We start from the raw sequence: 115,524 nt of genomic DNA on the forward strand, positions 1-115,524 counted from the left end.
CCGGCGGAGCTGCGGCCGCCGTACCTCCTCCCGCCTCCCCCCACATCTCCCCCCGCGGCTGCTTCCCAGCGCCCGGAGGGGCGCGCAGCCCCGCTTACCCACAGCGCGGGGAGAAGCAGCGTCCGCGAAGAGGGAGCTTCCCGCGCCGCTCCTGCTGCTCCCGCCGCCACTGCTGCTGCTGCCTCCGCGGCTGCAACAAAGGACTTCCGCCCCGCCGCGCCTGCTGCTGCCGCAGCGCCGGCTCCGCCGCGACCGCACGGAGCCGGACCCCTCCCCTCGGCGGCCGGCGGCTCCCGGCCCCGCCGCTGCCAGCGCTGCTGCGCCACCGCCAATGCTTGGGCCCAGCGGGCGGCTCCCTGCCGCGCTCCCATCTCCTCCCATGCCGCCGGGGAGGCGGCAGCGGCTCGACCCGGCTGGCGCTGGCGGCGCCCCCCCCGCCTCGTGTGCCGCAAGCCCGGCCCCGCCGCTGCCCCAGCTAAGCTCCCCGAAGTACAGAGGGGACCCTGAGTTCGGCACCATCCGCCGGTGTGTGCCCTCCCGGGACCCTCGCCGCAGGGCTGACCCGGCCCGCTCACTCCCGGCCCTCAGAGGCGCGTGGAAACCCACCGCACCGAGTCTCACCCCACCGAACTGGGTGTCCTCTCCCTCTCAAACCAGCCGTGACTGGTGGTAACGGGCAAGGTTGGTTTGCCATGTGGATATCTAGCGTTTGAGTTTTTTACCCGCAGCCTTACGGCCTCCTGTCTGTGACGGTTTCATTGCAAGCTGCAAGAAAAATAACTGCAAGTTGGGTGAAAAAATATTTCCTTTTCACAGCTATCTCACATGTTAGTATCACCATCTTCCCTCTTGCAGTTTTAGGGTGATGCAGGATGCTGGGAACAGAGGCTGGCAACCATGGGCTCAGATTCTGCGTTCATTTTTTTTTTTCCTCACCTTTCTAGGCCCTTTCCCAGGCTCTCTTCCCATCAGGCTCTGGACCTCTCCTGTCTAACAGCACCCAGCTCCTCTGCAGCAGGCCCATGGGATTTCCTGAAGCTGCGGGCAACTCCTTTGTTACCTGCCACAGGGGTTTTGTGAAAACGTGTCAGGTCACTTTATTCCTGATCTTGCCACTTGACTTTTCCACCCTGAAAGTCATATTTGTCATTCAGTGCAAGCATCAGAAGCGTTTCATCTGCATAGCTCCTCACTGGGACAGTTTCTGGAGAAGCCATTGTTTGTCACAACCATGCAAGAATCCCTCTTCACTCCAGACAAGCCAAAGAGAACAATTTAATTGTAGCAAAGCTAAAAGATTTTATTACAGCTTTGAAAATTACCCCAAAAAAGGCAATGAAAGAAAATGCAGTGATGTAAAATGTATCAACATCAATCCCTGCATCACCCCCAAGATTTTTCTGGAGCATCCCTCCACTGTAAAAGCAAACAGGACAAATCCAATTAACAGTCATAGTTTCCAGATGAGATATCACCCCTTCCCCCTGGATCTGTCTGGGGATTTTCTAACCTCTCTGAAATAAAAGGGGAGCTTTTAAAGTGTCTCCAAAAGGCCCCCTTGTTTCCCCCACACACTATGCTGCAGTCTTGACTATGGAGTTTGATGCCAAGGGAAGAAAGCCACTGTGGCTGTAAGGCAGGAGCCTCTATGAAAGGTGGAGGGACCCTCACAGCACAACTTCTTCATAGGTTTTCCTGTTTTATAGGAAGTTGAATAAACAGCCTTCACAAGCTGACACTGTTGTGGTTTTCAAACCACACCGAAAAATTGTTTATCAAATGGTTCAAGAGTCTTTAACTCTCTGGCTCTTTACACCTCCCAGGGCATCTTAAGCAAAGATCACCCATGTAAGACTTGTGCAGCCTCCCACATGTCATACCTAGAGCTTATGCCACCTCCAGAGAGGCACAAGGCAATCTTCCTTTTTCACAGTCCCCATTCTCATGGTGCCCTCCCACCACACTTGCCTTCCTAATTTATTTTTTATTATAGTTTTCTGGTCATGGAGGAGAAACAAGCAGAAGCACTCATGAAGGTAGCTGTGATTCTGTCCTGCTCTCTTTTCTGACCCATCAGCGTAGGCCATATCACTTTACATCTGCTGAGGCATATGATATCATTGCCTGTGTTTTATAGCAGAACACCACATTTCATTTCTGATCACTGCTTCCATAATTTTGTCACTTCTTTTGATGAAGCTCTTCAAAGTCCTCTTTGGACTGGAGTCAACCTAAATAGCATGTAAATAATTAATCATTTAAATAAATAACATGCCCCCTGCAAATAGCAACACACTCCGTACACGGGTTGATAAAAATGTTAAATAACTCAATGGAATACAAAACCTTAAGCCACCTACTGCCAGCCTTTTGGGAGAAGAAAAGTAATTACCCGTATTTGCAGGAGCAGCAGGATTATAGCTCCATTAACTCTCAGTCCTTTTGCTGCACAAACACAGGAGGGGAAAAATGGTCCCTGAGTCCTGTCAGCTTTTTACTTAAAACAGAAGAAATAAAACATAAAGCAATAAAAAAGGTCAGTGGAATAAGCATCAAGCACCGCATGGAGCAAAACATTTGTTTGTGCACAAAACGTGTTTGTGCATACTCTGGAGGAGTATGGAGAACTGCTGGAAACAGCCCCATAAACTGCTGGATTCTGGGAGGCCAGGGGCATCATTTACCTTAAAATTTTGGTATGAGCACAATAAGATCACAACTATGGGATGCAACAGGGAAATTAACTGTGAAGTACCAAATGCTGAAAGAAAACTAAGAGGGATGATCCAAGTCACTACATGTCTTCTGCCAATAGGAGAGATGCCACCAAGGTGGGTGTGACAGATCTCTAAAACTGCACTAAAACCATGGTGAAAACACAAAGAACAGCAATTTCCACTGCCTTTTTTCAGTAAACAAACAAAATGCCAAAACCTACCACACAACCTGTGGGCATCAATTAACCTCATGGCAGCAGGAGGCTGCAGGGACTGGAAGTTTAAAGAGGTTCACTCAAAGATTGTTCTGAACATCAAAGCACAGGCCATGGCACAGGAGGACCCCGGGAAGCTGGGAGCTCAGGGTTAGAGTGGTACTGTTCACCTGTGCTGCTTCCTTTGCCAGGTCCTGTTGCACTCAGCAGCAGCCTGACCCAGCACAGCTGCTCTCACCCTAAATAACCCCAGGCTTAAAAATTAATAGGAGAGCCGAGGACGCCTGAAAAACAGTGTGTCCACAGGATCCACCGGTGGTTACAGAAAGCATTCAGGCCACGTCCATGATCATGAGCAGGCAGAGTGAAGAGGTGCCTGTTAGACGTTTGGGGTTTTCTGTTAAAAAACGCCAAAACAACAACCAAACCCCACTTGTACCAAATTTGAGGAGCTGAGCAAATGACACGCTGCCACAGGGTGGTTTAAGAAGCAAAGTCCCCCAGCCCTGGATGAGGCTGTCCAGCAGCCCAGAGAAAAAAAACACCTCTCCGCAAAAAAAAATCCCGGGAGGGGGTGAACTCGGTCTCCTCCCTGGGGGCTGCGGGCACAGGGAGCACTGAGCCTCACTGCAGCCGCGAAGGAACCTCGCAAGCCTCCACGCTCATTTTTTTTCCAGGAGCGGCGGGGCCAGGCCCGCCCCGGCGGCGGCAGGAAGCACGGGGGGCGGGGGAGCGCCCACCCCATCCGCCGGGCTGGCAGCGGGGGCGGGCGGTGCCGAGCTGGGCTCATCGCTACGCTTCCGCACGGGTAATCGGCTGCGCGGCCGCGGGGGAACCAAGGGGGGCCGGCCTGGAAAGGGGAGGGCAGGGCGCTGGGTGCGCTCCCGGCGAGGCTGCGCTCACCGCCTCCCCCTTCTGCTTCCCCCAGCGCCGCGCAATAATTTTCAGTGGAAACAATAGCAAATATCAGCATTTATTTGCGAAGGGGCCGCTGGCGAAGCGGGGTAAGGGCGGCTGAGCCCGGCACAATGGGGGCTTTGTTGGGTGGTACAGGGCTGGCTCTGTGCGCAGCAGCTGCCCAGCTCCGTGCTGCCTCCAGCTTCGCTTCTGCCCGCGCCCCCGCCGCGGCGGATCCGGGGGCGGGAAGCGCACAGAGCGATGGCAAGCGCGCGTTGTGATGCGATGGGAAGCGCGATCCGGGGGTAGAGAGATAACGCCGGGCAGGTTTAAAGTTGTTGCCCGTACATCACGGAGCACAGATCGTTCGTAGGAGGAACAGCTCTGTTCGTAGCGGCCACGTGGAGAAGTCTCGGGGACATTTGGGCTCATTGGGCATGTTTTTGGGCACCGGTGGTGGTGTCGGTAGGAGGAATTACTAAATCGGGGTGCAGGGACCGGCAGGAGAAAGCTCTGCGAAGTCCCTTTCCCTGTGCCCCCATTTGAGCCTTCGGGAGTTCTATGGTTTGTTTTCGAGATGACCATCTTGTTCTTTTGCTCTCAGGCACGCCATGGACAGTACCGGCCACAGCGTCCTCCTCCTCCAGCAGCTGAACATGCAGCGGGAATTTGGGTTTCTGTGTGACTGCACGGTTGCCATAGGAGATGTTTACTTCAAAGCCCACAGAGCGGTGCTCGCTGCTTTCTCAAACTATTTTAAGATGATATTTATTCATCAGACGAGGTAAGGACACACAGATCTCCTCCTATCTTTTAAGCACTCTGATAACTTCCTGCTTTTTACTGTCTGAAAGTATTGAAGTCTTGAAGAGCATAAATGGGGTGTTAGATGGCCCGAGATTATTTTCCTAACACAGAACACGTCTTGACTAAACATTCCCAGTGAGGAATAAGCTGTCCTTGAAAACCACCCTCTTAGTTAGAATACATCAACATCAGGGCTCACATTTTGGTGATGAGACATTTATGTGACCAGAGGAAATAAACATGTAAGTACCACAAGCCTCTTGCAGTGAAGCTCAGAAGATTTGCAATTTAAGGATAACCAGGTACCTCCTGCACATATGCAGTACATCCATTAATTTGCATTAACTCATAGACAAGTTTGCTGGGTGGGACTGTGCCTTCTGGCAGGATCTCCTGGCTTGAAGCAATCAAGAAGCCTTATCGCAATTATGTGCTTCAGACTCTTGCAGATAAGGGACAAGGCTGAGATCATCAATTTATTTCAAGCTGCTTCACCTGGTTGGGTTCAGAGTGGTTCTGCAGGTGTAACAATGGTGGTGCTGAGGTCTAATCTCATCTCTGACCTGGAGCATGCTGCTTGTAATCAATTAAACTCTTCTCCATTCCCCTCCCTTTTTGATGGTCATAGCCCCCAGCACCTTTTCAATATCATCGTTAGCCATTGGCCATGTAGCCCTTCGGCTGGAAGTGAGAAGATGAGTTAACTTCCTTTCTGAAAGATGTTATTTACTGGCAATTAAGTGCAAATCTCATAAAGATTACACAGTAGAAGCAGCTGAATTTATTTTCTAAACACAAATATTACTTGCCTTGTGTTATTAGCCACCATAATGGCACACACCAGTGATGTGCAGCTTGCATGGCATTGCTGTGGTGCCATGTGACAGCAACTGTCTGTGTGTGCAAGTGGTGGGGTGACCAAGGCCTAGCCACTCTCACTGTCCCTGGCTGCAGTTGTGCACATGGTCTGTATAATCGGAGGAATAAGTACAGGCTCAAGCACTTTGCTGTGCAAACAGGGCATGTGCACTTCTGCACAGCGTGGCAGGAAGTGCTGCTGGTAAATTAGGAGGCAGGCAGCAATGCACAGGCTCTAGCAGCAATGGCAGTGTAAATGGATAGGCAGGTTATAGATCATGACTGTAGTTTGGAGCCATGTATGTACTTAATCATCTGTCTTGTTTCAGTGATTGCATAAAGATTCAGCCTACAGACATCCAGCCTGACATATTTAGTTATTTGCTGCATGTCATGTACACTGGAAAGGGGCCAAAGCAGACTGTCAGCCAGAGCCGACTGGAGGAGGGCATCCGCTTTCTGCATGCAGACCACCTCTCCCATATCGCAGTCGAGATGAACCAAATGTTCTCCCCAGAGCCAGTCCAGTCTTCAAACTTGTATGGCATCCAGATCTCAACTGCACACAAACCAGCAAAGGAACGCCTGGGAGTGAAGGAGAGTCTGCCCAAGGTGGGCAGCAGGTCCACTGCCCAGGGTGATCATCCACAGCTGCAGCTCTCTCTTGCCATTGGCCTGGATGACAGTTCCCTGGACCAGCAGGTTGCTTGCCCCTCCACTCATCCTGCTGCTCTCACCAAGCCAGCAGAAGAGCATCCAAAGCTATCTGTCTCCATAAAGCAGGAGAGGTGTGATTCAGAGCCTGTAGTGTCCCAGAGCTGCACTCCTCTTTCTCCAGAGGTAACAAGCCCCATCTTTGCCAAGGCTGGCCTCAAAGTGCACTTGTGTCACTACTGCGGGGAGCGATTCAACTCCTGGGGTGGGCTGCGGCAGCACTTGCACACCCATGTTTCTGGCTCACTGCCATTTGGTGTGCCAGCCTCCATCCTGGAGAGCAGTGACCTGGGGGAGGTGCAGCCTCTGGGGGATGTGCAGCCTCTGGCTGAGGACAGAGAGGCAGGGGATGGCCACCGGATTGGGGCCTTCCTCCTCAAGGACGATGAGCATCAGCTGGAGCATCTGAGCTGCAGTGACCTGGAGCCTCTGCAGATTGGCCAGCTCTCTCTCATCTCCAAGGAACATGAACCGATGGAGTTGAACTGTAACTTTTCTTTCTCAAGAAAGAGAAAAATCAGTTGCACTGTCTGTGGCCGCACATTTTTCCGTAAGAGCCAGCTGCTGGAACACATGTACACACACAGAGGGAAACAGCACAGATACAGCCGCTGCCAGCGGCTGGAGAGCCCTGCAACCCCCAGGTTTCATCCTTACTGTGACAGTGAGAGCATGGGGAAGAGCTCCAGTTTACCCCAAGACCACTTAGATGAATGTATACTGGAGTCAGATCTCATCCAAGAAAGTGTTGATACAATCCTGGTAGAGTAGTGCTCCCCCTGTGTAGCCTTCAGATGCTGAAACTGGATGTTTTGGCATTTTACACCTAGTGACCTCTGCAGCTGACTTTTTTTTTTTTTTCATCCATCATTCCCATTACTTCTGAGATAACTGTGAAGAACTGTGTACTTCAATTTGTATACTTGCTTTTTTCACTTCTCTAACTTATAAACTCAGGCTAATGTCCACCTAAGTCCTTCTTGGAAGCCTCCATGTAACTCAGTGACATTTTTTGGTAAATGTGAACCTGTTCCTGCTCTGTTTTACTAGGTTCAGACTGCATTGCTGGGTGTGAAGTTTAAACATTGTCTAATACACTGTGTGGTGCCTAGAACTTTGTATCCCTTAGAATTGCTCTTCTGAAACTAGATGGAGGGAGATGTAGAGGGAAATATGTATTGTTTCCCAAACAGTTTTTGGGTTTAATTAAAATAAATATCTCAAGGAGATTGATCCTGAAGTTTGTGTTGTGTAAGTGCAGTTTCTAAATCTCCATATAAATAGATGCAGGAGCTCTAAGGCTGATCTCAAGGGAATTGGCAGCGTTGATGTAGGGGTGGCAGCCTTCACTTTGACAAGCCCTGGAGTCCTTGTCAGTACAATCTTTTAAATTTACTTCTGGACTCAAGTGGTTTTTACACATTTTTCCTTATTCCTACTCCCTCTTTGTCAACTGCTGCTGCATGAGCAGAGATAAGTTTTTATGCCACTCTAAGACCATATCACATTATTGGACTGTCTTCTCTGCAAGGAGGAATGAAAGCTGCAACAAAGTGTCCTCTTCTCCTAGAGAAGAGGCACATCCTAACCTAAGTCTTTACAGGATTAAATACCGCATGTGCCTTTCCTCAGTGAAAATTATTTCTGAGTTTAAAAACAGCTTGGAGCAAACACACTATTAAATATTACAGTGTATATTTGCTGAGAGCAAATATGTGTTATTTCTTCTCTGCTAGTGGAGCCACCATAAAATGGTAAACCAAAGGTTTTTGCTTTTCATGTATCATTACTTGGTATCTGAGGAGTAACAACTTATCCAGGAAGGGTTTGAAATTGTATGAGCTCCTCTTTGATTCATAGTTTGTCCCTCTGTAGTTTTCTGAGATAGACAAGCTTTCTACCAGATGGGTTTCAACCCACCCTTTGAGCTGCTGTTGATTAGAAGGCCCCAGAGGCATGCAGTTCTTGCAGCACAGAAGTTTCTTTTGCAGCGAAGAGCAAAAACCTTATGAGCTACTCCTGTAATCTCATTACCCAGTTTTTAGAGAAGCTGGAGCTTCCCTGCCAGTCCTGGTAGAGTTGAGTCACTGCAGCAGGGAGCCTGAACAATGGTGAGAACAATTCATTGTCAAAATGCCCACTCCAAAGTTCTTTGTAGTCGGGACCCTTGAGCTGTCCTCTTTGAAACTGTCCTGTAGCAAGAGCTGCAATTAAATCGCCGCTGAATTAAAAGACCATCTGAGGTTTTTGTAAGGATGGCTGCTGCTTCTTCTGGGCAGGGAGCTACACACTCCAGGGGATGCATTGGCCACTGAGGGCTGCCAAATTGTGTTTTAAGACAAAGGGGAAAAAACAAACAGCCTCTGAGCCTGCCCAGATGATGTTACAAAATGCACATTGCGGTTTGGTGTGTACTTGCCTGCTAGACTGAGAGCTCCTCTTGCTGTGTGTGCCCATTAAAGCTGCTCTCCTGTGAATGCATCTTAACTTGGCTTGAAAAGCCTTTCTGTAAAACAAGCAAACAAACAAAGCCGTGCCGACATCCGGGCCTGCAAATGCTGCATCTAAACACTGAGCGATTCGTATGGAGCATTTCCTAGAAGAGAGCTTTGTGAGTGTCTCCCAGGCTAATAGCATGAGCTAAATCACATCCAGTAGACTGCTTAGAACTGGGCCAAGGATCCCCAGGCTTCCACTGACCTCTATTTCTATATGATGGTTAAAATAAATAAATAAATGGCATTTTATAGTCATTCCCTGTTTGTGTGCAATACTTTACTGACTGGGCTGGCTTCTCTTGGGTTCCTGCATTTAATTTAAGATGAGAGAGGAGTGTCTGCTGCATTGTGTATGGCTGTGAAGAAGGGCTAACCGTGAGCTTTCAGACAGTTCAGTCAGTAGATGAGCACCTTGGAGCTTCAACTAGGTGCCCAACTTGCCTGAACTAACTGATACTGAAAGTCAAATGGCCTTTGAAGTCTGCAAAGTTAATGACAGGGCTCAGTACTGGGGACAACAGGGGGTACAGCAAGTATCAGTGCCCAAAGGCTTCTCTGGGACATGCTGCTCATCTTCAAGCTTGTAAGCAGGATTGTTTTGTTCACTTCTTGACCATTGAAAGGGAGCCTTAATAAAAACTCTGAACTCTGGAAGAAGATCCAAACATCTATGAGCTATATGTACATATCTGTTGTAGGAGTGACTGTTACACATCAGCAAAGCTGAAATCACACTGGAATCAGCACTGCGTGTTCATGAATGTGTTTGGTGTGTCTTCAAAAACTTAACAGCTGTAAGTGATTTTTTTTTTTTATTGTCATGCCCTTATAGGTGTGTCCTTTGGTTAAGCGTTGTGGTACTGAAATCTGTGACATCAAACATCTGTGAAGGGCAGTTTTTGCATCATATGCAATACCAGAAATGCATGTTCAGCAGTTTTCTACTGCAAGCATTGAGCACTGTTATAATTAAAACAGTAAAAAAAGCCTGCGAGACAGAAGTAGTCAGCTCCAAGTTACATTAACTTGAAAACATCATTCTCTTTAAGTCTTATGAATAGAAAACCATTTTAGAAAACAGTTACATGTGCTGAGCAAGAAGCAGCTGCTCCTGGATACATCATAAGAATTTTTATTGCTGTATGTAGACGACACTTGAATTACTGAATGCTTAACCTTTATGCATGCTTGAAAATCTGCCTGACTTGTGCAGCTGGGCTTGGCAAATACTCATTTCTTGTGGTGGGTTTTTTTCATGAAATCATAAAAGAATTTGTCACAGTGTGCAGAATAATGATGCTGGTGATTCCTTTCAGATATCTGCAACTGGTTGATAGATGCACATGGGCATAAACAAGGAAAGACCTGGGATGGTGACAGCTGAAGGCTGGAAGTCTAAAAGCTCCAACGGATCCCCTGAGTTATGTCCTGTGCTGTGAGGGATACCAGCATCAAAGGTGGAGAGCGGGTGAACCACAAGCATTGAAGTGCCTTGTCTGTGGGCTCTGCAGCTCATGTTTTATGAAAACATGGGAAGATTTGGGCTCAGATCCCTGCCAAAGCCCCATAGTATGAGCAGACTCCTCAGCCAGATCAAGTTAACCTCTGAAATGCCAGTAGGAGCTGCCTCAGCTGGCATTGTTTTCACATGTATCTGGATGTCGGCCTGAATATTCCGCATGCAGGTTAGCTGGCTCAACAACCATAGCATGCTCAACAATTTTGAGACAGGTATTTTGAAATATTTTTAGTGCTCTGATGCTGAACAGGCCAGGTCCAGTATGAGCCATGCTTTTTGGGCTGCATAGGGTTCCATCAAAGGTGTGGAATACGGGGTATTTCTCCCCACTTGCAACATCAGGTCCAGTTATTTTACTGAGAGCCTTGTTTTTCACCTCCTGCAGGGCTGCCTGGGGGGTACTGTTTGGCAGCACTTGTGCAATGAAAGCATTGGGTTGAACTTCTGCATTATTAGTGCCAGAGAAGCAAGACTTTGATGCCTGTTCCTTGCACAAGTTGTCCTTAAAAGGTAATGTATCCCCTCTCAATTTTCACCTGAAAATGTTTGAATTTTACCTCTTCCACCTTGAACTTTTGGGTGGCCGAGGGAGACCGATGCCAGGAGGCCATGCTGATGGCTGGGCTGTGCTTGCCCCATCTGCACTCAGAATAAAAAGCCCTTGAGCTCATTTTATCCTCTGGACAGACTGGTTATAACATGTGCTTTCAGCCATCTGGCTACACCAGCATTTGGACAGGCTCTTCCCTTGCGTGTTGTCTGTCAAATCACTGCAAAAATGGATGGCAGTGGAATGCAGGGGGTATGGAAGGGCTGACAACCTATTTGTGGGTGCAGTGTCCCCTCCACCAGACAGGCTTGGGGCATTTGTTCATACTAAGACAGTTAAAAAGGAAAAAAAAAAAAGCTATCAGTATGTAAACCTGAAGCAGTGAGCATTGCAGTTAAAAATAAAACCATGAAATACCACTGTCATGAGCTTTCTAGAATATGTGCAATGCTGATACTGAATAGTTTTATACTGTTTTGGAGGCAGAAGTTTAGTGAAAAGTGATCTCAGCAGATGCAATTCAGCATCGTTGAATGGGACCGTGAGCTCTCAGTGGGCAAAGCAGGAGTTTTCTTCTTGGTCATCAAAGCTTTATTGTTTAATAAATCCCAGCCTTTTCTTACCCTCTCTTGCCAATGGTATGCCAAAAAGGACTGCAACTGAATGGGCTTCCCTGCAGTCCTGCAGTAGGAAAACATATTTTGAGGAATAAAAAAATCAAAAGGAAGAAGTTGATGAGGATGCATCTGCCCAAAATCACACACCAGTTGCATATGTAAAACTGGAGCTGTGTCAGGATTGAATTCTCCAAGATACAATCACAGCATTTATAAGATTTGCATGTTTCATTAAGGAAAAAGAATGGCACAACTTCAAAAACAGCCTAAGAGAGGAAATGTTTCCACTAACTGTTCTAAATCAGGTGCTGCACCCTCAGAACAAAGGCACAGCGCAGCTCAAAACCCTGTCTGCTGAATTAGACTGGTTTTGACCTGAGCTGAGATGCCCCTGGGCAGCTGTGCAGGACTCTGGGCACCACAGCAGCCACACTTGGCTTTACCCTCCTGAGATGCACAGAGCAATATTGCTAAAGGTTTCCAGCAGCACATGGGCCAATTTTAGTCCATGTTAACTCTCCTGTTACTGGGAGAAATGGTGCAAGAAAATACCACTGTGTGAAGCCCCCTGTCCCTCCTGATCCTGGATTTGTGACCCACTGGTTGCAGGATGTAAAGCCAGCTATAGGAAACCAGGTCTTGGAGCCATCAAAGCTGATGCAGGAGAAAAATCTTCATGGTAGGTAGAAGTATGGTGTCAACCATCAAGCCAGGCCTCCATGGGGCCTCTACCAGTCCTGGGCATGCATGCCCACCAAATACCAGCCAAAAGCATTGCCATGCCGGGGGTGGAGGCTGATGCTGATTGTCACCCCCTTTTCCCCACAGCCATCCTGGGAGGGACCCGCGCTGGCAGTGGTTACCTCTGCCACCCCACAGCAATGCCAGACCCAGCAGAGCAGGCGCCAAACCCTGTCATTAGGGCCCAAGCATCCCCTTCTAACCTCTGTTTATCCTGGCGGTGCGGTCGCGAGCCTCTTACTCATCCCTTTAATGAGCAGGGTGCAGGTGTGCATTCCTGTTGTGCCTGTTGCCTGCCGGCCCCACGCTGGCGAGCCAGCCAGCCCCCCAGCCCGCTGCGTCGTGCCCGCAGGCTCGCAGCTGCTCTACAAACTTCAGGGAGATCTGGGACAAGAAGCTTCCAGCACTTTGCCCTTCCCTGCCTTACTGGGGCTGGCAAACTAAATGCAAATCCAGTAGCAGGCTGTCTGGGCTGCAACAAAGCGCTGTGCACCGTCCACCCGCGCTGCAACGCTGCCGCCCAACGCCTTCACGCAGCGGCAGTCTGGGGGAGCTTTTGGCAGGCAGAAAGCAAGCAGCTGAGACTGCTGGCAGGAGCAAGGGCATGCATCGCTCCTCCTCCCCAGTGGGGATGCTCAGAAGCACTGTAGGAGTCAGGAGTACTTGCACTTCCCACCCAGCTGCCATCTCACCAGTCTCACATCACAGGGAGCTGTCACGGCACTGAGCCTTGATGCATGAGCACCCTTCAGCCTCGCGTCTTCATTAAAATGGCAAACTGAAAGCAAACGTGACACAAATGACTATCGTTAGATTGCAGAGATGACATCCCTCTCAAGATTAAAATTTACTATCTGGGACAACAACATAGTGATGCTCAGTGTATCTGTGGAAAGGACATGGTGCTGGAGAGGCACCACCTGAAAGGCCACCAGAATCTGCAGAAGGGACCCTGCTGAGGCACCCACCTGAGGGTGACAGGGGTGGGATATCTCCCCTTCCAGATGAGAGAGATTTTAAAGGATGATCTCTGCTAGGTCTAATTTAAGGACTAATGGGGTGACTGCCAGTCAGCTCTAGCTGCAGATGATACTTTCATCTTAGTGATCTGAATTGCAAAATGTGTTTTCCTAATGTTTCTCTCCCTTTGTGTGCAGCATGCTTCTCAGTTTTTATGTAACAAAATCTATTTTCAAATGTTGCATTTGGGTGTTTTAGCTGAAATCCCCCTTCCAGTTAAATGGACTTCCACTCCACTGCAGAAAAATCCCATTATTTAGCACAGAAGAACTGTGCTCTTCACAACTCTCTGCAAAAAAGAAAGATATGTGAAAGTTGTACTTTCTAAAAATGTTAACCTATATTTTTTCTTAATAATGGTATTAAAAAAATAACATCCTCTGATTGTTTAAAAAAGCACAACACAATGTGTAAAGATTTTATCTGGTTGCAAATGAGGCTATTTCATTGTTTTAATACCACCCAACAAGAGCTAACAAGAATCATTTCACTGGGAAATAAAACTGCAAATTGATCTCCTCTCTTGGACCATTACTCACTTTGAAACACTGTATCTGTAAGACAGGCAATAATAGGGCACTACTACACCTAATGCATGGGTCCATCAGCAGTCTGCCTTCCATGTCTCCCTCCCTCCTTCTCTCCCTCCTTTGCACAGAACAGGATTCCCATGTATTTCATGAGTTTACTTCATTTCTCATACACATTTGTGGAAAAAACTCTTGGTGTTTTAATGTTTATACATGAGCATACCTGTGAAAATGTCCATCATTTATGCAGGGACAGCATCTTCAATCCCAGTGATAGATTCCTGGCTGCTGTAGATTTGGTCTTTTGAAGCATATGAAGCTGCAGTGACCTTTAACAGCTGGAGAGCTGACTCTAAGCAGCTTGTACATTTATGATGCACTTCTTGTGTCCTAGGGTGGAAAGAAAAGGCAAATTTTTATTTTTTTTTGGTGCCATCATTGCTTACCAGCAATTTCTGCAAAGAACTTGTCAGTGGATACACTTGTTTTCTGCTGGGCTCAATGTTGACACAACGGAAAAGCTTTTCATCTGCCTGGAAGCCTTCCTTGGCATCAGTTATGGTATTTAAAGTTTTTTTTCTTGCCTGCTAATATAAAAAAGCTGCGGGAAATGAAAATATTCAAAATGACATGGCAAAGCAAGGATAGGGGGCTTGATTCTATGAATCTATGAATATAAAGCTGATTTGTCCCTGCTGAGAGGAGCACTGGAAACATCCAGGAGAAAAGCAACAGTACAAGCCATGAGGTGAGCAGAAGAACCAAATAATTAGTTAAGATGCTGCTGCAAAGCAACCACTTCCATAATTCAGGAGGCGGCAAGCAATGAACTCCTGGATGAGAAGTCAGGTGGCCTAAAAGCAAACTGCACGGGGCTGTAAGAAACCCAGTTTATGTATTATTCCAGTTTATTTCAGCTGTTGGTGAAGAACATGGTCCTGAAGCCAAGCCACCCCTTGGTGCTCTGGCACAATCAAGCAGTCACATCCTCACAGGTTTCATGCCCCACGTTCCTTTGCAATAGTAAATTTATCATTTCTTCTCTGAAAGAAAAAATGTTTTACTAATGTTCAACTCTCTACTCGCAATGAAGGAGTAAAGAGTCTTAACTGAGTCATTAGCAGCTCTTATGAGTCTATATTTTGTTCTGTAAACCTGAAAGAATAAATAACATTAATACCATTAAAAAATTATAACTTTTTTCCTCAATATTTTCTGTATGTAATTACAAAGTGCCTCAAGAAGTTACATGAAAGGTATTAGGCAGAAAAAAAAAAAAAGGGTATAGAGCCCATTTGAGCCATAACAGATAAAGTACTGAAACAACAAATTTGCTCCTCCCCTTCCTGAGGTGCTGACCCCACCATGGACCCTGTCAGCACCAAACTGTGTGCTTGGACACAGCAACCTCGAGCTCTAGGAGCAGAAAGCATGACCCAAACATGTGGGATTGGTTAGACCCGTGCCACTCCAGGCACAGTAGGGTTTGATCCTTGTATGTCTGCAAAGCCTCAAACATTTTCTTCTGGTGGTATGGGGCATCTGATAGAGAACTGAACTATTGGGCAGCAGAATGGCTTTTCCTAACCACTGGAGATTTGTGACGTATCAAAAATACCTTGTAGCAGTCCCTGGGCAGACAGCTCTGTGAAGGAAATGACTGGCCAGCCATTGAAAAGAAACCTTATAAAAGGAGCACAGGCGGAACAAGGCTGCAGAGAATTCAGGTCTGTTACCAAATTAAAGATTTCACTCTGCTCACTGTATGCCTGCCTGGAAAAGCTGGATATAATAGACCACCACTGTGAGTTTATCCTTTCATGTATAGAATCTCTCCATAGCTGCCCACTCAAACACAAGACAAGAAAACAACAGGTACAATTCAACTTTAATGAAGTAATCACCAGGTATCTGTACAGCTATAACAGAGGGAAAAACCAGCTACAGAAAAGGTGCAAACACAACCCTAGATGCAGAGCAACAGTCGCAGGGGCTGGGCTGGACCAAAGCACTTCTGCCATTCTCCTCCGCTTTTGAAGATGTGTTTTGCCGAAAAGGCAATACTGAAATACAGGAAACCCTCCCAAAACTGCTTTGCAGACTGACAGAAAATGACAGCCTGGCCCCACGGGGTCATTTGGTATTTCTTCACTAGAGCCTGGACATCCTTCTCTGAAGCCAACATGACACAGAGATGCTGCAGCCCTTTGCTCAGCACCAACCTGCCGCAGTGCCCAGTGTAATCCTATAAGCAACCTCCAGCATCAGTGCTGCAGCAGCTCCAGAAGCACACACAAAAGTCCCTACAAAGTCCCTTTCAGCAAAATACCTGAAAGGACCAGCATGAAGTGCAAAGCCATTACAGCTGTACACATTGAATGATTAATATCTGATAGCTTATTAAATAAATCCACAGAGAAAAAAGAAGACACTTTGAACATCCTCTGATTTCCCTTAAGTTTTACTTGCAGAGAAGCAAGTTGTGGCACTCACTGCTCACAGTCCTCTCATAACAACAGAGATGCTTTATCAAAGTTTAAAAATGTGGTAGCACATCAGGAAATTTTGCAGCCCTTGCATTGTCACAGGAATCCAAACCCAAGGCTGGGAACTCTGCACACTGCCCATGGTCAGCGAGCAACTGCCAAGCGTGGCTGCTATTTCTGTAGCGGCTGAGAAACACACAGGGGAATTTTCTCAGCACAGGCTGGCTTGCCTGCAGCTGTACACAAATCCCAGCCATGCAGATGCAATCCCAAACTATTAAAAGCCCCCTTTCTCGTGGAGAGCCAGCAGTTAGAGGCAGTGATCACACACACATGCCATGCTGGCGCAAACTCCCTTGGAGCAGGGCATCTTGTAGGCTTTGATGGCTATTGGCCTGTGCCCAGGCCCTCATATCCAGATTGTTTTTCCCTGAGGACTTTGGTTAAGATCACTCCAGCATTTCCCTGCATGTTTCAGAGTGAGCTACGTGGCATGCTGGAGCCAGCAGGGCCTGGCAGCAGAGAGATGGGCGTAATGCACATTTCCTAAGGGATGCTCAGGCTTGCTGAAGCCAGGCTGGTGTTGCAGCGAGTGGGGAGCTGTGTGGGACAGGCTGCCCCTAGCACCCAGGGACACCAGCAGTGCTCAGACCAAATCAAAGCAATTCCAGTGCCAGCACCCCATTGCAGCTGCCCAGGCTATGTCATCACTGAGGCAAGAGTTGACTGCTAACACACATGCAGCTCACTGATATTTATATCACATGCCATATATCAAAAATATGCTACATCTGAGAACAGCTTCACCACAACATCATGACTGGGATGAAAGAAGGTGAAGGAAGGAGAGGGCACCCCACAGCAGGCATGCTCCTGCCCAGCCTGCGCTGCCGATGCCACTGAGAATTTTGCTCGTGGAGCTTAATGATGCAAGAATGTCCTCCCCCCCCCCGGCAAACAAAGCACTGTCGTTTTCTTGGCATTGGTGCAGCCCGGGGTCAGTGAGGCAAACAGCTAATGCTGTGCTTTGACGTGTCTGGGAATGCACAGGCTGCTTGTGACAGGGGAAGAGGCTGAACAAAAACCACCTCTCACTGCAACCATCCATCTTCATGTGATGCACCAACAGGAATGACCACAGTTTCTGGTGTCTGTAAGCAGCAAGCACCTGCTTCCAAACCTAAACACCAGCATAAGCCTGTTCAACATTGACGTCTTCATGTTAACATTGCAGTCACTTTGCTTTCCCTTGACACTGCTGAACCCCAGAGCAAACCTCCATCTGTGTCCAAAGTGCCCTCAATCCAGCCCAGCAGCAGATTGGGCACTCATTGCCTCTCAGGACCTTTCGCTAAACACAGGGTACAGAGATCTACAGCATGAACAGTGAAGAAACCTGGCATGGATGATGGCAGAATTGTAGCCTTGACATAAAGATCCCAATAAATGAAAATACAGTTGATGCAGCACCTTCCTTTTTCCACAGCTGTGGTTGATGGTGCTGTCTGAAGCCCCAGCCACAGGAGACAAGCTGTATGTAGCATGGTCTGCCCCCCATCCTAGGATCCATTTCACATAGACACACAACTGAACAGGCATGCAAAATTCACTACACCACAGCCCTGGGAGCCCTTCGAGCTCTCCACACCAGTCCCAGGCCAAATGGAATTTTAAATTGCTCCCTGTACTCTTTATTTTGGGGGCATTGCTGATATCACAGAAAACTGTTGTGTTTATTCTGTTCCAGGGCCATTTCATTGACCAGCTGCTCTATAGATGACTGAATGGCTGCTTTCACGAGGGAAGCAGCAGTCTCTATGAGGAGCAGCTCATACTGCTCCCCAGTTTTGTGCCCCTGGTCACCTGCACCTTTCTCCTGTGCCTGGGGACCGCCACCAGCCTCGGGGCCCTCTTTATTACCAAAATCAAAGCTCCCACTTGACGTTTTATTCCCTTTTTGCTTATTTCGGTGCAAAACTGGGGATGGCTCATAGCCCTGGTCAGAGTCGGTGTTGTCAGAGTCCTCAGCTTCAGTGACAGTGATGATGATGCCGACGCCAGCACTCACGTTTGCCTCTAACATCACCTGATGGCTGGAGCAGCCCTGCACGCTTGCTGCATCATCTTTAAACACTGACTGATTGAAATCCATTACAGTCTCTTCGGCTTTGCACTCCTCTGGAAGATTTATGCTCTTTTCTGATTCATCCCCTTCAGGCAGCTTTTTACAGATGTCAGGGATTTCCTGCAGCTCAGTAGATCCAGGGATGCTGTTGGGTTGATCCTTGGAAATGGGCACTTCAGGAGCAACTTCCCCACCTTCTGCAGGCTGATCCTTGGAAATGGGTGCTTCAGGAGCAACTTCTCTACCTTCTGCAGGCTGATCCTTGGAAATGGGTGCTTCAGGAGCAACTTCTCTACCTTCTGCAGGCTGATCCTTGGAAATGGGTGCTTCAGGAGCAACTTCTCTACCTTCTGCAGGCTGATCCTTGGAAATGGGCACTTGAGGAGCAACTTCTCCACCTTCTGCAGGCTGATCCTTGAAAATAGGCACTTTGGGAGCAACTTCCTCACCTTCTGCAGGTTGATCCTTGGAAATGGGTGCTTCACGAGCAACTTCCCTCCCTTCCACACATTGATCCTTGGAAACGTGCACTTTGGGAGCAACTTCCCCACCTTCTGCAGATTGATCCTTGGAAACAGCTGTTTCAGGAGCAACTTCCCCACCTTCCACAGGTTGATCCTTGGAAATGGACACTTTGGGAACAACTTTCCCACCTTCCATAGGTAGATCCTTGGAAATGAGTGCTTTGGGAGCAACTTCTCCACCTTCCACAAAGACTGTGGTTTTGGGTGGGCTCCCCTCCTGCAGTTTTTCCTGGGCTTTTTCATTAATTGTTTCTGAACTGGTTATCTCTGCCTCAGCAGTGCACTCCGGTGTGGGCTCTGTCAAGGGTTCAATCTTCTGAACAGAGCTGACACTTTCCTTCACTATATCCTGGTCCTCCTCTGCAGGGACTGGGCTGAAGGCTTCAGACTTGTCTGCTGGGGCCAAATCCTCTGGCTCTTCACTGGCTTTATTCACAATGCCCACCACTTCATTTGCTTGACCACTGCCCTCTGACTCTTCCACTGCTTCAGAGGGGTTGGGTTTTTTCTTTCCTCTGGAGAAACGTACACAGGGCATCTTCAACCCAGAGCTTGCTCGTTTCTTCAGGAAGCCTTGTGCACAGGTCTCCTCAGTATCTACCTCCAGCTGTACCTGGGAATCGGAGGGCACCTTCTTCCGTGAGGATGATTTCTGCTTTCTCTGAGGTCTTGCAAGGTTTTTGATGGCTGCCCAGGCTCCTTTGGATGATTGTGACTGATTAGAAGCCTTTGTCTCTCCTTGGTCAGCACTGATGCACTGGCTCTTCTCCTCTGAAGCTCCTTTGCATGCATCCTTCACAGTTAAGTCTTTTTTACAGGACTTCTTCCGCTTCTTAAAACAGAGCATGGAGGGTTTTTCTGCCTGTTCCTCTGACGGGGAGCATGTTGCCCCTGTGCTGTGTGTCTCTGCCTCTCTTGGGTTCTCCATTTGAATTTCCTTAGTTGCCTTCACCATATAGCTCCTCTCCTTTGTGTTGTTACTGATTCTCGTGATTAACACATCAGACACAAGAACTGCTGATATGCTCAAAGTGCATTTTTTTTCCTCAAATTGTTTTCAGAATTGTTAGTTGTTTTCTAACGAGTGAATGTAGCAGTGAAGTTCTGCTGAAGCTATCGCATCTGCTTTATAACTCCCACTTTGTCTTATTACTCACTTTATCGCCTCTCCAAGGAATCCTGGGTAGATGTGAAGAGGAACAGGCTTTTCCTTGGCTTTGCTGGTCGGAGTCTCTGTCAGCTCTGGGACAACCCTATTCAGGTTGCATTCAGTCTAACAGCATAACTATTTAGTCGCCACTCTGACATGACTTTTTGTTTTTCCCCCAAAGGATCATGAATCAAGCCAAGAGTTAACCATTTTTATTCACCCCACGGACTTGGAAAGAAATTGCACTTTCTGAGCTATCTGAAATTCCACATTGCACAGGGAGCTTGACTGAAGCACCAGTACAACCAGTTGCAGCCAGTGGCTGTTTCCTGCCTGCCCCCCAGTGATAAGGTCAGACGCTGCTTTGTCTTGGCTTTGCTTTCTGCTTCAGTTCCCCTCACAGGTTATATGAGGTTTGCTGCGAAGCATGGCTGATGCTTCCATCTTTTATCTGGAATGCAACAAACAAATGGTAAGACATGGAAGTGGAGCAATTACTTTTTATAAAATAAAAGAGTTTTTTTGAATAAAAGTGTTTGTTGTTTTGTTGGGATTTTTTTTTCTGGTTGGTTTGTTTGTTTGTTTGTAGTTTTTTAATAATTTATTTTGGGAGACAGACCAGGGCTGGAAAATCAGTTCTACTTCTGGATGTATCACAGCAGTTTTTCCCCCCACTAATTAGCATCAATATCCAAAGGCAAAATAAGGCCACCAAGTTGTCAGTCCAGTGATATTCCACTAAAGGGTGCTTTTTTTTTTCAGCTGCTCATATTCTGGGAGGTCTACGTTATGCATGCACATAGATTTCCTGCTCCTACAGTTAGCTACATATTTTTCCCACTGCTCCATATGCACTCATAGTTCCAGCTAGGGAAATTACACCCTGAGACAGCAGATATTTTTATCTTTAGTGCACCATATGACAATATGCAAAAACAGAGAATACAAAAAGGAGGCTTATGGAATACAAAAGCAGAATCACATGGCAAGAAGGGATCTTATTTATACTACGTGTGTGCCTTCCATGGCAACCTCAATTAATGCCACACGGGTTCATCAGATAGATGATGGCATAAGAGACATGAAACCTTTTAAAATTAAAAAAAAAAAAAAAAAAGGAAAGGAAAGGAAAAAAAGGGCTGCCTCAAAACATTTGGGTGCATAAAGATGCAAAAACGTGTTATCGCAGGCAGACCAACTTCTCTGGGACGAGCTCAGTGGTGACTCCGGGCAGCTTTTCACGCGGGATTTTGTACTCTACTGTTAAGCAGCACGGTGATGGACCCCGGGGCTCTGGCAGGCGCGCTCCCCCGCGGCGCGCATTTGCTTGGGGTTTTTTAATTATTACTTTTTTAATTTAATTTTTTTAAGGGGAAAATGAGCTCAGCTGACAGAAGCATGTGCGAGAGCACAGCCCGCATCCGCCGATGCCCCGAGCGCAGCCCGCAGCCCGGCTCCGCCGCCGCCTCCGCAGCCCGGGAAGTTTTTGGGGGCGTTCGCGGTTGCTGCCGAAGACAGCAGGACCTGCCCGGCACCGCCGCTCTCCCGGTCGTCCCCATCTCCCACCCCAGGCAAAGGGGCAACCCCTAAAAGCAGAACCCCTCCGAGGGGATGAGAGGACTCCTCGGGCAGCCGCCGTGGCTGCAGAGCCCAACCCAGGCACCCCACGCATGCCGCCTCCCCCGCGAAGCCCTCGGGGCGCTGCCGGCCCCCGCCGCGCCCGCCGCGCCCGCCGCGCCCTCACCTGCGGCCCGCTCCGCGCCGCTCCGCACGGCTGCGCTGCAGCTGCTGCCGCCGCCACCGCCTCCCGCCGCAGCCGCGCCCCCCGGGCCGGTGGGGAGGGCGCTGCCGGCAGCCCCCCGCCCCCCGCCGAGGCAGCCCCCGGACCGCCCCCCGGCACATGGGCGGCTCTGCGGGAACCTGCCGGCAGCCGGCTGAGGGCGCGAGGCTGGGGAGGGGGCTCCGGGACCCTGGCCTAGCCTGAGTGGGGAGCAGCATCGCCGCTCCGCGTTTGGAGGTCAGCGCCGAGGGAGGCTGAGACCTGGGGCGGGTTAGCCTGGAGAAGAGAGCTGACCAGTGCTGATCAACATCTAAGAAGGATGGAGTCAGACTCTTCAGTGGTGCCCAGCAATAGGACAACGTGCACAAACTGGACCACAGGAGGTTCCACCTGAACATGTGGAAAAACATCTTTCCTGTGGGGGTGACAGGGCCCTGGAACAGGCTACCCAGAGAGGTTGTGGAGTCTCCTTGTATGGAGAGATCCCAAACCTGCCTGTGCACGATCCTGTGCAACCTTCTCCAGGTGAACCTGGTAGGGAGCCAGATTAGATGATCTTCAGAGGTCCCCTCCAATTCCTACCTTTCCATAATTCTGGGTACCTTATAGGAGAGCACCTCATCTTCTTGCAGGGCCACATTCCTCTTCACAGGGCAGCTCCTCATAGGGCAACATCCCTCTCACAAAGTAACTTTTCCTCCCCTCACCAACTGTGCACAGCAGCAGCAGAAACAAAAACTGTACTCAAAGCAAAGGCCTTCCTAGGGACAGTGCTGTGAGTTTTCAACTTGGATCCCTACAACAGCAAGATGCACTGAAAGAGAGTGCATCTAGGAGGAAGGGGCCTTGGGCATTTTGGGATCTGGATGTGGGAAAGAAGGGTCTGGTTTTTGTCCCACCTGGCACCTCTGCAGGTTGAAGCACACTGCTTGGGTTGCTGCTGGAGCTACACCTTCAGAGGTGGTGCTAAGAACAGTCAGTTTTTGAGTTTAAACTAATCTTTGCTGCAAATAAGGACATTGCTCTCCTACGAGGACAGGCTGAAAGAGTTGGGGTTGTTCATTCGGGAAAAGAGAAGACTCTGGGGAGTCTATCAGTACTTACAGAAGGCTTACAAGAAAGATGGGGACAGGCTTTTTAGAAGGGCCTGTTTTGATAAGAGAAGGGGTGATGGTTCTAAACTAAAAGAGGAGAGATTTAAACTAGATATTAGTAAGCAATTCTTTAGTATAAGGGCAGCAAGATACAGGAACAGGCTACCCCTGTATCCAGCGAGATACAGGGAAGCTGCAGATGCCCCTTCTATGGAACTGTTCAAGGCCAGGTCAGATGAGGCGCCAAGCAGCGTTGTCTAATGGAAAGCACCCCTGCCCATGGCAGAGGAGTTGGAACTAGATATCTTGGAGGTCTTTTCCAACCCAAGCCATTATGTTCTATAAAATACCAGAGAACGTGCCTTTCTCATGTGAGCCTTTTTTCTCTAAAGCAGCTGAGGCCTGACTTATAAAAAAAATGCATCTCCAGCTGTTATGATTGAAGGGAGGACCTCCAGAAAAAGGACTACCAAGTGCAGTTGCTGAACTACATGAAACTGTAGTTCGAGATGCCTGAACGTCCCCATTCATCTCCACGGGTAGCTGACTGACGCCCACAAACGTTTCAAGGACGTTAACAACTTCACAGCATGTCTGCACATAAGAAACCAGGCAAAACAGCCCACTTTGAATCTGCAAGTGGCTTCCAGTGTAGGCCAGCCTTAGAAAAATATATATGGCCTCCCTCCTCCTTAGCTTCTTCATGGAAAAGAAAGGTACAACATGGGTTTCCTGGGCTGAAGACCAGCCAGCAGAGCAGAAATGAGGATCAAGCAACAAGAAGAATTGCGCTTTTAAAAGCTCCCCCTGAGATATGTTTGCTTGTGTTCACCACTCAGGTTCTTATGGAAACAGCTTCTCTCCTTTGAGTGAATGGTGGGTTCTAATTATGACCTGTGTTAAATCCCAGCAAGGCCCCTTGGCTTGAGGACATTTTCCCTTGTTGCACTTGGGGCAAGGGGGAGGAAAGCAGGCAGGGGTAACAAGGGTGGGTTTACATGTGGTGCACTCCCTCAAGGGTGGCCTGATGATGGGAGGTTCTCATCAATCCCATTCGGAAACATCTCACATGGAATTCTCTTACTCCTGCCACTCCAGAGCAAGACAGTAGCACCGAAGGCAGTGGTACAGGGGAAAAAGTAACAGGGTCTGTGGCAAGCTGAGGAGCTGGTTAGAACATGGATAAGCTTGAAAGAAGATTCATGTGCAGTTGTAGGTTTATGTTTTCTTCCCAGGCCCACAATGACATTCTGGTGATATGCATGAAACTAGCCCAGCAACACTTTCTCCTTTATTTGCCCTTATCACTAGTAAAAGAAAAAAAAATATTAAATATAATTTCTTATGTGGTGTGATGCAGACTCTAATTATAGCACAGCTGGGGCAATGGATGGCCATAACACCAGCTAAGGGTCCACAAATAGCCCACAGAGAACAAATTTGTACATAATTAGTTTCTGCTCTAGGCAACAGGAAGAAAAGAGAACCTTCCAATATTTAGTTCGGAGAAATGAAGCGTCCTTTGTGTCCTGTTTGATAGGGCAAGAACTAGCTTGCATACTTAGTTGCAAAGGAGAATTAAAACCAAACCAAAACAACCTATTTTTGTAGCAGTCCTGCAAGACCTAGAGCAGGGACACCAGAGAGCTTACATCCCAACAGGTTGAGTGCAGGTTAGAAAAGCATTCCTGCTAACCTCTAGAGATGCTTGGGACCATTTTTTGGCCTCTATGCTTTTGTTCCCACCAGTCCTGTTGTGCACAGCAAACTCTTAAACTGTTTCATGCCCGAGCCAAGGCTTTGCCTCACTGCAGGAAGTGGACTGTCAACCTCTTGAACTGTCTCTTTCAATCATATGTCTATGATCTCATGCTAAACTATGAGGAGGCTAATCTTAGCATAAATTTGCACTTATCCCATCTTTCATAAGCATAAAATGAAGGTGGAGCACAGAGTGCTTGCAGGCAGGCAGTGCAGCAGGAAGATTAAATGCAGGAACTAACAGCAGACTTGGCAGCATCAGCTCTGGCAACCTGCTTCAAAGGAAGGCTTGGCCAAGGTGCTGCAGGTGAGGAGGCACTTTCAGTTAGGCAGGGGGCTGGGTAGCAACAGGGAACAGCCCTTCTGACCCCCTGCAAGTGGCTTGTATGTGGCTCTGGCAAATCTGGTTCCCAGTAAATTCCTCATCTGAACACCATCAAAAAGAAAATTTTAGGAGGCTGTGAATGCATCTCAAATGTTTTTTACGACGATTTAGGCTGTTCTACCTGCTTTTGTGACAACCAAGTCGTTTTTATAATTATTCAGCTCTCCTGAATAACCTGAGAGATACAGCTCTCTCTCTACATATATGTTTGTATATACACACACAGTATCTGTGTACGACAAATGCATCTGTACATTGGTGTACACCTACATCCTGATTCTCCCACTTCTTACCAAACCCAGAGTGTTTTTAGATTCAGTTCTGATGCAAACAGATGGGCCTTGCAGTCTGAATTCAGCTATCCTTGCAGTCAACTGCAAGTATCTCAAATTCATGGAATAATTTGGGTAGTTTATTTCCTATAGATGACACATCATCTAGGAAAGGAAACAAGATTAAACACACACAGTGGTGCATTGCAGGCAACTTATTACTGCAATAATCACTCCTACTTGTCAATATAAGGATTGCTGCTGTGTGCAGTTAATCACAGAAATAAATTCTACTTCAGTAATCTCAGCGCATACATTAAAACCCAAAAAGCACTTGAAGTATTTACCAGTTTATTTGCATTAGTTACAAAATTGGCAGCAGCAATCTTTTTATGTTACAAAATAATTTCTGGCCTGCTGACAAAACCTGCTACAAGTGACTTGATCACTACTGACATTGTCTCCGTTCACCAAAATGGTACCTTAGGAAAGAAGGCTTATCAACAGTGTAACTGTACTTACTGTTGAGCATAAGGTGGTTTAAAAGACACATTTGGTAGAAGCCAGAGATATGGGTCAGAGATCCATTCCCTACAACAGGTATGATAATCAGAGGTTTAATTTCCTTTAAGAGTAGAATATGGTAGTCACAGATGGACTTTCTAAAAGGGAAATTTGACGTGGCTCAGGTGCCTGCAGGAGTAATTCACAGCAGAAGAGAGCATAAGCACTTTTGGAGATAGATGAGAAGCAAAGAGGATTCCTCCTTGCTCCCTCTTTTAAAAGACATTGGTGCAGTTTCAGAGTGCAGCAGTTTCTCCCACAGCATGAGAAGTGAAACACAGAAGTCAGAATGGCAAGTCAGAATATGCAGCATACAAGACTTTCAAAGATAATATATGCTACAAAAGCCCTATGGCTAAGACAATTAGGTTCCCAAGACTGTTTAAAACAGCTCCAGCTCTAGGATATTTAATTATTAAAATAATGTCATTGAATCAGAAGAGGTCCCTAAACACAAGCTTCTGTACTCTGCTTCAGCTACAATTACAAAGCAGGAGGTTTGCTGGGGAAGTGTGCTTTTACACAGTCGGGGTCAACTACCTTGCAACACAGCAGTTTAAAAATTGTTACAGATTTAAAGTGGTTGATTCTTTGACACTCCTTGTTCCAGTCACTTCTTGCACTATATTCTCAGTCATATCTTGTTTTGACTTAAAAAGATCAGAGCATAGTTCTGTTTACATGACTCATCAGGTGTTTCTCTGGGAGCTAAAAAGAAAAATAAATTTAATTACTATTATAAAGTACTGCAGGCAATTTTCAGGCTGCATTATAATCAAATGTCACTTGGAAGCATATGGTATAATGTTAAGATTAGCTTAATTCCATTATCTCAAGATGAGAAATAAAGCCCAAATATTGAGAGCCTTCAAGAAGATACCTACCTTCAGTTAGTAATTCCTTTCAAAAGAGCCCATTTATTTCTCCTGACACTGGATCCAAATCTATATCATAGAAACAGGGTCTTGTAGGAAGTCCTGGCATAGTGCTTATCTGGACAATAAAAGATAAAATGTTAAAATGAAAGCAGCACAGTTCCATGCAGAAGATAATACTAAACCCCTTTCTGGAGGCCATGATGGCAATCACCAATGCAGCTACTTGCACATGTACATACTAGGTGCATGACCATCATTCAACAATGTGAAGCACAGTGAAAATCAGGAAGTCCAGGCTGAGTACATAGCTCTTTGGTTTTTATGATGAAGATTTAGTTTGGCTCTTGCCTCTAGTAGTGACTGAGCCCAAGATTTGGCAAAGTACTTAGATACTCACCTGACCAGCTAACTGCTAGAGAAACCTTCATGGACTCTGCTGTGATGAGACAATTATTTGTGGCCTCATTTACTAATGCAGCTGGGCAGGACTTCCCTTCCCCAACTCAACATTTAGACCAGCAGACACATAGGCTAAACACAGATGCTATACAACAGGGGGCAACTTATGACCATGCTCAGTAGTTTGTGTCAGTGGTCATTCATCCCTTTAATAAAAAACCCAAGGTCTCATTTTCTATCTGCATCACCCAGCCTCAGCTTTCACAGTCAGTATTGTTTTGCCCATCTCCAGTAACTTACACATCTCTTTGGCAACCTAATCAAATTACCTCCCAATCTTCCTTTTGATAATAAGCGAAGCAGCAAGGAGGCAAAGCTCTGTTGGTTAGGCATTTTCTGCAGTTCTGCAAATTGTGTAGGGAGCTTCTGCAGTGCCACTCCATTTTCCTAAGCCTTTTATAAGTGCTAACACCAGTCCCACGTATAATGTGTCACTGCAGGTCTTGCATAGCTTACATGGAGGTAAAAGCCACTTGAAGTCTACTCTCTAATGTGTCCTAGGACTGCACCAGCATTCTGTCAGAGCTGCTGTTTTCCCCGGCAAAAAAAAAGAGGGGCTACAGAGAAAACCCTCTTTGCGTTTAGTTGTATGGATATTTTTCTCTCAAGAGCCAAGGTATTAAGAGATCCAAAGTGGCTGGAAGGGTTTTCCTGTTTTCAAGTATAGTCACTGCTAGTCTCCAGCCATGCAGAGCAAGAAGGTTCTTATTTACCTATCACTGAAGAATTCTAGAGCTTTGCAGTTCTCTACCTACAGATATAAAAGGCCACAGCAGGAGGTGAAACAGTGATATTCAACAGAGTAGGAGGTGCCATATTGCTGAAGAAGGGCCTGACATTACTATTTCTTGCACTTTCTATTTCATAAGGAACAATCATTTCTCCTCCTTTCCTATCCACAGGGCAGCGCACAGTGGCTACTCTGCTATATTACTTAGTATGCTTAAACCCTGAATTTCTATGCAGTACACGATAATTTCTACCCAGGCTATTGATTTTCTTCAGAAGTGCCTACAATTCTTAATGCCCTCAGTTATTTTCAGAGCTGATGAACTTTTCATTCGCTATCCTCTGGCCCATCAATACCACATCTGCTGAAAAAAACATAGGGCAATTCCCACTGTTTACTTACATGAAAAAAAATGAGACCATACAGATATCATCAATCCCCTTGCAAGACTTTAAATAAAACCAGTACCAAATAAAGATGTATTTATTGCACTTGTGGAACTATCCAAAACCTGCGATTTAGGAACTGAAAACCAGAGCTGAATAAGTAATTTGTTTTCAACTCATCAGCACCACCAGAAAAGAAACCCATCCAATTTTAAACCAACATTTTCATTCACTTTCATTACCTTTCATGCTCAAAGTTAAATCTAGTATTTGACTGAAGTACAACAGCTTCAACTTAATGTCAGAAATGGAAAAAACCAAAACTCAGAAGCTGAGAAAAAATAAAATGTGTCATACCTTTGTGATTATCTTCAGATAAGAATATGCATGCACCAGTGATTAAGTTCAAGACAAATTTCTCATAAAAGCTTCTCACAGAGCTAAATATTTGCTGAATTTTCAGCTCACACAGTTCAACGGTTGCTGCCAAAAACTTATTCTGAGGCTAACACACCTCCTGCCGAAAGGGTTTAAAACAGGGATCTGATTCCAAATGCCCTGGACTGCTTCTCAAACAGGCATCTCTTCCCTGGCTTTGTGGACACCACAGAAGAGTGACCTTCATGTTCCTGAGCTGCTGTCAATTCTGGCAGAATTAACACTGATTTACTACGTGTCCAAGAAAACATTAGGAATCAGGGATGGCAGCAGGAAGGAAAAAGTCCAACTTCACAGAAACTGAAGACATAAAAAAAAGAGCAAAAATGTTAATTGTAAGGTCTACAAACATCTTTCTTTTGTGTAGGGCTCGTTAATGCCATGTACTCTTTCCTTCTGCAATGCTTATTAAAAAAAAAGGTAATTGTTTGGATTAAATCTTGGCTTGCAAGAAAATGCCATTAATAATGTAAAGAAACATGCTATCTTTCATTTTATGCCCAAACACACATTACTCTTTAGAAAGATGGATGAGCCAGACTATAATCAGGATGCAGTTATTTACATTGGGTAATCTGGAAAGCCTTACCTACTTTTTCTTTCTTTTAAAGAATTATCAGAAAACGTTATCCAATATTTGGCTACCAACAGGTAGCATTTGAAGGAAGAAGGGATCCAACTCTTAAATCAGCAAACTTAATCATGAGAGCCATGTACCCCTAATGCTTTTGAAAGCTTATTAAAAAAACAAGTTGCCATGAAGACTTCAGGAAAAGGTTTAGGCGAAAAAAGGTAAGAGAAGGACAGAGCTGCTTGCTTCAACTGCTGAATCCTCTAAAATAATCTAACAAGTTACTTGACATTTGCCCAGAAGAGAGCCCCCAGTAAATCCTCTCATCCTAATGTTCTTTGTTTGGATGCAAACCTGAACGTTAGTGCACTTTGCACACAACTCCTCTTTCTGCCAGGAAATTCATGTCAAAGCTGTTCCAGGATCCTGTTTCCACTGTAGCTACTCTCTCTCCTTTCAGCTGACATTATGCCAATCACATAAAAGAAAAGAAACCAAAAACTCAAGGGAACAGTGAAATGAATTGTTGGAACTGATGCAGGCTGAACAGCAAACAGAGGGTCAGCAAAACCATGAAAACCAAATGGGAAGGGAGACTGACAAATGATTAATAGTATAGGTTAGCTTCACTTCAGAAGTGTTACATCAAAAATTGTTTGCTTTGTAAGATTTGGAGCTGTCTTACTATGCCTTGATCTGCATGTGCACACAGACTTCACCTGCAATACTGAAAAGTGCTTTCATCAGGAACACAAAGATACAACAGCAATTAGGCAGGCCATGGATTTCTCCCATCACTGCTACCAGACTGCAGTTCCAGATTTCATTAGCTACAGAGTGCATCTTTTCCTTGAAATCCAAGACAACAAACATGTGGAATCTAAGGAGTTGGAATCTAAGGAGTACATTGGGGACTTGCTAAGTGTGCAGGTGGTCTATTTCAGCTTCCCTCTTCCCCCGTGAAAAAAAAACCTAGTAAGGGAATCTAACACCTGTTAAACTAAGACTGTTAAAACACCAACTGTAAACACCAAAGAGTCTCTTAATCTAGTATCTCTTTTGTAACTGCTCACTGGAGTGCACATGAAGGTTTCTCCCCTCACCCCACAGCTGAGGGTTTCACTCCATCACATACCGTTCCTACGAGTGGATACAGGAATCCAGCACCAACGCTGGCTCGAACATCTCGGATTGGCAGAATAAAGCCCGTGGGTGCTCCTTTTTGTTCTGGGTCATGAGACAATGACAGGTGAGTTTTAGCCATGCAGATTGGCAGGTTTCCAAATCCCTAGCAAAGGCAATGAGAAGAGAGAGAGAAATAAATGAAAACCCAGTAACCTTTCCTGTACACAAATGTAACTGCTCTCTTCTACCATTCTCTGCAGACATCAGGTATTATATCAGGATGTTTTACTCCTTAAAAAACGCTTCATCTGCAGCCTGCCAGAGCCATGGTCCATTCTGCATGCCCATTACATGTCTCTCAAACTCTCCTCCCACCACTCACTAAGTAATAAAGAAATCCACTACAAGATCCATTAAAGAAACAGCCTCCAGCACATCCAACTGAGGAAAAAATTAATGGTATGGAAGTCTTCTATATATAATCTTGATAGCTAACTTACTTTCTACTCTTTTCCAAACATTATACAGCCCAGAGCTGCAGTACTTGTTCAGCTGAGGTCAGTTAATTAGAAATGTTTGATCAATGTAATTGGACGTCATGAGGAAGCAGCAATTATATGGTTCTGGTATTCTGATAGATTTGTAAAGGAATATACAAGAAACATGAAATCAAGAAATTATACATGGCAGCAGTAAATGGACTGCAGAAACGCAACTATTCAATTTGTAAACAAAAAATGTCTAGTTCTCACATGGCCCTTCAATGCCCTTTACAGACCTTCATTAATGCAGAAGCAGGAAAATTCTCAAGAATTTCATGATAGAGAAGACCATCAGACAACAACAGAAGAAGAAAACAACAGAAATCATCTAATTTGCAACCAGGTGCCAGGTTCAAAAGTTGTAAAAGTAGACTATTTTCCACAAGAAGTTTTGTATCACCTGTGGAACTCTTTCCCCAAACATAACTGTGACTGCCAAAAATCCATACAGGCTCAAAAACTGATTAGACAACTCAGTGGAACAAGATAAAAAATTCCAACCATCAGAGACTAGCACCAGTGTGATCACTTGTAGTTCAGTAATTCCCAAATCGCTGGAGAATTAAAGAGTACAGTAGAGAAAGATCACTGAAACCTACCACTCCTCTCCCCACACACTAACACAGATATGCTACTGGGCTAGATGAGTTCTGTCTTCTCTAACACAAGCCAGGGCCAGTTTCTCCCTCACTATACAACTGCTTCTTCTTCTTGTGCCATAGCAGCATCCAATGAGTCCTGAGCAAGGACATTAATTGGAGTGATGATTCCCTTCACATGCAGTTTGAACCTCTCTGTTCAGTATTTTATACAAAAAGCACCACTGGTATCAAGTAATGTGGAAAACTCACTTGCTTAGTGTACAAGGCAATTTTCTGCTGTGCTTCCGGAAGTAGCTCAATGTCACTTGCCCCGTAGATCTTCTGTGCAATAAGTCTGATCTTATCTATAACAGGGAGCTAGAAAAGGCAAAACAAAACCAAGCCACAAAACCAAGCAAGACCAGGCAAGTCAGTATGGCCAATCTACAAACATTTGTAATGTTACGACAGCTTCACGATCCTTCATACATGTTGCACAGTGCCCATCTGCAGGTAGAAGAGCTGTTCCCATCATCTGCAGACAGAAAAGCTATTCCCAGAGCTAAACAGAAATCTGAGGCTTTTCAAAACACATTTCATTTATCTTGTTGCAGTTGCTTCTTTTCTAAGAGGTCAAAGCTAGTTTACTACAGTCACAAACAAAAAGATACACACCAGTATTTCTCATAAACTGTGCTCATATGTTAAGTACCCCTACTGCAAAAGAGGCATTTTATTTTCTCTCAAATTGAAGAAAAAAGTGGACAAAAAAAATAACTTGAGGAAATACAAGTTAATGGCAAAATAAAAGCACAAATAAAACAGGTTAAAGAAAAAAAAAATGACAGCATCTGTTAAAGAGCTAAAATAGATACAATGACATAGCTCTCTATCTCATTAGCTTCTTGAATAAATGATTGCTATTAAAGGAGGATTCAGCCCATAATCTGGGAACTAACAGTGTCTTCATTACCTCCATTGCAAAGTCATTAGAAATACACACATACACCCACACATTCTCTCTCTTCTACCCTGACCTGCACTGTGACTCCATAGGCCTTACTTGCAGAGAAAAAACTCACAACAAACCACAAAACGTTAAAAATGGGCAAATTCTGTTCCACGGCCTGGTGTATAAATTACACCCTGTGCAACAAGTGCACCTAGGAACTCTGCAGTAGGGTAACAGATTTGGCCAGTCTTGTTCCTCTCCATGCTCTGATAGCATATCTCTCAAGTTCAGGAACTAAACTGCCCCATTCCCTGGAATGCAGCTGCCACAGTAGAAACCTGTTTATCATCTCTAGCAGAGTCACAGAATCACAGAATCAATAAGGTTGGAAAAGACCTCAAGGATCATTAAAGTCCAACCCGTCACCCAAGAACTCATGACTACTAAACCAAGTCACCAAGTGCCATGTGAACACCTTCAGGGATGGTGACTCCACCACCTCCCTGGGCAGCGCATTCCAATGTCTAACAACACTCTCCGTTAAGAACTTTCTCCTCACCTCGAGCCTACACTTCCCCTGGCACAGCTTGAGACTGTGTCCTCTTGTTCTGGTGCTGGTTGCCTGGGAGAAGAGACAATCCCCCTCCTGGCTACAACCTCCATTCAGGTAGTTATGGACAGCAATGAGGTCGCCCCTGAGCCTCCTCTTCTCCAGGCTAAACAGTCCCAGCTCCCTCAGCCTTTCTGAAAGTAAGCAATATTTCACTGGGTAATTGAAACAACAAGAACTGACTAACATGATCTTTGAGTATCGTAGAATCAGTCAGGGTTGGAAGGGACCATAAGGATCATCTAGTTCCAACCCCCCGGCCATGGGCAGGGACACCTCACACTAGATCAGGCTGGCCAGAGCCTCATCCAGCCTGGCCTTAAACACCTCCAGGGATGGGGCCTCAACCACCTCCCTGGGCAACAGAATGGTTAAGTAAATGTTATGTTCTAAAATAGAAATTCTCAGTTTCACAGAGCAGCAACTGATCTCCACCTTACAAAGTACCTCTGTAACGATGCAAGTTCTTACCTCTACGTTATAGAGGAACCTGAAGTTGCTGGGTGTCTGTGATGCTCTCTGAACAGCTCGGGCCAGTGCAAGTGCTCCTTTACCTCCCTCTGCCCAGTGAGTGCACTCCACAGCATCGAATGCTCCCGCCTCCTTTGCCAGTTTCACTACAAGGGCCAGTTCTGCCTTTGTATCCGTTCTGTAAAGAAAAAGGTCTATGCATTTACACCAGAATGCACACAAAGTAAATTACCTGTTCATTCCAATAATTTTTCACTCTTGTTGGCAACACCCAAAAGTTGCCCAAAGAAATCACAGAATCCAACCAACAGGAAGCTGCTGAGGGGCTATCACCACAACCTTCTCCACTTTGGTGAAAGAAGCTACTCCACAGAAGGAAAGACAGCAACAGGTAGCTCTGGATCTGCATGCAGAAATCCATGACTATCGACTGAGCAGTGTTCCAGATTTTCTGGTGTATCTGCCTGGTATTGGCAATGTGACTTCTGTTTTCAGAGGCAAACTCAAAAAGGTGCTTCTTTTGCTGATTCAGAGGTGCTATATCACGTGCACACAACAAGCTGAACTCTGTATTTCTCCAAATCAGACAATATATATTTACTTCAGATGAAGAATCCTTAGCTATCTACTCTGCTTCAATGGCATCAGCTTTAACACACCAGTTTGAAGCCATCCCACAGATTGTCTTTCCTGTGCAGTATGACTTACTTGAAAGCATTGACGGCCACCACTACTGGAACACCAAACATCTGTGCATTTTGGATTTGCTTGTTCAGGTTACTACAGCCTTTTGCCAACAGTTGAAGATTCTGCAAAGAAGAGAGCAAGCAGGAAGCACATTTTAACAGGAGTGGTGAAACTTTTGTTCCAAATCCATTATGTCCACAGCTAATGATAAAAATGTCAAAATGGGTATGAAATCAAAGACAAATCCCCAGTGTGGCTTTCTGAAAAGTCCAGATCAGTGCCTACTCTAGGATGGAAGACAGGAAAAGGAATGACTGTTTCTAACGATCACTAGTTTCAGCTGCCAAGGCAAGAGAAATCATCTTTTATCTTTTTTTTTTTTAATAATTCTTAGTAAGTTAATACTCATGCTCATTAACTCCCCAGAGTAAAGCCTCATTTTCCTCTCTGACACATTCCTCTGTATGTATTAAATACCATTAGCAGTGAATTTTATGACACTTATTTGAAGTCTGAGGCAATGGCTTTTGGTTCACACATATTTACATTTTGCAACATCAGAGACTGTTCATGGAAATTCAGATACTTTATCCCTTCCTATGCAAAGAAGCTCCAAAACAGGAAAAAGCTGCAGCAGTGTAAAGAGTCAGACCAATTATCCAAGTGCACACAACCATTTAAGGCACAAGGATAGAAGAGCAGAGACTTTAGTTCACCTTCCTCTCTGCTTGCAAAAGAGGGGGTTGGGGGAATAGAACCAGAAACTGTTGCTGCTCAGAGAGTAATTAGAGAGGCACTCTGAATATTTTCAGAGACAATATTTCATCTAAGCAATTACCTCATACTGAGAGGGTCAGGGGACACAGAGTAAGTATTACTATGAAAAATTGAGTGTACAGACAATTGCATGAGCTCAGAAGAAATGAGAAGGCTCTGAATACTGCTAGGTCAAGTACAATGTATGCTTGAAAGAGCAGAGCCAAAGTAACATCATTAATTTAAAAAGGAAAAAATAAAAAAGATTATAGTTTGCATGAGAAAGCATTTCCCTGGTAGCTACAGAAATGACACATTAGCTACCCAGGTGTGCACTGCATGACAACATTGTGTCATGACTGCAGTTAGTTGGCCAATTGTCACAACAGCTCAAGAAAGTTACCTCTTCCACATACTCCCTTGGCAAAGGTACCCCAGCAGTGACCTAGGAGGAAAAAAAAAAAGGAATAAAAAGAGATGGGTAAGATTTTTATCCAGGACAGCAATTCACACATGATTCTTATTAAATGGCATCAACATAAAACATTCAACTCCAAGCTGATGCTTTTTTATACAGGCGAAATTAAAAAGAGAATAAATAGAAGACTGCAAGATGCACTAACAATACAACAAATGATTGACTGTGGTAATATCACGAGTGGCCCAGCATATAAGCACTTCATTAGGACAGTAAAACAAGCAAGCATGTACCTGTCACACACTACAGTGACGCAGCTTACAAGCAACAGGGACAGGTGGATTCCTTTTACAACTGCAACCTGAACAGTCACAAGTGTATCAAACCCTGCAGCACTTTAAGTGACTGGATCAGAAAAATAGTAACACCCCCTAAGACCTAAAGAAAACTGCCCAGTACTTACTGCAGGGCCTCCTCCATGCATCTTCAGTGCTCTGACAGTAGCAACCAACACCACCACGTGAGGCCGGAGACCAGAATAGTGGCACTTAATATTGAAGAATTTCTCCATGCCTATGTCTGCACCAAATCCTGCTTCTGTAACTAGAGTAGACATTAAAAGAAGCTTGTGAGGGGTTGCTGGGTGCAGAAATCATGTTCTGATTGCAGAAATCAAATGCTTCTTCCAAGACAAAAAACCCCAAAGATAGTCATGATAAAAGAAGGCAGATCCCTCCCTGTGACCCAAACAACAAACACACTTACCAACAAAACCCTCTTTACCCACAAGCTTCAGTGCTATTTTGTCTGCCAATACTGAAGAATTCCCGTGTGCAATATTGGCAAAAGGTCCAGCATGAACAAACACTGGTGTCCCCTAAAAAGGGGCACATGTGGGAGACAGAGAGAAAAAGAAAATCAGAGAGCACAATTTAGCAAATCTACAGTATTTCAGGAGCTAAGTACTATGGCACCTGAAGGTAAAGAAAAATGCTTTTAGAAGACAGATCTTAAAGCCTTCTGATCAAACATTTGCTATCAGTTATAAGGACTACAGGGCAAACAGGATTATAATAAGCCACACAAGTGGAGATGTTAATCCGCTTAGGAAAAGGATGGCTAAATCCCAGCAACTCTTTGCCTTTATCTTTCTTCAACACCACTTAGATTCCCAAAATACTTCCTGGCATTAAAGGCAAGCAGAACAGAGTAAACAGTAAAGTTTAGTGCATTTCCTTGTGGTCACCCTACACACCAACGGCAGACCTAGAAAGACATCACCCCTAGCCCTGAACCTTGGGTAGGAAACCATAGTAAACCTCCAACTCTAAGTGACACCATGCTGGATGCAATGAATGAACTAAACTGGTTGCTTCTTGGCTTTGAGAATGCATGTATAGGAAATCATCTGTGCTCACCTCCAGTGTCTGCATAAGGTTTGGCTTAATAGCATCTTTCATCAAGACTGCCAGAGCACCAGTCACTCCCTACAAGAAAAAAAAAGACAGTAATCAGTTTTGAGATGTACCAAGACTATGAGACAGTTCCTATGCAGTGTCAAGGCTCTGCTTTTGTCCTGGTGAGCTTTCAGGACCTTGCCTCACCACCACTTTATAGTGAAGGCATAAAGAACAACTGCCAAGGTTAGTAACCCATAGATGCATATGGTTTGCTATAGCCCATAGCAATTTTTGCAGGTTTTTCATGCAGATTTGTTTTGGACCTTTTCCTTTCCCTTTTCAGCAGTTAGGCTTTCCATACTGGCCTTAAAATGTAATAACAAGCTGCATCATCATCCACAAGCCTCTTGTGCAGAAATACCTTCTAAAGTGAACCTCTGTGCTCATGTTTTCTTGGGGTGCAGCAATATCCCCTACTGCAAAATGAAAGCTTGTGATTTCATCCACATCTGCTTTGTGAAGAGAAAATGATGGCTTGGTAACCCTTGTGACTGACACAGTCCAGTGGAAACTATGCTGGTTGTTACCCAGCACTTGCAAAAGTAACTACAATCGCTGTCATGGGTTCTGAGTCAAGTGTTCACAGCAGTCATGAAAATCTTTAGCCATGATTTCTTCTTCCCTTTTAATTTCAATTGGATTGCAGCACTCAATTATAGGAAAGATTTAATTTTTTTTTTTTTAAAGACATTCACTGCTTTGTTTTATTAGTTTCAATCTTGCCACATGAAAGCTTATTTAACATTTAATGGATAAGATTTAAACTTCAGTCATCTCCAGAATAATGAAAGCTACAGAGCAAGATTTCCATGGTGACTTTTCAGGCCTGTGTTACTCAGCAGCACTTCAATACATCCCAGGTTTTTACACCACATGTTCCCCTCAGCTTTTTCTTTTTTTTTGTGTGTGTGTGTTTGTTTTCTGGTTACACACTCATGACATTGGTTATATCGCAGCAGAAGGACACAGATATCTTGTGCCAGACTGGTCTCTGCAATCACCAAGTTTCTGCCTGCATGAGGAGTATGTAACACAGTCCTAGTGATGCAAGCCAATGGCTGCCATCAGTGCTAACATTAACATTCAAGAGAACCTATTGGACAGGTCTAATACAGCCAGTCTTCCATTCTGCAGTTGTAATGGACAAAATTAATGAGATTTTTAAAAGTAATAGAAATCTTGAGATTAAAGACTTCTATCACCTGGACTCTATGTAAAACTCAAAGCAAATCCCTACCCAAGCACCATCTGCCTCCACTGCTGATGAGCAGCAGGGGAGACTCCTGTTTTCCAAAACACAGTTTAACTCAGATACTTAAGGTTAAACTGGCAGCATGCTAGCAGTAGGAATTAAAATCTCAAAAGCTGCCTACAGACTGTTGGCACATGCCCTTCCTCACTCCTAACAAATGTCTCACACAAGGACAATTACAGATAAATGGTTCCTGGCCTAGCCTTTTTTCCTGCAAGGCCAGAGTCAGGCCACATTGCTAATTTACTGTTTTTAGGCTTATCCTGGGAAGAAGTGAAACGAAAAAAAAACCACACAAGAAAACAAACAAACAAAGAACCACAGCAAGACAGAAAGAGCTGGGTAAACTGCGTCCCACCTTGCAGGTCAGGATACCCACCCTGTGGATTCTTCTATCCCACTGGACATGTTTTATCAGAAAACACAAGACAAACCTCATGAACACCACATCATGCAAATTCCCAATACTGTTAATATTTTTGTCTTGTGCAAAGCAGGCTGTCAAATATCTACTGTACAGGACAGCAGTAAGAACCATTATGGTATCTCTGTTGACTAGTGCAGAAGTCCTGATAAGCCTCTTCTCTGCCTTAAGGCCAGATGTCAGGGCGCAGTTCACATACAGATATGAACCCCCCTTCCCTTGTCCAAACAGGACTGCCATCCTCAAAACACTTACTGGAAAAATCATCTGGGGCACAGGCTATTCCCCTGAAACCATGCTGAAGCATCGTTATTTGGGAGAGTGCTAACTGATATACTCTTCAAACATGGCAAAAGCCATACTAATAATTATGGTATGGACAGCTGCAGACAGTGTGCAGCTTGCAACTACTGCTTTACATGCTGGTAATGGACATCGCCAGTGCTACTCTATCAGCATTTCGTGCAGTGGAAATGAAGGATTTGTGTCCCTCATCAAAGGCTGCCTTATGGAGACCTTGTACTTTTTGCAAAGGGTTTGGCGTTTATAGCATTCACAGCCTCTCAGAATAAGATATTTCATTACTTGTAATTAAATTTGCAAAAGGCTTTGTTCCTGCTCAATGTTTTCCTCACTCCAGGGAGCCAAAGAAGCAAAACGTCCAGCAGGATGCATTTTAAGTTCTGAATCATGAATATGTCTTTTACCTAGAAGCCACTGTGTAGTTCCCCATTAATTTCCATGGTGCTAGCTTTAATGTGACACACAGCACATCATATCACACAGGACTTTTGACCCTGCCCACATCTTGTGCACACACACACACACTCTCCGGGTAAGGTGCTAGCCACACTGAAGTGAAAAGCCTTTATTAATTCCATAGGCTACGATTTCATCTTTGATCTTCTATATGCTAAAGTCTTTCTGTACAGAACTGTCTCTGTGCTTTTCAATCCAAGGACCTTCAGAAGTAATGGGGAAAAGCACTGAATGATTCTTACAAGGTCATCTGCTGTAACTGGTTCTCCTCTCTTGCTGGATGCTACTACCATTCTGCCCAGTCTCTTTTTCATGTCCTCCAGCCCATCAGAGAGCGCAAGAATTGCCATGATTTCACTGCTCACTGTGATATCAAAATGAGCCTGCAATATATGAATAAAGAACATGACCTCATAAAGATTCCTTAGCAGCAATCCTTACCTCTGCTAAGTACTTGAAACAAGACAAAAATCACCACCTTCATAACAACAACAAAAACAATTACAAATATAAAAGAAATCCACAGCATTACTCTAAGAACATAACTCATTTAATTTTGCCATTTTAAACTTGATTTTTTTTCCTGAAAAATTAAGTAAAAACTACTTATTCCATTGCTATTACATGACTCTCTTCTGACACATGCAGTAGTGATTCATGTAAGAACATTTAACACTAACAAATTATATTTTTGAAGGCTGATCTTACTAATGCATCTGACTATCACAACTGTACAGTAAATGGCAAAAAATAGATCAGGTTTTCTAGGAAATTAAGGGTAGAATTTAACTGACACAATGCAGATACCTCCATCAAAGCTAAGCAACTTAGGGGCATTTCAAGTCAGTAAGAGAAGCTTTTCTGAGCACAATTAATTTGAACTATTAATCTGACAGTTAATGAGTGAGAAGAATCACAGCCCTGATTACTTATTTTACTGTATCGATTATATAATCAATCTATCTACACAATAAGTTCAGATACTATGTCTAGTTGCGGCCAGATGCATCCCACCCAAAGCACCTGCAGTGGTGAAGAGCAGCCTTTGCCACGCATCATATTTACAGAGGGCACTTGTGTACCACTGTTACTATGCAACAGTCATCCCAGTTTGGGAAGCCAACATTTAGGAGAGAACTGTGAAGGAGGGAACAGACAATAAAACTAAACACTGCATGGGCAGCATATTTAACTGCTTGGTTGGAGGGACTGTCTCCCTTCTCTTTAACAAAGTACTGGTAAAAGATGGAAATGTCTGGAGTTACACAAACTTGCTTTAGGATCATGTTTCAAAGTACTTTTAAAAACACATAAGTAAAGGGAATAATTACCGTTCGAGTGAAGCCTTTTTCTGTTGGAGACTGTCCGATAGTGATTTTCCTAAGGAACCTGTCATTTGTATCCACCACTGCAAGGAACACAGAGAGAAAAAAGAGAAGTCACATTGCAAGGCAGTAAGTCACACCTGTGCCCTATCACAAACACCCAGCTAGATCACCTACGAAGAGAGGATGGCAGTTTGAGATACCATCTTTTCCTAAAGAATGGCAAGTGCTACTCAATGCAGTTGTTCCCCAAAACTGAACTGAACCAAGTTAAGATCACATGCAGACCCTGCACTGCATCTAGAGGGAGCCTACCTCCCTTTGTGCGCATTAACCACAAGCCCAGACCCTCACTGAAAAGCAGAGCTGCTACTGTTATACAAATTACTTTCTCAGCATTATTAGTCAATCTGAACCAGGAAATTATTACAGCCAAAAAGAAATAAAATCTTGATTTTTGTAAGTGAAGTGGTAAAATGGACAGATTTGGCCATGTAGTGAGAGTAAATTCACACAGCCACATTAACTCAAATTACCTCAGAAATATAAACTATTGAATATTGGCTATATAAACTGTTGGAATACTGGCTGTTTCTTACTATCTGCTGGAAAAATTGTAAATATTATATAAAATATTTCCCATGGGGCACACTACTTTAGCTTCATTAAAGGTTATGAAGCAAATTTCACACTGCATTTTAATAAGAAGAATAATGAGAAACACTCTTGGGGTATAAATCAGAAGAAAGCGTCCATATTTCGAAGTTTTTTGGCTAGTGAAATATTTATGCTGCCAGAACAGAGACTAATCTTACCTTCAGGTACCTTTAAGAACTTTTTTAAAATGTGGCCTTTATTTGCTGTCAGTCCCAACAGAGCAAGTGGGCAGACTAAAACTGAGTTTAATCCCAGAGCAGAAACCTCTTCTTCCTCACAGTCAGATAAAAACACTGTTGGCTACTGTTGCCAAACTCAACTCTCTTACTGACTGACAAATCCAGAAACACAAACTTGCACCAATTAGTGAAGTCTTTATTTTGTGAATTCAGGGTAGACTCAAGGCCTTGCGCCCGACCCTTTAGAAATAGGATCCCAGCTGCAGGTGTCTATCCCACCAAACACACAGGAGAGGCCACCCCTGCCCTCTTTTCCATTTTCCCAGAAACAGTTTCTGCTGCCTGTGCAAACCCCTCTTTTGACACACATTTTGTTTTTTAATAATTCTTTCATTTAGTAGCTCTTGTACCTCTTTGCCATGTTATGGTGTCTGGGTCAATGTCCAATCTCACAAATAGTTTTACTTCTTCCTTTGTCAAAGCTGTAGGATCCATTTTGTTAATGCCCAACTTCTATGGGAGGAAAGGACAAATAAAAGAAAAAAAGATCTAATGAAAAGAGTCACAGAAATGAAACCTCTCACTAGAGCAATTGAGCCTTTGACTGCAGCACCTGCATATTTAGATATAAGGGAGGGGATGCCTTTTTTGTGCCCCTCTTCCTAGACCCCACAACTAAAATGATTCAGGTTGGTGTGTATCTGGAAACAGAGCTTGCTGCTGGCCAGTTAGTAAAACGGAAGGCAGACAATGTTGCTCATTAGGGCAGGCTGTCACCAAGATTTGTGCAAGGCATCTACAGAAAAGAGAGAGAGCTCTGCAGTTCCTTACATGCGTAGTTCTGATCATTAGTCTCACATGCTTAAATCCATTTCTCATTAGCTTGCCTAGGGTCACTGCACACAGCCATATGTGTACAAAGACACTGCTTTCAGCATGCTGGTTAAGCAGTACAAAGGAGGAATTAAACAATTCAGTCACAAGGCTGTCAGCATCCCAGAAAGCTGATCCTGAACGTACTGAGAGGATGGGCAGTTTGCCAAGTTGCTTAATTGAGAGAAGAATTATCTCAAGAAGCCTGATACAAGTGCAAGCTCAGGAATGAGGAAAACGACTGAGTTGATTTATGAACGAGCAAGCTATTTTTAATTAACTACACAGCTAAGTCGTATTTTTCTCCTGAAGAACAGCAGGGAAGAAGAAAGTCTATTCTCTTCCTCTTCAAGCACATCATTTAAGAGAAGAAATAAACAAACAAATACAAAGAAGATGGTAGCTTTCTGGAGTATTAGTATCCTGTTCACATCTCTACGTTTAAAAACCAGAAAAGTGGTTAGGGTAGAGTTCCCTCCGTAGTCCATCTGGAATACCAAGCAATGAGACATACCTTCTCAGCTCAGCAGTGGAAGCAAACCACACATTCTCTAATGGTTGAAAGACATTATAGCCAATTAATAAATCAGAGCTTTAGCTTCCTAAGTAGTCTGACTACAGCTCCTGACTTCCAAATGAGCAATTGATCCAGCCTGAAAACTGTACAAATAGGGCTGTACTTCAAATTACCTTAGCAAGCCACAGCTGTCCTCCCAGCCACAAGGTTCAAACCCAGCGCAAAACTATTCCTCTGTTAATCCTTGTTTTTGAAGAAGTGAGGGACACGTGCTAGTTCATATTAATTTCTGAGGATCAGAGGAGTTGTGGTTGTCTCAGGCACGGCCACTCAACAACAGGGCAACTCATTTACCTAGGAATCCTTTCTTGGAAAGAAGAGGAGCAGGCAATGCCTACCCAGGCATTTTTTCCAATTTCCCTGTTTGCTCAATCTAGATAAGACATAAAATTCTCAATGTTCTCTTCTTGCTGAGTTTTCTAAATTGCCTTTTTTTGTGTTGGATTATCTATATAGCTGTCACATAGGAACTATTCATCTCTAGCTTTAATTGGGTGTAAAGTACAAAGACTCATTCTGGTACTTTCTTAAACTGCATTAAGGAGACTGAATTGACACTACTAATAAAGGACACTAATCCCTTTGCCACTATGTTATTTATACCGCATATGATAAAGAGAGTTACATCAATGATTATTCCCCTTAGGGCTGCATCTCACTGCTTTCTGTGCTGTAAGAACAAGCTACCACACTTCTGCACGCTTAAGTTAAAAAAATAAATGCAAGCACAGTGATCTAGAGGACAACACGAGGGTTCCTGTAACCTAGTTCTGCCTACATAAAGGATGGTTTCTAGTTCTTTTCCATTTACTCAACGTGAAACCGGTGAACTTACCTGCAGTCTTCGGATCTGAATGTCTGAGAACTTCCTAACACCGCTGACAGAAGGCACCAAACGGGTGTAGAGAGCCTTGCAGAAATCAAACAGGTAGGTTATTAGCACTGCTGGCACATTCAAAACACCTTGGCCAAAGTGAGCTGTGCTCAAATACATCATAAGAAAGATTGTACCTCATCAGTCTGAGTTAGCTCATGGAACATACGTGCATCAATGGCAGCAGCAACCAGGTTGTTGGCTGCAGTGATGGCATGGATATCACCAGTGAGGTGAAGGTTAAACTAGAGGAGATAAAAACATGTCAGCTACAATTTTCATTTATTTCAATTCATTGTAGACAGATGGAAAGCGAAGTATTAATAGTGAAGTTAAAGTGAGTGATGGTGGAGGGGGAGAGATTGCTCAGTGCAGTATGTGGAAGAGAGGAAGAAATTTTCTAAAACAGAAAAATTCCTCCCCCACATTTATGTCATTTTACAAACTTCCAGAGTGAAGCTTCCAAACTAGAAGGGCTTTTTTTGTCCTATGAGAAGGGTTCTCACAGGCTCCTGTGAAAACCATGGTGTGGCACATCTGCATTGCTCCTCCTTCACCTTCCCCCTGACCCACTCTTGTTAACTGCACAACAGGTTTCACACATACATTGGCTGAAGCTGCTGCTGCTCCCACAAAGATACCTGAGATAAACTGAAACCAGCACTCTTGTGTAGTGCTAGCAGCAAAGCCATGGTTGCACAGAGCTCTGCATAAGCTAACTGCTCAAACACACACCACTGTAGGCAAAACTTGTAGACCATGTACTACACTGTGACACTGCTAGTAGTTTCTTTGGTTCTGCCTCATTAAAAGGTAGTTTGAGTGGGTTTGCCTACATGAGTTATTTGGCTGCATGGTAGCTATACTTGCTTGGAATCTATAGCTTGTGTGACACACTTGCATTCCAGCAGGACAGAAAAAGCTGTGCTTTAAACAATCCTTTTCCTCTGCAGCAAAGCAAGATGATGAGAAGGGGACATTAGAAAAGGTAATATGACAGAAGACCTTACAGCATCATTTTGTTGAATCCTTGCTACTGCGATCTTAAAAAAACAGATAGCTAAAAGCAGAATGCAGCTAGTTACACTCTGATTGTAAACACTAATTAGTAAATGCTAATTTTTGTCTCATTCTACAGATAGGCAACAAGAAGCATTTATTACCACTGTGGTCCTGCAGTATGAACTCAAAAGTTTTTCTCTTGCTAATCTTTTCCTAGGATGAAAGCTGCATGTAGAAATATTGCGTGATGTACCAAGGTCATTACTCTAACCAGTGACTCCCAGATACATCAATTTTATGAGACATACATCAACTAAAACACTCCCACAAAGTTATATTTATACCATGTGGGTCACACTTAAAGAAAATCCTTTCTGCCAGTTTGGTTCCAAGAGTGAGGCTGTTTCCCACTGCTGCACACAGTCAAGTATTTTGGCTCATTTTGTTAATATTCCCCAAGGGGAGGAGATTATTTTCCCTCTCACATCTATCATTCACACATGTTCTTGGCACCTAAAATCAATATTCTGCCTCCTTAACATTTTTGTCTTTTGTGAACTTGCCGCATCAATTGGAACGAAGAGCCCTTTTGATCATTTTTGCTTTTCTTCTTAAAATTGCCCTGTGTCAATCCATCGTGCGTGTGAGACAAAGGCAGATTTCTACAGGCAAGAGAAGCATGTGCTACATGTGCCTTTCAATTCCCTGCCCCTGGACATGGGCTTTTACTCGTTGCCAAGACACCTCAGAAATATGCTGCAGCACCAGGGCCTCACAGGCTGAGGTCTCCCCTTTTTCCCATTTCATATTAGTAACTTAAAACACAAGTACACCAAAACAGCCCACAGAATGAGTTGGTGACCATGGCTGCTGAGAGCACTACTTAATATGCTTCCAAAACATATTAAATCATTATCATCCTCATTTTGATCCTGGGAAAAAAGAGGCATAGGATGTATCTTGCTCAAGGGTATACAGCAAATCCAGAGAAGAGGACAGAACAGAGAAACTGGGAATTGCGAGTTCTATGAAGTTCCACAACCTTGCAGACATCCTTCCAAAATAACCAAACATTACTATTTAACAAAACCAAAACCCAAAAAACCAACCAAACAAAAAGAAGCTTTGTGAAATCAAGCATGCAGTTCTTGGGAGCGCTACATTGGGCCATAAAAAAAACAAGAGATTTTGCAAGATATATGACTGCAGTATCTTCTCACGGCCTAAATGTGCAATGAGGCTTTGTATAAAGAATTACCTCTTCCATGGGGATAATTTGACAATAGCCACCACCTGCAGCTCCACCTACAGAGAAACAATGGTCAAATCATGCAAACAAAGGTCACTCTAGTCCAGAGTGGTATTACACGTTTGCTTAGTAGCTTTAAGAAGGCAGCTACTGTAGAGCAGCTTAGTTTAAATCTCAGCACAGCACTTGAAGACAACACTGAAGAACTTACCCAAGGTTTTTCCTTCCTAAAAGAAATGCAGTTCTAACTGGGATTTGTGTAAAACCACAATGCAGCAGAACAAAATCTCCAAATGTCACCTTTCCCCATTGAGTTCAACTGCAAGCAACAGAACTGATCATACCTTTTATACCAAAGGTTGGCCCCTGAGAAGGCTGCCGAACACAGGCAAAGACATTCTGGTGAAGGTGTGCTCCTAAAGCCTGAACAAGACCAACAGTGGTGGTGCTTTTTCCCTCTCCCAGAGGAGTAGGAGTTATCCTGCAGCAAAAAGGCAGAACAGACAATTAAACCCTTGTAGTAGGTGAGACTCAAAACACTTACAGGGATAAAAGAGTCACCCAGTGATTGCAGTCAATGCCAATTCAAGTTCTGGATTGCTCAATCTTCATCTCAAAACAGGAACGAGATTGGCAAATTACCACATAACTGCTGAAGGCTTTCCTCTGAAAAAAAATGGTCAATTACTATTGAAGGCAGGCTACTAGACTAGCAGGACTTTGACTATGATTCAGTCTGCCCTTCATAACTCTAACCTGCAGACCAGAACAATTAATCTCTAGATGGGAAATGTTAAACTACATTCCCACTACTCGCTACAGGAGATGAATCTGTTTCCCAAACCACTAGATTTTCAGATTGTGATTTACCAAAACCCAGAGCTCTCCATACAGTCACCTTACAAGAAGGCAAGGAAACAAGTCACTCTAATAAAATTTGCTTTCACCTTGACTTCGTGCAAGCACTGCCTCAGTTAAGGAAGTACCTACCCAGTAACAACAACATATTTGCCATCTGGTTGGTTCTTCAGCCGATTCAGAGCTGACAGATGAACCTTGGCTTTAGTTTGGCCATAGAGTTCCAGCTCATCAGGGAGTAAGCCAACTTCTTTTGCAATCTGATCAATGGGCTTGGGTACGGAAGACTGTGAAATTTCAATATCGCTGAAAGAGAGCAAGGTCAATTTGTAAGTCAAAAACTTATCACAAATTCTTAGCTTCTAGATGGTGTATTTTAAGAAGGAAGGTTTTAGTTAAATGAATCAATCCAGCTGATACTGGAATATACACATCCTCAGAGTTGCCTTTTCTTCAAAAATAAAACAAACAAAAATCCAAGACAAACAACAAACTAATCCCACCAAATTCCCCTTCACTCCTCCCACATGAAGAACACCTTTTTGTTGGTAGTGCATTATGTTCCCGTATAGTATTTTGCGTATTTTCAGTGCATCCTTGGGGACTTGACACCAACAACTCCTATTTCAAGATACCAGCTCTTTGCCATGTCAGACTGAGAGTTTTCCAAAACATAAACGCTGATTCAGCAGCTATTTCACTGGCCTGAAGTCTGTGGAAGTCCATATTTACGCCTTAATACTATCAGTCTATGTTTCAAAACATGTCATGGCACCACTGCAGGTTAGCTCTACTCGCTTTGGAAGTTCTCACAAGGCTCTCTCTCCACTTCTCTCCTAACCTCAGTGCCAGCTACAGTCTGCATACATGTATACCCCATATTACACAAAGCTTGGGAACAACAGTGAATACTATAATACTATACTCCATGAATACTACCAGAGGCTTCATTTGAAAGCATTACCTTGGAACAGGCATCTTTAGGGTGAGCTGGTTATATTGGATATTCCATTTTCCAGGCTGAAACTTCTCCAGAAAACGCTGTGCACTCTCCACTGTGCTCTAAAATAAGTGTGAAAATGCATTATAGCAACCACCACTGTATGAACCATGTGGGTTAACAGAGAGACTCAGAAAGGTTTTCCCCTTCCACCTGTCTCAGTTTGCCATTCACACAAAGTGCTTTGATTAAAGCACTTGCCAACAACCCAAAATGAGATTCCACTTGTAGTTTCCTTAGAAAGAAAAAAGCCTCCACCATATCTATCTCTTTGTATCCATCTACCTACCTGTCTTCAGTGTACTGGAGTTTTGGGAATGTTCTGTGTCAGCAGGGTTTCTTAAACAAAGCAGGGAAGAAGGAGCTGGCTTGTACTGTTACTCCCTTTTAAACAGTCACCCAACGGATAGCTTTAGGGTTACAGTTAGAACACTGTACGATAAGCCCATTTCACACTGTTTTGAGAGACCATGCTCAAAAAACTAAAACCTCCCCCCCCACCCTCCCCTCCCTGCCACCCTTCCTCCCCCCCCCCAAAAAAATAATCAACACAAGAAAATCTCCAAAACCAACAATCCAAAAAAACCCCTCTGTCCCAATTTTTCTTCAAGGTCCTTCTTCTTCCTCAGTTAATTGTATTCTAATTGTTTGGACTAGAAGTTGGAAATTCTAACCTCTGCAAGACCAAGGAGGCAGCACTAGTTGCTTTGGTAGTGTGCAAATATAGAGCAGATATAGTGTGCAAATATAGTGTGCAAATGTCAGCAAACATAGAGGAGATGACCGGCAGTCTTAGTCTGTCCACATACCTGCATCAACATGGCCACAGTCATAGGTCCAACGCCACCAGGAACTGGGGTGATGAAGGAAGCTTTTTCCTTTGCTGTACTATATGCCACATCTCCTACAACTCTTTTTCCACTGGCCTTTGTGCTGTCTGAGGATTTAAGGAAAAAGTAATTTACATATCACCAGTCTAGGAGAACTGAGAGAAGGAAGAAGACTGACTTGTTCCAAAGACTCAGCTCTGTTCCATTTTGAAGGACATCTAGGCCTTAATACTGAATTAAATGACCTGCCTTTACCCAAGATGAAGACAGAGCTGAACGTTTAAATTACTCAACGAGGGACTAGTAAACACTGCAGTTAACACAGATCAGAGTCTTAAGAGTCAAAACAAATCTCACAGGTGGCTTAAGAGAAGTCCAGTAAAACAATTTCCTTTCTCCCTAGAAAAAAAACTGCTATTTCCTGCTTTCATATCCTACATGACCTACATTCAGAAGCAGATACAGCACTTTTTTCCAGTGATGACCTTCAAGTTCACCCACAAAGAGAGAAAAAGACAAAATTCATTAGTAAACTAACATAGTCATCTAAGGAACTTTCTGATTACAGACTCAGCATATAAAAAATGAACAAACAAACAAAAACCCAAACAAAAAGCCCCAAACAAACAAGAAAGGACAAAACAAAAAATCCCCTAAGGTTCTCCTGGAGTGGCAGATCCTCATTTCAGATATGAGAATTTTAGGAAACTTTTCAAACAGTGTTAAAAACCTGAAGACAGATTGTAGCTCTGTTACAATGAACTACTGTACTGCATACAGTAAGTCTGTATCTGAACAGAACACAGTAACTTTAACATCGATGTGGCAAGGGGGACGAGTGGAAACCAAACTCCTAAGCAGATGATTACTATTAAAACCAAAGAGGGAATAAAAGCAGCTCCTGCCAGCACTAATTTTTAGCTCCATTGTTACCAACAATTAGCAGCTTGGATGTTTTGCTGTGTTTGTGTTTTAAGCAGCACCTCCTCTCCCTGAATTTCAAAGCCTGAACAAACATCACAACTGTTAAATAGCTTTGCTGCCTGAACTGCACATCGATTTGGCCTTCCAGCCTAGAGATCAGTTCAGTCAAAGTTGAAAAAGGCAAATAACATAATCATATTTTCCTCCAAGAGTGCCAAGCAGGCTTACTAGCCACCCTGGCCAGGAAGGCTCCAGGCCCAAGAAAGAAGAAAACAAGCAACGAATTAGGCACTCCAAAGACAAACAGCCTAACCTGTTACACAGACACAGTGATGAGTGCAAGCCAGATAAATCCCTAGTCCCTGCCTCTGCATCTGCACCTCACACCTTAGCACAACTTAGGAGCTATTCAATTACCTTCAAAATATCCTTTTGAAGGAAAGCTTCACTTACAACAACTCTCCATCTCTCCCCATAATTTTACCTTCTCAATATTCATCACACTACTCTTAAAAAAATCAGAACTAGTTACAGAGAGTATCAGTGACACTATAACCATTTCCAGTGCCTGTGTCTTCTTTGGTCCAGTAGTTTATCTAGCCAGCTGTAACACTAGAGAGCATCCAAGGACTTTGAGATCAAAGAAGTAAAGGACACGTCTACACACAGAGAATGAACAGTATGATGATCTCCATCTACCTCAGCATTAGAGTCAGCATGAGTGCAGCTTCTGGACCAGAGCTAATTCATAGTCCTGCTTTCACTAGAGGAAGGCTGGGAATATCCATGACTTCCAAGCAAATTTGTGTCAATGTATCTTTATCCACGACCTGGATGAGGGGATTGAGAGTACCCTCAGCAAGTTCACTGATGATACAAAACTGGGGGGATTGGCTGACACCTGTCAGGCTGTGCAGCCATCCAACGTGACCTGGACAGGCTGAAGAGCTGGGTGCAGGCAAACCTCATGAAGTTTAATAAGGACAAGTGCAGGGTCCTGCATCTGGGGAGGAATAACAACAGGCACAAGTACAGGTTAGGGGCTGCCCTGCTGGAAAGCAGCCCCACAGAGAGACCTTTGAGTGCTGGTGGACAGCAAGTTCTCCATGGAACAACAATGTGCCCTTGTGGCCTAGGGAGCCAATGGGATCCTGGGATGTATCAAGAAAGGTGTGTCCAGCAGGTCTAGGGAAGTTCTTCTACCACTCTACTCCGCCTTGGTGAGACCACACCTGGAATACTGAGTCCACTATTGGGCTCCCCAGTTCAAGAAAGACAGAAAATCTAATGGAGAGCCATGAGGATAATTAGGGGACTTGAGCATCTCCCCTATGAAGAGAGACTGAAATCCCTTGGGCTATTTAGTCTTGAGAAGACTGAGAGGGGATCTCATAAATGTGTATAAATATTTGAGGGATGGGTGTCAAGTCAGTGGGGCCAGGCTGTTTTCAGTGGTTCACAGTAACAAGACAAGGAACAATGGGTTCAAACTTGAACATGGAAGATTTCACCTCAACACAAGGAGATACTTTACAGTGAGGGTGACGGAGCACTGGAACAGGCTGCCCAGGGAGGTTGTGGGGTCCCCTTCTCTGGAGACTTTCAAAACCCACCTGAATGCATTCCTGTGTGAATTACCCTGTGTGATCCTGCTTTGGCAGGGGGGTTGGACCTCATGATCTCTTGAGGTCCCTTCCAGCCTCTGATATACTGTGATACCTCGCAACTGTAACACAGTTATGGTGGATATATGACTGCAAACACACAAGACCATACATGACCCTCATCCACAAAACATGACACCACCAGTTTGCAGTCTGCCTCTTTTTCAGGGCACCACTGGAAGAGCTGTTTCATGAGGGATCTGACACAATCTGAACTCACAGACCTGTGGTGCCAGCTTGATTCCTAATACATGAAAATAAAGACAGCATCAGGTCAAGGCTTTCTGTAGCTTTCTAGCTCCTCTGGTGTTTGAAGAGCATGGCACAAAGATCCAAAGAGGCTGACCCTCCTTGGCTGCTCTCATATCCCACTGTACATGGTTTCCTGTTAGCTAGGCCTGAAAAATATCATAGCAGAGGAGAACTTTGAACAGCATTGCTTCCTCCCTTAGGACTCAGATAAGGAAAGTCCAGAGACTACACCCTCTCTGAGAATATTCTCTGCTTGCACTGTTCTCTCTTCCTGTATCCGAGCAATTTCTACAGGCCTGGAGTAACACATTTGGAATATTTGCTGGACTACCTCTCCAACTGCAGCAGTGGGGAAAGAAAGACAAATAGATTTCAGTTTGGAAAGGCATTAGGACATGCTAGGCTGCTCTAATACACGTATCTCTGCCTGAAATAAATTCTGTTCAGCTGTAGTGCACAAGAACATAAAGCCAGATGTGCCTAAACTGCCTGTTCTAGCTTCCAAATTAGCACCTTTGGGAGTATACAGGCCACCCTCATTCAAAAGCACAACTGCTTTTGCATGGTGCTACATGGCTAACTGCAACTTGGCAAGCCTGCATGAAATTAACATCATGATATGCCAAACCATAGTAGGATGCACCTGTACAGGGCACTGTGACTTGCAAAGTATAAGCACAGCCAGAGACCGTCATGTTCTCCAGCTGCAACATACCTAGGAGGCACCTAGCTGGCTGCACTTACAGCCAGACTATCAGAAATGGGAAAAAAAAAAAAAAGAAAAGAAAACAAGTCTGTGGCATCCATCATTTTGAAATCTGACAATTTCTATGGCACCCTATCAAGCCCAAATTACCAACTCTTACAACACCATTAAGCATCTTGCCATGTAACATCGACTAGGCTGGGTGTACAAGAAGCTCAGATCTCTGTAGACTGCCAGAGGCAGACTGATCACAAAGAAACAGGGATGTGTCCTCAGAGATGTGTTCACAGTAAGCCTGATAAAAAGTGCACACCGTCGTATGTCAGAAACACAATGGTAGCAAATAGTTTTATTTGCTACATGTCAGTAAGGGAGGCTCCAAGTCATTGTGCTTCATGCAAACCAGCAGCGACCCTGAGGGTCTTGGCAAATTGCCTAAGTTTGGGCAGCATCAAGCAACAAACAGCAACAGCAGATGACTTTTTAATTTTAATTAGACCAAGGACTAAGGTTTTTAAATGCAACTCAACATCATCTTTGAGGAAAAAAGACTCTTCAACAGAAATTTCTTTACATTTCATTAACAGCAACAAAATGACTGATTAATTATGAAAACTACCTTTTAAAAGCTTTGTGGGTGTAGCACAGAGATAGCTGGATGGTGACTAATTTTCCATATCATTCAATATCTGTAATTTGGATTTAAAATGAGATGAAAACAGAAATTGCCAGACTGTCTGTTCCTTCTTTGTAAGGAAGGAGTAGCTAAGTGAAATCTTACCCTAAAATCCATTATGGTAAAGCACTTTATTCTACCCAGAGTCACTGTCACCAATACTCTTGCAGAAGCTGCTTTGTTTCAAGACAAGCATAAGAAGTTAATGTTGTGATTCAACAAATCCAACAGCTGCTTTAAGAGACTGATTGCCATTTCTGTATCTCAAACAAAGCAGCTTAATCAGACCTAACTCTGAAGTAATGATAGCAAAGCCACACAATCTCAAGCGACAGCAGCAAGATACCACTATGTAGTTGGGGAAAACTACGGATATTCCGTTCTAACCTTTCTCAGGCCTCGTCTCTCCTCTACCAGTCATCAGCCTCACTGAAGGCTGAAACAAAACCGCCACTGTTCTGCTTTAGGATAATACTTCAGATCAATCTTTTTTTTCACTCTGGCACCTTCAGAGGTTGCCATCATTACCTAAGACAGCCTTAAAAGAGAAAGAAGTCCATACTGACTACAAACACCAAGGAAACAGTATCCATGCACTTAGCAACTGCATTTACATACAAATAAATACAGCCCCACTCTTCACTCTTTACACATTACCCACGCACCTGGCACATGGTTAATTCCACAGTCTATTACAATTGCACCAGGTTTGATCCATTCACCTTTAACCATTTCAGCTTTACCGGCTGCAACCACCAGGATATCAGCTTTAGCAACCTATAAAATAAAACCAAAACAAACAAACAACTCTGTATCGCACTGGGAGTGGAAAAACACAGAGCTGCTTCACCAGCAACTTAGATCAGCTTCAGTTGCAGTGAAACTGTGTGTTTACCCACTGCCATCAGAAGGATGGAAGGGCACTGTCAGCCTTTAATGGTAACTAGCAGCTCCTTGGCAAGGACCAATTCCTGCAGTGAGAAATGATGGCCTATTTTCCACACTCCTACCCTGAACTATTGCTAGTCAACACTTCACAACCTCCTTTGAACTCCTCCACGATTCACAAGTAGATCATACTTTTAGACAAAATTAAAGCCTTCTGCATATTCTTATCTTTCTCCCTTCAAATATCCCTGCATATTTAGCTGCTCTTTTCAGTGCTAGAAACATACTCACCACTCATTTAGACAGCAGCCAAGAACAAACCCTGCACAGAACTCTATGCGGCATTTCACTAGTGGCAGCACTGTCTTGTGGGTTTATGTCCAGGAGTGCTTAACAATCAACTCCAGGGAAAGTTGATTGCAACCCCACACTAATATTTGTTCAGACAGTAAATCTGAGAGACCTGGTTACAAAGCTGGTGCTAGAGACTCTGACTAAGGCTTGTTGTCAGCTCTTGCACTGCTTCATTCATGTTTGCTTAGAAAGCTGCTATCCCCTGGAATTTTTCTTTTAATCTTCAGGAGAGATAAAACTAGTTTTAAGATTTCATTAAGAATTACCACTTCAATTATTAATCAACCTAATGACAGCCGTACTGAACAGCAGCTTAACAGTATGAAGCACTGCAGTGTTTCTGATCTTTGTGGGTTATATTCAAATACACCTACCCCCTTTTCAGCTTTAATACTTGCCTACAGAACCTGGCAGTGTTGATTGCTCTACAAAATCCAAGTAGGTGGCAGCACAGCAACACACTATTTCTGTCACTCTCACTGCTAAAGAATGGTACCAATTCTTGGTCATAGAAAATAGACTGAGAAAAAAATCCCAGAGAAAAACATCTGATCCAGTATGTCCCAGACATTAAAGCAAAAGACCACTTGGCCTTTTCATTAACAAACAAACAAAAAACATACACTGTCTCACAGGCCACTACATGAAGATTAGGGAGGGAAAAGCAAACAAAAATTACTTTACTGTTATAATTAAACCCCTCTAATTAAGGGCCAAAAATAATCAGGATCCTTTTCCAGGGGAAGTAGTCCACAACCATGCAATGAACAGGACTGGGAAGCCATTTCAGATGAAAGACAAGCCAGGCCAAATGACTCAGAGTAGCAATACACAGACCAGCCATGTGCAGCAGGTAAAACCACAGCCTCGTGCATCCAGCCTGTACTTACCTCCTCAGCCAGTGTCGAGGTCTTTGAATGGCAAGTGGTTACTGTTGCATGATTCCAGAGTAGCAGGTCATGCATGGGAGCACCAACGATCTTACTGCGACCAACCACTACAGCTCTTTTCCCTGCAACCTGGACACCTGCACCACAAAGTTAGGAGAAAGCAAAATGAGGTCATGGTGCACTCCAGTACAAACCAATAAAAACATATCGGGATTCCTTTGGTCAGTTTAAATCTGGCTGTGGTGCTTTAGATTACTCTTTTTCTTCTGGCTTGTATGTGATAGAGAATTTGAGTTGGGAGGAAGGCCATTTTAAAAATAGTTCATTTACTACCTGAAAAGGCAGACATGATGCAGCATCTCAACCAAAGTTTCAATGTGAAGCACAACCTTGCAACGTGCATAATTTCTCCTCTTATTGAGGACAACTGCACTCATAAATAACTGATAGAAGTCTCCTTACCTGTCTGCCTGATAAGCTCCATGCATCCTTTTGGTGTACAGGGAATAAAGCAGTCTCCAAGGTCCCCTCTAGAGAGTTTCCCAGCATTGATGCTACTTAAGCTGTGTTTTGAAAGAATAAAGGCCAAATAAGATTCCCAGCCTCATGGTCCACCATTCAAAAAAAGAGGTGTCTTTCTGGAGTAGCTGTCATGCTCTCCAGGGGTGAAGTCAGTTTACCCATCTACATCCTTCTCAGGTGCAACAGCATTGGTTATTTTTTCTGTATTGATGGGTTTGTCAGAGTCAAGTGGCAGCTGCACTATAAAGCCATGAACAGCTGGGTCTCCATTCAAAGAGGCAATGCACTTGAGGACCTACAAGTAAAAACCAAAACCATACGGGCTGATAAACTGTAATATGACTGATGCAAGGGAAAAACCATAATCCTATCTGGATTAAAAGATAACTCGCAATCCTATCTGGATTAAAAGATACTCGCAATCCTATCTGGATTAAAAGATACTCGCAATCCTATCTGGATTAAAAGATACTCGCAATCCTATCTGGATTAAAAGATACTCGCAATCCTATCTGGATTAAAAGATACTCGCAATCCTATCTGGATTAAAAGATACTCGCAATCCTATCTGGATTAAAAGATACTCGCAATATGTTTAACTTTTCCACCAAACAGTATAAATTATTCACTTTAAAAAAAATATATATTTTTAGAAAAATACCTGTTAAAATATCTATATTTTCCATCATATTGCTTTAGTTTTCTTTTAAAAATAAGTAAAATAAGACAAACCTCAGCAAGTTCCAATTCTTTTTTCATGAGTTAATATCTATGGGCAAGTAATCTTTTTTTAGTAAAATGAGAGGGCAAATAATTAATCTCTTCAGTTCAAAAGCAAATTTGTATATTTTTTCATTACTGGTTATATTACTTACATCGGCTTCTGTTGCTGTGTTTGGCAGTTTTATGTGATTGGCACTGATCCCAATCTGCAAATGATAATACCAACAAATTATCTAATCTCTGAATTGACTTCAGAGATTGATCTGGCTATTCTCTCAGTACAGCCTAGCCACAGCAACATTCTGTCACATTTCCCAGGTCTATCTCCTGCTCCCGAGGCTACGGTCCCATTATTTGGAAATACCATCAATTAAAGAGCAGGTGAAAGATTAGCACTTTGCCTGCTTAGATTGGTCCATACTTTAACTGTCCTGAACGCCTTTTGACATGCACAACAACATCTTGTCTTGACAGCATACAGCCTTGAAATGTCAGCAGAGCTGCCAAGTATTACCTAGGGAAACAGGGCCTCATCTACATTCCCAGGCCTGCTGTAGCATGTAATGTACCACTCATGACAGATGCAAGGCACCTGCAGGTACAAGACATTCAGGGAAGATAAGTGCATGGCCATGGGTCAAGAAAGACAGAATATAAGCAGTTCAGACACATGTTATCTAGGTGATGATCACACAAAAAGTGACACCAACCCACCCCGCTTCACTAAGTGTCACTCCCACACTACTTCCTTAGAACAACGAATTCAGGCCAACATTGGTTCCTCCAATACTGGCAAAACTTAAGACAAAACCATTTGATTTGCACCTGTTTTTTTCATATTCAGATTTGACCTACTGTAGGAGGATAGAAAGAATTGTTAAGAGGTGGTCATTACCTCGGCAGCAGCCTTCAGCTTCATATTAATGTAGAGGTTCGAATCATCCCGATCGCCAACCTAAGGTTGAAAAGACAGTTGAGTCACACTGCAGAGTACAGACCAAGTCACAGGCTGAGATGAGCTTAACCCTTATCTTTCTTTAAGCTACATGAAGAAGGCAGAGGTATTCCTGAACTGTAAACCACAGTGATAGAAGCTATAAGTAGCAGGAGCTAACAGAAACGTTCTCTCAAGTAAGAGGCAGATAAAGGCACATTGTCTGATCTCCAGCACAAACTCTATTTACACCTGTTGAAAAACCTAAGAAACACAGTGCCCTCCAAAGCAGAAAACACAGCCTACCATCTCATCTGATAAAGTTTAATTTCTAGCTAATTAACATGATCAGCAGGTGCTGAACATTCAATTATCTGATTAAGGCTTTCAGAAAGTCTGGGTCTTTTTGATACCCAGGAATCTTAATTTTATGCACATACATGTGCCTTGATCGAGAAATTTCTTCTGCTGCTGCTTTGTACCTTGAGAATTTTCCTGCCAAATAAAAACCAACAAAACAAGAACAAAGTGATGCACAAAGAGAAAGCAGCAAGTGAAACAAACGCCTGTAGTTTTTGGCAGAATTGGGTGATTACAGTACAACCTCATTTCATAGACTGCCTGTAACATCCAGGATGTTTTGTTAAAGGTAATACTCCTTGTAACCCTAGGAAATGAAGGACTAATATGGAAAAGTTAATAAGCAAACTCCTGAAACCCCATTCCCCAATGCTTGAGAGCTACCCCTGGCTCAGCCAGAGATTACAAGCTGCTGGAGTGATTGCATTACCTGAACACTCAGCATACATCAGTTGTTCTTTCATGGGGTTAGATAAATGGTCTGTCTCCCACTTAAAAGTCTGCTGGGTTTAGGTAAAGGTATGCCTCAAACAGGGCAGGAAAGAAGCAAGCAAGCAGGCATTGAGAGACATCAGCAAACAGATCAATCCCATATGTTATGCAAAAGATGACATTCCTGACTACAAGACAAAAGAAAGATAAATTGACTTATTCTTTGAGCTCAGAAGACACCAGATACCTCTCAAGATGGGTATTACATATCAGGGGTGTTTACGTTATCAGAAACACAGTTTCCATTCTTTACAGCTGCAATGGGGAAAAAATAAAATCACCTTAATTCTGCCAACACAGGCCAAATCCCTGTACTTAATGAGAGGTTTTTCCCTCTGCAGGCATTTCTGCGTAGACTCACACTTCTGACAGATATCAAATTCAATGAGATTTTGTTCCATCCACTGCACTCAGTCTTCTTAGCCAAAGGTGTTCTCAGTTGTTTTATTGGCATTCTTTTCCCTACCCTTCCCCCCTTGTCTCTCATTTTGATGTTAACAGCAGGCCAAATCCCTTAAGAAACAGATCAAAGATTTCTAGTACAAAGACATTGCTGAAAGCTGACAGGCTTTAAAGCTCACACAAATGCAGAAACCACAAGCATTGCTTCCACCTAATAGGCAAGAAGCCTACTTTTACCATTTCACAAACATAATGCTCAAGGATCTGCAGAGATCTGACTGAAGAACAAACCCACAACTGAAAGACCCCAAAATGTTTCTGGGCCCTAGTACTTGGGGAGAAGACATCACAGAACCACATTACTATCCCACAGGAAACCGTTCTTCGGCTCCTTATCAAGTGTCATAACTTGCAAGTCAGCTTTGATGAAACTCATCAGCTCTGCAAAGCAACACAGATTTTCTGTAGTTGTCTTTAAAGAAACAATACCTGCAAAATTGCAAGTCCTGGTCTGAAGCCTGGAAATTTCTCTTTCATCTCAGTGACTTGCTGCTTTAGTCTGTCTCTCACTTGTCTGAAAAGGGAAAAAACAAAACAAACCAAAACCAAGATAAAAAACAAGATATAAATTAATCAAGGGGCTGAACTCTCATACAGTAAGGTAAGTCAGGAGATGAAAAGATGACAGATGGGCAGACTGGCAAACACTCTTATAGCTGCACACAAGTCTCAGCAACCTCCAAATAAGATCAACGCCCATAAATCATTAAGGTGCTTTTAAAGTTTTATTAAACTTATCTTTTACCTTCTTTTTTTTTCTTTAAAGACTACATTGTGCTTCACTCTTCTTCATGGTCTCATAGGATACATGGATGAAAAAGTAAGTACAATACTTGGGATGGAAATTCTTGGGATTTTAAGCTTCCTAATAAAAAGCAAATCTTCTTTCCACATATGCTATACCAAATCTACCTGTATTCCGGAAGCATCAATCACAACACTGTCACCTATGCTGTCCTGGTAAAGAATGATGAATTTACAATGGTAAAACTAACTCTGTTAAATAGCTAAACAAATAGGAGGTACCCAAAGAAACACCTCTTCCACAGCTGGTCAGTTATTATGTGTTTTTATTGCTTGAATACTTGGCCTAACCCAGGGTAGGCTGCAGTCCTACCCTCACATTCCTGTCTCCAATCTGCTTCTGTGCTTGCTAATATGCGAGAAAATGGCCCTGTCTGAGAGCTTCCAAACAAGGCAGAATTTTTTTCTATGCAAGCTGAAAGGAGAATGGGACATGGACAAAGGAGAAGCAGTAAGAAAAATTAGGTAAACCCTGGTACACAGCTCGAGTGAACTGTTCAGTGAAAACAAGTTTAAGGATACAATTACTAACACAAAATTTTGAAATGGAACCAGTAAAGGATTCACTGATTAACTTAGCTCAGATACCAACTCATACCTTGTTTACTGTGTAAAATTTTGGAGATAACCAGTACCCATCACTGATAAATTAGCTGTGAACAGTTCAACAGCCATGAGTGGCACCATCATCTGGCCCTATGCACATGATCTCTCATCAGGGAAAGTGGTGGGGAGAAGGTCCGGGTTCCAGGCCCAACATGGTCTCTCAGATTTAAAATTGTCTAACGCCTGGATGCAGCCCCATCACTACTGGCCTGTTTCCTCACTAGAGGCAGCTGAGATTCAGAGGGAACTGACCACAATGGAAGGTGGCTGCAGCGTTTCACTGCAAAAGTAGAAGATACTCCCCGCCCCGAGGCAAAAGCCAGGTAAACAATCCTCACAGGACACTAAATCCGTAATAGGCTATCCTCCATGTAATCTCTAGCCCGTGTCCCACCCACTATTCGCAGAGAAAAGCAGGTGCTACCATCATGCTTAGCAAATACACCTTGCTCCAAACATCCTAATGTTTAAAACACATATAGTCTCCTTGTGCTCATCTACCTGCAAATCAGTATCACAAGGTCTCCTACTTCCCAGACTGCAGGAGGTGCTGTTGGTGCCAGCTCATTAAAAATGCAAACAACGAAGGTACAGGGGCAGAGCAAGTACCTGATGCCAGCTGAGGGGCTGTGATTTCTGCCATATAAATTCCAGGATGACAGATAGCCAGATAAGCCAACTCTACGCTACAACTACGCGCTCCAAATCAGAAAATTCCAGAGGCAAGAAGAAAGGGAAACTGGAGCAGTACACTGCTGTGCTGCAACCCAGCAGCACAGGACAGTCACAGCTGGCCCAGCCAGAAGCAGCCCTGAGGCTGTTCTAAGTCACACAGCCTCTTGCTCCATCCCGGATCATACGTTCCTCTTGCTGCCTCTGAGGAGTGGGTTCAGAGTATTTATAGGTGTTTGTGTCTGGCCAAGCTGTTCAAAATCTCTTACCAAGCTTCAGTAAGAGTTTGTTTTAAATTTTACTTAAGAAATAGTAGTTCCTAGGCTTCCTTTACCTATCACCTCTGCAAAAGACACACAGACCAGCTTGCTGTGACACTGCTTTAGGAACCCATCAGCCTTGTCCTAGAAATCCTTCACACTGAAGTGACAAAATTCATCTGCTGGGTGACAAAATCAGCCTCTCATGCTCCAGCTCCCTTGAGAAGCAACCAAATCTACAGCTGCAGACACAGCAGGGCCTGAGCTCAAGAGCAGTCAGTAACAACTACACAACTATCCCAAGGAGAGTCAGAAAAACACTGTGTGTAACTAATGAGTGGGTGGGAGGGTCAGCTCTTTGAGGGAGGTTTTTCTGAGAACAGTTTCCAGTGACCCAGTAAGGAAGGCAGAGCACTGGTTTGTGGCCTGCAAACAAATGTATCATAATCTTTGAGACACAATAAAATCCTTATAAGGGACAATCAACTGGAAAGGGTCTCAGGTCTGGGTTTTACTTTTAACCCAGTCTTCTCAGTGGAAGAGAAACAAGTCCACTCAAGGGTCTAGTTTTCCTCTGTGAGGCAGTGTTGTGGTGTGCTTTCATCCCCAGCAGGCATGACTGTTTACAGAGTACATTGATGACATTTTCTGTAATTAGGCACTAGCTCACTTCTCCTTCAGCTACAGAAGAAAGGTGACACACAAAGTGGTGCTGCCAGCACTGATCTAGCTTAGTAGCCTTCAATCAAGAAATGCCTTGTTAGATAGCCACCTAGTGTTAAGCACCACTGCTCTCCAGTTACCACAACAGCCAAAGTTGCAAAGGTTGGGAGAAAACACAGGGAAAAAAAGCCCAACTTTGTTTTATCACTGCAGACTTACAAAATAATCTTTGAAGCTGGCAGCTATTTAGAGATAAGAGTTTGCAAAATTCTACTGTGGACTTCAGGTCTTCAAAGATAAAAAGTTCATAGTGATAAATTAACATTTTTATTATCTGTACAAAAACACTTTTAAGTCTTCAAATATAAACTTTCAATTGTACATGGCCGTTCCTCCAAAGCCTTCACTCTGATGCCAAGACCCCTCCTCTACCCACATGCCCTTCCACAAACAAACCCACACTGCAAACAAGGGTCCAGGGTTCACATGGGTAAAGGACAGCGCACACCTCTAAGCACACAGTGCAAAAAACAGCTCCCAAAAAACTATTAGCCTTTCTTTCTCTAGATTGCAGCACTGAGCTGCATTTAGATTTATTAAATTAATTTCCCAGAACAGCAAAGGACGAGCCATATTCCTCCATGTGACTGAAGTACAGCTCCCATGCCAGTGCCTCCTCAAGGAGATCCCAGCCACTACACATGTGGGATTATGTACATGCAATGGCTCAGATAGTTGTGGTGCAATCATGCACATCACCACGATGAAGATCTCCCTAGGCTGTGTTTCTGTTCCTTCTTGGGATAACAGGGCCCTGGGTCTACGTGAATACTGCCAAAGGTATGATCTGACAAATACCTCCTTCAGGGACAATGATGCTCTAGAAGAGACCTACCCACAATGAGGAGGATTTGGCCTCACTGCCTGGATCGCAAGTTTCCCAAGAGTTTCAGAAATGTGCATCAGAAGTGTTTTTGCTGAAACCTTCCACAAATGGCTGTTCATGATGATGTCATCCCCAGGTCCTGTACTATCTTGATCTGGGCTAATGTCCCTGTAGTCATTCCTCCTTAGAGCCTGCAGCTCTGCCACTGCTCACTTTCTGGTGCTCCCATTAGAAACTGAAAAGGAGAAGGGGAAGCTTGTTGCTTCACATTGCAAACCTCCATGGCACCATGTCCTAGGTAGCCAGACAATAGCATTACCTTCAAATACTATGAAGAAGCTGCAAGGAAGTGTGCCATAGAAGATCCTATCTGTAGTCATTGCAATGAAGAGATAGAAGGGAGTTTCCCTCTGGGGAGTCAGGGGCTGTCTGTCCCAATCGAGTGGAACTAGAATGGGAACTGCCCTGGGAAAGTCTGGGAATGCCACTAACAACTCAAGTGATGGCTCCAGTTGAGGGAAGACACTGTTTAGAAAACCCAACTGGTATCTGTTCACAAGTTTCCTACCATACTACTGGATGATCCTGGCACGCTGTCATTAACCGACAGGGGAACCACCAGCTTCTTTCTACAGCTCCCACAGATTTCAACCACTCTTTTACTTGTGTCAGCTCAAATACTTGTCTGAGTACTCTTCAGGCCAGACAGATACAGAAAGAAGCTTTTGCTTTCTCATAGGCTTTTTTGGTTGTTCAGAACGCTAGTCCAATGGAGTCCACAAAACAGGTGAGCTCAAGCAGCAGCCACTTGCAGGGGATGAGATGGGCAGCATTTGAGGAACTCCTCAAATGTGCCCAGATGCCAACATAAGAGAGTTTGAGTTTCACATAAAGCTGAGTTAAAGAGATGTCCATCCCCCTGTACTCAGCACTGGTGAAGTCATACCTCAAATACTGTGTTCAGTTCTGGGCCCCTCACTACTAGAAGGGCCTTGAGAGCATGTCCAGAGAAGCGCCACAAGGCTGATGAAGGGCCTGGAGCACATGGCCTATGAGGAGCGTCTGAGGGAGCTGGGGTTGTTCAGTCCAGAGCAGATAAGCCTGAGTGGAGACCTCATTGCTCTCTACAATAGTCTCTTCTCCTTAGTGTCCAACGACATGACTAGACTAAATGATTTCAAGTCAGAGTTATCAAACATTAGAGAATCTCACAAGACTGAGACTGCAATATGCAAGTGGTACTAGCCCAAAAGAGACTTGAGTAAAAAATACACAAATAGCCTTTCAACGTGGGTGTTGAGATTTAAGACACATCAGGCCTACTCTTCAGAAATGCTCCACTGTCAGTTGGATGTAGATATGTTGCACCCAGCAATACCTCACATTGGCTCTAGTAACTTTTTGGAGATTACCATTTCAAATTTACAATTTCTGTCCAAACTCCCGGGTTATAGAGAGGAGGTACTGAGCAAATAAACCTACCTCGTCAAACAGCACTTGCACGGCTTCCCAAATCCTGTTTGTAAAGCATCTCAAGTGCATCACGTACATACATAAAAATATAACTCAGTCCCTTCACACATGCCTGGGCCCTTATCGCAGTGCAAAGGTGCCAAGCAGCCACACTGCAGGGCTGATGCTCGATGCGCCACCGAGAACCAAGCAGACACACCGGCTGGGTTTTCAGGGGGGTAATGCGGCCGTGACACCACTTTAAATTCTTCTGAAGGTCTTTAATACCACCTTCATTTAATTACTCTGAACGTTTCCAGCCAGGAAGAAGTGAGCTTTGAAAGCAACATAGTGAAAAAACTTTGGATTCTCTTCAAATCTGCTCCATTCCTGCAGAGCCAGAGCAAAGGCCACAGCAAGCCCCATTTCCCCGGGTAGCAGGGCTGGGTCCCCCGGGGCAGCACCAGCCCACCAGCCGCACCGGTTTCCTTCCGAACGTGGCCATCCCTAAGGGTAAAAAATCCCCACTGTCCCCACAGACTTGCCCTGCCCGAGGAAACCTCCACCCTGCACATTGCCAGGCGCATGGCGGGAAAGGGGGCGGCCCCGGGGTACGTACGCAGAGACTATCTTGCCGCTGAGGATCTCGGCGGGGGCCATGGCGAGGATGGGGAAGAAGCAGCAACCGAACACAGCTGGGGTTCCCAAAGCGTCTGCAGGACAGGCTGCCCCCACCACTAGCCTACTCCGCGCCCCACGTGGCCCCAAACTTTCGGCGGCCGACCCCACTGCGCAAGCGCTACCCCCGCCCCCGAGGAGGGAGGATAGGACCGTGTGTCCTCCCCTGTGCTTCCCGCCCCCATGAGTCGCACAGAGCGCTCTCGGGTCTGAGGGAAATCAGCGAGATGGCCGCTAAAACGCGTGGAAGCCTCCGGTGATGGCCCCGGCCTTTCCCGACACGCTGCTCTGCGGAGAAAGGGCCTGAGCAGAATAGGCCGGCAGCCTCGGTTATGAGCGCTGGGAAGGGAGGGCCAAAAGCTGCCTCCGGAACGGGAGGCTGAGGAGTGGCTGTGGGGGGTGCACGTGGGCTGTCAGCCCTTGTAGGGGGGGGGGGTGTGTGTGGAATCTGCAGAGCCATTTCCTGCCCATATCTTTACGGGCATCGCACGTCAGTGTAAGAAGCAGCCCTGTGTTTCGTGTCCTTCCAGTACTACTGTGGTATTCCTCACAAGGAATTCTTGAGGATTTCGACACATTTGTCTGCCATAAAGTCACCAAATCACTATCTAGCCGGTGCAGAAACGGAGCATAGGAGCTGTCAAAGAGTGAGAAACAGGTGCCTAACAGTCACATCCAAAGGATGTGGTTGAAGTAGGTAATCCCGTTAGATCTGATGGAGCTACAGGTTCCTGTCAGGCAGCTACTTGGAACCATGCAATAATTTTTGTTGAAAGAGACCTTCAAGATCATCATGTCCAACCACTGACACTGTACTGCCAAGTCCACCACTAAACTATAACTGTTAGCACTGCATCAACATGTCTTAAGTGCTCCACTGCTTCACTGTTCTAATACTTTACAACTCTTTCAGTGGTGTTAAAGGCTTTACAACCTTTTTTCTTTTTCAGTGAAGAAGTGTGTCCTAATACACAATCTAAACCTCCTCTGGTGCAACTTGAGGCCATTTCTTCTTGTCCTATTGCTTGCTACTTGGGAGAAAAGACTGACACCCACCTCACTACAACCTCCTTTCAGGTAGTCATAGAGACCTATAAGGTCTTTCCTCAGCCTCCTTTTCTCCAGATTGAGCAATGCCAGTTCCCTCAGACAGTCCTAATAAGAGTTGTGCTCTAGATCGTTCACCAGCTTTGTTGATCTTCTTTGATGAGCCCAAAACTGAATGCAGTATTCAAGGTACAGCCTCATCAGTGCCAACTCCAGGGTGAGAATCACTTCTGTACTCCTGCTGGCCCCACTATTCCTGATACAAGCCAGGATGCTATTGGCCTTCTTGGCTGCCTGGGGACACTGCTGTCCTCCATGTGTGCTGTTATTTATATCACCAAAGCTTCTTCTTGGCCAGCACAGACACCTCAGGAGCTTGCTTTAGAGAGTCAGCTTTCAGTAGTTTTCTCACACATACAGCAAATAAATGATTAGGGTTCAGCCAGAACGGGAGATGGGAAAAGCAATTAAATGTCTCTGAAGCAGACTTGCTCAGGCAAGATAATGCCACCACACAGTGGAGTTAAGGAACTCATTGGTATTTCTTGCTAGCATCTAATACATGGCTAGAGAACAGGTCCATGATTCAAGAAACCAGTGGTCAGGAACTGGGAACTAGCAGATTTGGGTCAGTGATGGGGTGTGCTCAGAGATTTAGGTTGATGTTACAGAGTAGTAGCACGACAGTAGTAGCACATTCCTGTGGCTGCAGTAAAGCAGTTTTCTTATTGTGTGGTGGGAATACAGCAAAGAAATGGGATAATCTCATTGCAAATTAACCAGCTATGTAGAAAAGAGGTTGGATGCTAAAAGAGCAATGTTTGTGCTGAAAACTTGAGACTTAAAAGGTCTGTGTGAAATTCTTTCACATACATTTTTGCTTTACATAGAATACATAGGTTTGGAAAAGTATAGTGTCTGCTCAAAGAGGTTGCTGAGAAAATATTTGATTCAGCTACTCCATAATGTTTGCAGAGGGATTTGGGGAAGTGTCAGGTTTTGAGAAGGAAGTAGTTCAGGCCTCGCAGCTTCCACTAAGGGCATGAAACTATAAAGACAGGAATATACGGACTCCTTTCTTTTAGAAGCTCAAAAGCTTTATGATTGCTTCTTGGGTGTTCTAGGAGGCAAATATAAACCATACATAGTTCAAAACTTGTTTGTTTCCTTTCATAGCCTAACAGGTGACAAATTTTCTGCTTTTTTCTTTCTTTTCTGTAGAAAGGAGAGCTTGTTACCGTGAGTGATTAAATTATCCCAAGTTAACAACGTGCTGTAATTGTAGAATTCAAAGTCAGAAATTTATATTTAAAAGAGACTTGGAAAAAGAGAAAACTTTGCATTTTAGAGCTTTTTTACGTTAAATAGAAAAAGCTAGAAATAATTTTTTCTTTTCTTTTATTATGTATTCCCTTCTATTTCCCAGAAACTTGCAGTATTATACACTGAAAACTGAGACTACACAGTTAACTGAGAGAAGGGATTTTTCTAGGCTGCTTAAAATTCTGTGCCTTATTTGTTTCTTCTGTTGCCTTTATCTGAGGCCTGAATGAACTATTTTTGGGGAAAAAAACCCATAGTGTATTTTTTTAAATGCAAGAGACAGGCTTCTTCAGGTAAAGATGGGATAAGCTCACAGAAACAACTTTTGCGAAAAAAAGATTTGACACTCAGGATGGTAAAAATATCAATATAATATCAATAAAAAATATCAATAAAAATATCAGGCAGGGAAAAAAAAGTCACATTATTTAAAATGTTCAAATTTCCTTATTTGCAGAGTGAGCAGAAGAAGCTATTGCCATCAGGAGCTGTAGATTCCTATGCAGAGCTGCTGACTTGCATGATTAGCAGGTGTGTAAGCATTAATGTCACTTGCTGCTTTTCTTAATGCCCCAGCTCCAAAAAGATGTCTCGTGACTACAGATCAAAACTGAAGGAAAAAAAAAACAAAACTGCCCACCTTCAACCACTGTGAGGTGGTGACTTGAATTTATTGCAGAATCTTAAAAAATAGGAAAGGAAATAAAAGATAATTCCAAACAACTTCAATTATTTTTGAGCCAGATTCCCCATTTGGGGAAGGGACAGACTCATGACTTTTAGATGTTTCTGCCAGAAAATCAGACTAGCTTGTGTCCTTTTATCATAGCAGGAATTTATTTCGTATTTCTAACTTGTCTCGTGGCAGTCAAGTACTAAAGCTGAGATTGTTAGAAGTTGTGTGTCGTGCCTTTATGTAAGAACACGTTCTTTAGTATTTATTCTTAATTGTCATGCTGAGGTCAAAATACTGAAAATGGGGTGGGAAAGGAACAGAAAAGGGATTATGTGATGAGAAATACCTGAATAGACTTCTGCTCAAGTCATATCAGAGACAAACTCAGCCCTGAAATTCAGTAAAAAAGTTAAAGCTACTGTTCACATATAGCAAAGAAACACAGTGGAAACCAGACAAACATTGTGAAAATGTTTACAAACTTGGCAGCAAAGATCAATGTCTTGTGCTTTCATTGCCATTCTTTTGACTATATTAATGCAAAATAATAGAAAAAATCCCTAGTGCCATGATAAGAACAGACAGCTCTGAGCACTTATTTTCTAGTGGCTGGTAGGATGAAGAAGGATAAAATGTTATACTCAGGGTGAGAGGCACTTCTCTCTTGTGAGTGTTGCCCCAAAACAGTTGTTCTGCCTGACTCACCTCTCTGCCAGGCACCCCTGGGTTTGATTTGGCAACTTCAGCAGTTTGATTGTTTACCTTTGCATCCACCCACTCTTACCCAAGATTTCAAAAGTCATGGAGGTTGCTTTTTAAAAAGCCATGAAGGCTGCAGAGTGCATGCCGGAAAGACTTTCAGTGTTACTGATGAGCTAACAGCTGTGCCTCTGATGGCACAGGATCTCAGAAGCTACAATTTGTTATGAGAAACTGACCCCAGATCATCACACTAAGCAAGAACAGTAGGCTTTGCTTCATTTATTAAGTGGGGCAGTTAGGATAGGACAATGTCTTCAATAAAGGAAGAGGAACAGAAAAGTTATATTAGCTTCATAAACCTTGGTCAGAAAAGAGATTTGAGAAAGCCTGTTTGCAGGGGCACACCGGAAGAATAGTAGTAGTCTTTAATTCTTTAAACGTTGGGAGGAACATTTCCTGCTTACAGATGCCCCACTGAACAATGCAGGATTGGTTAACTGAATGATGTTACCCTAGAATGTACCTTATCTACCAAGATGGAGAACACAGCTTTGTAATGTGATAACAGTGATACATGCTATTGGTAAGTTCTCTTTGGTCAGATGACTGAACTTTGACATAAGGCTTGAGACTGACCTCAATGTACATGCTTTGAAATAGCCCTTATAGCTGAGCTATGTCAACGTAACAGTAGATAGCAGGAGCTAAGATTTTACCTATCATAAAGTGTTTTCTGATTGTAGCTATCCCCTTATCTGTTTAGTTGTCTCGTGCCCCACCCTACCCATTTCTGACATGTCAGGGAAGTGACATGTTGGCGATGCAGCCAGCTGTTGGACAGTTACTGCAAAAGTAATTGTCTCTGCCCTTCAGGGTTCCTGGTCTGATGCCTGAACTAGCAGAGCAGGGACTTAGAGTGCTTCTTATCCACTTCAGTGCAAAGGCAGACAGATTAATCAAATCACTTAAAGAGTAGTTTTAACTACAGTGAACTAATTTTCTATGAAGCAAGTGAAGAGTACTTTCATCCCCAGTTTTTCTGGCAGGGAGGTAAAGTTAGTTGTGCCTAACCAAGTGGCAGTAACAAAAAAGCCTCTGAAGTGCTTTGTCTGACCCATGTCTTAAGTTTGCCATTCACTTGCCTAACATACCAGGGTTCTGTATGGACCATAGTCTGTCTATTGTCCTAAAGACACCAAAAACCAGCTCAGACTATCTCCAAACTTCCACTTGTGTTATTATGCCAGTGACACAAATTTGTATGTACCTGAGTGCATTTTTCATAGGTTGCTTTTCTTGTTGCTCTTTTCAATAATTTCTTTTAGATACGTCACCTTACCTTTGCACAGAAGTCTTCCAGCACTTCTCATTTACCTCTTAGGGATCCTACAGAAGAAATGTCTTGTTAACAGTTTGAAGAATTCTGTGTCACACTTGATTGCACTGATCAGAGCGCTTGACAAATATGGGCCCTAGGTTGTCTTGACTCTAATGTGAAGAGATAATTCAGAGCAAAGAAACCCTTTTTCTAAGTAGTCCTCTCTCTCACATAAAAACCATTCCTACTTACACAGCATGTTGTCTCACTCCCTGCAATAAACAACAGCCTAATTCATTACCCTAGCCTGCCTGTGAGTAATGTATTACTATGTTTTCCAGATAAGGTAACTGAGAAAGAGGGATTGATTGCCTAAAGCAAAATATAAACACCAGCAATGAAGTTGTTGGAAATGACAAACTAACTTGTCATTCCCAACTCCTTATTATTCTCTTTGGCTAATAATTTTCAGTTAGTGGCTTATGGCCACTAACTCTGAACAGTAAACAAGCTCACTGTATGCTTATTCCACACTCATTTATATACCTGCCTATATACATGTGCATGTGTCTCCCAGTTTGTATGTTTTATATTGCAAGCTTTTGTGTAGCAAATGTTTGTCAGCTTCTAGTTGGAGCAATTGCATTTCTGCCATTTTGCCTAGGAGCTGTGTTATTTGTCTGGTATTTAAAACAAAACCTGCTGCATTCATAAATGAGGCCGAGTCAAGCAGAAGCACCAGATTCAGAGACAAGGCTAATGCTTGCCCTGGAGCTGTGGTGTGTGTCGATTCCTGCATGCTCAGCTGCATCAGGGAAAAGCAGTAAATTAACCTTGCAAGTCTGCAGAACTCTCTTGTCTGTCCTGTATATCTCTGGGAGAGAGAGTTCTCAAAAGAACAGCAAGGCTTGCTCATGCCTGCTATTGTGAACTCTCTCTGAGCATTCTGATTCATAAACCAGCTTGAGATCTGATGGCATGAAATGGTCTGTCCTTTCCTGCTATCTCAGAGGTCCTCAAATAATCTATCAGGGCAGTGTAATGTTTCATCCTAGGGCTTGTGTCAGCTGCAGCTGGCAAAAAGCACATTAAGGCCCCTTCTGGTCCCCCCCAGCCATCATTTCAAAGCTGACCACTTTGGCATCTCCAGCCTGTGCACCCTGGAGCAGTTGCTGTGCTTGCACATGCAGTAGTTTTGCTCTGGACCCCCACTGCTTGCAGAGCAAACCATTATGAGCCTGTGCTTAGAAACTGGGCCTAGAGAAGAGACAGTGACTGACCCTTGCCCAGACTATAGGAAGATCAAAGCCCATAGACTTGATGTGGTGAGCTCAGCAGTGGGAAGTTTGCTTGGCCTGTGGTTCTTCTGTGTGTCCTAGAGCTTGCAGAAAGAAATGAGAAGAGAAGCTTGGAGAAGAAAATCTCCTTCCATGAGGACATGTGTGCCAAGCTGTGATGGTATTGGTATCTGTTATACCAGCCATAGCTGTGTAGGACCAACATGCACATTCTAAAGGACACTGAGTGCCCGTACTAGTCAGAGGATCAGCAAAGGAGACGTTGTAGTGACAAGTCAACAAGGCCAGATTTGTCCCTAAGGCCTTTCCTGCAGCATGACGTTTACAGTAGTGTAGGCTCTGACCCTGTGGACATACACAGTAAAATGTCAGTATAGGCCAAGTTCAGTAGAATGCTCTGAACTGCTGTCATGGGAGATGCTCCCACGTTTGGGACCTGAATCTTCCTTGCTGTTTCTTTTGAGGATTCAGTAGCATTCCTGGAGCTTTGTGAAAGGATCTGGTGAATGTGGCAAATTTTTTTTGCTCTTTATGGACAGATTTTTATTCCCAGCCCCTCTTACTTTGTATAATTTTTACCAGTTACACAGTGATGATGGTTTTGTGCTCCAGGCAACCTGTGTGGCTTTCAGAAGAATGCTGAGGAGCTGCTTTCCCAGCTGTCCAGCAATCTGAAAAGGGGTGTCTTGACATTTTAAATGAGAACATTTTCACACAGGACTCTGTGGCAATTCATATTTTTTTCTTTAAAAGAGTCTACTTTTGAGGCAGCAGACATGGTGTCCTTCACTCAGGAAGGTGCCCTTCACTCAGGCAACACAATCGTGAGTGCTCATGACAGAGAAACATTACAGCTTCACTGGAGGGGTGATTTCTAAAACCTGGAGAGTTGTCTTGTATTCGCTCACTGGGAAATAGAGTGACATGTAGGCAAATAAATTAATTTCTTTTTCAAAGAGAAGAGTGTAACATTTCTGTAGCATGTTTATTGATCACCATTCAACTGTCTAAACTGTCTCCCTGGTCTAGGGAGAAGAAAGGTGGAGATACCAGCACCTTACAGGCAGAGAGGAGGAACAAAGTTTTCTTGGGTTCCCCACCTCACTTTACTCTTTTGACCTGTTACCTGGTGTTGGTGAGCCTGAACTCTGTGTACCACACATATATGTATCAATGACATTATGCATGCACACAGACTGTCTCCTGGAACTAGAGAACCCCGAGAATGAAGGAAATATTTTATGGAAAATCTTGGTATACTTTCAGGTGATACTGTGCCTTTTAAAGCAGGTGTAAAATGAAGTTGTTGATGATGTATAAATATGAGCCTGTTCTCAGATTTGCTTAGTAACATTTTCTTATGAAAAGACATTTCCTGGTTGAAATTAATGGCAAGTTTATGGCAGTTTAATTTGAAATGTGCTTATTAGGGAACGTTTCTGTACAGCAGGGATGCACAAAGCATGCTGAGATTTAGGACTCTGAAGAAAATGTCTTTTTCTTTATCTCAGCCTTGGAAAAAATTAACATACCAGAGAGTTAAACACAGCCTGCATCCATAGTGATGCTGAGTGCCCAGAAATAGGTTTGAATTAAGAGGATCAGGCCTTAAGGATGGAAAGAGAGAAGCCTTTGCTGCTCCACCTGTCTATCACCTGTGACCCTGCTGTAGTGTGGTTTGTGCCCCCATTTCACCTTCCCACATGTGGCTGCAGTACTGTTCCATCTCCTGCTTTCCATGGAGGTACACAGCTCTGTAGGAAGAATATCCCAGAATGTGTTGGATGGGACAGGTATGGTTGTGGATTCGTTGTTTCTGTAGGAATACTTTTCTGGTTTGGAAAATCACTTTATGATATGTTTTTGGTCAAAATCCCTCTTGGGCAATTCTTGCTTAGCTGGATCCAAGTGCTGATGAAACCCGTGAAGTTATTCCTATGTCTTTTGGTTCAGGAAATTTGTCAGGCATGTCTACATCCCTTTTACCGGTGGATTTCTCTTCAAGTGTGACATTATTGTTCATCAGCACTGACATTAGCAACATTAGTGGCATTTTAAGAGTGAAAACAATAAAAAATAATGATTTGCTATTCTATAAAGAGAAGCCACTATCCTCATTCAGACTGAGACCTTAGATTTTACTGACAAAGGATGCTGTGAATGCATTATTAACATTAATATTTCAATTTATTTTATATAAAGGACTTTTTATTTGCACCAATAACAGTGTTAAGTCTTTTAAATTCAGCACTTTGAGGCTGTTCAGTCTGGAGAAGAGAAGGCTCTGAGGTGATCCATTGTGGCCTTCCAGTATCTGAAGGGGGCCTACAAGAAAGCTGGGGAGGGACTTTTTAGGATATCAGGTAGTGATAGGGCTAGGAGGAATGGAATAAAGCTGGAGGTGGGGAGATTCAGACTGGACGTGAGGAAGAAGTTCTTCACCATGAGAGTAGTGAGAGCCTGGAATGGGTTGTCCAGGGAGGTGGTTGAGGCCCCATCCCTGGAGGTGTTTAAGGCCAGGCTGGATGAGGCTCTGGCCAGCCTGATCTAGTGTGAGGTGTCCCTGCCCATGGCAGGGGGGTTGGAACTAGATGATCCTTGTGGTCCCTTCCAACCCTGACTGATTCTATGATATGCAACTGGGCTACTGCTGTACATCAGGACTAGATTACTGGGGAAATCTAACTCTGCACACCTGGGAGCTGGCATTGGTGTCTCCCCCAGCTGCATCTAAAGAAACATAAATGCTTCCCAAAATTTACCTTTTAAATTTAACAACTGATGCTGGAAGCTCATAGTGTAATGTTTATTATATCTTAGTTAAGCAGGATTGCTACAAGGGGAAGAACATCCATGCTATTAGCTAAAATTACTGATTAACATACGCTCACACTTCCCTTTAGTCTCTGTGATTTACCATTTTCAGTTGCCCCAATGTTGCTCAGTGAGCAGGAAAAGCAGTTAGGATATGTAGCTTGGATTTTATCTTGCATGTTTCCCATCACTACCCTTCTTGCAGATTTTGCAGGCTTAGACTCAGAAGATTTATATAATTTTGTAACAGAAGGCTTATGTGAAAGAGCCTAGTCAATTTGCTTGCCATTGGCTGTATGACATCCCTTGAAAGGCCCTGGGAAGTAGAGGATGGAGGAGTCTAGTAGGTGGCTGGTGTCCTGCCAAACTACACTGTGGGGTAGATGTGTCAGAGCCTGTGCTGAGCATCTTGATGAGCTCAGGCTTTCCTTCTAACTGTTGCAAGTCTCACCATGGCATTAATATGTGCTTCAGAGATTGGACTCATAACCTGGCAACTTGACTGCAAGATGAATTTGGGCTTGAAACTGAGCAGGTCGACTTACTTAGGATGAGTCAACAGCAGTACGCAGATCCCTTCTAAACCTCCTATATCATGGTCTCTTGTGCTAATCACTGCAGATACAGCACACTCACCCAGCAGAGGGTCAGTCTCACACTTTGTGTGACTGTTGTACTCATGGCAGCAAGGTTTCCTACAAAGAGACACCAAATTTACATGTTTGTGCAATGTGATGCAGTCAAATACAGGTATGCAATCTCAAACTACTGACATCCTCATGTGTGGATGAGTGTTCCCAATGGGCAGAGTTAGACCCATGGGTTCAAGGCATTATGATGGGGGTCCCTCCTTCCTATCCATGTACCTAATTGTACTTCTGTCTAGCTTACTTCAGTGCCCCACAGCTTGAGCTCCAGGTAATTATGTAAAACTGATATAACAAATATATTTAAAATTTCTTTATAGTAATTTTTGGGTTGGAAGAACGAGAAGGCTGGGAGAAAATGGCTGTTTGATGTCCAAGCTTTGTTGCATCTTTGGAACCAAGGAGGCTGTGATAGGGAAGAAGGAAGAAAATTCATGTCAAGGTGAGAGATACTTACAGAAAGTACTTTCAGCAGTGATGCTTGAAAATGGAACCAAGGGGGGAAAAAAAGGTATTTTTCCTCAGCTATTGGGCTGCATAATGCTAGTTCTTACGTGACAGTAATGAGAGGGACACGCTTTTCCGTTGACTCAGTGATGAGTGTACTCAGGGTTAATGGAAAATGTGAAGACAATTTGCTCTAATAGCTGCCACCTTTGGCACTGGGCTTTCTTTAAAACCTAAGATGTTCGAAACCTTGTTAACTGGAATACTTTCCAAGTTTTCATGGGAAAAGATAGCCCAGCTCTCTACTTCAGGCCCCTTCAATCATCAGTCAGAATACTGATGGAGGAAGGGGCAGAAGCATCTGCTCAAAGTAACAGACTAAAAAGTCCCTTGTTTGGTTTTGGGTGCCATGGTACTGTGGCACCCCACAAAGGGTCCTGATGTAGTGCTGTTCGTGCTGTGCTGTGGTGATAGTGTGCACTATGTGAATACTCAGCTCATGCAATTGCATGGGAATCTTGTCATTGGTTCTATGCCTATGTCAGTGAGTTCTGTTTTCACAGGTGATGCAATACCCATGGTACAATCATACAAACGTCACAATATAGGTGCTTGACCCTGTGGCAAAAAAGCAAACAAAGAGTAAGGGTAAACAAACAGCTAGCCAAGGCAAATAAAGAATTAGAGGAAGATAAGTTGCTCAAGATTTAAAAAAAAAGATTATGAAGTGTTCTGGATGCATACAGAATTTTGTTCTTGTTGTTAATTACCTCTGAAGAATCAGTCAACATTTCTTAAGTAGGGAGAAATATTTTTTCTAGAGTGGAAGTCCAAAGTAAATGCTCCTCATTCAGCAGGAATAGAAATCAGTGCTCCTTTCCTCAGTGCTGGAGAAATATGAATGTCACAAAGAGCTGCTTTAATATTACTCTGTGAGGTCTAGACTGGGTTATCTGTCAGCTACATTCATGGGCATGCGGTTCCCTATGGGCTCTGAAAGCTAAAAGCACAAAAGCAATCACTGCAGGTGTGGCTTTAGATTTCCTGAATAAGGCACTGACTCTGCAAAAGGTAAGGCAGATACCATGTCTGGTAATGTGGAGGTGAGCACAGGATGAAAAATCTGTGCAGAGCAGAAGGACATTTTACATTGCATGTAGTGAATGTCACAAGTTCACTCCCTCAGTGCTTTTCTACAAAACTCCAACAGCTGTATTCAAATAATCCTGAAGGATTCTTTTGGTAACAGCAGTGCTGTCGCTTCCAGTTCTGAGGGAGTGATGGATGTCAGTTGAACCTTTACCCCCATCCCAGCAGTGACAGCACATGCTGAACCCATTCAGAGAGTGGCAGTGTTCCCAGTGAAGCACATGCTCTCCTGAGCTTCAGGAACGGAGCTGGGTAGGCTAGACAGCGTTTTGGCCAAGACTTTTCCATGCTTCTAGTTCTAGTTGGAGGGCGTCAATTATTTATGGAAATTATTTATGTCAGTTCTCCTGTATCAGTCTCTTTCCTGCAAACCATTGGCTTTTCTAGAAATATTTTGGCAGTGCAATGCCATATGGTAATACAGTCCTCTCTTGGAAGAGACTAGACATCCTGTAGCTTTGTTGGGAGAGTCCTCTGCACCATTCGAAAGAGTGGGAAACATTCAACAGGCCATGAATTAGGCACAGACAGACCTACCCCATGTTTCATACATATTCTTATAGTTTTCTTTAGCTTGAACAAGAACTCTGTGGCTCAAACTATCTATTCTGTATTTGTTCTAGTACCAGAACCATCCCTGGAACAAGTATGGTAAAATTGAGAATGTTAAAGACAAAGCAGGTTCCTAGTGCCTGGTGTGAGATCAGTAGACTGAAAACAGATAGTAGAGCAATTTTTCTAGCTAAGTGACCTACCTTTGGTTTTCATCTCAGTACTTCTTCTAGAGTTGTAAAACAGGACTTTGTTACACACATTTCCATCTGAATATTTCAGTATTGCATTTTCACATAATCACAGAATGTTAGGGTTTGGAAGGGACCTCCAGAGATCATCTAGTCCAAACCTCACTGCCAAAGCAGGGTCACCTGGGGCAAGCTGCACAGGAATGCATCCAGGTGGGTTTTGAAAGTCGCCAAAGAGGGAGACTCCACAACCACTCTGGGCAGCTTGTGTCAGTGCTCCATTACCCTCCATGTAAAGAAATGTCTCCTCGTGTTAAGGTGGAACTTCCTGTGTTCTACCTCGTACCCGGTTTTTTAAAATTATTTTTTCACTCCAGCATATGGTGAATATGCTCCACCGTACACTGAGTTTAATGACCATATGACTCTTCCATGCCGGAATCTGGGAGATTGGACCCAAGGTCGCGCAGCTGTTATTCACACATTTGCCACTAGAGGGGGCCCTTGTAACAAAAAAGAGGAACACGCCGGCATCCTTTAAGGACCCTGAACGGGAAAAGACGGTGTAAGGCTGCTTGTAGCTCTGGGCTAGCCTTACGGACTTACGCTGCAAAAACTAAGTGTATTTATCTTATTTGTTTAAAAAAGGATACTTTTAAAGCAGGCAGCTACAGCTTGTACAGCTAGTGAAATAACTCACATGCATGCCTGTTATTGAGCTCTTTCATGTCTGGACAAAGACAAAACCTTTTTTTTTTCTTTTGTCTTTCTAATCTTTTAGATTTCAGCCACAGTTCTACTGACTACAAATTAATTCATTCCCTATGACCACTTAGTTTGTGCTTAATCTAAAAAACAGGGTACATAGCTTCATCAGAAGTCAATATCCTGTGTTGTAAGATGATCTCATATGTGTTGCTTGTGTTATTATTAACAAGGGAAACAAAATCCTGTCATTTTATTAATTATTTTATTATGGGAAAATAAAGGCAGAAGGAAAGTGAAGACTAGTTGCCTTTTTTTTTTTTTTTAAGTTGTGAAATAATTGTCAGGGAGAGCAGCAAAGGCTGGTTGTTTCCTAAAGGAAGGTGAGCCAGGAGCTGAGAGTGACTCCAGCCTGGACCATGCCCTCAGTGATGGATGGCCATGTCCTGTCTGAACATTCTGCATCATGAATTCATCTTAGCAACGTATTACAAGGTATTAGCTAGTTTACTTCTTGGTATGACAGATAATTTTTTGGTTACACATTAAAAAAAAAAGGGGGCAGGAAAACACCTTGTTCCTGGCTGCATTTTCTGTCAAAAACTGATGGACAACCCAGTCTGAATTTCAGCTGAAAATTTACACAATTCCTGTAATCTTTTATATTGTGGTATCCCAGTAGTACTTCTTTTCTCTGACTCTCCAAATTGCTTAGGAAGATGCTGCTCAGTGTAAGGGTAGCACCATCTTTGGTATCACCACATGTTTCTATCTGTGAAAGACAAGTACAGACCTGTAATCAGTAAGGTGTGATGATTTCTTGTTTAATTAGTACTGTCTTCATCACAGATAAGTCTCTGCCTTTTCCTAGGGATCCTCGCATTTTGTCAGGTGGAACTGTGTGATCAGACAGGTATTGTGATAGCAGATAGGGAAATAATGGTGTCTGCATGAAAACCTGGTTAGAATTTTACCTTTGGATGAAGCTGCTTGTGTCCTTCCTGTTTTAAATGTACTGCATTTCAAGTTACACACCTCTTGTTTCTGACACTAAGCCACGACTGCTTGCTCCTCATGCATGTATTGCACTTGCCCACTTAGTTAGATGTTTCATTTCACCTTATGATTTTGTCTCTTCTGCAATTTTAAACTCCCTATCTCCCAGACAAAATTTGTACAACATTGGCTATGTCATAATTCCACTGTTTGTTTTTCTGAATAGCTAGTCAGCTCCTCTGTTTGGTGAGCTTACTTTAAAAGATCCCACAGAGTGGCAGATTTGTTTTTGAAACTGAGAGGTTTTGTAAGCTGAGAGACCACTACTGCTTTCCATGCCAAAAAGATCATGGATCATGTGCAGCTGCTCACCTTTCTACTGGGAATTACTTCCTGAAGGATGTTACCAGACAGGCTAAGGCTGCTGTGACTCAGCCAGACCTGAGTAGCAATGATTTTCAGTACTTAGTAAATGGTGAAAGCCACTCTGTTATGGTATGACACTGGTCAACTTTATCCTAAAAAGCAGCCAGGACATAACTGGTAGTGACTCACTGGATTTTAGATTCAGTAATGTGCTAAAATAGATTAAGATTTCAAAATAATTGCAGCAGTGCTGGGAGGTTCATACTACATCAGTTATAAAACAGATATGATAAGAACTGGTGCTTTGTTACCTGGAGACTGTACCAAGCACTGCAAATATTGTACAGAACCCGTTAGGTTTCACTCCAATGATGGTACCAGAAGAATAGCAAGTAATTGATGGTAGGGAAAACATCTACCAAAGGTCATATTTAAAAAAAAAGAAGAGGGGGACACTCATGCCTATACCTAACCATGGTTTCTCAAAGGATTTTTTTTTAAATGAAACTCTGATTAGTTTAATGTACCTACTTCTGACACCTGTTTCCATGAGAACAGGAGCAACAACCTGAAATCACATCACTGGAGTTCTGGTTAGTTGCACAGACATAGGAAATTGAAGGTATCACATATACAAGCATTAGGACCGGTCTGTGTAATGCTGTCAGGAGAAGAGGAACATTTTACAGTGTTTTAAAATCCCTTCATGTACTTACAGGAACTCCTTATGGCTGCTATGATTGTGATTATGATTGTTATTATTATTAAAGATAATTTTCAATTTGAAGCTAAAATTATTAGTAAGAAGCAAATTTTACTTTGGAAAACTGTACTTCTCAAGCAGCTAATAATATGATGCTTGAAAAAGAGATATTAAGTGTGATGACATGAATGTATTATTCTAAGCCTCTAAAACTGCCTGATAAGCACTTATTTACTTTATAGCATATCCTTTCCTTAATGGTGTTCTATTGCATCGAATTTTAATATGTGTTTGCAGAATGTCTTTTTTGTGTGTGGCTGAATCATGTACTTGCTTGGAGTGGGTTGCAAAGAACAGTCTTGGTTTTCTATGTAATTTGGCTAAATATTTTCTTGGACCAGAATTGTTTTGCAATGGAAAATTCAGGCATAAATTCTTGCTTTTGTTGGGCAATACTGTAAAATCTGGAAAGGAATATTACCAGGATGATGGAGTGTTATACTTCTGGGGAAGTTGTTCAGATGTCTTTCATGTAAAATGCAGGTGTAGCCATTTCTGAAGTAATTTTTTAAAAAATCTATTATTTCAGTCATGGGCACAGAAAAAAAACATAACCTTAAGGTGCAGACAGAACCTCAGTGGCTGCAGCTATAGGTACTGATACTGCAGCAAACATCTGAACTCACCTGATTTCAACTTTGATTATGAACTGCAAAATCTCAGAATATCAGTAAAATTGCAGATCTGAGCAGTCCTGGACCAACTATGACAGCTTTCTGCTTCTTCCACAAGTGAACTCCTTCTCCTTAGAAATGCAGGCCATTCCTTCACCTGGAAAGTGTGTTAAAAAAACATAACTTGTGATTCATAACACCTATGAATTAATACACACTTTAGAACAAAGTTCTAAACACTGGTCAAATATTGATGTCCAGGGAAAAGTATAAGGAAATGGTCATGTATGGAGTGACCCTTCCTTGATATGACTACTCCTAGCAATCAATAATCTAAGTTCAGTTTTCATGTGAAAGTATAGACCCCTTTTTCCTGTATCTGATACAGGTACGTAAATGTGCAATCTGTTTTTTTGAGCTCTTTCTTCAATAAGGTGTTGCATGCCATCTTTAACAGTATTTAGGTAATTGTTCTGAGCCTATCTAGAGGCAACTTTTTTCCCCAAAGGAAAAACCTACATGAAAACAAGGAACAAAGCCTGGAGGCTGCAGGTAACTCATGCTGCTTTTGCAGGGAGAGGTTGGACAGCTTGTAATTGATGCAATTTCTTGAAATAACAAAATGTTCCTGACCTTCTGTGGATCACAAAGTAAATGCACTTTTAGCATGTCAAGTAAAATCAAATATCATTCTTATTTCTCTCCTGCTAGTTCTCAAGGATGTTGTTATGTACTACACTGCTTAATAAGAAACTTGGACTAAGCAGATTATAACAGAATGTTATATTTGAAGACCTTCATGACCACCAAGCAACTACCTCCATTTTCCTATTTCAGTATTTTTCGTATTTACAAGCAATTAGAACATATATATATATATATGTGTGTGTGTGTGTGAGAGTGAGCAATGGAGCTTTCAGCGTGACATTGAAGAATACAACATTGTAATACAGGGAGATTTTTGCCAAAAAAAAAGAAAAAAGGACATAGGAAATGGTTCAAATGGTTCACAGCCAATTCCTTATGATAACTGCCAGGCAGATCCCACAAGAAATGCTAACAGCCCCATCAAAAAATGACACTACACTGCAAGAATAAGTACTTTGTTTATTGGAACCTGAGGGTTCTAATTAAACAAAGCTCAGCTTTGCAGGATATAAACCCAGGGATAAAGTCCTCAGTTTCAGTAGAAAACCTTGCGAGGGGCAGAGGTCAGAGGAGAAAGGAGCAAAAAGGACACAGTTCCTCATGATGGTTGTTCCTAATCTGTGCTCCTTTTCCGCCTGGGAGAGCAACAGACCAATAAGTTTTACTTTTCTGGTTTTACTGTGATATATCCTGTGGACTCCTTACACCAAAGGGAGGAGATAAGTGTAAGCAAGCTAAATCAGCTTTATTTCAAATATAAATTCTTTAACTTGAGCCAAAACCTGGGCAATGATTTTATAGCACTAGGCAGTTATTAACTTACATTTGTATTGTGCTCTGAAACAATATGATATACTCTAGAATATATTTAGGGAGTACTGCACATTAATAGTGCTGTAGTGTTGGAAAGGCACTGAACATCTGAGTTTTGTTAACAAATCCTTATCCAGTGTACTTTAGGCACTACAGAAATTATTTTTAAAATTAGTTTTGGAACTGTCACATGTAATTGGGCTGTGGTATACAAGAATACTCAAATACCATCAGAGTACGGATGTCTTATAATTTTTAGTGTTGATTGCTGTCATGTGCATTTAAGAATTATGATGCTATCAAAATGTGAATGGATTGCCTCTCACTACAAGTAGTAGTGACTGTGAGAGCACTGTGGAAACAATGTAATATACTGCTTCCTCTAAGGAGATGCATTTGGAAAACAATGTTAAAATCTGGGCACTACACTAAAGCTGTCTTAACATGCATTTTAAAATATTTTGATTAGAAGAGTAACTACTACAGACTGTCATATATAGTCACGGAATCAATCTATAAAAGCATTCATTGTCTTCCTGAAAATCTAGCTGGAAATAGATTGTAGCCCTCACGCACAAGCTATTCTGCAGCCTATTATAAACAAAAGTACTTCTTGAAAAGTTTTCCTAACTTAAACCAGCTTTCTTCCCCACGAGAAGCCGAGAAATATCCAAGAGATATGTGCAGTCTTAACTTTCTAGGTATTTGCTTCTGCCTAGACATGATTTTCAGCCAATTTTGTTCTGAAGAGAGTTCATTTATATTTTATTCTGTGTATAGAGGGAGAGAAAGAAGAGCATCAATAGCCTAGAGAAGAATCTGAAAGGCCAGAGACAGGTTATCCTCTTATATAATGTTAATGGCAAGAGGATCTGCTGGGATTTCTACTAATAAAGGTGAGAGTATTCAGCTCCCTCTTTATTTACAGAGATTATGAGAGATTGCAGTGACTTGCCATGGTACAGTTTTCACAGCTATGTTCTTGTGTATTGCTAAAGGAAGAATCTTCTGTTTGTTATAAAACTCTTTCCAGAGGGGGCACTTGCTGTTTTCTGTCTCTGGGCAGTTCCACCAGCACTGATTTCATAGGTGTTAAGGCAGCCTTTATGCCCAGCTCAGAAATTCTGGCATGTGTGGAGCCTATTTCGGTATCATTGGTTGCAACTGACTTTCAGCTGAAGTAACAGTCCTTCAGGGTGCCAAAGACTGAGCCTGCACTCCCTGTTGTGTGGTTATGAAGTCTAGCAGTGTAGTTATTAAGGAAGTAAGTTGTGATACCAAACTGTGAGTGATGTTCACATAAAATCACAGATGAACTTAAAATCTCAAGTTCCAGCTTAGTACTGACACTCAATAAACATATCCATAGCCAGTAAGAGCTGAATGGAAAGTAAAAACGTGCTCCTGATCATCTCTCAACTATTAGTACCAACTCCCACCTGAGACCAGTACTTTCTAGAAGTGCACAAGTGGATGTATGTGTGGGCTAGCATACTAGATCTTTCGGTATATGCAGTATAACAGCAGACATGCTGCACCTAGGATTAAGACCTCAGTGCATGTGATAGGAGTCAGCAGCTCCTCTAAAAGAAACCCATAATATCTCATCTATAAATTTAGAGCAGTCTTTCCCTCTCCATTCCTTCCTGAGGTGAAATCTAGCTAAAAAATATAGTGTTAGAGCAGTGCTGGCAGAGAATCCATGGTACATATTTTTGTGCTGAAAGAAAAGGTTCTAGGGAGACCCTGTGCTGTGCTCTGTTTGAAGTGTTATGTACTTGGATTTCTCACTCTAATCAACATGTTCCTGTGCTGCAGTTTCCAATCTGGTATTCCATGAAATGTCCCTAGAAGAAACATTCTTGCCAGCTGCTCCAGAACAGAGTAATCAATGGCATCTCTGAGGTGCAAAATAACTCCTTTGTTGACTTGCCATTCACTTGTATGACCACAGGTACATTAAAGCTTTGTGTAAATAATGAAAGGTGTTTGCTGTAGAATGACACTGCTGTTCCCATATTGCACTATATACTCTTCAGTATTACTTTCATCAGTGGGACAGCAAAACGTAGTACTTTTTTGGGGCATCTTTATAGCCTTTTTAACTATATGATTCACAGTGCCTTGGAAAGATATTGGCTGGAAGAGGCCAGCACTGCACTTTTGAAAAGGCACTGACTGCTCAGGAAATTAAATTTAAAATTAGTAGAGAAGCAAAAGTGACTTTACTTTGAGAAACATAGTAAAAGGAACAAGGAGCCACTGGCTTCATTGAACAAGTGATACCAAGAGAAGACAGGAAATTCTGCTTAGTTACCTCTCCTGATAATGATGAGTTGGCTGGCATCATTGTGAAGAGCTATGTTATTCAGCAAAAAAGGAAAGTCAGATGCCCTTTTTACCTTTTGAGAAAAAGAAAATTAAATTATGGTACCTTGAGCTGCTACCAGTTGATGTGCAAGGAAGTACTTTGCTCAAGTTCAATGGTAGGTCACTTTCCCTTGTTCCTAGGCTTTAGTGCACAGATTGCTTCCTTATAAAAAATTATGGGGATACTGGATGATGCAGGTAGGTTCCTAAAGTAATTGTGCAGTGAAGAGCACAAAGTACACAGGGTATCCCTGCCTCAAGCATGAGTAAAACATCCTGCATTTTTCCTGTATAACCAAAAATCAGATGATAGTGAAATATAAATGAGTTTTCATGCTTTTTGGAAATTTAGAACTTGAAAGGAAAGGGAGTACCTTCCTAGGAAAATTGCATTATGGGAATACTGGTGTATTTAGGAGTCATAAAAAAGATTTAGCAAAAAAAGAACAAAGTCACAGTCTTTCTTCTAGAAAACATCAATAACATACACTTTTTAATAAGGAGGAGAAAATGATTGCCATTTTTCTTAGTGAAGTTGGTGTTAGTTGATTGTGACCATCTTCAGAGCCTAAGAAGCAGTGCCTTGATATAATTTGGTAGTGTTGATAGAAAGGAGGCTGTACTAACCATGCAAACTACTGAAGGGAACAATAATATTTTCCTAGAGAAAGGTAAATATTTGCTAGGGTCTAATTCCACAAACATCTACACAAAGAGGAAAAAAAAGCATTAAGTTAAACTCTTTTTTGTCTCCAAGGACAGGACTAAATCTACCCACTTTGGTTGATTTAACTCATGAGCAACAGCTGCATCACCAATTGAGACAAAACCAGCCAACTAAAAAAAAAAAATCTGTAGGAATAAAGATTCCAGAAATGTTCAAGACAGATCTAATTTAAACTGCCATTTCCTTTAGGATTTATAATAAATCCTCAAACATAGAACTTGGTATCTTCCATTTTAACACTGGATATGTAATTTTTCTGCAATTCTGCAGTGTAAATTATTTTCAGCAGCAGGATTTGAAGTGCTGCAGTTACATCAATTGACAGAACACAGCATAAAAGTGTGTTTTTATAAAAAAGGTCTTTGTTTCTGTTTTCTGCTTCACTTCATGAAAATCCACAAGCTTTGGGGTAGATTTAGACTACCTTTTAGCCCAGTGCTTTTGAGAAAAAACTAGAGGGTGGATTTGAGTAGAGTATGTGAGGTTTACTTGAGTGAAGCTTTCTTCCTTTTCAGGCTTCCCCTTACTCCTGCCACAGCAGTTCTGTTATTTGCACTTTTCTCCACATGTGAGATCTGGATTAAGCATAATGACTTGTCATAGATGTGTCAGATATCCCTGCTGTATTTCAGCTTTTTTGATAAATTTGAAAGCAATATATCCTGTATGATGTGTGATTGCACTGAAAAATGCTTAGTCTCCAAATGTCTGCCCTGTTAGTTTCTGGAATAACTCAGAGTGACAATGGGCTAAATTCATTCATTTCACTTTATGGATTGCTTACATAAGGGAACAGATGTATACAAGCATGTAATGGGATCACTTTGCTTTAAATTACAAATACCTTCGTAAAATTTATTTTACATTGTGACTAGAATAACAAAGTTCACAGTTGGTGAAATGTTATTGATTTTATTTCTATCAGATGGTGAAAAGATCTCTTCATTAATTATATTCCTGAAAGTACTTAAATAATATTTTTCTCAAGGATTTTCTGGAGAGTTTTTTCCCTCCTCTTCCCCATAGTATTATAAAAGTGGCAGACGAATAATTATGCAAAATAATTTTGATGAAAATATACTGAAGGTAATAAGATGTTTAGCTATAGTTTTGCCATTTAATCTATTGTATTTAATTTTGTTCTCAAAATTTTCAAATTGAAAACAAACCCATGGACACTTTTCTGTGAAATTTTAAAATAAAAAGCACTCCTCCTCAAATTAACATAGCATCTACTGTCACTTAATGAAAAATAATAACACAGTCTTCAGCATTCACAATGTTAGTTGCTGGTAACCAGGAAGATACTAGGAATGCTGTCTAACATTGGACACCTAGGCTAAAACATTTTGAATAGTTTTCTTTTCCTTACTGTTTGCCTGCATTTCAGATAGCAGCCTTATTATAGAGCAATACAGGAGCACTCTGGAGCTTCATGTCCCCGCACTGCAAATGCAGATTAATAAAGGCAGAGCACAGCTCCTTTATCCAGTGGTTTTGCAAAACAGCATTCTCACTTTGATGTTAATTGAGAGTCTGGGAGCAAATGGCTACCAAATTGCCTGATGAAATATGGTCTCATATGGGGAATGATTAGTTAACTGGCAAGTGTGGCAGTTTTCTCTCTTGGTCATTGAGCTGTTCTAGTTTTGTAAACAAAAACTGGATCCAGGCACACCTGGGCATAGCCTTCTGCAAAGCATCCTTTGCACTACCTGCTTAAAACTACCTGTGCTGGCAAAAAGCTTCCTCTTGCTGCCCTCCACTCTTCCTGCATGAATTTGTTTACAAGGAAGATAGTCTATAAATGCTCTTACTAGTAAACAGCCTGAGAGAGAGATGCTATGAAGGAAAAGTGTGCCCAGTGCCAGTAAGAACCAATGAACCCTCTAGCCACCCTTCACTGAGCCCAGCAAATGGCCACCAAGATGATTAGAGGGATGGAGCAAATGACACACAAGAAGTTGACTGAGCAGGTTTTTTTTCAGGGTGGAGAAAGGAATGATCTAATTAATCTAATTCAAACACCTCTGTAAGTGCTCACTAGAAACACAGCCAAACACTCTGTTCATGTAAACAATTAAAGGACAAGAAGCAACAGAAACTATTTTCAGCAAGGAAAATTCCAATCAGATATAAGGAGAAAAAGTTTTTATCGTGAGACTGAACGAGCACTGTTACAAGCAGCCCAGAGGAGTTCTGGGCCTTCAAGATACTTGGAATTTGCCTTGAGCAACCTAAGGTAACTGCTTTGAGGAGTGGAGTTGACCCAGGTGACCTAAATGGTTCAGTTATTCTAAAATAATTCCATCACTAACCTGTTGTCTAGAATAGTAGTCAGATCCCCTACCACAAGGCTCTGAGGACAACTTGTAAAGGTAGAGATGTACTTCAAAAATTTTAAACATTTGGAAAAGAAAGCTTGAGAAGAAAAGTTTGCATACAGGGAGAGTAAGATTTGAAGGAAAGAATATTCGGTCTTGTTAAAGCCACTGTCTAATTCTGGCACTAGCAGCCCTGATGTCCCACTGACTAATTTACACTTAGTCTTGATGAGGCAGCAGCACTGGGTATAAAGCAGGAGGGGACCAGCTCTTAAGGTACTGCCGACTCTGAAATTCCATAGGGCTTTTAATCCACTCAACACTTCCAGGGAGAAGTGGCAGATTTTGATGAGGCAAAAAAAGAGCTCAGTGAGCAAATGAACTGGGAACTCTGTTACACTTTCCTTTTGCTACATTTTTTCCCTTAATGCTTTTTTAAATTCTTTTTCATGACTCTTCTCATTTCTCTTGCCTATTACTTCCTCTGAAGCTTCATCCAATTACATACATCCATTTCTTCTAGAGTGTTACATGTGGGTCTCTGAGAAGATAAGTTGTAAATACACCTAGTATTTATGTTGATTTGGGGGTCCTTCTGTCTGCATTTGCCTTCTCTGTTCCTTTTGCTGCTATGAGGAGTATAAAGAAACATCTGATTATATTCTTTATGCATATGTACATCTCTTAACTCGATTTAACTGAATAATCAAGTAGAATCAAAATATTTCAATTTCTAGTGTGTCGCTTTGGGGTTAAAGCTTTAGCAACATTTCTTATAGGTAATTGACAACACTGTCTGCATAAAATCTGAGATAATATCCTCTTAAAGACAGGAGGGTTCAAAAAGGAAGGAAAGTGCTAAGCAGGTTTCTAAAAGATAGACACTATTAGCTGATTTTTTAGTAATCAGAGAATGGTAACATTAATTTAGTGCTGTTTACTGTTATGTTTTCTGTACAACACACATGGAAGAAAGGTGGTGGATGTTGAAGATAAGGGAGTTTAATATAACAGAGCTCTGGATTCTTACTGCATTCTTGGAAAAAATGTAGCAGCTCAATGAACAAGGCTAGAATATCTCGGCCGGCTCAAATTGCATATTTAACCTCCAGGGAAAGTCAAGACAAATCTTCAATTTCACATGCTAACCCCAGTTTGATGTATTTGTCCTGACTTGGGGCGACAGATCAGTATCACCAGGCTGCACTAGTCTTGAGTATGTTGCTGTGATGCCAAGGGAAACTATGTAGGAACAAGATGAGCAGAAACATAATGCATTGACAACTGGGTTATGAATCTAATGAACACTCATTAGTTAAAAATACAACCATATATTCCCTTTTCAACTACAAAACTTCCTATAGGGTACAGAAAAGGGTAACTTTAATTTGGAGATACTTCAGATATATTATTTGGCCCCAAAGAACTATTAAAAAGGTAGCGGTATGTTCCTCATATTAAGGTACTTTCTTCAAACAAAATTCAGAAGAAAAATCTTATCAGTAGACCTGAAAAAAGAATCAGTCCTTGGTATCTTATCTGAGAGCAGAGAGAGAGCACATCGCACATGAATTTCACACAGGTCTTGGGTGATATTTTCCTAGTGAGCCTCATCATGGAAGAAAGTTGCATCTTCCTACTGTTTTACAAGAAGAACAGGCTGCTTTTCTCCCTTAGAGATTGCTAGAGCACTTGGACATTTTCAGCACTTAGAAATAATTGTAGTTTGCCAAACATTGTATAAACCATTTAATGTCACTAATTCAGCAAATCCATAAATGTATGAAAGCACTTTGAAATAATAATGTATGTATGTTGAGAAGCAACTGTGTCATCCTGCTCTTCCATTCAATCCTGTTTGCCAGGCTGTCTTTGTTTTAAGGAACAGATGTCATATGTTAACCGGAGGAATTCAAGTTTTGCACATGCTGTATGAAATTAATTCTTGTAATACAGGTAAGGTTTTCAAGTAAATGAAATGAGGGGGGAATGAATGTGCAGATTAACAGATGAACGAATACTAGAGGAAATTTAAGCAGCATAAGAAAGTTTGTTTGCCAGAATTTTTTCAGAATCTCAAAACTCATGACAGTGCTGAGGAAATTCAGGAATCTCTCAGTGAAAGGAAGCTGCCACATCAACAGCTACAGGCTCAGTTTACAGTTTGAACATTAAATACAGCAATTCCATTTTACTGACCATGTAGCACCAAGGCAGACAATTTTAGGCAGCTCTTTGCAAGTCAGATGACTAAGCACAATGTTACCCAAGTTACAGCAGTGAGCAAAACGATAAGACAATGTTAACCCAAATCTGTGTCACCTGTGTCTCCATTTGCCCAAAGGTTGCCAAGCTGTGTGGTGCAGCAGACACGCTGGAGGGAAGAGATGCCATCCAGAGGGACCTTGACAGGCTGAAGAGGTGGGCACAAGCCAGCCTCATGAGGTTCAACAAGACCAAGTGCAAGGTCCTGCATCTGGGTCAAGGCAATCCCAAGAACAAATACAGGCTGGGCAGTGACTGGCTGGAAAGCAGCCCTGAGGAGAGGGACTTGGGGGTGCTGGTGGATGAGAAGCTCAACATGAGCTGTCAGTGTGCACTTGCAGCCCAGAAAGCCAACCAGATCCTGAGCTGCATCAAGAGAAGTGTGGCCAGCAGGTCAAGGGAGGTGATTCTCCCTCTCTACTCAGCTCTGGTGAGACCCCACCTGGAGTACTGTGTCCAGTTCTGGAGCCCCTATTACAAGAGGGATATGGACATGATGAAACCTGTCCAGAGGAGGGCCACCAGGATGATCAGAGGGCTGGAGCACCTCTCCTATGAGGACAGACTGAAAGAGTTGGGTCTGTTCAGTCTGGAGAAGAGAAGGCTCTGAGGTGACCTTATTGTGGCCTTTCAATATCTGAAGGGGTCCTACAAGAAAGCTGGGGAGGGACTTTTTAGGCTATCAGGTAGTGATAGGACTAGGGGGAATGGAATAAAGCTGGAAGTGGGGAGATTCAGACTGGATGTGAGGAAGAAGTTCTTCATCATGAGAGTGGTGAGAGCCTGGAATGGGTTGTCCAGGGAGGTGGTTGAGGCCCCATCCCTGGAGGTGTTTAAGGCCAGGCTGGATGAGGCTCTGGCCAGCCTGATCTAGTGTGAGGTGTCCCTGCTCATGGCAGGGGGGTTGGAACTAGATGATCCTTGTGGTCCCTTCCAACCCTGACTGGTTCTATGATTCTATGATTCTTCAAGCATATCATAAGTATGTCTGTTTCTTCTAGCACCTATGTGTTTCTCAAAATTTAGGCAATTGTTTGAAGATTTGCCTCAGCTTATTCTTTCCACTCTAAACTACTATTGGACTAAATACACCAAAGATGTGTCTGTCAAAGTCCATAGTTTGGGGAATTTAGCTCCTTGTTCATAGTGTGAATGTTTCAATGCAATTTCTCTTTTATTTCCTGACTTTATGAACTGTATTTTGCAGGGAAAAAATACCCAGACCAGCAGAGCTCTATACATTTTGGAAGGATTTTAGAAGAGTAGAGAAAACGAAGTATGTGGAAAGATGGTCAGTTTAAAAACAGAACAAGTCTACACAGACTATGAAATAAGAGAAAGATGAAGACAGCATATGCTGGAAGCAGTCACTAATGAGCTGCACTCAGCCAAAGGAGCACTTGAAGAAATAGCAAGATGAGGGAAAAAAAGAGCCAGGTACTCTGTATTGCTATTAAAGTAAATCATTAAAACCTCTTAAGAGACTCTTTAAAAGCTTATTAAACAGGTTTTGGATGCTCTAGCTAATGCAAGTTGACTCTGCTCATATGATGGTACCTTAAAGAGTTTTAAAGAGACTTCTTCAGCAATTCGAATGAGTGATTTTTGTCACAGAGTGATACAATGCATTGCAGAAGAAAAGTTAAAAAAAAACCTTTCAAAGTGTTGGGGGTTATACCATCAGAGCAATGTGGATGTCAGGAACTAACTTCAGTAAAATCAGACCTGGGGTGATAGGGGCATTAATTTCAAGTGATCCAAATATGAGACTGGAGGGGCATTAATTTCAAGTGATCCAAATATGAGACTGGATTCTACCTCTGGCTTGGTGTCTATTTGCAAGAGAAGCTCTCTTTCTCTTTGCCCTTATATTTATTTATATTGAGATTGCAGATGTTCAAAATATCATGGATGTTTTAAGCTAAAGACAAAACAGATTATTTTTATTTTTTATGGAATGTAGAGAGATGAAGACTGACCAAAGGTTCAGCAAATATGCACAATTTATGAGGGGGATTATTAAAATGTCTCTATAATTATGTTTGTTTATCCTAAACGGTTCTCACTGTTCTTCCCCAGTTATCTCACTTCTCTTCTATACCAACACCCATTGCTATGAGGCCTTTTTATCATTCATCCTACACACAATATATGGGGCACTTAAAATCTTGTGAGCATGGTTAAGAAAGTAAACCTGCAGAAAAGATTTAATAAACTAAATAGGTTTAGTTGTGGATCCTGTCAGAGGAAATGTCCTAGGAGATAAAACACAGAGAAGGGAACTCAAAACCTAGGAAATTAAACAATTGGGCCACCTTTTTTGCTAAACTTTTCCTTCAGTCTGACTGCCAACGTCTAATTTTTGAGAGACCCCTCAAATTGCAGGTACCACCATCAGTGATTTTATGGTCCACATCGCTGTCTTCTCAAAGTCTGCCAGCTTTCTTTAAAACTTCCAGGGAGTCAGTGAAGTTTATTCCTATTGCTGCTGAATTTGAATACCTTACAGAGGAAGAAAAATAATATATTCGAGAAGTACAGCTGCAAACTGGAAAAAAAACTCTTCAGATCTATTGAAGTGGTTAATTCCATCCTATTTGTTCTTGTTATTTAAAGCTGGAAAAGAATATGTGTAAGTCCTAAAGAGAAGAATTAACATCAGAAATTCTGAATTCTAGTTACATGCCAATTAACTTTCTGACACTATCTTTCACTGACCAGTTCTCTTGCAGAAATCCTACAGTTCTGTTGTACTCCCATCTTAGAGACGTATTTTAGGTAGACTCCACTCTGCTTTTAGTTCTGTGATCTCTTTGATGCCTCAAGTATATATAACTTTAATATCTGCAATGATGGTTGCACTGGTGAAGAACTATATGTATTTTTCTCATGCTTTAAATTTAATGAAAGGATAGCCTTTGGACTTCCCAGTAGACTTTAGTCCATTAGCCCAGCTTAATGTAATGCACTCATTAATAACTGCATTCTTTCCATGTGTGACAAATTAAAAATATCTAATTCAAAACATATTACAAATCAGAATATTTATTTTCCTTAATGCATTTAAAGTACAAAATGTGAGAAGGATGGTTGTTTGCTTTGAGCACTTCTAGAATTACAATGCTAATTTCATCTAGATGTAGATTCAGAGATTTATTAAGTACACTTCTTTTAGTTACTTGGTTATCGCATTTAGTCCCTTAATTGAGTTCCTACACTGTCATCCTTCCCTTGGGAGGTTGGATGTTAAAAAAGCAAGCCATATTCAGAAATAAGCCCTCCTCCTCTTCCCTATTTATCTTCACATTTTCATGACTCCCACTCCACTGTGTCTGAAGAGGAGGTATAAGAAGAAGTTATCACAAGTGACCAATTGCTGATCCAAAACCTCAAAGGAACACAGGTGGATGGATGTCTTTTGTTTTGTTCTTGCAGAACTATACTATATGTAAAAGCAGGTAGAAATATATGTGTGTGCATATGTGTGTGTATACAGATGTGTAGTTAATTTTATGCTTCAAACAGCCTTATTAATTTGGGTGCATCTTCAGGTGCAGCTGGAGAATGATGATATTAAGAGATGCAAAGTTCAGGAGCAAACTTTTCTTTGTCATTATAAGAAATAAAATGTTCAGTATCTCTTGTCTCTGCCTCACTGCTCTTCACAATACTTCTGAGAACATGACCTGTTGGATGAAAAACATCCAGTTACTGTAATTGTAAATGTGCCAAAGACCTTCAAATTTATTACTAAGTGAGGCAAGAAAATACAGACTGTGGGCAGGTCCTCACTTGTTATTGACAGCTCTTCTCTTCATGTCCACTGAAATGCACTTATATTAAGGAACATGCCCTAGGTTTTTCATGAGAGAAATCTAAGGACTACAAACTATGTTGAATATTTCAGGATCACTTATAAGGCAGCAAACACTCACTCACAGTTCAGGAAATCATTTAAACAACCCTGTATCTAGCTTAAGCATCTCATATTCCAGAACATGGAAAGTACTTACAGTGTGCTCTTCCAATTACAATTGTATAAATTGTCCTAGTAGCCTAATTCACTTTTCATACTATTGGAAACTGGAAGCAACTAAAATGAGGTAAAAACCAAAATGAGTGCAATTTAGACTCAGGAGATAATTAGGTCTAATACATGTATTTTTAATACAAAAATGCAACTCAGGAAATAATAGGCAAGTCCAGTCTTACTGCGTACTACACTATGGTAAAACTGTTCCCATAAAGCTATGAATCATGACTTTTGAGGAAAAAAATAATTTTGCTGTCTTTGGTTGTGCATGTTGGTAGTGTATCCCAGGTCTGGAAGATATGTTTAATCAAGGTTGTTTCATTAATGAGTGGAGTTTGGTGTAACGGTGCCCCACCTTCAGATACTCATCCCATAGCACTAGTGGATCTTGGCAAGTGGGTGCAGGCAAGGGAAAGAAGATGGGGAGCACTGATAGGGCTGCTCTCAGCAGGAGTGTCTTTAGTTTCTGTGAGGCACAGAGGTAGTCTATAAGCATCCTTCAAATCAAAACCTCTTATAGTGATAGAAAATGTCATTTGTTTTGGGGAGCTCAGCTTCAGGACATTTAGATGCTGGGAACCTGAATGTGCTGTTTGTGATTGCTCTTCTTTGGTTATTGTTGGCACAGAATGCAAATAATGACGTTTTGGAATTATTATGCATTTTGAATGCTAATTTAGTGGATTTAGTAGCAAGACTTCCACTGATTTTGGCAAGAACAGAACTTCTAGTGGGAGGCATGCCTGCCCATGGCAGAACTGGATGATCTTTATGGTCCCTTCCAACTCAAGCCATTCTCATCTATGATTCTCAGAGAGACCATGCCCTTCCACCAGAGGCAGTTTCACACAGCTAAGAATTTGAAGACCGGTCATAAAAATATCTAGAAAGGAGGTTTCCCTTCCCAGAAAAAAATCAGTGAAATAGTTTTGAAAATTATTTTGTAGCACTAATAAAGAAAAATGTAATAGACCATTTTATGTTCCTGTTCCTAGGCTGTGCCTTATACCATGATCAATATAAAAGAAAATGATATTTCCTTGATTACTCATTCAAGCAGAAAATGAGTAGCAGTTTCCTGAGTAATTGGGTAGCCTTTGTACATCTTCAATTTTTTATGTTATTGGGTAGTTACAAAGATTTTTTATCCTGATATTTTTTTTTCGCAGTATATAATATCACTATTACAGTGGGAACATTCTCCTGACAGAGGAAACCATTTAATAAATTCAAAGCTGAATGCAATTTGCTGGTCAGCTACGCAGAATATACAATGCATGTGCAAGAAATAGTTTAAATATCAACCAGAAACTAACTATGTAAATTACACAAAAGCGTCCTTCATTGTTCTGGCTTTCTCTTTCTTCCAAGACTGCAAAAGGCATAGGGAGAATTAATTTGAACGTCTCATATTCTCTGTATAGAAATTTTTCCTCCTGAGAATTACAGGCTCTTCTTTCAGTGCTGAACACACTTAGAAAAAAAAATAATCTAGTTTAACATTTATAGGAGGGCAGATTAACCAGCAGTATTCACTCAATTCCTCCTGGTACTTCTACAACAGATACCAGCCTTGAGGGGTGGATACCAAAGATAACATTCATAAGTAAGGTCTGCTGCCTTGGCTTTGAGAGTCTCCTTGAGGCACACTAGATCTGATGTGCATTCTTGTTTACATTTGTGACTAGTGTATTACACAGCAACAACAGCAGTTCAGCAAGTACCAAAGAAAGATCTCTTAGTTCTTGCATCTCCTGAAGTTTCAATAGTGAGCAGACACAAAGCAGAGATGGAATTAAGCACTCGTACTTGCGTCTCAGCAAATGTCTAAATGCCATAATCTTCCAACAGATAACAGTGTTTGCTTGAAATAGAAATCAGCATGGTAAAGATGCAACAGAACACAGACTACTGTCTAGATTTTAGTTGTGGTACCAGAAGATGGGTGACTCGCTCAGAGCTACACAGGTAACTGCAACTGCTCTTTCAGTTCTGTAACATGAAATGTGCTACAGAGGATAAGAATTGTTTCCCTCCAGCTTCATTCTTCTCTATATACCTCCTTCAGTTGTCTTAAATGCTGTCACTATTAAAACTTTACAGCTCCTAGGATCTCTGTTTAGCCATTTTGACCATATGTACTTCCAGCAGTTAAAGGACGAAGTGTGTTCAAGTTCAGCTTCTCAAAAAACCTTAATGAGTGCTTGAGGTCTTTTCTAATACAGAACAAGCTGGGACTATGTGGTAAATTCTAAATAAGTTTGGACAGTTAATGGCTGTGGGGCTCTTTTAAGTGTCTTCAGTGCACACTAGATTGAAATATTGCCAGAAACAATTTAAGTCTATATACAGAGACTTTGGAATAAATATGAGGATGCTGCAGGTAGGGAGGGAGGAGGCAGCAGAAATAAAGACTTTTTTCTTTTTTCTCTAGTTCATGCACAGGATCACCAGAAAAAAAGAAGGGCAACCACTTGAATATCTGTGCCCTTTCCTCCTATGTTTCTCACTCTAATCCATTTCTGATATTTTACTTTTCTTCTGCTTTGTCATCTTGGCAATTTTGCCAGTAGCCCTAGACTGGAGGCATAGAATAGAATCATTATTTTAGGTGCTAAATTTGTTCAGGTGTGGAGCTCTGTTGAGAGGCCTGTTCTATTCCTTCTTAATTCCTACCATACTCTTCACTGCCCCTACATCTCTTCACAATGCTGCCCAGGCAGAGACTGACAAAATCGGAACTTAATTGTTGAAATATCTCTAATGTTCATGATTTTTTTTTTTTGGCTATCCAAGATAAAATAGCTTTGAGAGATAAGTAGGAATGCTGCTTGCACTCAACTACAGACACTGTTGTTAGGCTCTAACACCCTTTTTTATTACTTTCATAACTGGTGCAGCCGAAGTAAATGGCTGCTGTCTCTGCTATTTTCAGTGTTCACAATCCTGTGGATTTTGTAAAAGTCCTTGCCTATCTTTCTTCCTGCCTCCTGGTTTCATGTGAGAATCTCTCAGAGCTCTGTCCTTCATTTTATAGATGAGAAAACTGACAGAAAGTGATTAAGGTTAAGATGTCAGGTTTCTCTCAATTTTGGGTGCTGATTTTATGTGTCCAGGCCTGGATCCTTTCAAGTGCACTCTGCATTATTGGACTTTTAAATGGAAGCTGCCCTTTGAATACTAACCATTGTTGCTCCTTGCTTTTCACATCCTTCAAGGCTGGGTAAAAATCTCCTTGAAGCTGATGGTTGTACTAGTTGCTTTCCATTCTAGCTGAAAGTGGGAACAATGATGTGCCCCTTTGTTTAACAATAGTTGGAACATGGGGAGCTACTTCTGAGACCACTGTGAGTGCAAGTACAAGCTTTGAAGTTTTGAAAAGTAAGCAAGGAAAGAGACAACTAAAAAGAGAAGTGCTTCTAGTATGAGCTTGAGAGAAAAACAAAAATTGTTTGGAGCTTCTTGTGCAGAATATTTCTGAAAGAGTAAAAAGAACTTCTGATTGATTGCTTCCTTGATCAGACAAGCAGTGTTTTATATGTATTCTGCAAATAAACAGTCAAAGAGAAACTGTTGCAGACCCCACATAGTATAAAAGCATAGACTTTTAAAGCATAGAACAGAGGTTGGCCATAAATACCACAAAATTGTTTAATGAGCACTTAGTTTAAAAATATTAGGTGTATGGTAGTTTGGAGGTCCTGCAACTGAGCTCATCAGAACAGTCTTCACTTAGGTGCTGGGTATGTTCTATATTTGACTTCCTGATATCTCATAGTCCTCTCCCTGAACTATATTTCAGGAATGAATAGAGGAAGAGTGATGAAAGATGCAGTTCCTTTAACTGTCTGGTCTCATTCCTTATTGACTTGATATACTAAAATATGAGAAACAGGCTCCTTCTGGATAAAAGAACAAAACAGTTAAAACAAAAGACTCAAAACACTGAATTTTATTCTGCCAATGTATTATGTAGCACAAGGCAATTTTATAAAATGCAGTGGTCCAGTAGCTTATGTACCACTGCTCTTTTTCCCCATAGCTATCCCCAGTCTAGTAGATAATGTAAGTCTGATCCTTCCTGCTTTGAAAAACCAGGCAACAGATAGGGCAGAATTCAACAGAGTAAGTATGAAACCAGAGCTGATTATCCATGTTGATCCCCTCACCTGGATAGTCAGACTTCTTTGAGACTGTAGCTTTTTTTTGCCCTTTTTTTTTTTTAATCTTGAAGGTTTATTTCTTCAGCACTTCAAGCAAATCAGACTCTGCTGCTTCCCTTCCCCCCACTACATTTACTTTAGCAACGTAATAGATGAAAACAACATCTTCTGTGCTAATACATCGGCACAAGATTTTCTCTAAACTATTACATTTAAAGCCTATTATCATTTCATAGGCTAAATTCCTCATCATTCTGGATCAAGAACAAACCTGAGTACTCTTGTAATATATTAATGTGATGAATAAATTTAGTAAGAGATGAATCCCTTTATGTTCTAGTTGGACCTCAGAGATAAGAGGGGCTAGGGGCTGCTGGATTTATCTCCTAATAGATATGACAGTTTAATGTACTATGGGCCCAACACCAGATGCACAAGCAGCATGTCTGCAGTAGGGCTGGCTGCATTGAAAAGAAATAGTTGGGTGCACAAACAGTGGGGTTTATTTATATGCAACACAGAGAGATCCTTTAAGATTGCCGGTGATAAGTACACTAAACTGCTGAATAGCTCCAAAATATGCTTGCAATCACAAGCTTGATCTCCTAGGGAAGGACTTGGCATAGCCAAGGTCGAAAATCTTATCAAAAGGTATCCCTTCTGGGGAGAGAGAGGAGGACCAAACAGTCTGATCTGTCCCTGCTGTTTGATGTACCTCAGGTAGGTACAAAATCAGGGCAATACTTAGATCTCATTATCAATTATTATGTAGAGCACAGGGGGTGGGACTGTAGTCAAGTCATCATTATCAGGTGCATGAGCACTTCAGCCATTTCATTGGTGATCAGTGGAGGAATGGGACTACAGGGCCACCATTCCACCCCACATTCCTGCCCACTGACATGGCAGCATAGACCACTGGATCTTCACCCAGCCTCTGTGTCTTCTCTGATCACCATGTGTTTATTAGCAGTATTACTTCGTGGTTTTCCACTGTTTTGTGCTTCCTACAACTAAGTCCTCCCTCCCTGGAGCTGCTTCCCTGGGAGAATGAAGTAGGAATTTAACCCCTTCCAAAATGTAATGTCTCTGTATCAGAGCACCTCAGCTCTAAAGCTGTTGTTTCATGACAGCACTAAACATGACATTTACATTTTATTATTGCATTTATTATGGAGAACTGGTTTAGGCTGGAATTCTTCTATTTGCTTGGTTTCTTTGAGAAAGTGATAGCTTTTTTTGTTTATTGGTTTTGATTTTTTCCCACCATGTAAATTTCAGTCTGGATCCCTGTACTATGAGGAAATGAAATAGAAGGAGGAAGGCACTTCTTTTGAGAGAATGGATGTTGGTCCTGATCGTGGCTAAAAAGCTAGGAAGAGGAGGTGCTTTGAGAAGTTGGAGAAAGCTGGTGTAGGGACACCTCCAATTGGATCAGGCTGCAAAGGGCCGCATCAAGTCTGGTCTTGAATGCCACCAGGGACAAGGCCTCTACCACATCCCTGGGCAACCTGTTCCAGTATTTTACCACTCTCATTGTAAAGAACTTCCTCCTTATGTCCAACCTAAACCTAGGTTTCAAACCATTGCCCCTCATCCGATTGCTACAAGCCCTTTTAACAGTCCTTCCCCAGCCTTCCTGTAGGTCTGTTTCAGATATTCAAATGTAGTCATCAGGTCTCCCCAGAGCTTTCTGCTCTCCAGGCTGAACAGCCCTAATTCTTTCAGCCTGTCTTCATAGAAGAGTTGTTCGACCCCTCTGATCATCCTCATGGACCTTCTCCAGACACAGTACTTCTGCTGAGGTCTCACCAGATGCAGTCCATGAATCTTTGAAACGGAAATGGGGTGCAGGAGCATGCTGTGGGAGAACAGCACAACACCACAGTGTGGCAACAAGGCCTTCCAAGCTCCAGAGAATATAATCACAGAATAGTTTGATTTGGAAGTGACCAAAAGGTCCAACTCCCCTGCAATTAATACCCTGGTGTTTTTGTGACATCTCATGCTTGCTCAAGTTTGCTTTGCCATTTGTCTGACCTAACAAGCAGTAGATTCATCTTTATAGTCCAGCAGTGAGACAGAAAAAAAGGGGAAAAAAAAAAGATTATCCCTCCCTCTTCTTTTGCTGGATAACTTTCTGCAAAGTTGCCAATCTGAAATGATGTCTGGGTCAGGTGAGCTCCAGAACCAGCACTAAGGACAGGGAGGGATCATGTGGTCCTGAGAAGGCAAGGGAGAGACACTGCAGCTGCTGATGGCAGTGAACTGTCAGACGAGGAGATGGCACAACCTGACCTTGGCCAGTAGCTGCTGCCATTGAAGACTGGTTATTTTTGAAGGGGAAGTTGAACTAAACTTGATGCAAAGGTCAGATTCAGAAAACTGTGAACTAAAAAGATATGTGGGAAGAATCACTTAAAAAAAAAATCTACTTCTTTGTGGTGACATTGAAAAGAGAAACAGGAGTTTTCAGTGAGGTGGTATTTGTAGTGGTTTGGTTTCCTTTTAAACAGACTCCTTAAAGGGCAAGTTGTTTTTGAGTGTTTGCATTGGTCAAAGAATAAAGCTGATGTGTTCCAGTTGTTGTAAATAATTTGGGAATCTTTCAGCCACTTCAGCTGACTTTGTAACTCTCCCTCTTCTCTTGTTCTTCCGCTGGCATTATCTTCTGCATCTTGAACTTTGCTTTACTAGTTAGATTCAGGTTGTCTGCCAAGGAAAGAAAATACATTTCAGTTTGCTTGAGTATATTAGTTGTATTGTAAGAGAGACTCTGAATTAAGGACAGCTGTTCTTGATGTCTATTGAAAGAGTATTGGAGAGCAGTGGGTGGGACCAATTTAATTTCATCCCCATACCAAAGCCACTTCATTAGTGATTGGTTTGAGCTAGCAGACCTTCTCTGTCTTGCCCAACTCTTCTTCCCTCTCCTATTCTCAGAAGCTCCCATTCCCCTTACTTTCTCATAAAATCATAGCAATAAAAGGAGGCAGCAAGCTTAGGCTGAGTAGATCTAATAAAGAAGTGTGTGACGTCAGTCATGTTCTTCCTAGCTGTTGTTATCTTCTGTAATTGCATGGTTCGCTTTTTGTACCACACGCTCAGCATACGTCAGGTACCTAACTCTGCTGATTCGTTGTTGCTTTATGGAAAGCAGCCTGAGGGCTCCTACCTTATGATGATAGGTTATTACTTTTTTTTTTCCCCTTGAACTTGTCTAGTAGACTAAATCTAGTGAGATTAAGTTTAGAGGAATTGCTAAAATCCTCCTCAGCAGAGAGTTTTGAATAGTGTAGCAGTAGGGTAGATGGGGAATTAATGAATTGCCCTTAGTGTGCAGTGCACAGGGAGAAGTTCCATTATGGGAGAAGTAGCAGGTAGAGGCCCTGGAGAGAATAAGAAGGTGAAAAGGAAGAGAGGGAAACAGACATATATCTCCAGGACAACAACAAACAAAATCCTTCTCCATGACCTGAACGTGTTTGTGTATTGGTAAGAAAGAGCTCATGCTATGGAATGGACTTTGTTTCTGTCATCTCTGGAGGCAAAAAGGCTGGAAAAACAAAGCTGATTTTTGGTTTGGGGGGAGCTATGATTTCAAAAGAAAACATACATTTATTTATAATCATGTAATTGCTACTGCAGGACATACAAGTCCTAACAGAGATGTTCTACTATAGCAATATATTCAAGACCAAGAGGTCCAAGGGAAGATAGAGGAACATGCTGCAAGATCATGAGCCATGGAAAGACTTAAATGAGGACAGAAGGGAGTTTGAGCTGTGGCAGTAGGAGAAATCCTTTGGACCCAGCAGATGCAATCTCCTATTTAGTAATACCATATACTGTATGCATGATATGGAGGCTGCCTTTATTTTTTTTTTATGTGATTTATATAAAAGGTTTGGATACACTTTGAGTATCTGTAAACCCAAGTCTCCTGCATTTAAAATTAAAGCTGAATTCAAAATAACCTATGCTGAAAATGGATTGAAGTAAATTAGTGGAAGAGCAAGTCCTCTTATACAGAATCAAGAAACACAAGTTCCACTTGCTCAGCCAGTGACTTTTAGCCTTTGACTTCAGTTGTCTGATGTCAATTCAGCAACTAATTGAAAAGATAATTAAAATACTACAACAATCATGAATCGTAATGTATGTTGCAGTATAACATTTAAAACTAGATTTTTCTTTACTTCTCTCTCTCTAAAAGATGAGTCTACTGGAAATGGTTTTCTTTCATTTCAGCCTACTGCTCAAAAGACTTGGATAAAACCAGAAAGACAGGGATTACTGGGAATGCAAGCAGGAATGAACCATTAAGCAGTATGGACTCCGTATGTTTATTGGTCTCTCCCAAGTGCAACAGCAAAGCTGGTTACCACTACAGCTGAGCTCCAAAAGACTGAACCTTCAGAACGTGCAGCTAGCATTGGATGGAATCTGAATGTGTGATAGCATTCAGACACGACCCTACTCATCTTAAAATGAGGACCCTCAAGAAGAGGGACTAGTATCAGATTGAAGGTGCTGTGAACCAGGTGGCTCTACTTAAAGCCTGTAAGTTTTCACAGAAGCAATAGTTAGGGAATGAAGTGTGTGGTGCTGGGGTGGAAGCTGTGGTAACAAACAAGCAACTGGATACTCACAGATAATAAGGAGAATATACCTTTGCCCAAGATAATACAAGGTAGTTCTTTTAGGCTTTGTTGTGGTATTTATTTCTGCAAATTTAATATTGCATCCTTCTTCTGCTTAAAATTTACTTCTCTTTAGATACATGTGAGATAACTGCAATGAAATTGTGTAGCTTTTTTTTTTTCCAGCCATCAGCAGGTGTCCTTAAGGAGACTGCCACAGAAATTTAATAATAGGCATGCAAGAACATGTAACCACTGGTGAACATTGTTCAAAAAGATTACCTCTACAGTTCTGTTCTGCCTCTTTTTCTTCACTTCTCCTTCAGTGTGATCCTTCTACTACAGCACCTTTAAAACTTGTGGGAGGTGGTGAAAAGGTTCTTTGTTAGGTGACTCTTTGAATCAAACCACTCTTCAAATTGCTTACATAGCGTGAATTTGCTAGAAAGTCAAGTTGCAACTGTGAGACCTGGGGTGCTAAATATAGTGGGAATGCTGAGAAGAAAATTTGGTGCTTTACTTGGGGTGTATACAGACAGTATATACCATGTAAGTGGCATGGTGAATCCTGTGGTCTCACTAGCTGCTCAGCCTTCAATAATTTTAGGTGATAATGATGTAAGTAACTCTTTGTGTCTGGGACAAGACAAAATTTATCCATTCATCAGTGATGGGCCTTGGTTGTCAGGCAGGTAAATTTTCCTATTTTATGAACTACAACAACTTCTGTCTAAAGGAACTGGTTTTTATTTTAATCTGTTTGCCTTAATATATTCTCCTTCATGCACTTGTACACACATGGGAGCATACCATCCTGAGCTACATCTTATTTGGATTATTTTTGTCTTGGGTATTGTCTCAAGGCTCCTCACAGCTGCCCTGCATGTCTGCTAGATGGGTGCTGCTGCAGTTACAAAACTGCTGTAGCTAAGAGACTAATAATCCATTTCTATGCATAGAAACTCCTGTCTTGATGCTCACCCCAAAAGACCTATGAGGAAAATACATTAATTAAAGACCTTCTCATTTTGCATTGTTTTAGGAAACATTAGTATACATTATACATATAAAAGAGAGAGAAGAGTACTTATTTTTCTTTTTTCTGTTGCCACCTGTTCCTGATCATTTACCTAGTTACTCTTTATTCCATCTGGTTATCTAACACATAAAATCCTTAATAAAATTTAAATTTGCTTTAAGTGAAAGTTTGTTTTTTTATATTACCCAAAATAGCCACAGCTCCTAACTGAGAGAAGATCTGACTGGAGAGGAAAGAAACAATTCACAGTTAGTTACTCAGCGCTGCTCCTAATGCTTATTTGGTATCCATAGTCCTTGTTCCTCTTTCCCCTCTGAGATCTGCATTTTGTGGACACTTCTGCAGAGGTACACATGTGTTATTGTAATCTTAGTCATGGCTGTGTGACAGGCAGAATATGTAAATTATCTCTTAGATAGGCCTATGACCATACACCTTCAAATTTTTGAAGACAGACAGATACAGAACACTTTTCTTCTGCAGAAACTTTGTGTGCTGTGAGAGATAACAGAGACTTTTGTAGTTTCTGGTAGATTTACCCCTAAAAAAGCAGGTCTCTGTCTTACTAATTGACTTCCACTGGACTTGATGGGGAGAAGACAGCCATAAGGATCTCTTAACTCCGCCGGTGTGCTTGCAAGTCTAACTTCTGCTGATGGCTATGGGTTGTGACCCCTCTGTCCCTTCTGGTTTTGAAAGTTTTTGCCATCCATTTGTGGAAAATATGGAGCCCTTCAGCAGCAGAGTCTTTGTTGCTGTCTTGAGAAAGAATCAGGAGAGTTGCTAAAAATAGAAGGGAACTTTGGGAAGGGTCAGGTATTTAAAGGAACTCACAGGATCAGGGCCTGGTACAGATGGTTTAGGGGCCATACCAAGATATGAAGGGAAAGCAGCCCTTCTGTGTGTGTGAAGAATTAAGGTGCACTTCTGGAGCATTCAGCAGTAAACCTTTGTGTTCTTATCCCATTAGTACTGAGATTAGTAGGGAACGTGACCTTGCCCTTAAACAGTATTTAAGGGTTACCACAGGTATAAATAGGTGTGGAGAGACAATGGTCCAATGCCATGTAAGAACTAATCATCCAAAAACTGCTGTCAGCTGGAATTTAAAACCCCTGTAGTATGCAAAAGGCTTTATCTGTTAAAACAAAAGGAATGTCTGATTAAAAGCAGCTGCATTTGGACATGCAAAACAGTATAGAGAGGAGATGGGGCGGCTCAAGGAAAAGAATATAGAAACAAGGTAGAAAGGCAAATCTGATGCTAAGAAAAATTGCATTGGCATAAAGTAATTATGGGAATAGCTGACTGAGTGGCTAGTAATACTGTCTTGGTTTAGTCCAGACTGTGCTTGCAGAGAAGCTGTTGACAGCAAAGTAGGGGGGATACTATTTCAGCTGCACATGTTGACAACAGTTGAATCTCTCAACTTGTATAAGAGATTTCAGAAGGTTGTGTATATTTGGAGGTGTGTTGAGGTTTAATATGCAAGAAAAAAAAACATGAGGCTTTGTCCAAGCAAATTTACAAGCACGTCAGCTTCCCGAGAGTAAATGAGGGTAATGCTGTGCAACTAATCAAGCATTTTGAAAGCAATCCCAGTGTCTGAGAATCAGATCTTGCCGCACATCTCCAAATTTTTATTTTGTTTAAAATTAATGTTAACTGAGTAAAATAAAGATATTAACTTAAATGGCTTCCAGTTATTTTGCTTTGTTTGAAAAAGAATGTAGTTACATTAAAAAAAAAAAAAAAATTCTTCCTCATCTGTGTTTGAGCATTTGGTGTTTAAAAAGAATTCCACGGTAGTTTTTTAATTACATTGCCCAAAATAGCTAAGGGGAGTACAGTGCTCATTCAGAGTAAATGTTAATTATGTGTCAGGTTTTCCTGTAACAAAGGTATACAAAGTTTGATTTAGTTTTTTTAAATCTCACTATTTGCTTCCAGATTTGCTGGGTAGTTAATCATTCATATTTCTATGCTAAATATGAGAATGCTTGGCTTAGAAAATGATTCAGTCATGTAAGAGCTTTAACTGCAGTGAACGAGAAATTCAGAAGCTTGTTATGTCAGAAAGGAGGAGGAGGAACTTCTGTTTAGGTCTTGCCTTCACAGGGAAAGGAAACACTGATAGTATCTGTGTAATCTTGCACTGATGAGAATCACATTGCTTTGAAAAGATTAATGTTTGAGATCTGATGACTAAGTGGTGGTGGGCACAGCTGCTTTAGAATCAGAGATAAAGGAGAGAAGGAAAACAAATCCAGAATTGCTCTGTGAAAACCTTGCTGACATATAATGCTGTCAGAACAATTATAAAGAGCAGAAACCCTGTTCAGTGTCAATCAGGTACGTGCTATATTAAATTAAATATTTATTATTTTAAATGTTGCCAAAGGTCTGCAATTGAGAGCCTCTGGATGTATGAAAAATGACCTCTGTAAGTTAAATTATTGAGAGATTTTGTTTTGGTTTCAGTGCACATTTGTTCTTAAGGTCTAACTGTATGCAGATGAAATGATCTTTCAACAGGTTTGTGCTTGTATTTTAGCAGTTTGGCTTAAGAATATAACTAGAATAGGATTGCTGCATTAAATGCAGGAGTATTTTTTTAACATAAATTAGGGATTTGGGTTTTAATTTTTTTTTTTTAAATTGTACAAATGAGTATGCAAATAAAAGGTAAAAGCCACTTTGTAGCATCATAATACCTTTTAGGACCTGATCCAAAGCAAACTGGAGTTATTGGAAGTTTTTTCATTGACTTGACTGAACTTTGGATCAGGTTTTTCAAATACTAAGTCTTATACTGATAAATGTTTTGGATTTTGTTCTTGCAGTTGCTCTGTCTACCTAAGTAGTTTTCTGACCTAAAAGTTGGTGCCACATGTTTGCATATTTTTTTAATGAGAACATCACTTTTGAAAAGGCTCTTCCTAATTAGACAGGCAGGTACAAACCTGCTTCTGAAGTTTACCCTTGGCAGCGCCAAAAGGTATATTTAACACTAACTTACAACTGGACAGCACATGTGTAAATCTTCACCAAGCCCATCAGAGCTTCTGGAATGCTAGTAAAGACTTCTGGCTAGCAATGACAAGAATGATCTGGTCTTATTATCTCAGAGATTTCAAAGGGAGATTTTATTAGGACAAATAAATTTCAGTTTGGAAAGAGGATGGGATAGACAGTAAATTATGCAATTTAGAGCTTGGAATGGCTGGTAAATGTACTATTTCTTTTTTGGGAAAGAGTTCAGTTTTGTCTTGTGGAGAATGATGCCCAATTACCATTTATGTGTGGAGAAAGTTTTGAAATTATTATGAATTGCATGAGAAACCACTTTTGATGATACGCCGAGTATTTCCAGCAATTTGTTTCCTCATCTGTATCCTTGAAATTCCTTGCTCATCTGTCATTCCCCTGAGAGGGGGAGAGATCTAAGACCAGGCATGGTGCCTTTACTGAAGAACGAAATACCTTTTATATTTCTGAATTAAATCTTTAGAACTAGTATTTACTGTTTCAGAACTTTATCAAAATTTCTCTGTCCTCCTCTTTGCTTTGCTTTCTTAAATTTCCTCTTATTCTTAAAATAAGATGTAACTTACATTCTGCAGTCACACTGACTGTAACTACAGCTGTAGTGTCTCCATTATCAGACTGCTCAGTGTGCGTGTGAGTGAACAGTTCAGCTTTCTCAGATGTACAGAGAAGAAATAATGAAAATCTTAGACCTGAAGATGGATTAAATCTGAGGCTTCTACACAGCTGATCTCTTTAAGTGCTGCAATCAGTTAACAGAGTTTGAATTATTGCTGGAGAAAGTGGACTCAGAAACATTATTTTATATCCCAGACAATTTTAAAATGTTGCTGTTGCAGGATTACCTTCAATAAAAGTCAGACACTGGGAATGCCTATGATGATATTCTGATAAAGAATGGATTAAAATGTGTAATTAAAACCACTATGAAGCCATGTTATATACAGTCTCTTTAAATACACGTAGTTTTAGTTCTGGTTCTTGAATATTGACTTAAAGGTGCAAAGTAGGAAAGTACTTACAATGAAAAGGCATACTGATCCTTGTGGCTATATTTTCTACCCACTATTCTATACCTCACTATTTTATTTTGCTCTTCTTCTGTTATCTGCAGCATGCTTTTGCTGGCAGCAAGAAATATTCACATGGAAAAGTTTGTTTACCCATTCCTCCAGAGACAGAAACTATGAAGCTCAGGGAACACTGACATCCCAGAATAATTTCTCAGATTTCGTTTTAATAAGACCAGGAGGACGTTTGAGGTTTGTCTTAATCAATATATTAGACAAATGTCCACCTGTATGAATCAACAACAAAATTCTGACTCAGTTGAGAGAGGATTTTACTCAGAGTAAAAGGCAGGTTTTCATATTCAGGCTAACGATGAGACAAATCTAGAACAGCTTTTTTTTTTTTTTGTTTGTTTAAGGGACTAAAATGTGTACAAAACCTTTTGTTACCAGTGGATGATGTTAAATGTATCTGATCTAGATTATTATAAGAGTGTTTTGTAGCTTGAAAGGAAAGAATAAGTAATACCTTGGTTTCTCTGTTATTTCAGTGTACTGATAATGATGGAAAAGTTGTGGCATAATTAGTCATTTATAAGATCTTTTCAATCATCACAATCAGGTATCAAATAATTACAATGCAGATCCTTTTTTGAAAAATAAGTTAGAATAAAATTGCAGGTGCAAAAATATTTAGTCTTGAATTTTCTGTTAATGTAATGATGCATAACAAAATGAATGCAAGTGAAATAGTATTTTACATAAATTCCACACAGGAAACAAATTGATTTATACCTAAAACCAGAGAAGCAGCTAAAATGGCACAGCATTTCATACATATTCATGCATAGATTTCATTTCAGTCCAATTATTAAAAAGCTTGCTTATTCGAGTTTTCTTACTAAAAGGACAAAAGTTTGCTTCATGCAGTAAAAGGTAAGGCAGCCACATGAAGTGTATCATTTGGATACTGAGTAGGGCAAGATGGAAACTGGACCTTGCTTTCTGTCATAGCCACACACCTGAAGCATGTCACACAGTATCTCTCACAGCACAGTTCATCTGCACAGCTTTGGTGGCTGCCTGAGTGGCAGAGATGGAAAAGATCTTGCATTTGGCAGGTTTTTCTTGGACAGAGCTGTGTTGAAAACAATGCTGACAAGCGTTGTTAGTTGAATAGGCTTTCAGCTCATTGCTTAATAAGACCACTACAGAACCAGACTCTTTCACTGTGTAAATTAGTAAAGAGGCTGTCAGGGAAAAAACATAGTAAATAAGATAATTTTATTTGGGGAGGTAGAGAGTGGAATAAGGACACTGCACATTGGTCTGACAGGAACAAGTCTGCCACTTTTCTCCACTCTTCAGGTCACCTAGATCTGGAAAAAAAAAATGATTCCCTGAAAGCATGTTTGTAAGGAAGGTTTTCTAACACTGAAGACAACCATGGTGATCACTGTTGCTTTTTAGCCTCATAAAGCAACAGGTCATTTGAGGAGCCTGAGGCATGCCATGCTCAAGGGAACAGCCAATGCATCATGTTCTGCTTAGCCAAGAAAAATTAAATCCTTTGTTCACTGACGTACTATGCCAAACAGAAACTCCCACCCCATGTTTTGGAGCTACAGTAGGTCAGATCCTCAGGTGGTGTAGCATGTGAGGCAGAAATAATTTATTTCGTATAATTTGGGGATATGTCCTGTTTGTCTACTCACTTATCTAATCTTGTTGCCTAGAGATTGCCAGGGGGTCTAGGCTTTAGGGGCAGTTATGACCTTACTCTATTGTCCATTGGGCAAAGGGCTCCTAATCTCATCACAGGTTTTTATGCCTAGTGATGGGTAGCTGCTGTCAGGGAAAATCTCTCATTTTTGCTTTACTCAGAAAGCAAGACAGGTGCCCTCTCTCCCTCAGAAAATAGGAAATCTCAATTTGTGCTATCCTCCTATTGCCTGAATTACTTGTTTTTCTTCACATATTGAATTTTTTTTTCCCCTCTACCTTTTGTCGGCTTCAGTTTCTGTCTGGCATTGGTGCATTGCTGCTGGCACTGCTCTGTGCATGCCTGCTGTATATCCTCACAGGCTTGGATGGGGGAACTGTTGTAGGAACAGGGAATAAATGCAGAGGTATTTTCAATCCTTAGTTTATTTATTTCTAATATGGGAGATGCTGAATTGTTATAAGAGAAAATGGAGGTTGACTTGAGTCAGAGAATCTCAGCCATTGTGCCAGCTCAAGCCTACACCATGCCAAATAACTAAGAGATAGTTACTCAGTAACCTTCTGTGTAAAAGTCCTGCTGGGAAAAATGAGGCTCTTTATCGATATATATTTGCCCTTTTTGATGCCAGATGATTGAGCATGGCACTCAGTACAGTAATATAAACTAAAGATGTCCCTCAATACAGGCTTTTCTAATGACTAGAAATTAATGGGGTAGAGGAAGGCTCCTATATGCTTCTTCCAGGGCATTGTCATTAAGGGAGAAATGGTGATTGAAGAAACTAATTCCTTCTGGATCCAAGGAACTGGTGTATTCCCTGATGTTGGCACAGAGCTGTGTTCTGATCATTAAACCAAGAATTAATGTCTCAGAATTAACTTCTTAAGAATTAGATTAATTAGTTAGCATGTGCTTAGAGACCCAAGTGTGCTTCAGAGATGCTGGATACCAATGTGCATAACAATTCCAAGAAAATTTGGGTTCCAGGTGTAGGCCATCCTGTATCACTCTTCCCTGCCCTTTCTTGCATCAGAAGGTGATGCTTTCTTTTAATAATAAAGTTCTTACTGGACAAGGGGGATATTCTCTGCACTGGCTTCTGCTGTGACATTGCTGTGGATTGAAGTGTGATTACAAAATCATTCGATGGATCCTTGTAATTGCTACTAGTTGTTTATTTTCTAATAGAACATGATAAAATTTTCATGATGAAAATCAAATATTCTTTTTGATGGAGTACGTATTGAGTGTCTATGCTGTACTTATTCATACAGAATAAAGGAGCTGAAGTCTTTCATTTTGCACTTGTATCCTTGAGCAGGACAGCAGCTTCCCATTTCTGCTCTCTGAGTTCTTGAGTCTATGAAATGTATGTAACAAATGCAAAGTATAGAAAGCCTAAGTCCATTATGAGGTCTGATAACATTTCAAGAGTCTTCAAATTGAAAGGCTAAAACCTGCTGTAGTCAATCTTAACTCTAGTTTGACTGGAGATCTGAAAAATCTTTTCTGATTGTTCTGCATACCTTCTAGTGCACTAATTCCACTCCAGTATATGCAAAACATCTCTTTTCAGGTACCAAGAAGCATTAAATGATGGTTGCCTTTGGACAAAGACCCACAGCTCTTACTTTCTTGAATATAGTTGTCAGGGTGGTCAGTGTTGGGGGTAATTAATGATCTCTGATGTGCTTCACTCTTTCCAGCACAGGTAAAATGTAATTTCCTCTGCTATGAATCCAGTAGTGGATGAGAAGAGTCATAAAAAAATTCTAGTGGGAAAGGTCATCTGGAGAGCAACTAATCCAACATCCTGCTCAAAGTGAATTCAGGTTACTCAGGGCATTTTTCAGTGAAATGCTTTTTTGTGTCTCCAAAGATGGAGATTTCGCAGCCTTTCTGGGTATCCTGTTCCTGTGTTTAATTCTCACTGTGGAGAATTTTTTCATATGTCCAGCTGAAACTGCCCTTGCACTGACTTGTGACTGTAATCTCTTGTCCTGAATTGTGCACTTTTTCTTGGAAAAGAGTCTGGCTTTGTTGTCTTTGAAATGTTGCATCAGGAAATAGAAGACTGCAGTTAGACCCTCCTGCAGTCTTGTATGTTCCTATGGTGGAACAAACCCTGTTCCCTTGATGCCTCCATGTATGTCATGTGCATTGAGTCCTGAAATACATTTATGAATGCTTAGAATAACCACAAGATTGCCAGCGTCCTCAGTAGCACAAAGGTTAGAACAGGCTGAAAAGAGTGTTCATTTTGCTGAAGTGTTATGAAATATTCTTGCCCATGTGCTTTTAATGTGCAATATTTTCTTCAGAGTTCTCGGTCTCAATGCCAACAGGCTATTAATTTTGCAGGAATGAGTACAACATCTGAGGTCCAGACAGATAGCTTTATTTTCATTTTACTTCTCTGTCTGTCCCCTACTTGTTGCATCTAGTCCTCAGATAATAATAAACTTGTTTACTTACATGCCTTCTCTTGGCAGTATCTAGCACTGCTTTTTTTTTTTTTTTTTTGTTTAATGAGTAATAAATGTTTCACAAAACATGAGCACAAAGGATATGTTATGCTTCAGGAATGACTTTCCTTTAATGATCAGGTTTTGAGAGAATTATGCAGTTCATTGTTGTGCCAAGTTCTGTAAGTTTAACTTAGCAGAATATTAATAGAACACTTTGAAAGAAGTCTGGGGGGCTTAGACTGTGGAGTAGTGGAATACATGCTTGCTGAATCACAGCTATTAAAATGAAAGGAAGAATGACTGCACTTTAATTTAAGCCTAGCAGACAAAAAGGTCATCTTCATTCACTATTGCAAAAAAGTCTTTGCTCAAAATATATGGTTTGCCTCTAAAATTCCAAGCATGTTGTGATGTATGTTGATAGAATGATGCCTGAGAGCATCCACCACTCTATTGCTTTAGTGCTTTTAGCAGACAGTTGTGTTTTTCTGGGAAAAGCTCTTACATCACATTTCCATGCAGCCTCTAGAACGTGGTAGCCTGACTTTTCTACCTACTTTTCCCCCCATTTTCAAAACTAATAAAAAAAAAAAAAAAAGGTTTATTTCATACAAGGCTTTTTAAAAGATATTTGGTATAGGTAATGTGCAATAACTGGATTTGAGTTTGTTCAGATAGGTCAGATGGCTTAATTATTTACCCATGTATCTGTTTGATTATGACATCTAACCCAATTCTTGTGCCTGGTCTGGTGTGCCTTGCATAGTGACTTCCAAGATACAGCAAGTTCAATATGCAGAGCTGGAGGCGTTTTTTGTTTTGTGAAGAACTTTGACAACGTCACTTTTTTGTTCATACATCCTCATGGACACCAGTATCATACTCTGTGCACCGATGCCAACACAACTATTTTCTCTTATGCCAGATTTGAACCCTGCCCTTAGTGGTAAGTGTTACCCAAGGAATCAGATAAAATGGTGGTTTACTTAATAATGGCATTCCAGTTGCTGAGAATCTTTGTAAGACACTGACTTAAGTGGACTGAAACATTTGCAGTCCCCCAGAAAGCTGTAGTATGAAAATAATGGATATCTGTTTAATTTCTGTGACTGGTACAGACTTACTGCAGTGCTGATAAATTGGATCTAAATAATGTATTTTAAAATGGAATCTTGCTTTTGAGATATTTCTTCAGAGAAGGAGATGATGGAATGGGAATTCACTTTGTGTAGGGGTTAAATGAATGGTGCTTAAGATGTGAGGACATTATTATAATAAGATGGAACACGTTTATTAGCCTGTTACACTACTTAGGTAAACCTTGGCTTAAATGTGGTTGTGCTTCCTTCTCAGGTATTGGTCTTAGTGGACTTTTTCTTTAGCCCTAAATCTCAAGAACTTGTTCCTTGAATCTAAAATCCTTTTAACTTCAGTCCTTAGAATTTCACAGTCCAGCAGTCAGTTTATAGGACTTTATGGGCAATACTGGAGAACTTCAGAAGTTTTACTGTATTTGTGAGCCTGTGAAGTTCCTGTTCTAAATTCTTTAGGTATAAATGTGAATGTGATAACATATAGCTTCATAGCCTACTCTGACTAAACCTTTTCTATGACCCAAGCTAATTATCTTAAGTGAATGATGTTATTTTTTCACTACATTGCAATCTGCTGAAGATTTTCTTGAACCTCCTGTACAGTTTTCTTGAACCTCCTGTAACTCAGAGTCCCTTCTCCTGTAAATCAGTCATGAGCTGGCTGTTTTTCAGGAAGGCTGTGTGGACTTGCATTACTTGCATGGACTCCTCCTCTAGAACAAACTTCACTCTTGCTTCTCCTAACTTTTGTGCATGTTTCCAAATGCTTTGAGAGAATATGTCCTTCTGCTAAATAGACAGTTATCCTGCTTACCACTCTACTGGATTACCTCTCCAGAAAGACAAAACAAAACTCAGCTGACTTCAGTTCATGAAATGGTGTAGTACCAGCTCTGTGTCATCTCTGCTTCTGCAGTGTACATGCATGTATTTTCCAAATGTCTGAGGGAAACTACAGAACCAGTTGCATGCTGCAAAATCTATCCATGTATCATGCCAGAATATCCCTTGCTGGCTAGAACAGAGACATTGTCGTAATGCTTTTCAGGTACTTCTTTCAGAAGGGTTGAAGGTTACACTACCACTGTGTGCCCTTTGCAGGGAAGCAGAGGGATGCAGTTTGCAGAGGCAGCTCTTTCTGGACATTCCAGATGCTCCTGCAGTGTCCATATACATCTTGAATATGGTCTGGCTCTGAGATTGCAAATAATGTACAGCTTAATCTACACAGAAACTTTAAATGCATTTGGAATTTTGTGTGCTCCCTGAGCCCATTCAGTAACCACTGAAAATGGCCTTAAAATAATTTCTTAGTTACATCATTTGCTGCTTAAAAATCATTTGGAGTACTCACCTTATAATCTGAAAATGCCTTTGAGGTTTTCAGTGCTTTTTGCAGTGAAAATTGGATGATGCTTGGTTTCTCATAGTAGAGGAGGCTGTGAAGCACCTGGCTGGAGCAAATGAAATGTGTAGATTGTGTGAGGGGTGAGATCAGATTTTCTTGCTTTGGCTGCATTCGAGTTCCAGTGCAACAACTGCTGGACATAAACAACTGCTGAGATATCTCATTTTCCTGTTTTCCACAAAGGAAAAAACAGCAGCTGGGACTGAAGTTCCTGGTTATTTCTACAAATCTCTTTAGTTTCATCATCAGAGTGCAAAGTGAGAAGGAAGGACAGACCCTGAACTATCCATTTTATAAAAAAATACTATTTTTTACTTTTTTTGGGATAATGCTTCTAACCTCAGTCCTAGCCCTAGAGGAGAAAAAAATGTGGCAATGCCCAAAGCTGGCATTCTAGAGATGCCATCTGGATCTGAATGCTCAGGAGGTTGCTGATACTTCAGCATACCTGAGTTTGAATCTCCTCATCTTGTTTTATGGTCACGTGAGATTAAAAAAGGTAAGAAAATTCAGCATCAGTGCTTTGGGCACTTCTGGAAATGCAAAGCTTTGGGTGACTTTTTAATAACCTTGTGATTTTATTTTATTTATTTTGAGTGTGTGTGTGTGTGTGTTAAGATCTTACTTCCATCTGTAAAAGTATACTACAACATCATTTCTGGGGGATGGACCTTGCTTTTTGGCAAAGAAAATTGTTTTGGATTACAAGCTATAAGAAGCTGCTTGTCTGTCTTCAAAGCTGGAATGAATTGTAGATGAAACTCTTAGTGAGGCACAAAAAAGAAATAGTTGTAAATGCTACTGGAAAACTAATACTTCCAGGACAGGGGTTCTGTCTTAGGAGAATGGTTTTGGTGGCTTTTTTTGTCTTTTCAGAAATATTTCTCCCTTACATGGTTTGGATAGACCTAAATCATGCAGAGTATTTACTGTGGGCAAATTAAGGTCTCTTTTTTGTTAGCTGATTAAGGTGGGAAGAAGGATGGAGAGTAGTTGGGATGAGGATAGAGAGAAATTACAGACTTTCTGACCTTATGAAATCACTTAAGCTCGGTGTTGTCAGCTTTGCAAATATCTACATTTTGTGACTTATAATGACTCTGTTTAGAGGTGCCATGTCCAGGGACCTCTCAGTGATAAAGATGCTTCGCTTACTGACATCCATTACATGTCTTCCTTCTCTGTGGAAAGGGATGTGCAGTGGAGTTCTGGTTTTGGAAGGTAAAAGAGATGCGTGTGTGTGTGTGTGAGGCTGATAAAGGGAAGGCTGAAGGAGCACACCTGTAGTGGAAGCAGGAAGTGGTGATTTTTTATAAAAAGAATTGCTTTCTCAGGGCACTCACTCCACAGCTTTGGACCACAAGGGAATTTTGCTTCTGACATTGAGCAGCTTTAACTTCATTGTAATGAGTTACTTTAGTTAAGATCCAGATTGTTTCAGATTCCAAGTGATTGCATTTTGTTGTTGTTGTTGTTATTTTTGAGGGGAGTCTGAACTCAGCATATGTCTTAGCTTTTATTT

The 115,524-nt window shown here is 42.1% G+C and overlaps 3 protein-coding genes across 3 annotated transcripts; 1 reads left to right on the forward strand and 2 right to left on the reverse strand.

The window, feature by feature from the left end:
• The first annotated feature begins 4,440 nt into the window (after positions 1-4,440).
• On the forward strand, positions 4,441-6,979 carry ZBTB25 (zinc finger and BTB domain containing 25). The gene is made up of 2 exons (XM_054400607.1): positions 4,441-4,613; positions 5,824-6,979. Exons 1-2 carry the CDS (start codon positions 4,441-4,443, stop codon positions 6,977-6,979), a joined length of 1,329 nt encoding a protein of 442 aa, XP_054256582.1.
• A 10,904-nt stretch (positions 6,980-17,883) lies between these two features.
• AKAP5 (A-kinase anchoring protein 5) lies at positions 17,884-19,773 on the reverse strand. The gene is made up of 2 exons (XM_054400823.1): positions 18,999-19,773; positions 17,884-18,488 (listed from the first exon to the last, which is right to left on the reverse strand). The coding sequence occupies exons 1-2, from the start codon at positions 19,771-19,773 to the stop codon at positions 17,884-17,886; spliced, it is 1,380 nt and encodes a 459-aa protein (XP_054256798.1).
• Positions 19,774-26,424: 6,651 nt separating this feature from the next.
• MTHFD1 (methylenetetrahydrofolate dehydrogenase, cyclohydrolase and formyltetrahydrofolate synthetase 1) lies at positions 26,425-64,597 on the reverse strand. Its single transcript, XM_054400087.1, has 28 exons — positions 64,557-64,597; positions 59,024-59,108; positions 57,242-57,301; positions 56,499-56,552; positions 55,782-55,918; positions 55,564-55,664; positions 55,102-55,238; positions 53,635-53,746; positions 48,727-48,854; positions 47,882-47,979; positions 47,050-47,223; positions 46,404-46,540; positions 46,069-46,115; positions 43,946-44,053; positions 43,770-43,844; positions 41,895-41,997; positions 40,655-40,731; positions 39,566-39,706; positions 36,847-36,915; positions 36,194-36,305; positions 35,892-36,031; positions 35,414-35,455; positions 34,276-34,376; positions 33,568-33,745; positions 31,805-31,912; positions 30,422-30,574; positions 26,709-26,817; positions 26,425-26,532 (listed from the first exon to the last, which is right to left on the reverse strand). The coding sequence occupies exons 1-27, from the start codon at positions 64,595-64,597 to the stop codon at positions 26,728-26,730; spliced, it is 2,808 nt and encodes a 935-aa protein (XP_054256062.1). The 3' UTR covers positions 26,425-26,532; positions 26,709-26,727.
• Between the last annotated feature and the right edge of the window lie 50,927 nt (positions 64,598-115,524).

This window comes from Indicator indicator, chromosome 4 (genome assembly GCF_027791375.1).
Source record: "Indicator indicator isolate 239-I01 chromosome 4, UM_Iind_1.1, whole genome shotgun sequence".
Classification (NCBI taxonomy): domain Eukaryota; kingdom Metazoa; phylum Chordata; class Aves; order Piciformes; family Indicatoridae; genus Indicator; species Indicator indicator.

Excerpts from the sequence above, each read along its gene's own strand:
- AKAP5 (XM_054400823.1), bottom strand. The coding sequence starts at position 19,773 with ATGGTGAAGGCAACTAAGGAAATTCAAATGGAGAACCCAAGAGAGGCA. Across the intron at positions 18,489-18,998 it reads AACCACAGTCTTTGTGGAAG|GTGGGGAAGTTGCTCCTGAA; the intron begins GTGGAGAAGTTG and ends AGCCTGCAGAAG.
- MTHFD1 (XM_054400087.1), bottom strand. The coding sequence starts at position 64,597 with ATGGCCCCCGCCGAGATCCTCAGCGGCAAGATAGTCTCTGC. Across the intron at positions 56,553-57,241 it reads AGCTGAAGGCTGCTGCCGAG|ATTGGGATCAGTGCCAATCA; the intron begins GTAATGACCACC and ends TATCATTTGCAG. Across the intron at positions 30,575-31,804 it reads TTGCCTTGTACACTAAGCAA|GGATTTGGAAACCTGCCAAT; the intron begins GTGAGTTTTCCA and ends TGCCTTTGCTAG.
- ZBTB25 (XM_054400607.1), top strand. The coding sequence starts at position 4,441 with ATGGACAGTACCGGCCACAGCGTCCTCCTCCTCCAGCAGCTGAACATG. Across the intron at positions 4,614-5,823 it reads ATATTTATTCATCAGACGAG|TGATTGCATAAAGATTCAGC; the intron begins GTAAGGACACAC and ends GTCTTGTTTCAG.